Source organism: Schistocerca nitens, chromosome 5, assembly GCF_023898315.1.
Source record: "Schistocerca nitens isolate TAMUIC-IGC-003100 chromosome 5, iqSchNite1.1, whole genome shotgun sequence".
Taxonomy (NCBI): domain Eukaryota; kingdom Metazoa; phylum Arthropoda; class Insecta; order Orthoptera; family Acrididae; genus Schistocerca; species Schistocerca nitens.
The window spans coordinates 177,010,572-177,154,750 of NC_064618.1; the positions used below are offsets into that span (position 1 = coordinate 177,010,572).

The 144,179-nt window shown below is 40.9% G+C and overlaps 1 protein-coding gene across 1 annotated transcript; it reads right to left on the bottom strand.

Annotated features, from left to right (window-relative positions):
- Positions 1-20,957: 20,957 nt before the first annotated feature.
- Positions 20,958-93,497, bottom strand: LOC126260328 (uncharacterized). Its single transcript, XM_049957653.1, has 3 exons — positions 92,988-93,497; positions 48,821-49,292; positions 20,958-21,652 (listed from the first exon to the last, which is right to left on the bottom strand). Exons 1-3 carry the CDS (start codon positions 93,495-93,497, stop codon positions 20,958-20,960), a joined length of 1,677 nt encoding a protein of 558 aa, XP_049813610.1.
- Positions 93,498-144,179: the final 50,682 nt, after the last annotated feature.

The window sequence follows — 144,179 nt, forward strand, 5'->3', positions numbered from 1 at the left end:
CGGGGAGCAAGCGCCTGTGAGGTAGACTGCCGCGCGACACGCGCCAGGCGGCCAGCGGTCCGCGAGCATTGTTTGCAGGCTGCGGAGTCGCGATCCTCCGCGAGGCTGCAGCCGCCTCTGCCGCCCCCGCCGCCCTCGGGTCGGCACTGACTAACCGCGCCTCCCAGCCCCCGGCGGCCCGCTCCCTCTTGAAATATTCACCTAAGTCAAACATGTTCCGAGCCCACTCTCCGGTAACAAAGACCCCCAAAACTCGAGTGCGAATTTAATATTAATGTCCCCCGACGTGGATGAAACTGGCTGCCGTTCTGCCATCGCGCAAAGAGTTGACTGATATTCCTGCAGACCTTTCCAAAAACATTTCCTGTAACTTTTGCAAAATGTAGGAAGTCCCGCCTTCACCATGACAGAGCACTTGAAATTGCACACCTAACCTTTTATTCTGTTGCTATTGAACTGTACATCTTCTGATCGTTCCAATATTCCTTCATTCAGTGGCATCTTATTAACATTAAGTTCATGTTTACTTATCTCTGTTCCGACAGTTTCGCTCAGCACAGATCTGTGACCATATACAAATGCATGTGAAACCAAGCATTATTACAACTGACTTATATCCTATTTGGTTTTGCTTATCTTTTCATTTCTACACAGCTTTTGTGCACAGCATCTTCCATAATTAGTTTCCCTCACTTTAGTCCTTGTCGATCCCTATAATTTTCCCCTCTATCACTCTGTCCAAAGTAAAGTTAACTTTTTTTTTTTTTTTTACGCTTTAGCAGACGCCTCACAAACGTATAGTTCCTTCGTGTGTTTCCCATAGCTATCATTCATCACGTACTCTTCCTCATTTGGATTTTTATTCATCCATATATTGCTGAATCTTGTCCTATAACACCACAGTTCATAGATTCCCCGGATTTTGCTTATCATCGTTTCAGCTCCATACATTGCTGTGCTAGAATTGGACACTTTCGAAAGCTACTTCTTTATGTACAATATTTTATACTAGTAGAGCTTCTTAGCTGTTTTTGTTTAAGATAGCTCTCCTAACCTCTGCTAACATGTTACTGATTTGTTCCTTGCATCCGTCATTCTATGTAGTTTCATTTAGGGGGATCCCTGCACTTGTATCATCTTATGAAGTTACCAAAGTTGTTATTCTCCCTGTACTACACATTTATTATCTTCGCCTTCGCTTTATCTATCATTAAACCCCATTCTGCGTGAAGTACGGTGTCCATTCCTTTCAACAACTTATTACAAATATTTTAACTGTACTACAACAAGTGGTTTGCAGGCAAGTACCAACTCAAAGACTGAGAGACTCTGAAACTGTTAAAGCAGCGTACCCAATGTATACTCAGTGTTCAAATCACAAGTCTGGCAGAAGAATGTGACAACCCTGAGAGCATATTTTCATGTATTACATTTTTCATGTTTGTTTAAATCGATCTACAAAAAATGGTTCAAATGTTTCTGAGCACTATGGGACTCAACTGCTGAGGTCATTAGTCCCCTAGAACTTAGAACTAGTTAAACCTAACTAACCTAAGGACATCACACACATCCATGCCCGAGGCAGGATTCGAACCTGCGACCGTAGCGGTCTCGCGGTTCCAGACTGCAGCGCCAGAACCGCGCGGCCACTTCGGCCGGCAATCGATCTACAAAAACATATATACAGTAAGTCAAAGCCCAATATAAAACTGTGTGTTCCTTTTAGTTGTAAATGGGAAAGTACTTGGCATCATCATCTGGTGCATTCGAAAACACTACTGACTTCGTGAACAGTCAAATCATTAGTAAACAGAGGGTTAGTACTGTCTTCACCACCTATTAAAATTTTCTCGAATGCAGTCGAAATTAAAGGTTACCACTACATCGGTAAATCTCTTCAGACGAATCCTTGGACAGATTCATCCAGTGGATCAAGACTGATTTTCTACGCAGTCCTCCTCCAACAGGAACTTTTGCTAATGGCATTTCAGTGTTGGTTTTTTTTCTGTCAACTTATTAAACCACGTTCTGCCCTGAGACTTTCCATGCCATTCCCTTATGCATGTCAAAGCGAGCCAGTGCTCTGTCTATTATCTGTCCCACCACCATACCATATGCCACGAAACTCTGGTACTGTCGAATTGTGGAATGTGTATTTCGCTATGATTACCTGACGTTGTCACACAGACAGAGGAAGTAAAACGTCATGTACCGATGGTAATTCATCACTACTTTTTATCAGTGCCTAACACCAGTTATTAATACGCTACCCTGGTGCGCCAGTTCCAGTGAGTAAAGCTCCTATATTTCAATACACAGGGTGGTTCAATGTTTCACGTATATAGATGTCTCGCAGGGGGCAACTAAAAATTACTGAAACAAGTTGTGTATGTATGTAATTACTGCGATCTGGCTAAATAAAACTTCTCTAAGAAGAAGATAATGTCTGATTTTTAGGTTTTGTTCCCTCTTTCTGGAAATTTGCGAAAAATTATGTATCCAAACCAGCGTTTGTCATGTACCTTGTTATCGTAAATTTTCATATTAAAGTGTAACAACAGTGTGTCACTGTTAGTTTTGTGTATATAGAGTGAATATAATCCACAGAAAAATCTGGGAAGCAAGATTTCATGTAACTTACATCCTGTTCTATCTACAACAATTGGTGATATTGAAACAGCTGTCATTCAAATAATACGCTCTTCATGAATCTACAAAAACAATTGTGGTCGTCAAGTGTGTAATTGATATTTATTAAAGTAAAGCAAGAGTTAATATATTGGTTGCCAAAGAACTGTAATCTTGATTGACATTGAATGACGAAGAATCCTCCTCTGCCAGTAGTGCAAAAAACTCAGTCATATTTCTTACTGTGTTATATCACAATTAATTATTTATATTCGATTTGGGATAATATGAACCCTTATATTTCTATGATGTGCGATAAATGAAGTCAGAAATTCACATTCATTGTGAGGCTAATAGAGAAGAATTCATGTACACAGTTGTGAACTAGGTGCTAACTACTGGACTCATTTTCATATGTAACGGTCTATGGCTCAGAAAAAGGTAGAGACATTTAGATGATTAATCATATTCTCATTTATTATTTACACTTAACAGCCTTTCTCCTGATTACATAAACACAAATTAGTGGTTCAACACAAACAGTGAATGTAATATACTCAGAACATTTTGTCTAATCGGTTTTAGACTTTCATACATAGACTGTTTACCAGAATATAGGAAACCACCATTACGTATACAATCGTTAGTACTCTGTCAAGTTCGATTTCCTTCTAGTATATATTATTTGGTGGTATTACCGATCCGTATATTTCTAAAACAAGCGAACACCTCACTTTCATACATCGACTGTTTACCAGAATATAGGAAACCACCATTACGTATACAAACGTTAGTACTCCGTCAAGTTCGATTTTTTCTAGTATATATTATTTGGGGGTATTACCGATCCGTACATTTCTAAAACAAGCGAACACCTGTCTTACTTATTAAGATCATTTAGAATGACCAACAGTTCATAGTTCAACGTTTGATAAATAATACTGGTCATCTACCTTGCAGAATTTAAGTTGGTGTTTCAATACTCTGGAATGTTCCTTTTACGTTTCAGAACGACAATACATGATGCTTACATTGTGTAATAATTTTATACAGTCACAAATTCTTAGAACTTCTTTTGTCGGCAATGATATGTGACATTATTTCATGGCAAGAACTATGCATTTAGTATGTGCTAGTCCTTTTCCTACTGATGATGCCTAGTTTGTGAAAAATCTATGAAATGCATAATAACTTTCTGTTCAGTTCACTACACTTAAACATATAACATAAGAAGACTGATAGGTTTGAGGGTAAGGAGACAATACTGAAACAAGGCAATAAATAATTTCGTTCTTGTGGTCACACCCATACCTATTTTCGTGCTATTTTCTGCAGGCTTCCAAAGTTTTCTGGTAAAATAGCACTGTCCCTGGACTACAACAGTGAAAGCTCTGCATTATACACTTCTACAGCAATGGCAACTTCTTGTGTTGACTCACAAGCTTCCCTGACTATAAATTTGTTTGTGTATACGAGTAACTAAAAGGAAGTCATGTTTGATGAAATGGATATTTAATTCACGAACCAAACCTTTATTTTTCTGTTATCAAAAGAAACACCCATGAAGTTGTATTGTCCAGGGGTAAGAAATTATAGGAGTTCCCTGTTCCTCTCTTTATATTATGTTATTTCATATAACTGGTCTGTAGTATGTACACAGTATTTACCAATATCTGTTTTACTGTTTCCATTTCTTATTGATTAAGACTGAACCCCTTAAAATCCAATAAAACATGACGCATTACCTTTAATCCTATGAAATCTTCTTCATCTGCTTGGACACAGATTTGCGTCCTTCAACCCGAAGCTCTTATGTAATGTTTCGCTATTGGCAGGAAGTGCTGAACTCAGATCTTACCCAAAACGATAGATGGGCTTACTGAGTCAGTTAAATTCACGTTAAAACATTCCAGACTTTACCTTCGCATGTCATCAACACACTACATGGGAGGAATCCAGTTTGCACATAATAATCTCTTCATATAAAATGTATTGCATGTGGCTACAGTTTTATTTTTGATCAAACAACAATAAATTATTTCTCATAAAAGATATCTAGTTACATGCAAGATACCTAGTTACATGCAAAAGTGATTGTGAATAATAAGAGTAAATTAGCTTAGATCTATCCATATTGTGTGACTGAAACGTTTGTTCTCTTCACTTCGTAGATAAATACAAAAAAAGGTAGCCAGGCATATTTAAGGTAAAAGGTACATCCCATATAAACGGTATCCGTTCTAAACACGATATGAGTAGACATTGTGGTATTATGCACTTGTATGTATGTATTTTGTTCACTAAATGACGAAGGTCTGGTACTGAACTTGTTAGTTAACAAATTTATTCAGCTCTGGGAAAATTTCGTAGAAAAACAGTTTCTACAAGTTTTCACAGGTTCTCTAATCTGCTGGCGTTAAAGAACGAGACTGAAACAATTTCTTGTGTTTAGCAAACGACGCTTCAATTCGGTTAATACTAATGGATGTTATAAGTTCCTCATGACAGTGCCTGTTTCCTGGATAGAAAAATTTTCAATAAACAGTGCCCTTTTTTGTAACATAATGAGTTGCATCTTTGTTTTCCCCCTCAAAGATTTATCTCAGTCTCTACGATTATTCACTCATGCAAAGGTAGTATTGTTGCTGAGTGTACTATTGCGTCAAAAATACACCAGGGCGAAAAGAAACAGGCAATCGAGAAGCTAGGTAACTTTTTTTAATTGAGTAAGGAAGCCATATAATTTTTGGTAAACGTAAACATCTGAGAACTGACGCAACTCAGTACTTCAGACATGTAGAACACTCCAATTAATGACCGTTGAACGCAGAGCACCGAAGTGAAAGTAATGCAGTGTGTTGAGATATGTCTGGGATACCAAAATGATTGTTTTTCAACGGAACCATTTAAAAATATTTCATGTTTCTAAACATATTCCATAAAATATCACTAGAAGAACAACCTCACACGTAAGTTATTTGCTCTTTGCATCGATAGCAGAACTTGGGAGAGAATCATTAAATTTAGACAGATATTCTCCTGGAGCGCTTAACACGAAAGTTCCAGAAGTCAGATCCTCATATCTGCCCTTAAAGAATTAGATATCATTTGTAGATGACAGGATCTTGATGTCAGCTGACAATAAACACAGAAATTTCATACTCACAAACCTAGTTAGATGAGTTCAAATCCTTCTACATTTATTTTTTTATGTATTTGTTAAGCGGACAAGATTAGGGCCTCATGGTTCTCTCTTGTATGTATTGAGATAACCTTAGAGGGTTACTACTTTCACAGTTGTTCAGGTATACACAGTTCTAATAAAAGTAATGTATATAATATTATAAAAATGATAGCTTCGATTATACAGTTTTGTATGATTTAAATGGGTAAGAACAGAAAGAGTTTCACTCTGGGAAGTTGTGGGTCAAACAAAGGACCTAGGAACCATATTTATTAGAGTAGTTAAGTCTTGTAGCTATGTAGGAGAAGCACCAGAGCTCTAGGCGCTAATAGGAAATACTGAACCACAAATAACAATATGTACTGATAGCTGGCTAAATCTGGAGATAAATTCAGGCGACATCACTACCAAAGACCTTACAGTGTTGAGAAAGGAAAGATTAAATACAATTGGTGGTGTTGTGTTTGGTGCTGTTAGAAGTAATATATCTTGAATTGGACCTGAAGCTGATAGTTACTGTGAATTAGTATAAGGAGAGGTTATATTTGACAAACAGAATAAATTAATATTTGGTTCCTTTTACCGACCTCCTGATAATACAGTTGCTGAACCATTCAATGAAGACTTTAATCTCATTTCAATAAAATACCCCACTCATTCAATTATACATGGTGGTGACTTCAATATACCCTCGATACATTGGTGAAAATACATGTTTAAACGCAGTTATAAGCATAACATGTCATTCGAAGCCGTACTGTGTGTTTTCTCGTAAAATTACTTGGTACAATTATTTCAGTAGCCCACTAGAAGTGTAAATGACTCTGTAAACATACTCAACCTTACAGCAGCAAATACTCCCGAGCAAATATGGAGCATTATTACTGGTACAGGGGTTAGTGACAACAAAGGACGTTTTAGCACGAATGACTACCATAACAAGTATCTCACCGAAAATAAAAGAAAAATACATCTGTTTACAAAAGGAAATAAAAATTCACTAGACGCCTTCTGCAGAGACAATCTCCCTTTCTTTCGTAGTAAATATGTAAGCAAATAGCAAATATGCCTTGGGTGCAAAGTAACACTACTGGTAGCAACGGAGAGATTTACACCAAATGTACTGATAAGAGACGGAAATGACACCCCATGGTACTCAAAACAGGAAAGAAAACTGTAGCTCAAGGAAAGAAATTAGCATGCCAAACACAAAATGTCCCCAAGATAAGCGAGGTTTCTCAGAAACACGAAATTTAGATCTCATGATAGTGTCAGATTCTTTTAATACTTTCTACAACGAAACTCTGTCTCGAAATCTAGCAGAAAATTCAAAAAGTATCTGATTGTATGTGAACATACATCAGCTGCAAGACACAATCAATACCTTCACATCGCGACAGCGGTGGTAATGCTACCGATGAAAGTGCCACTATAGCGGACTTACTACATTGCGTTTTCCGAAATACCTTACCGAAGAAGACGAAGTAAATATTCTACATTTCGAATCATGAACTGCTGCCAACACAACATGAGTAAATTATAAATAGAAATCCTCAGGGTAGCAAAGCTGCTTAAATCATTTAAGGGAAGTCCTCAAACCCGGATTGTATACCAAATAGATTCCTCTCAGAGTTCTTGATACGATAGCTCCATAGTTAACAACAATGTACCTGAGGACTATATAGTAGCATAGGTCACACCAATAATGAAGAAGGGAAATAGAAGTATCAGCTGAACTGCAGACCCCTATAGCTCATGTCAACTGACTGTAGGATTCTGGAACGTACACTATGATCAAAAGTTATGAATTACCTCGAGAAAAACGATTTGTTGACACAGTAAGAAAATACCGTCCTTGTGAACAAATCTAGCTCTTTATTCTCGTGACGTAATGGGTGCAGTCTACAGGACAAGACTTCTGGTCAGGTGACTACAGGGTAATCAACACTAAGTCAAATAGGGGTAATGCAGGAGTAGGTTTAATAATGAATAGGAAAATAGAAATGCGGGTAAGCTACTACAAACAGCATAGTGAACGCATTATTGTGGCCAAGATAGATACGAAGCCCACACCTACTACAGTAGTAAAAGTTTATATGCCAACTAGCTCTGCAGATGACGAAGAAATTGAAGAAATGTATGATGAAATAAAAGAAATTATTCAGATAGTGAAGGGAGACGAAAATTTAATAGTCATGGGTGACTGGAACTCGAGTGTAGGCAAAGGGAGAGAAGGAAACGTAGTAGGTGAATATGGATTGGGGCTAAGAAATGAAAGAGGAAGCCGCCTGGTAGAATTTTGCACAGAGCACAACTTAATCATAGCTAACACTTGGTTCAAGAATCATAAAAGAAGGGTGCATACATGGAAGAACCCAGGAGATACTAAAAGGTATCAGATAGATTATATAATGGTAAGACAGAGATTTAGGGACCAGGTTTTAAATTGTAAGACATTTCCAGGGGCAGATGTGGACTCTGACCACAATCTATTGCATATGACCTGTAGATTAAAACTGAAGAAACTGCAAAAAGGTGGGAATTTAAGGAGATTGGACCTTGATAAACTGAAAGAACCAGAGGTTGTACAGAGTTTCAGGGAGAGCTTAAGGGAACAATTGACAGGAATGGGGGAAAGAAATACAGTAGAAGAGGAATGGGTAGCTTTGAGGGATGAAGTAGTGAAGGCAGCAGAGGATCAAACAGGTAAGAAGACGAGGGCTAGTAGAAATCCTTGGGTAACAGAAGAAATATTGAATTTAATTGATGAAAGGAGAAAATATGAAAATGCAGTAAATGAAGCAGGCAAAAAGGAATACAAACGTCTCAAAAATGAGATCGACAGGAAGTGCAAAATGGCTAAGCAGGGATGGCTAGAGGACAAATGTAAGGATATAGAGGCTTATCTCACTAGGGGTAAGATAGATACTGCCTAAAGGAAAATTAAAGAGACCTTTGGAGATAAGATAACCACTTGTATGAACATCAAGAGCTCAGATGGAAACCCAGTTCTAAGCAAAGAAGGGAAAGCAGAAATGTGGAAGGAGTACACAAAGGATCTATACAAGGGCGATGTACTTGAGGACAATATTATGGAAATGGAAGAGGATGTAGACGAAGATGAAATGGGAGATTCGATACTGCATGAAGAGTTTGACAAAGCACTGAAAGACCTGAGTCGAAACAAGGCCCCCGGAGTAGACAACATTCCATTGGAACTACTGACGGCCTTGGGAGAGCCAGTCCTGAGAAAACTCTACCATCTGGTGAGCAAGATGTATGAAACAGGTGAAATACCCTCAGACTTCAAGAAGATATATAATAATTCCAATCACAAAGAAAACAGGTGTTGACAGATGTGAAAATTACCGGACAATCAGTTTAATAAGCCACAGCTGCAAAATACTAACACGAATTCTTTACAGACGAATGGAAAAACTAGTAGAAGCCGGTCTCGGGGAAGATCAGTTTGGATTCCGTAGAAATACTGGAACACGTGAGGCAATACTGACCTTACGACTTACCTTAGAAGAAAGATTAAGGAAAGGCAAACCTACGTTTCTAGCATTTGTAGACTTAGAGAAAGCTTTTGACAATGTTGACTGGAATACTCTCTTTCAAATTTTAAAGGTGGCAGGGGTAAAATACAGGGAGCGAAAGGCTATTTACAATTTGTACAGAAACCAGATGGCAGTTATAAGAGTCGAGGGACATGAAAGGGAAGCAGCGGTTGTGAAGGGAGTAAGACAGGGTTGTAGCCTCTCCCCGATGTTATTCAATCTTTAAATTGAGCAAGCAGTAAAGGAAACAAATGAAAAATTCGGAGTAGGTATTAAAATCCATGGAGAAGAAATAAAAACTTTGAGGTTCGCCGACGCCATTGTAATTCTGTCAGAGACAGCAAAGGGCTTCGAAGAGCAGTTGAACGGAATGGATGGTGTCTTGAAGGGAGGATATAAGATGAACATCAACAAAAGCAAAACGAGGATAATGGAATGTAGTCGAATTAAGTCGGGTGATGTTGAGGGTATTAGATTAGGAAATGAGACACTTAAAGTAGTGAAGGAGTTTTGCTATTTGGGGAGCAAAATAAACGATGAAGGTCGAAGTAGAGAGGATATAAAATGTAGACTGGCAATGGCAAGGAAAGCGTTTCTGAAGAAGAGAAATTTGTTAACATCGAGTATAGATTTAAGTGTCAGGAAGTCATTTCTGAAAGTATTTGTATGGAGTGTAGCCATGTATGGAAGTGAAACATGGATGGTAAATAGTTTGGAAAAGAAGACAATAAAAGCTTTCGAAATGTGGTGCTACAGAAGAATGCTGAAGATTAGATGGGTAGATCACATAACTAATGAGGAGGTACTGAATAGGATTGGGGAGAAGAGGAGTTTGTGGCACAACTTGACCAGAAGAAGGGATCGGTTGGTAGGACATGATCTGAGGCATCAAGGGATCACTAATTTAGTATTGGAGGGCATCGTGGAGGGTAAAAATCGTAGGGGGAGACCAAGAGGTGGATACACTAAGCAGATTCAGAAGGATGAAGGTTGCAGTAGGTACTGGGAGATGAAGAAGCTTGCACAGGATAGAGTAGCATGGAGAGCTGCATCAAACCAGTCTCAGGACTTACGACCACAACAACAACTACAGGAGGGTCTCAAGTCGATTCCATATTTTAGGTTTCCAAAAGACTTTCGATACCGTTCCTCACAGGTGGTTTCTAGTCAGGTTATGTGCCTCTGGAATATCTTCTCATTGATGCGACTGCATTCATGATATCTTCTCAGAAAGATCATAATTCATAGTAATTAACGAAAAGTTGTCGAATAAAAGAGAAGTAATCTGTGGTGTTCCCCAGGGAAGTGCTATAGGCCACCTGCTGTTTCTAATATATATAAACGATGAGACAACTTGCACCCATCGTAGATTACTTACAGACGATGCTGTCATTTATCGTCTAGTAATGTCAGCAGAAGATGAAAATTAAGTACAAAGTGATTTAGACGAAACAGGTGTATGATGCAAAAAATTAAGAATAAGAAGTATGGGATCAACTAGACGAGTGCTAAAAGGAATAAGTACAATTTCTGCTACACGATAACTGAAATAAATCTAAATTCTCCCAATTACAGTAAATACCTAGGAATTACAATTTCGAAAAACATTGCTTCAAAGGATCACATAGACAATGTTGCACAGAATGCAAGTCATATGCGTTGTGCTGACAGAACACTTTGAAGACGCATCAGGTCTACTGATGACACTGCCTCCAATGCGCTTGCTGTGCGGTGTTGGATCCTTATCAGTTAGGATTGTTGGAGGACTTCGTAAAAGGCTCAAAGAAGGGTGACTCGTTTCGCACTGTCGAGAAATAGCGGAGAGAGTTTGACGGATATGGCAAGCGAATTGGGGCAGTCATAAATAAAAGGCAGTTTTCGTTGCGGACAGATCTGCTCAGAAAATTTCAATCTCTAACACTCACCTGCGAAGGGATAAATGATAATTATAATAAAATAAGTGAAATCAAAGCTGGCATGGAAAAATTTAAGTATTTGTTTTTCCGTGTGCTGTTGGATAGTCAAATGGTAGAGAATAGGATGCATCTGTTTCGATGAAACCTCTACAAGTCATTTAAGTAACTGCAGAATAGTTATGCAGATGTGGTAAGATTTAGAGCTGTTCATAGATACAGCAAAGACGCTACATTTCAATTAAGAACCTGTGACAGGTATTTCATATGTGAAGAGAGATATTCATATACCAGTGACTAGAGACTAATGATGACAACTGTATGTGAGGGAATCACATTACATAAAGAGGACTGGCCTGATCAAGTAACGCCTCGTGATGACTGGGTGTTGTGTGATGTCCTTAGGTTAGTTAGGTTTAAGTAGTTCTGAGTGCTAGGGGACTGATGACCATAGATGTTAAGTCCCATAGTGCTCAGAGCCATTTGAGCCATTTTTTGATCAAGTAACGCTGTGGGAAACACGTCTTACGGAAAAATTAATGGTGGCTAGTTCCAGACATATGCAGGTTTGGGAGTTGATACAGTGCTGAACTAAATTAGAGAAATAATGACACGGCAGGGTTAAAGACTAGATTTGTGTTTGGCTTATTTACGTGAAAATATGTTTGTAGATAGAGATTCTCTGCACAGTGTGACAGTCTGCCCTTGCTTACGTATCTCATCCAAGATCACATAGGAGTGATTTACTTTGATTTTTGGCAGGGTAATTGGATTGAAGATAGTTCTGGCATGTTGTGACATTTGGCTATTATTAGCTTATAGTGTGATCTCTTATCAGTTTTAATTTTTTAAGAATGTAACTCGATAACATCAACAAAAGGGGGGGGGGGGGGCATTGCGTCACGAAGAATTCACTGGTCACCTTCCCGAGCAATATCGGGACCACAAGTGATTTAGTAGGGTTCGAACTGTAGAAGTGTTAGATACATACAGCAATTTCCGCTTCTTATGGCCAACAGGTAAGGAAAGAACAGTGTCCGTAAACCTTCTCCACGTATATAGCTTTGACTATGGCGACAAAACACGTTGGGGCTCCCACGCACATCTTGCTTTAGCTTCTCCTGCGAAGGGTCCGTTCTGCTCCCGCTGCGAATGCGAAACGCTCGCCAAACAATATTAAGCTACATGAAAGCTACCATTTTTGGACGAAATGAAAGAGTAATTTCGCTGTCTACCGAAGGAGGAGCGGTGCGCCAAAATTGCTGCGACTTCAAAGGCCTTTGCGCCAATTACAATTATTACGGTCCGTGGGTAAAATTGCCCGAGGAGATGCGCGGCGCAACCGTGAAATAACCGGAGTTAAAATATTAAAAACAAGCTGCTCGTGCCAGGTCATGGCTAGCTTGGCGGAAATGGGAGTGCTGGGACAGAAATTCGTTGAGGAGACATTCCAGAAAGCCTATCTCCATAGTTTCCTGTGAGTGCGTTAAGAGAACGTCCTATTCTTTTTTGAAGGTAGAATGTCACTAGGTGCAGATCTTACTACTTTTCCCGACTAGTGGAGGATCTTTTCTTGAATCTGCTATACTTACGCGATCATTTGCTTTCATCCACGATTTTAAAACTGCACTAATAATTGTACTAGCTATTTTCTGGCTTCGAACATCTTCAGGTAATCAGTAGGTCCCACGATCTGCGCATGACTATGAGTAAATCTTATACATAAGATTTAATCACAGTCACGCATTTTTACAATTGACAGGCTGATGAAGAATGATTGTAACACATGATATATGGATACACAATACACTGCAATATGTTGTTTACACGATGTCAAGAAGGCCAGAGACAATCAGGAAAGCTATAAACAAAACACCTACTGTGTTGTCAATAAAATTATGAAGCATTATAACAATGTAAAACTCTGAGTTGATAGTTCGTCAATATTTCTTAAATTAATGTCTCTGCATGACTACCCCGTTGGGCTCTCACACAAAACTACTCATCTTAAAATTTAGTTTCAGGTATGTGCGGGGTTTTGTCTTTTATTTTAGTTTCTGACCTTCCTTTGTTTTTGGTGGTGCTTAAAGACCATAGAATAAATTCGTACACTACTCTAGTCCAAAACGGCAATAATTCTCTTACCATACTCGCACATTTATTATTATTTCTGTACCTCAATTTTAGTTTTCACACATGTAACTGTAAAACTAAATTTTCCGATACTGAAAGTAGAAGGTAGGTCACACTTGAGAAGCCGTGGAAAAAACGTTTCATTTTTATTAAATATCGTTAGACCATTGAAAAGGCCTTTGAAATCTTTAGTTAAAGTGTGACGTCCCTTTAGCCCTAGCAATATTAATACATTTTCGATAACGAGCACTACTAAAGGAGCGGAGGGGAGTACTTTGTACTCAGCACCAAAATGAAAAAAAAACATTAATTGCTGTTAAGTTTTACCAAAATATTCTTTTTTTAAATTTATACTGGTGCATAAGTATCGTCCTGAACCTGAAAATATCTTTTAGCACAGTTTTAGCAGTACAAACGCTAATTCCGAAATGTATAAACAGAGATGAAGAGTACTTCGAGAGTGCTAAAGAAAACATTTAAAAATTACAAATTTCGTTAAATCTCACTGAGTTTTATTCACAAAAAACTTTTTAAACATGTATAGATGTGTAACAAGGGCCCTGAAATTGAAAATATTAGTTTGCTGTTTGTTGTAAAAAGTAGGCTTAAGCTTTTTGAATTACATTTTACCGACAAATTCAAAACAGTTACAGATACTTGTATAAGAATTATTTACTTTAATTGCTTTCAGTTTAATTTTAATCCGTTTTAATAACATTAAATTCAATTTTAAATTGATGAAGGATTAAAATAACAAAATTTTCTTTAATTTTAAAATATAAAGTAAATGACTAGGCTACAGTATTTTAAAAATGTGGGAGTACATCATCCTATACCTTCTAGAATTGCAAGGATTAATCTGAAACTCAAAATTACTCAATTACCCATAAACACAATTGCAGTGTTGTGCTTCCTCTCTTTGCCAGACTGTCCAAATATAGTTTTTACAGCTATGAAACTTCCCAGTGTTTTTCTAATACACATAGCAAAATATGTAATGATTGCCTGTATAGAATTAGAAAGTTAAGACTGTATTTTCGCTTTTAACTAAATGACTTTAAAAGGAAGTATGCTGTCAGTACCAAGATCTACTTGCGAATAAACTAGGAAAATACATGTGGTTCAAGAACTTACCATGTGGTATTTTATTATTTACATATGATTAGCTAGTAATAGGCAGTTCATAAGATGAAATGTAAAAGACATTATGACTCACAATATACTATGAAAATATGAATTGGAAGAAAATGGTGTAGCAACTATTTGTATTCGATCCATGCTAATTCGCCATACTTTTTACCTAGAAATATATGTATGCAGTCACATACAACTCTTTTTACGTTGTTATCCAATATTGTTACTCATAATCTTTTCCTTTATATGAACATAAGATTTTTGAACCAATACTGATACTTAAGCTGATGACTTCTTAAGATCACATTGAAAATTTTAGTCTTCTAGCAACTACAGACAGGCTTTCACTCTCTGAATCCTTAGCCCAGAAGTAATTTTTACATTGGTACTATGACTGTAATAACAGGTTTGTGGTATGCAAACGGAGAAAGTGAGTATGGAATATACACCCCATCACCCAAAACGAATTTGTTGCTACTAAAACGAACTTCATATAATATGCATGCTTTACAGAAAATAGCTATGGCTGTTTAAAACATGAGCACAGAGTAAATATAAATGTCCCATTCATGATGGACACGAACTATTTTGCAACATGCAGTGAACAATAATCATGCTTATATTCTATTTAAAACCAGAATAGCTTTCAGTTTGTAGTAGCAGTCAGTTAGTTAGCTCTTCAACACTACAAACAGAAAAGAGGCCAAAACAGTATGTTTTCACGTTGGTATATAACCTTAACCTCAGAATGTTAGTTCTGTCTCTTTTTCTTATTAAGTCCACCATCTCACATGTGCTACAAAATGAAGACCTTCACTGCTTCATTTTAAAGGAACAGATCTCTCAAATAACAATACTGTAACTTAAAAAGTAGAGAGAGAGACAAAATGTCATGAACGTAAGTTTTAAATAACCTCTTGTACCACATAAGACCACTCTTACACCTTGATATTCAGATATGTATGTGATAATCAAGAATTATTTAAGAAAGGATAGATGTATGATACGAATTAAATCGTCTATGAAGGACTTATATGAAATATTTCATTTTGCGATTATTATTTTCCATATTATCTCACCATTTACTGAGGGCTGTAATAACGCCAGCTATGAATATATCTGAAATAAATCTATGTTGCAAAAAATCAGTCTACACTCAAATGATAATGTGTGATTCCTCATTGGCATTGAGTATGTATTTAATATGAGAACGTAATGAGTCTTGTGTCTTTCTTGTTTCTCTACCAAAGATTTCCCTCGCTTTGAAAAAGTTAATAATACTCAACTAATTTACGTTTCTCACTGAAGAATTTTGGAAGTATTTTGAGTTTTTCTTTATATATTATGTCAAAGACATTAAAAATCGCGAACTTATTTAATAATTGAAATAGCACTTTCAAGGATTTTATTTTTTTCAATGCAGCAGTACACTTCTAATTATCTGCTTTTCTATAACAAATTGGAGTAGTGTTTATTTTGCAGTTACTACAAGTAGAGACATTTTAAGATAATATTTTAGCGTAAGATTTTCTGAAAAGAGAAGCGTGATCTAACAGCTGTGACATACATAAAACATCGAATGAACGCAAGCAATGCAATGGAATCAGACCCCCTGCTGAGCTCAGAGGCGGTTATTGATACATTACCTTAATAATGAAGATTGAAGATCAATTAAGAATCGGTACATAGTACAAGTGCTACTCTAGTGAAGATTATGGTCAAAGAGATCGTCAAGAGCCAATGCATTGAAGCGTAATTTAATTCCAACTATTACTGAATAATTATGCTACTTTGTATTTTATTGTGCTTATAGTTACTTAAAATATACTGACTTCTTTCTACACTTAGAGCATGCTTCTCCTGGAATACATGGGAAATTGTTCCTGCTGCAAGGAGAATAATTTAAAATGCATATAGAGAAACTTGGTTGCCAAAATATTTGAAGATTGTACTGCAAAACTAGGATGAAAACTCACAAGTAGGTCTATCAAACGTTAACAGTGGTGGAAACTTCATTAAAATGAGAGATCATGTGGGGGTAGGTAAGTAAACACGAAACATTCACTGGATCTCCAATAACAACACCCGTAACTTGTTGGTTACACAAAAAAGCTAGGAAGGTATCGAGCATCATTTGGAGAACTGGCTATGGAGCCAAATTACTGTATAAGTTTCCAATCCATACAGTCACCAACAACTATCATGAAATTCATTGACTCCATTCTAGGTAAACAGCTTTAACTGACACTGAGATTCTCATTAAGAATTCTGATGTCACATTGCATGCACTGTAGTAGCATGGGGCTGTAAAAGGTTTGAAGCCTAGTGAACAAGAGAGCAGACTGTTGATTTTAGACCATATTGGAAAATTTTGATGGAGAGTTTATGTGAACAAAAAGTTTTGCATGTGTTATGTTGTAGAAGAAACGGTGGTCGGCTGGTACATTTCATCTGCAGCATTAGTGTCTACACAGGCGCTCTTTGACACCGTTTTAAGAACAGTAGTTCATTTCGATACATGTAATTTGTTTACTAATTCACTCTGGAAAAGTGTATAGGATAACCTTAAAGTAAATGCACGGGAACACGAAGACTACAGCCCTTTATGTACAGATTTGTGCTTACAGTCAGTTATCGATGACGTTCTTAAAGGACATTCACCTTTTTAAGGAAAATATATGTTTATTAACGGAATAATGCAAAGTGATGTCCCAAGCTGCTTCACTCGAATCGTTATATTTCTTGTATTGTTAAGGAAACACGTGTCTGTTAATAGAAGTGGTGAGGCTTATAAATAAATATGTGTATGTTTTATGCACTCTTGAACATATTACTTTGCTGACTGTTTTTCTTCCATGTACTATCACCATGCATCCCTCTTGCATTGCACGACCTAACTTACATCATCCTTTTGCTGATATCACAGAAATGAATGGAATTTACTGAGAATTTTATCTTCAGTAGCGGCAGTTTGGAATGCCATACAACAATTTTAATGTCAGATTAATGGCAGTTGGCACTACTGAATACATTACACTTAAGAGACATTTCAAATACAGTGGATGGTAAAATATACCTCAAGTGTTTTATCGCTAAAACAATTTACATTATATTCGTAAAATCTGTAGAAATCCTGTAAGCTGAAATATGTACCTCATGTAGCACTTTATTACATGATTGTGTACAGTGAACATGTCCTTGCTAACAATATAGCGGATTTATATTGGATAGTTCACTCAAATTATTTATATCCTGGGCCGTTCTTGTCAAAGTAGACAGTTAAGAAAGGAAATCTTCTGTTATACGAATCATACTTTTTATTGTAAAACTGTAAAATCGTAACATCTCCAGGGTCCCTGTAAGGACGTTCCATATGTGAATACAACAAAGGGCACCACTACCACAGAAATAGCGTTGCTCTGTTACTTGTTAACTATTCAGCTGGAAGAAACTAACGATTAAATACAGGTGTTCAGGAAATGGAAGCGTTCTTAGTAACTAGAACATTCATCTATGGTATTGGCGAAATTATTGTTCTTGCATTAATATTTAGATACAGTGAAGATATGTGATCGAATCTAAGGCAATGTGTACTTTACTTTAGTTTGTAATATATATTTCTTTGAATTTGCCTTAACTTGGAGCTATCAAAGGTAACACATCTCATGAGTTCCTATAGTTTCATCAGTCTTCGCGTAGATGCATAATCAACATCTATAACAGTACACATCGTCATATTAGTACCTCTCACAAAAGGATGTAATGTATTAAGTCCCTGCCAGGTCAGATGTTTCCGTTTGCATATATACCATTTAGTAACAGAACCGAGAATCTACAGGTTAATAACTGTATTGGTCCATACCTGGTATGTAAATGTATTAAAGGGATAGAATCACAGTATATGTAGGAGATGGAAGCATGTAGGGCGATAAGTCACTGTTCTCTCAATGAATTTTCAACTTCCTTCTTTACTTATTAAATATGTTTTTTCTCTGTGTGCCAACTAAAGAGGAAACAATGTATCACACAATCATAAGCTTCCTTTGAAGAATGGCGATGGAAATATATTGGTATAAATGGATCATGTGGGACGGAAACGAGGCCAGATAGAAGGAATGTCATTCACCTGTAAACTAAATGATCAGAGATTAAACGACGTACACTCGTATCATTCATGCTTGTACTCGAATAACTAATGTAAGCGAACCATTCAATTCAGTGAATGGCTATTTGTGAATGGAAATGCCAGGGTGGTGCAAGAAAATGTGCATAACCTTTACGTAATTTTTGTATGGTATTATAAATAATTTTAGTCATGGTTGGAGAGAAAGCAGACTAGTGTGCGAATAACAGTAACAAAAGCATCAAATATATTACATTTTGAGGCCTTTCATAAATGCTTCTCTCTCTATTCATCAGCCGCTATTGGTTCCTCAAAACTTACATAGCAGTTAAGCTGAAATATAAGTATAGGTAACTGTTGAGTCATAAAGAGTTTGAACACATTTATTAAAAACAATCTTAGAACTACAGTGCTACAAGAACTATCTCTGAAGTATCAATGACTGGAAACTGGTTTTTGCCCTATTACACTATATCAACATCTAGAAGCAGATTGCAGGAGCACTTGACCCTCGTTGTACTCGAAGATGACCGACAGTTTAGCTTTAAGATTGACTTCCTCATTACTGGAACATTCTAGTTGGTGCAGTAGGCCAACGTTTTCATCTACATGTGAAGATCCTAGAAATAAATAGAACAGACGTGAATGCATCTGTGTCAGAATTGAGATTAGCCTTTGGGCAGAAAGAGAACGTATTTAGATATTTTTCCTGTTGACAATATTTAAACAAGTTGAAACACAATGGTGGTTGATTTATATTAGTGATGAGATACATGTAAGATTCTGTGATGGGGGATAACAGCTAGGTAATGCAAGGAACACAATTCGATGTAGTCTGTTAACAGATATTCCATTAAAACTACTAACTTGTCACTAATTCACCGACAGTTCATTTGAAGAAAACGAGATACTTGCCTATATTCGTTTCTCTGTGAATGACGCTTTTTAAAGTAGGGTCTGCATTCGCAAGTATAATATAATTATGGGTGCTCAAGAACTTGTGAGATTTTATTCTTGCACCTAAAACTAGATGCAATACATTTGCATTAGAAACACCAGCGCTCTTACTAACATTCTTTTGAAAATAGCATTCGTTCTTACCTTAAATGGCAATTTGTACTACGCCTAGTCGTAATGAAATGTTCATAGTTCACATGAAAGATATACTGTTTGACTAGTTCCAAGAAAGACAATTTTGTATATTGATGAAAAAGTCTGACAGCTGTACATAATATAGGATTAGTAGAGCCTGTATATAGCCAAATTCAGAATACAATATAAGCCTCCGGAGATTAAATCTTCCATCTCAGGAATTCCGCATTCACATACAGAACCCATTATTGTGCAGTAGCAACAGTTACATCAAACTGTCATTGTCCATGAATATACAACTCGCACTGCCTCTGTTTGTCAAGATGGACCACGAATGAGTTTCTACAAATTGTAGCGTTTAGTTCCTATGTAAAACACAACATCAGTACTTCGCAAGTCACTGCATTTCTCTGCGCGAAGTGTTCTCAGTACAGTTATATTGCCCTCCTTCTCTTTCCAGAAGACACCTTCAGGTAACTTTGTCCGTAAACATACGATTTCCATAGTTGGATCTTAAGGCATTTTCGAAAGAAGCAAACTGGTGAAAAGATAATAGTTTTCCATTGCGTTTAAACTGTCCAAATATCTCATGTCTGAGGGAAATATATTTTTTTCTACGTTTCAAATGCACGGCTTCTGAATGTCAACGTAACACGCCCATAATGTCCCAAACGGCAGGTGAGGAATGTTGCAGTCCACTACTGCGTTCTTTGCCTGGGTTCTTTTAACTACGCGGAGAGTCGCCATAAAAGAGTCGTTCTCTAACTGGCCAAAATCTATTCTCAGCCTGATACAGTAGCATAACCGTGTAATCAGCAGCAGCTTAAACAAGCGTCTACTGTGACATATCCTGTCCATCTCTTCGAAGCTGATGCTACTTTATCTGTTTAAATACGTTATCGATACGTATTTACGACTCGCGTCACGTTTTTATTGATATAGGACAGACAGTAACGGTAGAAGTGTGACATGTTTGAGGTTGTCTGCTTTATATGGATACAAAAACGATCACATGGAACAACAAACGTGGCGGCTGTTATGTAAACAAACGACCGACGTAGAGGTCACGTTATTTTTCTTTTATTCAAAGTTTGCGGTGGGAAATAGGTCAGCCATGTGCCGCGTTAACACATTCCTGAAGTGTAGCTGGAAACATTGGGACAGTGGGAGGGGCAGAATACCTGCTCTGGCTACATTCGTCTGTCGCTGGGGGCAACATGCGGCAGCGCCTCAGACGTGGCATCGGTAAACAAGTGCCCGAGTGGCGCGCGCACCGGCGGAGCACATGGCGGCCACGTGGTTACCTTGCCGGGGGCGGACGCGGCGGCGGCGGCGGCTGCGGCGGCGGCAGCAGCGGCGGCGGCGGCGGCTCCTCCGGCGGCTGCAGCAGACGGGCTGTTGGAGGCGGCGGTGGCGGCCGTGGCGGCAGCCACCGTGCCCGCTAGGGGCGGCGGCGGCGCGAAGCTAGGCACCGAGAACGGCACGAACAACATGGGCGTCGGCGTCGCGGTGGCCACAATGTCCTCCGGGGCGGCAGCCGGGATGGCGGGAGCGGCGGGGGCGGCGGGGGCCGCGGCCTGCGGGTCGTGGGCCCGGCAGCGGGCGCACGTGGGCACCGGCTGCGGCTGTCCGGCCGCTGCTGCTGTGGCTACTGTGGTCGCGACGGCGGCAGCTGCGGGGGCGGCGGCTGCTGCTGCTGCTGCTGCTGCGGGGGCGGCGGCGGCGGCGGAGGCGGCCCGCAGATGGTAGAAAGGCTGCGAGGGCGCGGGATAGGGCGCGGCGCGCGCCAGCCTGCAGTCGCAGCGGCGCGGCCTCCACACCGCAGCCGCGCACGGGTACACGTATCCCAGCAGCACAGGGCTCTTGGTGCTGCCACTACAGCTGCCTAGCGCAGCCGCATCACCGCAACGCGCGCACGACCACGTGGTGCCGGTCCCGGCGACGACCGCACCGCGAGCACAGTCCGTCGCTCCGCCGTCAGCCGGCTACGTACGTGAGCGTGCGCGTGCCTGCCCGAACGTCCTACTGCGAGAGCACCGGGCTCCGCGACTGCTACTGCTGCTGCTGCTGCTGCCGCTACTACTGGCGGTTGCGGCGCCGCTGCTCGCCTCGCGCTGCCGTGCCCGTGGAGCGCCGACCGTGTCACACCTCACGACGCCAGCGCAATCAATGAAAATATATACGCTACAGTACAAGTAGGGGGCGCCGCGGCGGCAGCCGGCGGCTAGGCGGCGGCGCAGGGGCAGAGCGCCGCGCAGACGGGCCCGTGGTGGGGGCGCGCCGCCGGGTGGGGGCGGCGGGGGCGGCGGCAGCGGCGGAGGCGGAGGGGCGCGCCGCGCCGTGACGCGCCAGTCGCCGCGCCGAGCGCCGGCGGGCGCCACACAACGTGGCCAGCTACTCCCCCGCTAAGCGTTGGTCGCCACTTGCCACGTCAAATATGCCGTGCTTTTCTCTTAATTATGAAATTATTTTCACCTTCGAATAGGTCTGCCAACTCTCCCCAACATCCACATCAGGTTGCAGATTGGAAGTTACGTGTACTACCAAATTGTGGTAGTATATTTTAGGAGTAAAAAAACAACAAAACTACTATTGACATAGTAGCTCCCACTGAACGGTTTGGCCATTTGTAACATTATATCCAAAATAGCAAAGTCAGAACACGCACTCTCATTTTGGCACTGTAATACTTTTCATACTGTGTAGGAAGCTTGGTAGGTCGCAAGGTAATAAGTCATTAACTAAATAATTAGTACATTGATGCAAAGTGGCGCGTTTCGGCATATGCCGTCATCAGGTAAAACTGGCCATGAAGGTAAGCAAAGGACCTGATAATAAATGTTTGTTATGTTAATATCATTTAACTATCGGGTCCAGTGGTTACATTCAGTGCCAAGATCAATTACGTAATTTCGTATTCAGTTTATTTCTTATAATCTCGCTACCTTCTGAGGTTATACAGACTACGTACATGGTTTACCACGGTCGTTTCCTCCTGCCTGATTTCATATTACCGCTTTGCAGTACTTTCATATGTCTATTGTAACTCTGTTTACGTACTTAGAATATGTAGGGGAATGTTGACTCAGTTGTAACACTTCAGAGAATTTAATTATTTTACCCCAAACAACAAGTTACGAAATTACTTATTCAGCGTTATCTTCAAATGCAGAATGTTGTTCTTGGCATCTGATTTAAAGACAGGAAATTCCGAGAAAAGTAAACACTTCACTTAATTTGCTAGCCGGCCGCTGTGGCCCAGCGGTTCTAGGCACTTCAGTCCGGAATCGCGCTGCTGCTGTGGTCGCAGGTTCGAATCCTGCCCCAGGCATGGATGTGTGTGGTACCCTAAGGGTTAGTTAGGTTTAAGTAGTTCTAAGTCTAGGGGACAGATGACCTCCGATGTTATGTTCCATAGTGCTTAGAACCATTTGAACCATTTCTGAATTTGCTAATCATCTGCCAGTGATAACAGATAGGGATCTGATTTCCTAATTTGTAGCAGTTGGTGCATAAACTTTACCTCCCTTCTAAACTGTATCACTGACCTTAAAGAAAGGTTCCAGTCTAAGTTTAAGGAAACGTTCCATACTTTTGGTTCTTACATCGAAAACGTTCCATACTTTTGGTTCTTACATCTTGAGGTACTGCAACATAAATTTTCCCATCCTTTTCCCATTTTTGGACACGGTTAATTGAATTCACAATTTGCATCTCATGCAGCGGATCATTTCTTCCGTTCGATATTTATCATACAATTCGCGATATCTATGCTCTGTTTTACGTTTCCATTCGACAGATGGAGTTTCTTCTCTACTGTTAGTTTCGTTTTTTGAGAGGACTAACGTGCAGCTCCAGTGCGCCTTAGCTAAGAGTTGTTTACATCTTTTAACATTTGCCCGCATCTCGTGGTCGTGCGGTAGCGTTCTCGCTTCCCACGCCCGGGTTTCCGGGTTCGATTCCCGGTGGGGTCAGGGATTTTCTCTGCCTCGTGATGGCTGGGTGTTGTGTGATGTCCTTAGGTTAGTTAGGTTTAAGTAGTTCTAAGTTCTAGGGGACTGATGACCATAGCTGTTAAGTCCCATAGTGCTCAAAGCCATTTTTTTTTTCAACATTTACCGCGGATTCCGTGACATTTTTTCTTGGAGACCTTCTGACAATTTTTTGCCTGCTATGGCTTCTTCTGCATTGAAAATGAGGGACAATACTCTTCCTCCTGGAATGTCAAACACAAGTTTCCTTACGTCTGACGAAGATCGTATGTTGAAGTATAACACTATGCTTCGTTTTCAACATCCTTGGAATACACTTTAATGTGGTCAAAAGCTATTGTATCCCAGTTTGCATTTTTCTTTTCTATTTTCTGCATGTCCCGTAGTTATTGGCTGAGTTATATTTTTATGCATGAACATTCTAGTAATCCATGACCACATTTCGATATGCTGTTTGAGCTAAATGTAATTCATGTGCGCTCCATTTTCAGTAACACCTTTATTTTCTCCTACTCTAACAAAAATAATCACTTAATTACTATCTAAGGATAAATGTCACATTATAAAATTAAACATATCATTTATTAACATTATGTTGCACTGTTGTTGTTGTTATTTTGGTCTTCAGTCCACAGACTAGTTTGCTGCAGCTCTCCGGCTACTCTATCCTGTGCAAACTTCTTTATCTCCGAGTAACTACTGCAACCTAAATCCTTCTGAATCTGTTTAGTGTATTCATGCCTTGGTCCCCCTCTACGATTTCTACGCTCCGCACCTCCATCCAGTACTAAACTGATGACCTCTTCATGCATCAGAACGTGTCCTCCTAACCGATCCCTCGTGCTACTCAAGTGCCAAGAACTGCGCTTCTCCCCAGTTCTGTTCAGTACCTCCTTATTAATTACGCGATCTACCCATAAAATTTTCAGCGTTCTTCTGTAGTACCACATTTCGAAAGCTTCTATTCTCTTCAACTATTTATCGTCCATGTTCCATACATGACTACACTCCATACAAATACTTTCAGAAAAGACTTCCTGACACTTAAATCTATACACGATGTTAACAAATTTCTCTTCTTCAGAAATGCTTTCCTTGCCATTACGACTCTACATTTTATATCCTCTGTACTTCGACCATCATCAGTTATTTTGTCCCCAAGTAGCCAAACTCAACTACTGCTTTAAGTTTTCCATTTCCTAATGTAATTCCCTCAGCATCACCTGATTTAATTCGACTACATTCCATTACCCTCGTTTTTCTTTTGTTAATGTTCATCTTATAACCTTCTTTCAGAACACTGTCCATTTCATTCAACTGCTCTTCCAGGTCCTTTGCTGTCTCTGACAGAATTACACTGTCGTCGGCAAACGTCAGAGTTTTTATTTCTTCTCCATGCGTTTTAATTCCTACGCCCATTTTTTTTCATTATTTTACTGCTTGCTGAATATACAGATGGAATGACATCAGAGATCGGCTCCAACCCTGTCTCTCTTCCCAACCACTGCTTCCCTTTCATGCCCCTCGACTCTTATAACTGTCATGTGGTTTCTGTACAAATTGTAAGTAGCCTTTCGCTCCCTGCATTTTACTCCTACCACCTTCAGATTTGGAAAGACGGTATTCCAGTCAACATTTTCAAAAGCTTTCTCTAAGCCTACAATTGCTAGAAACGTATATTTCCCAGCCAATAATGCTAAAATGCACTAAAAATGCTAAAAAGGTTTTCGAAGCTCACTATACCAGCAAGTTTCTGAAATTGTACCACTACAATATCGGAAGCTTCTTGCTGTGCATTATAAGGCAACGTTGCTCTTTCTCTTTATCAGTGTCCCTAACATAAATCACAACATATACAGATACATGAGTGTCAGGAAACTAAGGTTATTTCATTTTCATTCATATAAATAAATCAAAATGTTGCTACAAGCATTGTAAAAGTAATTCTCTTCACCAGGTACCCCAAAAGTTAGGTGAAAACTTCAATTAAATGGGAGGATATACGGAAATCTCAGGTAACACGCTATAGTTTCAGATGCTGATGCAACATTAATTCAGCTAGCAGTTGCTCTCAAATCTTTACGGTACTCAGTTATCTTATAATGGAAATTATTCAATGGAACTTTGGATAAGCGTTTAGTTGGGCAGAATAGGCATTCGATATATGCAGCAGGGTTTCTGCTGCTCTTTGTGTCCTACTTGAATTTTTTCTCATTGAGGCATCAGTCTCCTGACTGGTTTGATGCTGCCGCCTCAGTTCCTCTCCTGTACCAATCTCTACATCTCAGAGTAGCACTTGCTATCTACATACTCCATTATCTTCTGGATGTATTCCAGTCGCTGTCTTCCCCTACAGCTCCCCTTAGTACCGTGGAAGTTATTCCGCGATATCTTATAAGACATCCTATCGTCCTGTTCCTTCTCTTTATCAGTGTTTCTCACATATTCCATTCCTCACCGATTCCTTACCTTATCAGTCCACCTGATTTTCAACATTCGGCTGTAGCATCACATATCAAATGCTTCGACTCTCTTCTGGTTCGGTTTTTACCACGGTCCATGTTCCATTGCCGTACAATGCCGTGTCCCAAACATATATTTTCAGAAATTTTTTCATCAAATAACGGCCAATGTTTGATACCAGTAGATTGCTCTTGGACAGGAATGCCCTTTTTGCCATTATTAGTCTGCTTTTGGTGTCGTCCTTGCTCCGCCCGTCACTGTATTTTGCTGCGTAAGTAGCAGAATTCCATAATTTCATCTACTTGATGTTCATCAATCCTGATGTGAAGCTTCTCGCTGTTCTTTTTTCTGCTACTTCTCATTACTTTCGTCTTTCTACGACTTCATCTGAATCCATATCCTGCGCCCATTACAGTGTCCATTCCGTTCAGCAGATCATATAATTCTTCTTCACTTTCACTTAGCAATGTCATCAGCGAATCCTCTCACCTTCAATTTAATCCCATTCCTAAACATTTCTTTTATTTCCGTTATTGCTTCTTCGATGTACAGATTGAACAGTAGGGCGAAAGAGTACATCCCAGTCTTACACCCTTTTTAATCCGAACGCTTCATTCTTGGTCGTCCACTCTTATCATTTCCTCTTGGCTCTTATACATATCGTACATTACCCGCCTGTCCCTATAGCTAAACACTATTTTTCTCAGAATTTCGAACATCTGGCGCCAATTTACATTGTCGAACGCTTTTTACAGGATGACAAATCCTATGAACGCGTCTTGATTTTTCTTTCGTCTGGCATCCGTTTTCAACCGCAAGGTCAGAATTGCCTCTATTTTGCCTTTACCTTTCCTAAAGTCAAACTGATGGTCATCTAACACGTCCTCAATTTTCTTTTCGATTCTTGTTTATACGATGGTATTATTTTTGTCAGCATATTTGATGCATGAGCTGTTACGGCGATGGTGAAATAATTCTCGTACTTGTCGGCACTTGCAGTTTTCGGAACTGTGTGGATGATATTTTTCCGAAAGTCGGATGATATGTCGCCAGACACATCATGCTACACAACAGTTTGAATAGTCTTTGTATTTCAAATTGCCCCCAAGGTTTTAGAAATTCTGATGGAATGTTGTCTATCCCTTCTGCTTCATTTGATACTAAGTCCTCCAAATCTCTCTTAAATTCTGATTTTAAAACTGGATCCCCTCTCTCTTCTAAATCGACTCTTCTTTCTTCTGTCACATGAGACAAATCTTCCCCCTCTTAGAGGTCTTCATTGTACTTTTTCCACTTATCCGCGCTCTCCTCTGCTTTTAGCAGTCGAATTCCCATTACGCTCTTAATGTTGCTACTCTGGCTATTAACTTCATCAAACGTTATTTTGACTTTCCTGTATGCTGAATCTGTCCTTCCGACAGTAACTTCTTTTTTGATTTATTCAAATTTTTCATGTAGCCATTTCTTCTTATCTTGTCTGCGCTTCCCGTTTATTTTATTCCTGAATTTCCCTAAGCATTTTTGTACCTCCTTCTTTCATCCATCAGCTGAAGTATTTCTTCTGTTACAGATGGTTTCTTTGCAGTTGCCTTCTTTGTGCCTAAGTTTTTCTTCCCAACTTCAGTGACTGTCCTCTGTAGAGATATCTATTCCTCTGCAACGGTACTGCATAATGAGTTATTCCTCATTGATGTATCTACAGCCTTAAATGACTTCAAGTGTGACTCGTCATTCGTCATTACTTCCGTTTCCCACTTCTTTGCTTATTGAATCTTCCTGACTAATCTATTACACTTCAGCCTACGCTTCATCATTACTGAATTGTGATCAGTGTCTACATCTGCTCCTGGGTACGCCTTATAATCCAGTGTATGAATTCGAAATCTCTGTGTGACCATGGTGTAATCTAACTGAAATCTTACTGTATCACCCGACCTTTTCCGAGTATGCTTCCTCCTCTTGTGATTCTTGAACAAAATATTCGCTTTTACTAGTTCAAATTTATTGCAGAACTCAATTAGCCTTTCTCCTCCCTCATTTCTTATCCCAAATCCATATTCCCCTAGAAACTTTTCTTCTACTCCTTCCCGTAAAACTTCATTCCAGTCCCTCGTGGCTATTAGATTCATCACCATTTACGTATTGTATTACCCTTTTAGTGTCCTCATATACATTCTCTATCTCTTCATCTTCAGCTTGCGACGTCGGCATGTACGGTACACCTGAACTATCGTTGTCGTTGTTGGTTTGCTGTCGATTCTGATAAGAACTACCCTGTCACTGAACTATTCACAGCAACACACTCTTCGCCCTGTCTTTCTATTCATAAAGAATCCTATTCCCCTTATACCGTTTTCTGATGGTGTTGATATTACAATATACTCAGCTGACCAGAAATCGTCGTCTTTTTTCCATTTCACTTCACTGACCCTTACCATACCTAGTTGAGCCTTTGCATTTCCATTTTCAGATTTTCTATCGTCTCTACCATATTCAAGCTTTTGACATTTCATGTCCCGCCTCTTAGAACGTTATCCTTTCGTTTATTATTCAATCTTCTTCTCATCGCCACCTCCCCCTTGACAATCCCCTCCCGGAGATTTTGCCAATGGAGAGATCATCATGACACTTTCTCAATTACGGGCCACATGTCCTGTGGATACACGCTACGCGTCTTAGTACCGTGATTTCCTTTGCCTTCTTTATCCTCATGCCGTCGATTATTGCTGATTCTTCCGCCTTCACCGCTAGTTTCCCATCCCAAGGACATGAAAGTGCTCTGAACGTTCATGCGCTCCTCATCACGCTTTTGGCAAGGCCAATCGCAGAATGAGGGTGACTTCTTATATCGGAAGTCTTCGGCTGCCAATGCTGATTGCAAAACAAAATTCAAGCGGTGGCGGGCTTCGAACCCAGGCCCGATGGCGTTTTGATCAAAGACGCTCCCACTAGACATACGTTGTCGGATTTACAGGACGTGAGTGCTAATGAGAAGTTGTTGATATACAGTGGTGACAAGAATCACGCCAAACGGTTTCCCTATGGTACACCTGCGAGAAGTCGTCCTCATGCTCTCATTCTCACAGAAAATACGAGACACCTTAGCTTTCCGAACTTTGTCTCTCCGACGAAAAATATACTTTTCCGCATTTATTTCTATTAATAAACCGTTCATGCAGGATTGCTATAAACTCGAACTGTATGATGACGATCAGGCTTACTTAAAAATAGATTAATTAGATGCTCTTCTGGAGCTCCTCTATCACGATGCAACCCATCACCGTTCTAAACGAGAAGATTCAATAATCATCTATGACTGAGTCCCTTACGTTAAGAACATTTTCACGCTAAACGTTTCAGCATGTCGTACTCCCTGTTATAATCTTTGCGACATGTTACGTTTTGTCGTTATTATACGCTATACCCACTTCCTCGGTTTCTCATTGTGAACACTCATCAGTATCTCGCACCTGTCATTACATATGAAACGTACAACCACAGCTGCAACGAGAGATATAGCTTTTTAGTTGTACTCTTCCAGAAAATAAAACCATTCTCAAACACGCTTTCTATAGGCAGTGTTCCACATCTCTTAAATGAAAAGAAAAAGACTTCTTAAAACATGTATATGAAAAGGTTTTTTATTATTTTCTATCAGTTTTGATCTTAAGTGGACATACGTTTGGCATACAGTTCCACTAACATGGAAAGAAGGGAGTAGTCTTTGTGAGAGCACAGTATCATGCATATAGTTTCTGCAATATCGGTCAGTTAGTTGACTTTAGCAATTTACAACTCAATACCGTAGAATTATGTCTGGAAAAACGACGGGAAAAATGTACCCGTTAAGGGGAATTAGAAAGGATTTTTTTAACGTTTCGAATTTTTTTCTTATAATAAAATTTGCAATTTCCTGAATAAAATGATATATATATCACTTAAAAACTCACATGGGAAGTATTTTATTTTATGTTTTTAAATATAATTTACAGTGGTTCATAATGTTAAAATTTTTACGTGCATTACTTGAAGATCTAATAAAATTGGTAATTTTTTATATAGAAGGCTGTACTATAAAGGTTAAATTGCGTGTTTGTGTTGGTAGCACTGTCAAAAACAGTATCGTACCGTTTCATATTATAAACACACGTTGTATGCCGAAGTGATGACGTTTTTTCCAAGAAAAGTGACGAATAGATTGGTAAATCTCTCAAAAAGTAAAGTAAGACGCCAAAACGAAGTGTTTTTTAAGAAATGTAGGTTTCATGGTAATAGATTTTCGAATAAAGGGAAACACTGTGTTCTGTATGTGGCGTGTGAAGTTACAGACAACGAAATACAGGCAAACTCGTCAGTAGCTAGAGAAACACCCATTAGTGCTTCGAGGATTAAAACAAAACATTGTAATTCACAGTTTTCTGAATACGAAAGTGATGTAAATGGTAGGTTACATTATATTCTGATAGATTTACAAATCCTAACAAGGGTGTTAGCTGAACGCGTATGTTGTAAAATATATTAAGGCGCAGTTAGTTTTCGTGAAGACAATGAGGTATCAAATGGATTATCCAGGAAAATTATTCATTAATTGTGCCAGTTGTAAATATATTCATTTATTTTGGGATTCTGTTGAGTGTAAAGATAATTATTTTGAAGTAAATGTTAGTTGTTTTAATGGATTGAGAGCTATTGGCAAAGGACACACTGCAGCAGAAATGATCTGTGCCGTGATGAATATGCGACATGCACCTTGTAAAATCGACGAGTAAACAGGATTTATTGGAGCTGCTGTGGAATCTGTTGCATGTGATTCAACGAAGGGTGCTGCAAACGAAGCTGTTGAAATAAATGATGGTATGACTCACATACCAGTAGCTTTTAATCGCACTTGGCAGAAGCACAGCTACAATTCTAAGAATTCTGTTGTTACAGTGATCAGTGTGGATACTGGAAAGGAAATAGATTTCCAGATTTTAACCAAACATTGTTATAAGTGTAAATCAGGGAATGTAGACGGGCATATCTGTGACAGAAATTATGAAGGAACAAGTGATGGAATGGAGGCCTCTGCAGGTATTGAAATTTTTAGTCGATCTGTAAACGAAAGGGGAGTGTATTACATCAAGTTCTCAAACTCAAAAGTATGTAACAGTGTAGTAGCCGCTAAGCCTTATGGCGAGAAGATTATCACAAAACTGGATTGTGTTCGTCATGTCCAGAGGAGGATGGGCACCAGGTGAAGAAAGTTGAAACAAAATTTGAGTGAGAAGAAACTTTCTGATGGTACAACCATAAGAGGCACGCTGACAGACAAAATGATTGATGAACCACAGCAGTATTATGGGATGGCCATTAGAAATAATAATGAGGATTTGTTGGAAATGAAGCAGGTAGTATGGGCTATCTTCTTCCACAGACTAACGATGAAAAACCAGTACACCACCTTTGCCCTCCTGGACCTGATTCATGGTGCAATTACTGGAATGCCCAGTACTCAGACAATTCATGCAGCCATAAACATTCCATTCCAGCAGTAGTCATTGATAAAACCTATGTACAGAGACCTGGCAGATCCTGAGTTACTGAAGAAGTCTCTGCATGGTCAGACTCAAAATCCCATATCCCAGTGAGTCGTTCAGTAATCTTATATGGATTTGCTTACCAGCAAATGTTTTTGTTGGAATGAGGACATTAAATTGTGTGGGGGGGGGGTCACTGATGCTGTTATTGTTTTTAATGACGACAACATTGGTAGGGTGAAAGTGCTACAGCATATGGGAATTAAGCCTGGAGCAAACTGCATCGGAGAACTTGAACTGCTGGACCGGATTCGCATTGATATAGCAGAGTATGCAGCACTGTTGGCCACTAATGAGACCAGAAAGAAGAAAAAACTAGGAAAAGATGAAGAGGATGATATACAGTATGGTGCAGAGGGCTTCTGGTTGACTAAAAATATAAAATTTGTCATATATTAAGTGAGTTACAATCATTTGAAACTTCAGAGGCCGTTCCTGAAAATTTAATTTTTCTGTTGAATGTTTCCCTAAATCTCAGAAACCACGTCGAGTAGAGTATTCTACTTTTCAGGGAGTAATGACATACATATCCTGAGTCTAGTGAACTACGATTATTATCCGAAATTAGGTTATATTTTTGTTTATTTGGGTAGTACTGTCGTTTTACGTTGATGACGCATGCTTTGTTTATTTGTTGTTATATCTTTGCAATTTTCAAGCTGCTAGGTTAGTTTCGTTATCGCTACCGTGCTGTTAATCGTGACTGCTCCGCTGTCTATTTGCACCAAAGAAGAGCAATGTTCAGTGATTCGTATTTTGTGGCCGGAAGGCGTATCAGGGGCCGAAATTCATCGAAGACACTCGGTACAGTACGGGAACAGTGTTTTGTCACAACGGAGTGTCTACGAATGGATTGAAAAACTTGTAAATGGTAGCACAAGTGAGATACGCACGATGAAGGAGTCGGACGATCGTTTACCATCACAAATGAAGAAACCATTGAGCGTTCACCTGAAATGATTCTCTTAGACAGACGATTAACTATTGACAAAGTGGCACATCGTCTGCAAATTAGTCACGGTTCTGTCCACGAAATCATCCACAACAGACTTGGGTCTGATAAAAGTTGTGCAAGACGGTCCCAAAACAACTCACACAGTTACAGAAAAAAACGCGCTTAAACATCTGCAAAAACATTTGGATCGCTGTGGTAGCGAAGGGACAGCTGCTTAGACAGTGTCATTACTGGTGACGAAACATGGATCCAACATTATGAGCCGGAGAGTAAACGGCTGAGTATAGAATAGAAACATTCAAATTCGCCGTGCAAGAAAAAGTTCAAGACACAACCGTCCGCAGAAAAACTGATGCTTACGGTTTTCTGGGACGCACAAGGTCCACTACTGGAACATTGTGGGGAAAGGGGCACAACAATAAACAGTGTACGTTACAGTGAGATACTTACTGCCAGGCTAAGTTCCGCAATTCGAAGCAAACGCCGAGGATTGCTGTCAAAAGGCGTTGTGTTGTTCCACGACAATGCACGTCCGCATATTGCCGCCCATACTGCTGAAACGCTACAGAAACTCAAATTTGAAGAACTGGATCATCCTCCATATCGTTCCGATCTTGACCTTTCTGTCTATCACTTGTTTGGTCCACTCAAACAAGGATTAAAGGGCCGTCGACTTGCCTCGGACGAAACAGTGAAAGAAGCGGTGCATTCCTCGCTCACATCTCAACCGACAACATTCTTTTATGAGGGCATCAGGAAGCTTGTACAACGATGGACCAATTGCGTTGAAACGCAAGGAGACTATGCCGGAAAAGGATGTTCTTTTATGTTTCCTATTTGATTACGATAAAATTTTATAACTACTTTGCGGATAATAATTGACTTATCCTCGAAATAGAAGAACATAATGTTATGTTATTTAGGATAACGTAAAAAAAGGGACACAAAATTTTAACCGTGTAATTTAAAAATTGTATTTCCGAAAGCAGTGACTGAAATGCAATTATTGTGGTTCGACAGACTCAGAACATACAGTTTAATGTCCTGTAAATGTTTCATGTCAATGGCTACAGTGGTTCCTGAAATACAGGGAAGCCAAGTCTTTAAATTTAACATTGTTGGGATAGGGTGTTTCAACTCCCCTTCATATCGTAAATCATAAACACGTTCTGCATAGTTAAACAGAGTTCAAACCTGCTTCCGAGTACTGGTTACAGGCTTCAGTCTGGTGAACCACATGACGCCAGTTTACGCGCTAGAACTGCCAGTGGGGCTCTACTAGACACTTTCCAGGTGCAACTAACTAAGGTTTATGGCTGTACAAGGCCCGTCCTACTCATGGTCTACCGTATGTTTGCCTCCGTTCATACCGACATCCTTCCTAATTCAGTTCACAGTATTTTGTACCTGTTAGCTTTGAATTGCTAACATTCAAACGCAATTTGTATCCTGCACGCCGGCCGGTGTGGCCGAGCAGTTTTAGGCGCTTAAGTCTGAAACCGCGCGACCACTACGGACGCAGGTTGGAATCCTGCCTCGGGCATAGATGTGTGTGATGTCCTTAGGTTGGTTACGTTTAAGTAGTTTTAAGTTCTTGGGGAATGGTGACCTCAGACGTTAAGTCCCATAATGCTCAGAGCCATTTGAACCACTTATGCTGAACAAAACTCAACAACACTTTTCGAGAGACAATGCTCTCAGGTTGTAAAATTTAGCTCATGAGGTTAAAACGTAAAAAAACTGCGGCGTTCACAAAATAAATAGAATAAAAACACAGAGGACTGTGTGTCTTCTTCTTACATAAAAGTCAACTTTATGAATCATAGTCCCGTCTCATAAGGCACACTTCACCAGGTTGCGTCCTGTGGGAAACTGCTGTGGGCTCCCGGAGAGTAAGGTTTACGCTTATGCAGTGGCGCCGAAGTTGTTATGAAGTGACACATCCACTGTGTTCCAACGTGATTGTAGCTGTTACCTCAACCGTAATGCTATACGTATTGGTCGCCCATATTTTCCTCATTTACGAACTTCACCGTTGTCAGTTTATAGTTACTTCGTGAAAGAGACACTGACAATTTTTGATTATGTATCTGCCTTAAAATAATTCAAAAGTCGCGTTAAGATAACTTATTTCGTTGTCATTACTTTGCGCATTCAAAATACGAGGGTAATCAGAAAAGTAAGATATTCTATTTTTTTATAAGTACATAATCCCGTTTATTTCTACAATTTTTCGACATAATCTCCATTTCTGTCGATGCATTTTTATAGACACTGTGCCAGTTTTTGTATGCCCATGTCATACCAGCTCGCCGCCATGCTGCGAAGAAGGATGCCGCCACTGGCGTGATTGTTGCTTGGTCTCAGGTGTAAAGTGGTATGCCCAGGTTTCGTCACCCGTGACGATTGAGTCCAGAAAGTTTTCATGTTCGGCTGCAAGGTGGTGAAGAAATGAGCGGGAAGCATCAACGCGTTGGCGCATGTGGTCCTCAATAAGAATGCGTGGCACACACCTTCCGGTAGTTCAATGTTTCCGTTGAAATTCTGTGAGCGGTGCTTCGGGAAACCTCAGGAACCAACGTGCAGAGATCATCGAGGGTGATCCGCCGATCTTCACGCATGCTTTGCTCAGCCTTCAACACTGTCTCCCCAGAAACTGACGGTCTGCCGCTCCTTTCTTCGTCGTGAATTTCGGTTCGACCAGCTGCAAACTCTCTACACCACCTACGAACATTTTTGACATCGATGCACGACTCACCACACACGCCCTTCAATTGGCGATCGATTTCAATTGGCGCAGTGCCCTTTGCGTTCAAAAATCGAATAACTGCGTGCACTTGGCGGTAACATCCAACGGGAGATTCATTCTCAACGGCTTCCAAGCCAAGACTGAGCGTCTCGGTATGGCGTGCGCATGTTTACACACAGCGCGTGAAGCACTCTTCATAACTGTGAATAACTGCCACACAAAAAGACTTCAGTACTCATAAAACATAGGAAATCCTACTTGTGGGATTACCGTCATATTAGCATCATTCTTTTCAGGAGTGGCGATCTTAAATTCTTACAGAAATTAGAATTTTCTTCTTTTCTTTTCAACTGCGAGTTTTCTTAATCGTCTTCAGTTCTTTTAAGGGGGGCTACCTTTGCAGTACTCATGATTTGCAACAGCTCTTCTGTGATAATTACGCTGTCTGAATACATCATTATGTTCCCTGTATCTGACCGAAAATGTCCTTCCTGTCTGCCCAATCTACTTTCATCGCAGGATGCGTACTGAATTTTATAAATTCCCTGTCTTTCGAACTTACTCATCTTTTTACCAACGTCATGTTTCAAGTTATATCTTACTACATTGTTTGTCTGGAACGTTATTATAACACCATGCGGTTCAAAAATGTTCGTGAGTTTTACGAAGCTGTTCCATAATTTGGCACAGGGACCGTTTCTATTTTTTAATCGCTGGGTTTATTCTTCTTTTATCATTACCTTCAAGCTGCAGTTTATTAACAATATCCGCATCGTAACCTTTATTAACACTATCGTCTTAATGGTCGTTAGTTCCGTCTCTCTTTCCTTACTGTTCACAGGCACGCTGACTGTTACCTCCACTAGTCTATGGAGCGCAGCTTCATTATAGGCACGTAGATGTCATGAATCATTAGGAATCATAGCATCTGTAAACAGAAACGTCTCCATATTTTCCCAATTTTTAACTCAATTTGTCTATGGACCTCGTCTAACTGAATTTAAGGCGAGAACACCACTGGTAGATTATTTGCAAAACTGCAGTACTGTCCTCTATCATATCAAGAAAACACTATTTCAATATCAAACAGAGTCAGTTCCAATAGTTAACTTCCTTTGCGAACCATGCCACCATCGGGTATAAGTCTGCCTAATTGGTCTGGCAACCGTTTCCTTTTACGTAACTGCAATTTATTACTAACACAACCTTGGTTCGCTTCTAGTTTGTCCAGATACTGCTTCCCTTCAATAGAAATCTTTTGAAACAGCCTGATACCTTGCCATTACGCACGATCATGTACAAATAAGTACCCTTTCACATTATCGGTATATTGCTAAGTTAGAAGTAGCCAATAGTGTGACAGCTTGTTACCCACAATTTAATGTTGATCTGACAATTTTCGAAATGCTTCCCCTCAATTAACGACTTTTCATTTGAAATTCTGAAGATTATGAATAACTATAGTATGACATACCTCTTTGCATGTTATCGATGTCTTGAGTTTGTCATTAACGGATACCTACTGTAGTTGAATGAGCAATTACCTTTCAAGCAATTTATGCCATCCAGACGGAATGGATTCAGTTTGAAAACATTTATGCTCAGCCAACCGCAGAACTGCTTACATATTTCATTTGGTGCTCTTTCGGGTTAGTTAACAAAATTTTCACAACAGTAATAGGAAAGATTGCAATGTTAGTGCAACAACCAGGACAATACTTTGGAATGACGACTTTCGCTTCTTGTGAACAAATGCTCTTAAAGCCCTTACAAATATTTGTTTGACTTTACTACAGCAGAACTACCGAACGTTCTGCCTGTGGGAACAGTACGTTATTCGAGAAACGCAGGAGAAATTACAACAAGAAGAAGCTATGTTGCTGACAGCTGGTACTTTGGTTTCCATCAAGCCACAAAACAAAAGACAAGCGTGGATTTTGTGCATGTCTGAGTTACGAAATTCGGACTAAAAGCTGTTCGGTGGGCCTTCGTCATACTTCTAGTGCACAACAGTTCAGGCGCTTCTAGTCTCTTCTTGGGATTTCTGACAGTTCAAATCACTTCCGTACATTCCCATACACCAAAGACTTCTTTCTCAATTCTGTTATAACAATATATATATAACCTCCAGGTTGCCGAGTAGTGCTAAAGTCACGACACAAACGTTTTTGTGCTTTGACCTTAGCACCATATGCAACCTGAAGGTGTTCTACTAGCAAAGCCGGTCGTAAGACGCGCTTTTCATTAACCGTAAACATTACTGTCAGCTGTGGTTCCAAATCTAATCAAGGATGTATTCCTGTCACCAAAAAGTACTAATAATCTTATGCACATTGCCCCAAAGAGACACAGTAAGAGAAAAAAAGACGCACCACGAAGGAGATATTCGAATTGGACGGAAATCGGTAGTGACATATAAATGTACACAAAAAAAATTTCTTACAATAATCAAGAGAAAGAGCTGCACAAATTGAGAAAGTAAATAACACGTTGGTCCACGTCACGTCCTTATGCAAGCTTCGGCTTGGCATTGCTCGAATTGTTAGATATCCTCCTGAGAAATAACGTTCCAGATTCTGTCCAGTTGGCGCGTTATATCGCCAAAATTCCGAGATAGTGGGAGGGCCCTGCCCATAATGCTCCAAACGATCTTAATTGCGGAGAGATCCAGCGACCAGGCTAGCTATAGTAGAGTTTGGCAAGCATAAAGACAGTCCACATATAGTAGGGTTTGGCAAGCATGAAGACAGTCTAGATATAGTAGAGTTTGGCAAGCATAAAAACAGTCTAGATATAGTGAAGTTTGGCAAGCATAAAGACAGTCTAGATATAGTAGAGTTTGGCAAGCATAAAGACAGTCTAGATATAGTAGAGTTTGGCAAGCATAAAGACAGTCTAGATATAATAGAGTTTAGCAAGCATAAAGACAGTCTAGATATAGTAGAGTTTGGCAAGCATAAAGACAGTGTAGATATAGTGGAGTTTGGCAAGCACAAAGACAGTCTAGATATAGTGGAGTTTGGCAAGCATAAAGACAGTCTAGATATAGTAGAGTTTGGCAAGCTTAAAGATAGTCTAGATATAGTGGAGTTTGGGAAGCATAAAGACAGTCTACATATAGTAGAGTTTGGCAAGCATAAAGACAGTCTAGATATAATCGAGTTTAGCAAACATAAAGACAGTCTAGATATAGTAGAGTTTGGCAAGCATAAAGACAGTCTAGATATAGTAGAGTTTGGCAAGCATAAAGACAGTCCAGATATAGTGGAGTTTGGTAAGCATAAAGACAGTCTAGATATAGTAGAGTTTGGCAAGCATAAAGACAGTCTAGATATAGTAGAGTTTGGCAAGCATAAAGACAGTGTAGATATAGTGGAGTTTGGCAAGCACAAAGACAGTCTAGATATAGTGGAGTTTGGCAAGCATAAAGACAGTCTAGATATAGTAGAGTTTGGCAAGCATAAAGACATTCTATATATAGTGGAGTTTGGCAAGCATAAAGACAGTCTAGATATAGTAGAGTTTGGCAAGCATAAAGACAGTCTAGATATAGTAGAGTTTGGCAAGCATAAAGACAGTCTAGATATAGTAGAGTTTGGCAAGCATAAAGACAATCAGGAGAAACACTCGCCTTGTCCCAGCGGGCATTATCTTGCTGAAATGTAGTCCCATGGTGGCTTGCCATGAAGGGTAACATAACGGAGCGTAGAAAATCGTCGACTTACCACTATGTCGGAAGGGTGTCGGGGATTAAAACCAAAGATGTCTTGCCATGAAAAGAAGTGACACCCCACTACTTCTGGTAATCGGGCCGTAAGGCGGGCGACAGTCAGGTTGGTATCTCAACGATGTACGGATTGGTTCCAGACACATTATCGGCCAGAATCCCTCTGACTGGAGTAGAGTTGTCTTCAGTGATGAGTGACACTTCGAAATGAGCCCCGATGACCAGAGAAGATTGACAGAATATTCCTCTTATTTGAAGTTTCCAGCATTCATTTATCACAGTGTGATGCGGGTACAGAATGTTTTCATGCACAACGTTGGAAATAGTGACGTGACTAACGTTTTCCCTTCTTCTTGTACTAACTGATTAAATTTCTTCCTTAGTACGAAAAGTTCACTCGTCTAGCACAGTTCTTTGTATGTCTCGTTGTCTCCTACCATTTGAAACTCTCATATGTGCTTTTGGCTCGAAAGCGTAGGTGGAGTCGTGCAAACGTTTGAACACAGGCTAACCGCTTCTCAGCGGGATTTTAGTCACAACGCTAACGTGTTGCTACTGTATTGCCATCTGCCAACCATACATGTAGTGCACGGCCATCATTACATTCACTGAATATGTCGATTATTAATATGATGGAACTAACTCTGAAAAAAGAAAAAAAAGTTCAAATGTCTCTAACACTATGGGACTTAACATCTGAGGTCATCAGTCCCCTAGACTTAGAGCTTCTTAAACCTAACTAACTAAGACATCACACACATTCATGCCCGAAGCAGGATTCGAACCTGCGACCGTAGCAGCAGTGCGGTTCCGGACTGAAGCTCCTAGAACCGATCGGCTACAGCGGTCGGCCTGAAAAAAGAAAAAAAACACAGAAAGCAAAAGAATAACATTTATGAGACAGCAAGCTGCCCATACCAGTCAGCTCAACACTAAACTGGAGAGACTACTCAAACGTATCTGTGCACAGAAAACTGTGGCGGTGTTCGGCGGGTGCACTATATTGTCGAGGGGCATTCTCGGATGTTGCTACTGCTTGTGCTTGCGACTTCCGTTTTATTTTCACATTGATTTACACTGGTAAATCTAAGCAGGGTAATGTAATATCAGTGAACAGTAACTTCATCTCATCTGTTTAGTAGAACGACTTGACAGTATGCTTCAACTCACATTATTACAACGGCTGTGACGTATTTCGTTACGGGTTGACGGCGTGCCGTAGCCTCTCCCGTTCAGTATGGACTCACAGATTCGGAAATGCACAAAGCATAACAAAACACATTCACATAAACTAAAACCAAAAGCCTAGACCACCAGTAAAGATGTGAGTAGAGCAGAAAAGAAATTACCAAATAAAAATTTATTGAAAAATAACTTTCTTCTCTCGGAAACTGAGTACGTCACTTTCAGTGTAAACATTCGTCTTCGAACAAAGTAAAAGGAAGGTTATATGAAGGCAGCAAGATAATTTGACTCTATAGCTGTGGTATCTGTAGCTATCTGCATTCAGTTTATGAATATACCAGTTGAAAACTGATCCTGTCAGAGAACAAAAAAGGGTGAATATCACCCTCTGTAAAAGACTCTCACAGAAAACTGGGGAAGGAGCTGCCTCAGTCCTCATTCGGCCTTCCTCACAATACAATTCGGCCTGCAAACTCTTTTATCGAGGAACACTCTAAATCATTTTACCCAGTCTCTCCTTGGAGTGAAGCCTCAATACTCATCATCTCCATGTCCTTGTTAGTGTCTATATATGTTTCTCTTCTTATTGCCAGCTTTTTCTCCCATTGCCACTTTGCCTTGTCCGTGTGTCCCTCTGTAGCTCTCTTCATACCTTTTTCTCGCTCTTCCTTACTGCTCTCTCCTTCCTGCGCCTTTCACTGTCTATCTTTCCCTCTGCCATTGTCTTTGTCCCATTCTTTTTCTCTTCCATTGCCACTGCCTCTCTCTTTCTCGCTTACACTGTGCTGTCTCTCTCTTCAACTACAGTTGTCTCCTTTCCACAAACGTTATTAGAGATGGTTTGCTCTGTATTTTGACTCATAGACAGGGAAATGTTACGAAGTTGGTTAAAGGTTGCGGTAAAATGGAAAACTGTTTTACATTTCGCCAGTCAGGGGAAGGGGTCTCCACTCATCTCTTAACTGCCACTGTGTCGTCTCTCTATTGCTTCCACTGTTACTATCAACAAAAAATGGTTCAAATGGCTCTGAGCACTATGAGACTTAACATCTGAGGTCATCAGTCCCATAGAGCTTTGAACTACTGAAACCTAACTAACCTAAGGCCATCACACACATCCATGCCCGAGGCAGGATTTGAACCTGCGACCATAGCAGTCGCGCGGTTCCAGACTGAAGCGCCTAGAACCGCTCGGCCACACCGGCCGGCTACTATCAACATCCATCACTCTTTCTCTTTTGCTGCCACTCAGTTAGCATCACAGTCTGCTCTTTCTTTGGCTCCCACTGCTCCCATTGGCATTGTCTGCTCTCTCTTTCACTATCACTGTATTTCTGAGACACTCTTTCAGCACAAACAAGGCGAATATGTCCACTTGCCAAAATTTTTTTATGGATTCAGAATGACACTTGAGACAGCTTTCCAGTCAGAGGCAGTTAAAGAGCAACATATTCGACTTTTTGTTCTCCGACGGCAGCACGGTTCAGCTGGTTCCCTATTTTTCCTCCAGTTACAGCAGGACGTGCTGTTGATATAACGCAAATTTGTAGGTCAGTAAAGTTCTGATAGTTTCTTTATATGCTGGGACACATGTACATATCTTGACACATATGATGAAAAAAATAATAACGCATAGTAAAAGATTAACGCAAAACGACTTCCATCTAATGCAGGTTCATTTTACAATGTTTTGCATGAAAATGTACATCATTTTTAAGCTACCCCCGTATACCAAAAAATCACATGTTTCAATGACAAATACGGAGAATTTCGTATGACAAAATTATTTTTTGTAAGATGTCAGGTGGTATCATCGAATACTTTCCAGACAGCCTGTGTAAGATTGAAGCGCTCCTTGTACAGAAACAGCACGTCATAAAATTTTACTGATGAAAAAATGACAATTAAAGACATAGATTTGTGACTTCAGAACCCTTGCAAAGACCCCAGTACCTATGGCATTTTCTCATTAAGTAAGTTAAAACTGCATTTACGCCACAGACCGAATATTACGCATATATTTCACATGCATAAGGTCGTCAAGTATGAACCTCTTGATATCTCTAACGAATAAGTACATCGAAAAAAATATTTAAATTTTCCTAGAAGATCATGTTAATAACATAATGTAAGAAATTCGACGATTTGTCACGAATATAGATTATAGAACTTATGGTACCCACAAATCACAGTTTTTAGAGGATATCTGGATAAGAGATAAAGAGTCTCGAATACTTGAAAATGATCTAGATAAATGTCTAATGAATGTACAGTTAAATTTTGAGCCTTTTTTGTGTTAGTTGTTTAGATAATTGCATCCCACGATGTAATAACGGCGAAATACCGGTTTTGAGGTTTTCTTAACAAGTATGGTTATTTAGAGCCTTTGGATCTCGGTGAGGGATGATGATATGGAAAAGAATTTATAATTTCTTCGAGAACATCATCTTAGTATTCTATGACAAAAATTGCGAATACTTGCCATGAATAAAAATTATGAAAGTGGCCATTCCGACAATTCGTATTTTTGGTACAAAAAAAAAGTCATGGACCTTCGGTTTTTTCTCAGGAACCTGCCCATGAGTAAATGTGCTTTTATAAGAGACAAGAGACCCATCCTCGACCAAATGAATGAAAAAAAAAGGATTTTCTCACTTTGCCCTTACATAGAGGATGTGTGCAATGTTCAAATTTTGAGCATGTACTGTAGGGTAGCTAGAATATGCAGGTTCTTCAGATAGATATACTAATGGTCGCTTGGCCAAGGCTAACCAAAACACTTCTCCACTTATCACCGTGATCAATAGGTCCCGAGACATGATACCCTCAAAAATCGTATTTTCGCTCGCAGCTTTTTGGAACATCTTGGTACCGTGCACTATCGTGCATAGAACGATGAAAATCAAATATCGTGAATATTGTAGGTGTGGATTCATATGTACTCACAAATTCCCTCATTGCAAAAACATTTACTTATGGTAATAGCACGAAGTAATATCTTAGATTTGAAATCTCACTCCCAATTGCATTACAACATGCCAGAATTTCCCTATTATAAGCCAGTAATGCGTGCGATTAACAGAAAAGTAATGCGTTCTACATTATACGAGTACGTGCGAGAGTAATATATGGGGGACGTGGAACTGCAGTCGAAAAGGAAAGCCTGTGTTTTCGTAATCTCTCAGCCGCACAATGAATTTAGGATTAATGAAATGTAGATCTTCACATGATATTTCACCAACACTCATTCGAAATTTTCATCAATATGCATTCACACGGTTTTTGCTGTGGTATGAATATGTAATGCGGTAATGACACATGAATAAAACATGAGCTTTAACGAAAATATTGTTGCAAATGCTTGTGTGTGCTGACAGCCTTCCTCGCTGACTCAGTAACAACGCCTATCATACGCAAAACACCAGTAAGCTTAAGCACTGAATTGAACAAGTTACGAATAAATGTTTTGTTTCCTATTTATTACGAGTATCTCCATCTTAACTATCAGTGTGTATCAAGTCCTGTTTCTGGTGGTTTAAGGAAAAATTCAGTTATTATGTCAATTTATTAGATTTACTATATGCTGATTCCGTAACTCATTAATTATGAAAAACTTTTGCAGCGGCTGTTCAAAAAACTATGCAGCTACTACCGACTTTGTGCTTTATATTAAGCCATTCTCAAGAGTTCCGGAAACTGTTATAAATCTGATAGATATATAAACATACAAGGTACAATAGATTCTACTATGGGCAAGTATAAATATTTGAAATAAATGCCTCCCTAAAAAAACAAAAGGAAAGACACTCAGTATGTAGGCTAACACTTAAAAATACCTTTTACCTGCAGATCTAACTTCCAACCGAGCGAGGTGGTGCGATGGTTAGCACAGTGGACTCGCATTCGGGAGGACGATGGTTTAAACCCTCGTCCGGCCATCCTGATTCAGGTTTTCCGTGATTTACCTAACTCGCTTAAGGCAAATGCCAGGATGGTTCCTCCGAAAGGGCACGGCCAACTTCCTTCTCCATCCTTCTCTAATCTGATGGGACCGATGACTTCGGTGTTTGGGCCACCTTCCCCGAATACATCAACTAATTACCTTCCCGTTATTGACTTTTTTTAAAGTTACTCTGCAAATTAGCAGCTGAATCTTGATATTTGTAAACATGTTCTGTAAGCAGTCCACACCCAAAGCGGGTCCAACCTGGGCTAACGATCTCTGCTGTTTCCTGCGATTCAGATATTGCACGCTATGGGACATAACTGTACTCGAATGTCCTATCCACTTTAACTATTTTCGTCGTCGGCTGCAACCCGGTTCCGAGTATGCACAGCTTCTTCCTCCATTTGATAAGCATTTCAGTTCAACTTATGGATGTGTTTCCGGTGCCTGAACAGAACAATCCTGGCAAAACTTCTCGTTTAGCGTCTTCGTGTATGTGGCGTTCTCCTTCAAAAAGTTAATAGCTGTGGATATAGTGTTCCTCTGCAGTAAGCGGTCCACATCACAATCTTCCCATGTTTTTACATTTATGCCACTTGTCTTCATGATATGTTCGTTTTATCTGATGAGAAGGGCTCCATGAGGTTTACTGACAGAGTAGAGATCACCATAAAGGATTTGGTGGGGCAGTCTCGTATTACTCATGAGATGCACATGACCTAACCATCATAGTTGATGAGCGATGATGGTTGCCTCAGTGCTGCTTAGATGTGCTTTCTGGAGAACCGAAATGTGGGTCACATTTTTTTGGTGGAAGCGTTCAAGTTTCTTTATACCACGGCGACTGTCCCAGGTTCATAGCCATACAGGAGCATAGAAATGACAACAGCTTTGTACAACATGAGTTTGGTATACAGCATTAGGTATTTATTCATGAAGACTCTGTGTATTAACCATACTAATACTGCACAAGCAGCCCCAATTCTTTTGCAAACAGTTTGTTCGCAGGTACACTGCTTAGAAAAGATGATTCCGAGATATGAAGAGTGCTTAGTTTGCTCCACTGCTGTGTCTAGGCTAGAGATATTGAACTCAGAGTTAATCCTGGGGCAGGTTGTGCGAGTACCTTTGCTTTTCCCACATTGATGGTAAGACCAAAGCGATCACATGTAGGTGTAAATCAGTTGACTGGCAGTACTTCTTGGTGAACGTGGTCTTGCCAGATTGAAGAGACCTCCATCAAAACGAAGTTTAATTTCCAGGGCTGGTTTGTTTTCAGATAATTCGTACAGCATGACAGCCACGTACAGGCCAAAGGCGTTTTGAGCAAGCACACAGCCTTGTTTCAAACATTAAGTGACTGTAAACAAACCCGACATAGCGTTACCATGAAAACCTGCCCAGACATGCCATCATCCAAAACTTGAATCAGATCCACAAGGTTATCGGGATATCCAAATTTCTTAGCATCTTCCACATGGCAGATCTAGGCATTAAATCAAAGACTTTTTCCATGACGTAGGAAACTATAGAGGCTTCTGTTGTTCTCTGCATTTTACTGGAGTTTTCTAGAAGAATATTTCATGTCTGTTGTGCCTGTGGAGGTTCTGTAGCCGCACTGAGATTCAGGCAAAATCTTCTCTGAATTAATTTGGAGCCTATTTAATAGACCTTTTGCGAGAATTCTACATGCTGCTGACAACAGCGACATACGAGGTGCATTCAATTTCTAAGGCCTTCGATTTTTGTTCTCCGGACTGGAAAGAGATAGAAACATGCGCATTGTTTTAAAATGAGGCCGCGTTCATTGTCAATACGTCCCAGAGATCGCAGCACCGTACGGCAGATGGAATTTTACCGCCAGCGGCGAGAATGAGAACTGTTTTAAATACTTAAAATGGCGACGTTTTCCCTACTTGAACAGCGTGCAATCATTCGTTTTCTGAATTTGCGTGGTGTGAAACCAACTGAAATTCATCGACAGTTGAAGGAGACATGTGGTGATGGAGTTATGGATGTGTCGAAAGTGAGTTTGTGGGTGCGACAGTTTAATGAAGGCAGAACATCGTGTGACAACAAACCGAAACAACCTCGGGCTCGCACTAGCCTGTCTGACGACATGATCGAGAAAGTGGAGAGAATTGTTTTGGGGGATCGCCGAATAACTGTTGAACAGATCGCTTCCAGAGTTGGCTTTTCTGTGGGTTCTGTGCACACAATCCTGCATGACGACCTGAAAATGCGAAAAGTGTGATCCAGGTGGGTGCCACGAATGCTGACGGACGACCACATGACTGCCCGTGTGGCATGTTGCCAAGCAATGTTGACGCGCAACGACAGCATGAATGGGACTTTCTTTTCGTCGGTTGTGACAATGGATGAGACGTTTATGCCATTTTTCAATCCAGAAACAAAGCGCCAGTCAGCTCAATGGAAGCACACAGATTCACCGCCACCAAAAAAATTTCGGGTAACCGCCAGTGCTGAAAAAATGATGGTGTCCATGTTCTGGGACAGCGAGGGCGTAATCCTTATCCATTGCGTTCCAAAGGGCACTACGGTAACAGGTGCAGCCTATGAAAATGTTTCGAAGAACAAATTCCTTCCTGCACTGCAACAAAAACGTCCGGGAAGGGCTGCGCGTGTGCTGTTTCACCAAGACAACGCACCCGCACATCGATCTAACGTTACGCAACAGTTTCTTCGTGATAACAAATTTGAAGTGATTCCTCATGCTCCCTACTCACCTGACCTGGCTCCTAGTGACTTTTGGCTTTTTCCGACAGTGAAAGACACTCTCCATGGCCGCACATTCACCAGCCGTGCTGCTATTGCCTCAGCGATTTTCCAGTGGTCAAAACAGACTCCTAAAGAAGCCTTCGCCGCTGCCATGGAATCATGGCGTCAGCGTTGTGAAAAATGTGTACGTCTGCAGGGCGATTACGTCGAGAAGTAACGCCAGTTTCATCGATTTCGGGTGAGTAGTTAATTAGATAAAATATCGGAGCCCTTAGAACTTGAATGCATCTCGTACCATGGTGGTTCCCACATTTACAACGGTCGCCTTTCTTGAAGATAGTGCTGATATTAAGCTATTATCAAGGGTTTCCGAGAACCATTATCCAGTTTCCCAGATTAAATCAGTGTAAAAAGTCTAGTCTTCAAGGGTGTACCTCCATTTGTATCAGTTCCTGAGGAATGTTATCAACGTCAGGAGCTTTCCTTGGTCGTAACTGATTAAGATTTTTGATAAAGTGTCTGAGTGTCTCTGTATGTGGGTGGAAGTGCCATTTGAGGTTGCTGAGGTAACAGAGGGCATTGTATAAAAAGTCCTCAGCAAAACTGGAGGAACGATTTAGAAGCGCAGAGAGATGTTCCTTCCACCGCACTAAGATTTTATCATTCTCACACTAAGTGATGGAAATGTCAACAGTCTTCGGTGTTCCTGGTAAGGATCGAATTGGAACATATATCTCCTTTACACCTGCATAGGAGTTTTTCAGGTCACTGGCATCAGATAATCCTTGCAGTTCTTCCACCAGTAATTCTTGATATCCGTAATTCGTTTCTGATATTTCTTGTTAAGTTCGATGAAATGTGATTTCTTCGCACGAGAAGACGGACGTTGAAGAAAGGATGTATGGGATTCTTGTCTGGCATTGATCAGAAGCATATTTTCTTCATTATTTTCACCAAACCAGTCTTGTCATTTTTTTTCACAAATCCAATTGTTTCTTTAGCTGAATCAGTAATGATCGTGTGAAGTGTGGCCCACTTCTTATTTGTAATATTAGTGGTGACTGGATGAGTAGCCAGCTTACGTTTCTGTAATCCGTAGCAGAATTGAATTTCAAGTTAAGAAGTGTCCAATTTCCGTCTGGGCAGGTTGTGGACAGACCGTTTAGAGTGGCGACAGATTGAGATCTTCAATCGACAAAAAAGGAGCTTATGATCTGTCCAGCAGTCATCGACATTTCTCACTGTCCTGGTGACAAAGAGATCTTTATTTATCACATTCTTGGTAATGATATAGTCAAGGAAGTGCCTGTGATTCTAGAGAGGATGCATCTAAGTGGCATAGTAGCGATTAGGCCGGCGGAACTGGGTATTGGTAATAAAGATTTCATGTTCAGCACATAAAACAAGTAGCAGTGGACCATTAGCGTTGCAGTTGCGAAGTTCTTGATTCCCTGTCATATTGCTCCATAGTTGAGATGTTTGTGAACTCTGACGTTGAAATCGCCAAGTAGTAAGAGCTTGTCTGGAGGTGGTTCAAAATGGTTCAAATGGCTCTGAGCACTATGGGATTCAACATCTTAGGTCATAAGTCCCCTAGAACTTAGAACTACTTAAACCTAACTAACCTAAGGACATCACACACACCCATGCCCGAGGCAGGATTCGAACCTGCGACCGTAGCAGTCCAGCGGTTCCGGACTGCAGCACCAGAACCGCACGGCCACCGCGGCCGGCTGGAGGTGGTACTTTCTTGATGGTTGTGCTCAGCAGGTTATAGAACCGATCTTTAATGTCTCCATCAGCATCCAAAGTGGGATCATATGGAGTGATGCGGGTAATAAATTTACCTCCAGACAGCGGGATTCGGAGAGACATAATTCTTTCGCTGACAGGAGTTGGAGGTAGCTGATAATCATTCACAAGATGTTCAGCACATGGGCCTTCTCCACTCAGGGTGGGCAGTAGTGATCCTAAAGTGCCTACAAAAACATAGATGGAGGAACGAATTCCCGAGAAATCAAGGGGCCTCAGAAAGACGACGATCACACATCTGCTGCCAACGTACAGGTCCGAACCAGGACCTAGGATGTAGGGCTGTCGTTTGTACACCGTGCTTACAGCTGCAGTGCAAACAGTTCTGCGTGCTTGGTCCCTCAGTGTTATAAGCCCACCGACAGGATGTTTAAAATTCTGCAAAAGTTAAACTGGGATGAGTTAAACAGTCATTTTAAAGATAGCTAGAGCATAATAACGGCTCTACAGTAGCGTATTAGTTAAGATGATAAATGCCTGTTCGCAAATAATTGGTTACGACGTAAATAGTGCAAATGAAATTAAGTGAAACCAAGGTATCGGAAAATTATGAAAGCCACATTCATAGAGATACCGCAAAAATAGCCAAGAAGACTTTGGCGGCACGGGCAGGAGACAGATAACAACTGGAAACAATCAAGACCCACCTGATAATCATAACAATCGAAAGAGATTGTTGAACTGAATAAAACAAACTTACGATCAAAGATGCTTTGGTTTCCCCGTATTCTGAATACATATTTATTTTTTACGATCTTTTGAAGTCACTATAGCCTCTCCGTATCTGATTCTGACAAAATTACAGAGTCGTCCGTTATCCTTGACTCGAAAATGTGATTAGTTTTCGAAATTTCTCCCTTGCCTCCCTTACTGTTTACTTAATGAGCACAAGCTTGTCTAATTTTATTCTTAGTTACCGCCTCCCTTCAATGTACACCTTCTTTTGGGACTGCAATTTGGTTTTTATCTACAAGTTGTATATAATCTTACGCTCCATGCATGTTTTGTATCTGGAACAGATGGATTGCTTAATTCTAAAACATCCTTCTTTATTCGTGGTTATTCACGTAACTCTTAACGTGTTCAGTTGGTACATTAAATTCCTATAATTAGCTCCTTTCTTCTAAAGTTTTACTGTGGTCGCATGATTCTCTTTGTTGATTCCCATCACTTGCTTTCTATTGGAGGCTTGTTTACAAAAACAATCTTTCCCATTATGAGGAATTATGTGATTTTATGAAATTCGGGACTCAGTAAGGCGTATCAAATAGAGAGACATCGTTATTAGAGCTGAACGTGTCAGGAAAACGTCTAGAAAAGTATGATCCCACCGTTACTGATTAACAAAAGAAACAGATAACTTACGGCGATATTTACGTGCAAGGTGTCTCAAAGGACTTGAAACCCGATTTACGAAAGTACAGTATTATGCTTGGACCACCTCTCTTCGTCGTACTGATAGCATGCCGAAATTAGGAGAAAACGATTTACAGAGGACCGTCAGGTAAGAGCCTGTTTCCTCGTTTCAATGAAGCGAAACTAACCAAGGTGATGATATTTCTCAAATTGGATATGATAGGGAAAGTTTAGGATATAGTGCGCTATTGTTCCATACAGTACAGTGCATTTCACAGCACCTCCAATATCAGTGTATGAGGAGGCATGGTGGCTGATTGAGCCACATTCTTCCTAAAAGGCCAATGAGTCATAAGCACGTATAATGGTGAGTGCTTGTACCATAAGTATTCGTGTACAAAGGTGATTTTCTCACTCTAGTGGATCAGTATACCTATGACTGTATTTTGTAATAACATCACAATGCAACACTCCGTAAAAGGCGGGAGGTCGAGCACGATAATAAACTTTTCCAGCTTATACACCAGTCTTATTTACTATTTTTCTTGTTCTGGGAGAAGGCGAATCTACTTTACGTGACTAAAGAAAGTCAGCAGGAACGTGGTTTCATGGTTTATGTCCTAATGTTAATCTAGTACATTGGACTGAATGTGTCAGAACGCAGGTAGAGTCTGAGCAAGAAAGCGTTTGATGGTCATCATATAGGACAGTCTTCGTTCTTAAGAGAAAAAATCAAACAATGCGTCGTTTTCGTTTTCCATGCAACATGGAAACGGTGCGTTCCTCTGTAAATCGTAATCCACTTAGTCACTGTGAATCCTCTATAGGAGTAATAGGAATTGTGTGACGGATGAAATAAGTTTTTTTTTATTTTTTTATTTTTTTTTAGCTAAGTCAGAGCCACAGCATTTGTATTCGTGGCTGTGGCGATATTCTATGATCCATTAAACCTCTCTTTTATTTTTTTTAGAAAAGCGTTAAGAAATACCAGTGAAGAGAGCCTTTCGGAAAGTGTGGCAGCTGAATGTCAGCTTAAGCAAACTTAATGTGCGTCACTACGAGAAAAGACATGACTTGCTGAAATTCATTGATCGCATAATCGATGATCTGTTGCCGGAATCAGCCAAAATCGTCAAATATCTAAGGAAGTCTATCACCAGCACACCGTAAAACAAATAAATGTGGATTGTATGAGTTACACAGCTATCCTCTAGCATAATCGCGTGGTAATTGACAAACGAAATAAGTCTTTCACTAAATCCATATTTTGTTTTGGCGTTTTCTTGTCCTACCAGGAAATAAAATTCACCAACGAAATCAGACGTTTACAAAATTCAGTTTTCGTTTTCAGCCTTTTTTATTCAGACGAAAACTGTTATCTAGGGGTACGAGTCTTTGAGCAGGAATGAAAGCGCCATCGGACTAGTTTGAATCATCCTCCTCTAACATTACCTTTCTTTTATAGAGATAACATTTACCATGCATGCTGTCGATTCTTGCATAGGTTAAAAATTGTCTCAGCTCTTGCACTATAAGATTTCGTATGATTTTTTATACGATGTATTACACTGAAGACTAAAATGTACAAAAAAGAAAGTAATGTGTTACAATCGATATGTACTAACAGTGAAAACTACTCTTCTTTTAAGAACAATTGAAATTACAAAATTTCTGGCATACTTAAAATTCGTATTATTGATTGCGCAATCAAACGCTAATTATTAAATTTAATTGTGGACTTATTTATAAATTAATGATATCATTTGGTAAAGAGTCTTTTCTTTCCGAGAAAGTTTGTAAGCTCTTATGTTTTGTGAACTCTTTGCCTCTTTGCAATTGAGAGTACTGCAGAATGTATGGGTGTAACAGCTGAATTAACAATTGTAAAGTCGGTGTGATTTATAAGAATAAAATAAATAATAAGATATTCGTAGCAACAAGCAACCCTTAAACAGCTATTTTATCATAAAGAAGCTACAAAATCGAAATTTCAGCTGTAAGAATGTACCCCTAGACAATACTTTGAGCCGTCGGCAACAACAACGAGATAGTGAAGGTAAGTAAAAAGTTCTTCTTTTGTAATCTTACTCCTCTGGAAACTTTCAAAAGTTGTGCAAAGAATGAGAACTTTAATGGTGCTGTATGGGAGGGTAAGATTACAAGTCGGGGCTCGCCCGGGATTTGTTCATTGTTCAAAAATGGTTCAAATGGCTCTGAGCGCTATGGGACTTAACATCTGAGGTCATCAGTCCCCTGTAACTCAGAACTACTCAAACCTAAATAACCTAAAGACATCACACACATCCATGCCCGAGGCAGGATTCGAACCTGCTACCGTAGCGGTCGGGCGGTTCCAGACTGAAGCGCCTGGAACCGCTCGGCCACACCGGCCGACTGTTCATTGTTAACGAAGTTTTGTCTTTTGAAGAAGAAGAAGGAACAGTAATTTATGTCAATTACATTTATAAAAGTTCAGTCACCCTGCGAAAGAAGAGCAGAGAGTTGCTCAACAAAATGATATAAACAGTGAAGAGAATTTGATACGATATCAACAATGATGGACAAGATGAATTGAAAGAGGACTTGACAACTACGACGAAGGATATCAGACTCTACCAGGCACTTAAATGTGATTTGCAGAATATCCATGTAGATGTAGATGTTGGAAAGATAAGTACAAACCATCTGTGAAATTAATCATCCTTAGTGAACTCGTGTGATTGCCAGCAAAATGAATAGTGATGTAGTTGTGAAAGCTGTAGGACCCAACCTAGATACGTTTGAACCAATTGAAAGTGTAGAAAGCTAAGAAACAGTGAAAACCGACATACATAGTGGACTATAGCAAAATTGAGAGCAGCTATTGATCAGTTAGTAGAAACAAAAACAGATGATAATAGCAAAATTAGTGCAGTTAATGATCAATACACAGAAATAAAAACTGACAACAATGGCAAATTTAGTGCAGTCGATGATCCGTTAATGGAAATACGATCTGAACAGACCGATAAAATGGACAGGGTACAATACCAAATAGACCAACTAAGTAATCAGGTTTCCGAGCTAAGAAGTGGGTTGTCAGATGGATTAAAAAGTGTGAATGAAAAATTGAATACATCATAAAATAAATTTATTGTTTTGGAAATTGAGTTAGTTGCACAATCTTCGCAAAAGGAGAAGAATGTTAATGACATCATAGTTCAATAGAAGGTCATAGAGGGAAAATTGAACAGAACTTAAGCAGTTTAGATAAAAAAATAGCAAATGCTGAAAACAGTATGATAAATAATGTGAATGTTCTAGACCAAAAATTTTTAGTTGTTCAGGAAAAATTCATTGACAACAATCTGTATTCAAACAATGGTATTGCATGGTCCAACATTCGAATTAAAAGTTTTCTATCAGAAAATTTACATCCAGTGGATTTTCTATATCACTGTAGAGTAAGTTTTGTGTCAACCATGAGCTAAGACCAAAACATCAGATTTATTAAAACATGCCTTGAAGTCAAAGCTCTGTCGTGGGTAAATCTAAATTTAAGTCACTGGGAGATATCAAAGTCTCTAAAAGAGTTTTTTTAATTAAATTTAGGTCAGAAGCTGAACAAGGGATAATTGAAAGTGAATTTCTGAACCGTCTGAACTATAGGAAAAGGGATGGTACACTGAAAGAATTTTGTAAGAATCAGCTAAAGAAACTAGCACACCCTCACAGGCCATTTGACAAAAGGACATTAATTGGTGGATTCAGAAGGAGATTACCAGAAAGGTCGCATTGGGATTTAGTACACGGACCTGACGACTGTCTAGACCAATGTTTACCATGTGTAGACAGGCTGTATAGGGCAGTAGAAAGAAACATGTACTATAAGCGAAACGTAGTGTGAGGAGGGCTATGCGGAAGGCGTTCTATGAATTCTAAGGTAAAGTTCTATGTACTGACTTGGCAGAAAATCCTAAGAAATTTTGGTCTTATGTCAAAGCGGTAGGTGGATCAAATCAAAATGTCCAGACATTCTGCGACCAAAATGGTACTGAAACAGAGAATGACAGACTAAAGGCCGAAATACTAAATGTCTTTTTCCAAAGCTTTTTCACAGACGAAGACTGCACTCTAGTTCCGTCTCTAGATTGTCGCACAGATGACAAAATGGTAGATATCGAAATAGATGACAGACGGATAGAAAAACAATTAAAATCGCTCAAAAGAGGAAAGGCCGCTGGACCTGATGGGATACCAGTTCGATTTTACACAGAGTAGGCGAAGGAACTTGCCCCCCTTCTTGTAGCGGTGTACCGTAGGTCTCTAGATGAGCGTAGCGTTCCAAAGGATTGGAAAAGGGCACAGGTCATCCCCGTTTTCAAGAAGGGACGTGGAACAGATGTGCAGAACTATAGACCTATATCTCTAACATCGATCAGTTGTAGAATTGTGGAACACGTATTATGTTCGAGTATAATGACTTTTCTGGAGACTAGAAATCTACTCTGTAGGAATGAGCGTGGGTTTCGAAAAAGACGATCGTGTTGAACCCAGCTCACGTAATCCGTCCACGAGACTCAGAGGCCCATAGACACGGGTTCCCAGGTAGATGCCGTGTATATTGGATTCCGCAAGGCGTTCGATACACTTCCCCGCAGCCGTTTAATGAAGAATGTAAGAGAATATGGACTATCAGACCAATTGTGTGATTGTATTGAAGGATTCTTAGATGACAGAACACAACATTTCATTCTCAATGGAGAGAAGTCTTCCGAAGTAAGAGTGATTTCAGGTGTGCCGCAGGGGAGTGTCGTAGGACCGTTGCTATTCACTATATACATAATTGATCTTGTGGATAACATTGGAAGTTGACTGAGGCTTTTTGTGGATGATGCTGTAGTATATCGAGAGGTTGTAACAATAGAAAATTGTATTGAAATGCAGGAGGATCTGCAACGAATTGACACATAGTGCAGGGAATGACAATTGAATCTCAATGTAGAGAAGTGTAATGTGCTGCTAATATATAGAAAGAAAGATCCTTTATCATTTAGCTACAATATAGCAGGTCAGAAACTGGATTCATTCGAAGAATCCTAAGGCAATGCAATCCGAAAACAAAGGAAGTAGGTTACAGTACACTTGTTCGCCCAATGCTTGAATATTGCTCACCAGTGTGGGATCCGTACCAGATACGATTGATAGAAGAGATAGAGAAGATGCAACGGAGAGTAGCGCGCTTCGTTACAGGATTATTTAGTAATCGCGAAAGCGTTACGGGTAGGATAGATAACCTGCAGTGGAAGACTCTGCAGGAGAGAGGCTCAATAGCTCGGTACGGGCTTCAGTTGAAGTTTCGAGAACATACCTTCACCGAGGAGTTAAGCAGTATATTGCTCCCTCCTACGTATATCTCGCGAAGAGACCATGAGGATAAAATCAGAGAGATTAGAGCCCACGCAGAGGCGTACCGACAATCTTTCTTTCCACGAACAATACGAGACTGGAATACAAGCGATAACCGATATACTCAAGGTACCCTCCTCCACAAATAGTCACGTGGATTGCGGAGTATGGATGTAGATGTATATAATAACAGAAATGATAGAGATCACAGTGGTAACAACTACAGAATCAGAGATGGTGGTAACTTCAATCAGGGTCAAAATTGTAATAGAGACAGAAATTTTTAACATCAGCAGAACAGGAATAATGGGGATAGCCATGGGCAATGTAATAGAAGAAACAATCAAAGAGGCACCTATTCGGGAAACTGTGGCCCATCTCAATGAAGGTCCACAGTTTCAAGCGAGGAGATATAACAACTGTAGGACCCCCAATTTACGGTTACAATCAGACAATAGTAACAGTATTAATAATGTTGCACAGATATCTGAAGTTGAACGGAAGGAACATCATCAGATTTCTCATTTACGTTTTGATCGAAAGTTTTGGAATACTGTGTTTAATTATACACACATCAAAAAAAGATTTACATTCCGAGAGTTCCCGAAGAAGCCGGCCTCTGTAGCCGAGCGGTTCTAGGCGCTTCAGTCTGAAGCCGCGCGACCGCTACGGTCGAAGGTTCGAATCCTGCCGGGCACTGATGTGTTAGTTAGGTTAGTTATGTTTAAGTAGTTCTAAGCTGTAGGAGACTGAAGACTACAGATGTTAAGTCCCACAGTGCTCAGAGCCATTTGAATAATTTTTTGAAGTTCCGGAACCTGTATAGAAAAATGGAATAGAGATCAACATAAACATCATTTCCACCCTTTCTACTGATCGTGAAAACCACACATACAGCGAGACCGTCAGGTGGTAGACCAGATTGCTGTACACACTGGTACCTCTAATACCCATTACCACGACCTGTTGCACTGATGCATGCCTGTAATCGTTGTGGCTTACTATCCACAAGTTCATCATGGCACTGTTGGTACAGATTGTCTCACACCTCAACGGCGATTCGACGTAGATCGCTCAGAGTGATTGGTGGGTCACGTCGTTCTTAAACAGCCATTTCAATCTGTACTAGGCATGTTCGATAGCATTCATGTCTAGATAAAATTCTGGCCACTCTAATCGGGCGATAACGTTATCCTGAAGATGTGCACGATGGGGGAGCGAATTGTCGTCAATGAAGACGAATGCCTCGATAATATGCTGCCGATATGGCTGCACTATCGGTCGAAGGATGGCATTCACGTATGGTAGAGCCGTTATGGCGCCTTCCATGACCTCCAGCGGCATACGTCAGCCCCACATAATGCCACTCCAAAACAGCAGGGAACATACACCTTGCTGCACTCGCTGGACAGTGTGTCTAAACCGTACAGCCTGACCGGGTTGCCTCCAAACACGTCTCCGACGATTGTCTGGTTAAAGGCAAATGCGACACTGATCGATGAAGAGGACGTGATGCCAATCCTGAGCGTCCATTTGGAATGCTGTTGTGCCCATCTGTACCGCGCTGCATGGTGTCGTCGTTGCAAAGATGGACCTAGTTATGGGCACCGGGATTTAAGTCGCGCATCATGCAGCTTATTGCACCCAGTTTGAGTCGTAACACAACGTCCTGTGGCTGCATGAACAGCATTATTCAACATGGTGTCGTTGCTGTCAGGGTTCCTTCGAGCCATAATCCGTAGGTAGCGGTCATCCATTGCAGTAGTAGCCCTGGGGCGGTCTGAGCGAGGCAAGACATCGAAAGTTCCTGTCTCTCTGTGTCTCATCCATGTCCAAACAACATTGCTTTGGTTCACTCCGAGATGCCTGGACACTTCTCTTGTTGAGAGCCCTTCCTGGCACAAAGGAACAATGCGGACGTGATCTAACCGCGGTATTGACCTCTAGGCATTGTTGAACTACAGACAACTCGAGCCGTGTACCTCCTTCCTGGTGGAATGACTGGAACTGATTTGCTGTCGGACCCCTCCATCTAAGAGGTGCTGCTCATGCATGGTTGTTTACATTATGTTTTGGGCAGGTTTAGTGGCATCTCTGAACAGTCAAAGGGACTGTGTCTGTGATACGATATACACAGTTAACGTCTATCTTCAGGGGTTCTGGGACCCCAGGGTGAAGAAAACCTTTCTTGATGTGTGTAATAATGTAGCTACTAAGCACAAACCAGAATGTGAGAGTAATGAGAATTTTGATGTAGTATGTAATAAAGAAGCTTATCTTGGTCAGAAAACAGTGTTATTGATGTATACGAAACAGGTAATCACTGTATTGGATCTGAATTAGGTGGTATTTTTGATATAGATGTGAATGACAAGTGTGAAATGACTGAGGTCGGTAAGTCTTAGACTGGTTTTCAGTTCTTAAAAGTTCTATAAGCCTACAAACGTGCCAACTTTGCATGTTACTGCATGACGATGAAGATCTTCGTGTCGTCTTAAGTGATGAATTGACACTTCGCCTAAGTGGAGTTGGGGAAACGTATAGAATGTGCGACCTGGGAGGGTAAGATTACAGGCCCCAGGTTCGAAACCAGTTCCAGTATTGGCGGCCGAAGACTTCCGGCATAAGAAGTCAGCCTCATTCTGCCAATGGCCTTATCAACAGAGTGCGAAGGAGCGCATGGAGGTTAAGGACGATGTCTTGTCCTTCGGGTGGGACCCTGCACCAAATGGCGGAAAAATCAGCCATGACCAACCGCATAGGGATGCAGAAGGCAATGGAAACCACTGTAATAAAAACACATAATTTGTATCCACAGGATATGTGGCCTATAATTCAAAATGTGTCATGATGCTCTCTCAATTGGCAAAGGATTCCGGAATATTTCCAGAATGAGATTTTGACTCTGCAGCGGAGTGTGCGCTGATATGAAACTTCCTGGCAGATTAAAACTGTGTGCCCGACCGAGACTCGAACTCGGGACCTTTGCCTTTCGCGGGCAAGTGCTCTACCAACTGAGATACCGAAGCACGACTCACGCCCGGTACCCACAGCTTTACTTCTGCCAGTATCTCGTCTCCTACCTTCCAAACTTTACAGAAGTTCTCCTGCGAAACTTGCAGTTTAGGAGACGAGATACTGCCAGAAGTAAAGCTGTGGGTACCGGGCGTGAGTCGTGCTTCGGTATCTCAGTTGGTAGAGCACTTGCCCGCGAAAGGCAAAGGTCCCGGGTTCGAGTCTCGGTCGGGCACACAGTTTTAATCTGCCAGGAAGTTTGATTCCGGAATAGTTCCTCATTTGCATGTCCGGGAGGGAATCGTCAAATGGGAGGTTACCATGAGAAAAGGTTTGAATAATAAACGAAATGATAATGTTCTACAAGTCGGGGAGTGGAATGTCAGAAGCTTGAACATGGTAGGGAAGCTAGACAATCTGAAAAGGGAAATAAAATCTAGATGTACTAGAGGTCATTGAAGTGAAATGGAAAAATGAAAAGTATTTCTGGTCAACAGCATAAGAAAATGGTAGAACGGGAGTAGGATCCATAATGAACAGAAAGGCAAGGCAGAGAGAGTGTCACAGTGAAAAGTTCAGTGATACTGCTGTTCGTAGCGTTCTCGCTTCCCACGCTCGGGTTCCCGGGTTCGATTCCCGGCGGGGTCAGGGATTTTCTCTGCCTCGTGATGGCTGGGTGTTGTGTGCTGTCCTTAGGTTAGTTAGGTTTAAGTAGTTCTAAGTTCTAGGGGACTTATGACCACAGCAGTTGAGTCCCATAGTGCTCAGAGCCATTTTGATACTGCTGTTCTTATCAGAATCGACAGCAAACCAACACTGAGAATGATAGTTCAGGTATACATGCCGACATCGCAAGCTGAAGATGAAGATTTAGACAAACTGCATGAGGATTTTCAAAGGGTAATACACTACGTAAAGAGAGATGAATATCTGAAGTCATGGGGGACAGAAATGCAGTTATAGGGAAAGGAGTAGAAGAAAGGGTTACAGGAAAATATGGGATGGGACAAGGAATAAGAGAAGAAGAAAAGTAATGATTAATTGAGCTCTATAATAAATTTCAGATAGTACTGGCGAATACCCTGTTCAAAAATCACAAGAGGGGGAGGTGTACTTGGAAAAGGCCGGATGATACAGGAAGATATCGGTTAGCTTACATAATGGTGCGACACAGTTTTCGAAACCAGATACTGGATTGTAAGGAATACACAGAGTAGATATAGACTCAGATCACTATGAAGTAGTGGTGAAGAGTAGGCTAAAGTTTAAGAGATTACTCAGGAAGAATCAGTATGGAAATAAGTGGGATACGGAAGTACGAAGGAATTATAAGATAGGCTTTAAGTTCGCTGAGGCTATAGATACAGCAATAAGGAACATTTAGCTCAGTAGGCAGTAAAGTATTACAGGAATGGAAATCTGTAAAGGGGACAGTCACAGAAGTTGGAAAGAAAAACATAGGCACAATGAAGGTAACTGCGAAAAAACCTTACCTAACAGAAATAATACTTTCATATCTGCATATTATTTTAAAGTATAATCACTCTATTGCTTCAACCCTTATTTTATTATAACATGTAATAGATGTGAGACTAACACACCCTTTTTCTGTTCCTGTCAGTCGTTTCATACAGTAGCTCTGAATCCCAGTCTAAATTGTCTTTTGTTTATAATTTTTCCACCGTTTACAATATAATTATTGGACTTAACGTTTTTAACGTAGCACTTGATAACATAAATGACTACAAAGCTTATTGCATCTAAAGTTTACAGATACCATTTGAGGTATTTACCCTGATACATTATTTCACCTACTTAACCAAAGATCTCAGCAGTGCTTTAAGACCTAATCTGAAAGGGATTAGATTGTCTTGCTATAAGTTCTTTGTACTTTTTTTGCCGTATGTTATTTGCACCTACTAGTTTTAGACACCAACTTTGTTTACCAGTTGTGACAGTTTATATATGATGTATTCTCATAGAGAAAGAAGCCATGCTATTTACTCTATTTTAGTTGTTTAATTTTCCCATTTATGCCCAGTTTTCATTCAAAGACCTCCATGGAGCTATATTTGACATAGTGTGTTTTTGTTATGTACTTGACAGTTCCACAGGTTATGCCTAATTCGTAACATAACAGACTGTGTAGGTGAAAGACCCCCTCGATATGCTAAAGTAAAAATACATTTTTAATCAAAGAAACAGCGAGAATGGCAGAAGCAAAGACCAACCGTAAGCGTCAGCAAAGACATTAATTATGAATGTGGGGTAAGGCGCTGACAAATGAACAAAATAAATTATTCACTTTACTTTCTACATGATTTTGTTTCTCTCTCTCATATGTAGAAGGATGGGTAAGATGTATTGCTCGAAGTGTGACGTGGTAGGAGTGTTTTGTGTTAATTGTCATTCTGAACACGACAAGACTTAACATCAGTGTTAAGTATTTTTATTGAAGTGTAGACAAGCTGGGAGGATTTCCTTCATCTTGAGAGGTAGTGGTGTCCTTGCAGTCGGCTGCCTGCATCTACAATTGAAATGTAGGGGAGGAATTCCGTGGTCCTATTTCGTAAGATTAACAGAAATGTAAGAGCTTTCAGAAGACGACAAATATACTTAAAATATATATAGTGATGGACACAAAGACAAATAAAACAAGAAGCGATAAAAAGTAAAGTGAATGAAGAATAGCACAATTTCGTACACGCAGGACATTTACTAATAGTGCAATTGTACTATGCCTCAGTTTTCTCTATTTTAATTACATATATTATTTTTATTATTATTACTATTATACAAGACACGTGCTTATTAATACACATAAATCCATCTGTAGGTGTAGAATTACACCTCTAAAACGGGTTCTGTAAATAAAGGAACAGTAACTGACAACAATAAACTTGATTCAGTTGATTTAAATAAGTCACGGTAAAGCTTAACTTAAAGTGTTCAAATTTAAACTTCCTTTCACCGAAATCTGCGTTAGAGGTTAAAATATATATCTTTTCGTAAAAGCTTTTCATGTTATTTCCAATCCGCATTTTACGCCATCCTTATCTATGGACACGAAAACAACGTCAAAACCAAACTGCACCAATGTCCGATGATGCGTCGTACTGCACGCAAAACTCTGAGAAGTAGGAGTACCAGAGAGAGACAAATAATAAACTGCCACATGGTCTTGACTAATTCAGCATGAATAAATCTGGTGAACGATTGGCTAAACCAACATCAAAAGCTATAAACACGTAGATATGGGTTAGTACTACGCCAGTACTGACAGCGAGTAGAAAGTCACTGGTTCCAAGCGAATAAAATATGAAAAATTGCCACCACAATTGAATTTATTAACGGGAATTAAAGGTTGTCACTTAAGTGATCAAATAAGATAAAACGTCGTGGGGGCCAAACGAAAAGATAATTCCGTAAGTTCTCTCAAAGAAGCGTCACAATTAAATAATAAGTGACAAATATTTGGTGAAAGGTACGTAGGCCGAGAAGGGAAAATGACATTGACGTGACTTTATCGATCACTGAAAGAAGAAATATTGTTACCAGAAGGGCTCTGAACTCCGCTTTTCGCTGTTAATTGCTCCTGAAATTAAGATAGTGCTGTCCCGTAGTGACAGAAATCACAAAAAATAAAAAAGATGAGGAGGAAGGATGAAAGATAAGATTTGCAGTCCGTCCTTTTCGAAATATCTATCAAGGAAATTGGCGCAAAATGTCTTAGGGACACCAAGAATAGTAATGTCAAGACGAGAACCGCAGTCTTCCCGAATACGAAACCTGTGTTTTTCCACTAAGCCATCAGTCACGTTTAAAGACAGACTAAAGAGAAAAGGGTAGATGAATAACAAAAGAAAAGAAATGTTAAGTACGTGGCAAACATAAAACATCTCGGATTCCAACTGTCTCTGCTTGCTGTACGGCTCTATATTAGTGTATTCTATTGACGCGTGCTGTAATAAAGAGATTTTGTTTGTAGCCGAACTGGAGGAACGCTCAATGCTAACGATTATAGCGCAGTAACTTACAGCCGGCGGAGCAATGCCGAGTTTTACGGGTAAGCGGGCTCCAGACTCCAGGGAAATGAACTTCGTTCATAAGCTTTAGTGAGCTGCGTTGGGGGATTCTCCAAACGTCCCCCGGTTTACCTGCCGCGTCGCCGTAACTGAGCGACGGATAATATCGGCTCTGAAACTTTGCCTGAATAATAAAGCCTTGTAGTTCTTTCAAACAGGCAATCTACTCAACTGCAGTGGATCTGGTACGGCTTCAGCGTGCAACGAAGAACATCGAATACGTGGTTGAGAAAGAAAAGGAGGAGAGACTTTTCTTTACGTAATACATACAAAAATGACGACGTCGTTGGTTCCTCTCTGTGGATGAATAAGGCACAGTTTTGGAAAATTATATATTACATACGCGTACAATAAGATTATTAAGATACTTCAATACATTAGAAAAAGGTCTATTGAACATTTCCCTTCCAAAATGAATTAATTGTAACATTTTGAGAGTCACAATACATTTCCTTTAAGTTATCAGTCTCTAAGGTGTTTGATGCTATTCTCCATTTTCGCCAGTTTCTTTTCATGCATGATACACCGAACGTTCTTTGTAATTTTCTTTACAGCCATTCCCATCCATTATAATTTATCTCTTCTAACAGTGCTTCCAGTTTCTAGGCGATTGTTCCTTCTTGTTGTTGAAGATGTCCTCTGCCCTTTTCCTGCATTGGCAAGGAAATTCCAGAGATTACTTACCTATCCATTAATTTAGTCTGTAAGTGAAAAATAGAAGTAGAGGTGCTCAAAAACTTTTATACGTGCGTAGCCGCAGAAAAAAAAGGACTTGTCTAAGAAAAAGAGAGTGGATTTTCCGACAGACAACAGATCGAATATACCCCCGCATTCGCATGAGTGAAAGTCTGTATTTTTATCACATACCGACTATTGAACGGATTTATAGGGTTGTTCATCGTTATATTCAAATGAGCTGTATGTAACAATACGATGTTCTTTTATTATGAGACACTGGTGTACGAACTATATTCAAACAATTTTGCACATTTTTAAAAAAGCGTAGTCACAGATAACACAAAACTGAAATTTGTGGTGAAAAACATGTGATACACGGAACAAACTGCACAACTTGCAACTTGATTGTAACACAGAAAATGGAACACTCATTTTGATGTAAGAAAAAAAATTTTAACGATCTGCGTTAACGTAAATTTCTAATGTGTCAAGTTTTGTTCTCTCTATCCGGATGTTCATGCTTGCACGTTTCTCTTACAGACAATGCTATGCACTGTGTAATTGATTTAGTAATGCATAATACAGTCTCAGCAATTCTTCCCCAAAGCATAGTCAGTGTTTGGTCACAGAGAGGCTCTCTTTGAGGATAAAGCTAACTTCTGCTGCGCCAGTCCATTCATGAAATAGTCTGCCCTGCAGCCCCTGTGTGTGGTCATCCGACTTAGTTGCGAGAATCGCTTCATATTCTCCACTATATTTCATCTGGAACCGTGATGTTAACCGAGACTGTTATCATCTCTATTATCGACGAATATTCTTAGCTTTTTTCAGCTGAATTCAGTGGAAATTTTCTGTCCATCCATTGACATTGACGCTTGCGTACTTTCTAGTCAGAAGGACTACATAGTGTGCCAATTACAGCATTGAGTTCTCCACAATTCAAGGAAATATCACAAGTCGGAGCTAACTCACAAACCTAGTTGACTTCTTTAATCTATTGTAATATATGAAGTATGTAACATGTAATTAATGAGATATGGAGACACGATCTCAAGGAAACACTTACGTTCGAAGTTATAATATGTTTGTAACGGAAGAAATGGAAGTGGCGGAGTGGTACCTCACTTATCATCAGTTGGAAGTCACGGAACCGAAACGCAGGCACCCTAGGTTCTTGTTGTTAAAGGTTATATCTAATCGCACTGTATTAGCAAAGGGTCTCTTATCATTTGTGCTATCCGTGAGGTTACCAAAGGTGAAGGGAGGGGGAAATGGCGAAAACAGACTGCCAGCATCAATTCGCACTCACGTCCACCACCACCACCATCGAAGCATTCACTATGCCATATGTACCACAACTAAATATGAATATTTTGTTCTGTGAGGTAGCTGGAATGATACACTGAACCAACTGACTAAGTCAAAATATAACATCCGAAGCCTGATCACGACGTTAGGAAGAATCCGAAATAGCTTTGCCATTACATATGCGGGTTTGCAAAATGCTATGTTTAGGATCTCTTTTCAGTTTTTTTCACTGTTGCTCACAGGCTTTTGGAACAACAAAACAGTGCTAATGCTAACTTCCTATTGGGGAAAGTGTGAGATCTAGTTCGATGTTCTTTATGTGGCAACATCAGGTATGTTTAGTTTGAACAGAACGCGAACGCTATTTCTAGTGAAAAATTATTCTGTAATGATCGATAACAAACACATTTAATACCACGAGGAAACAATGATGAGTTATTTCCTGCAAGAGTCCATTCACGGATAATCGTTTCTGTCAATGGACCAGTTGAATTTCATGAATCGACCATTAGATGTATATCCGAAATTTCGTCATTAAATGCGTATTATTCCAGTATAGAGCGGCTTAGTGGATTAGAATACGGTCACACAAGCTAGTTAAGAAAATAAAAAGGATTATTGAGTAGAAATTAATTTTAATATGTATGAAGCATGTTGATTATGAGCTTAAAAACAATTAAATTAGATCAATACTGAAGTTCAGTACAATTCTGAACTGACATTATTCTGAAATTAAGCTACATTTAGGCTACTTTATAGAAGAACCGAGATTGAGTACGATTGTGGACAAACTATCAGGCAGTTCAAACTGTTTCCAATAACACAGGGATACAGCCTACCTGCAATTAAAACAAACGTATCTTTTAGTATTCTTCCTAACACCAAGGTAGTTTTCATATACCCACTTCCTACATGTACTGCACAGAATCACGTCTTTCTCTGATCGATTCTGACATGGTTCACAAAACAAATCATTGGTGTTGGTACTTCTCACTTGTTTCATTTGAATCACTTTAGGCAGCTTTCTCTTTAGGCTAATAGGAAGTTTAGCGCTACATTCTTATTGATTCCGGTATAGAAATTGATCAGTATTAAAGATTTTAACTTTCTCTTTGTCTGAACCACAAAAGAGCCATGGATGTGGCCTTGGGTCGTTTCAGTGAGCTCTTTGTGCCTCTTCACAAAATTGTGGTACCACTTCCTTCTCTGCAGTATTTTGCTCCTTATGGCAACTTTTAACGGTATCATCCGTAAGGCCTTAGGCGTGATGCCAAACATGCACTCTTGTAGTTGCATCATATGTTGACATATCTATTTCAGAAGAAAAGTCACCGAAGCTTGTATTACTTTATTATCCTCGACAGAAAAACCAATTTTTTCCATCCAGATAATGTTTGCGAGTTTCTCAGGGAACGAAACATTGGTTTAAATCAAGATCACCATTTCTACAGCATCATGTGCTCGCTGCATTTTCTGTTTCTTCAATTTTCTATATTTAACACCCTTTTGAAATTTTTAAACTGCAAGAGAATAATTTAAATAAATAACGGTAAACACATGTTACTTATAAAACTTCATGGCATGTTTCCACTCCAGTATATTTAAACAGTGTGTGTCATAGTAATATTGTAGTACTATATATGATCAACTACTGTTTTAACTCAGCTTGGTAGAATATTTTAACATGCTAGAATAGCATACCATTGTGAATATTTAATTGGAGCTACTGTTCACAACATGCAATATTTCTACTTTAAATTATATTATTATGTACTAATAAGAGGAACACCAATGGCATCTTGCATTTATTTACTGCCTGTAAAAGAAATAACTTTCTTACAGATGATATCCTTAAGCTAGCAGTTGTTCAATGGTGGCAACACTATACCATTTGCTATGCACCCCATTATATAGGAATGAGCAGCAAAAAATACAAATCGAAATATATCGATGAAAAGTAAATAGGAATGACTCAACAAGGGTATATGCCACGAACCAACTGGAGTATTCTATTTTATCACCATACACAATCCAATATCAACCCAACCTACATCAGCTAACATAATTTTATTCGTGCATTTAAGTAAGGTTTTCCCTGTAAGCTTCAAAATTCAGATTAACTCGTTAAGTCGGTTCAGCACAGCTAGATGGCAGCAACTATCGACCAAAAGACTCATGAACTGGATAAATTTTTACAATACTTCTGACTGAAATGGAAAATACAAACCACTCTTTAACGGAATATTGCTTCCTCTTTTAGAACTTTTTTCCCATAAAGTAACACAATTCAAACAGATGTCTAGAAGTAAAGCATGGATTACCTAAAACAAAAGGCATCATGTAGGACAAAAAGGAAATTGTAGCTACTGTCTAGGAACTTCTCTGATGTTAGTTTTGCAATGCATTGCAACGAATATTGCAAAATATTGAAGCAAGCAATTCAGAGATCTAAGAAGCTTTATTATAAGAAAAAGATAATTACACCAGGCAACAAAATAAAATTATATGGGATGAGGTGAAGACAGAGATAGGTGAGACCAAATAGGAAGAGGAACACATAGCTCTAAAAAAATGAGATACTGGTAACGAGCGCATGTTGTGTTGCAAACTTCTTAAATAACTACTTTGTTTCTGTTACTGAGAGTTTTGGTTATCATGTTCAGTAAATAATGTAATGCAATATCTGAGATCATGTCTGCAAATAACTTCAGTAAAATGGAAATGACAATCGCTTCTCCCAAAGAAGTAGCATCCATAACAAAATCCTTAAAATCAAAGTATTCTAGTGATTAAGATAATATATCAACAAAGTTAATCAAAGAGTGAGTACATGAGCTGAGTTCTATCTTAATTTTTGTATAATCAATGTCTAATCAATGGAACATTTCCAGACTGGCTAAAATAAGCTGAAGTTAAGTCTCTTTGCAAGGAGAAGAATGAACAGAAACCGTGGAACTATCGATCAATGGCACTTTTGCCTGTTATATAAAAAAAAAAAAAACGTTTTGGAAAGGTTGTGGTCAAGCGTCTTCTTAAACATCTGACTGGAAATAATACATTATCCAAGTCACAGTTTAGCTTCCTTAAGGGTTCCGACATAGAGAAATCCACTTATACATACAGTGAGACTGTACTTCGTTCATTAGATAACAAACTAGAGTATGCTGGCAGGTGCTGTGACCTGTGAAAAGCCTTTGAATGTGTGAATCACAACACTCTCTTAATTAAATTAAAATTTTATCGTTCACTGTCAGTGCTGCAAAATAGTTCGAGTTTTACCCAAGTAACAGGAAACAAAGGTGTTGCAGTGTTCATCCGGTTGGGAATTAATTACATGTGATGTTCATAAAGGTTCCAGTTTGGGTCCTCTGCTTTCATCTTGTGTACATTAATGACCACTCGTCCGTCACACTGCCAGACACTAAATTGTTCTTTTTTTTTTCAAGTGGTAGAAACATTGCAATAAGTAGAAAGTCAACTAAAGATTTACATATAGCTGCTAATCAAATTTTCTCTGATATTCACAAATGGTTCAAAGCTAATTCACTGTTGCTGAACAATACCCGCTATATGCAGTTCGGAACTTGTAAGACATTTCCTACCAGCATGTTTATAACGTATGAAGACATGCAGACAGAACAGGTCGATGGTGTTACATTTCTGGGGTTACTCGTTTGGGAAGAGCGTACCACATAATTATTGAAGCACCTACGCAAGTCTTTGTATGCAATGCGAATGATGTCAGATATAGGAAATATAAATATAAAAAGAACTTGCATACTTTGCATATTTTCTTTCTTTCTTTTATACCATATGGAATCATATTTCGAGGTAACTTGTCAAACCGAGCTAGCATTTTTAGAGTGAAAGTGCGTGTAATACGACTCATTTGTGGTGTAGATTCAAGAACATTACGTAGAAACCTGTTCAAGCAAATGGATATTCCAGTCAGTTCTCCTTAGTATATTTATTCCTTAATGAAATTTGTAGCCAATAACAGACTCTGTTCCCAACCAACAGCTCAATACATGATATCAATAATAGTAATAATAACAATTTATATGAAGACCTAATATCACTCACCTTGGTCAAAAAAGCGTTCCAGTATTCAGGAACTCGCATTTTCAGTAAATTTGCCATAAATCATTAAGAACTTGATTTCGGAGTTTGAAAGTCTTTTTGGTAGGCAAACTCTTACTTTTCTGTATATGAATATCTTAACAGGAACTGACAGATAAACTTAACCAAAAGTGTCCACTACATTTCAGTTCTGCCACCACTTTGTCATAACAGTTGTGTACGATATATTTATGAAAAGTGCATAACCATGTTTCACTCTAACATTATATTAATTCTATAAATTTTAGCAGGTCCGGTGTACTGTAGTTTATTAATATATTTTGACAATCACCTCATAAATGGTCAGGGAAGTGAGTATTATATTGAAAAGTTATATACAATCTGTCATGTTCGGCATTCACGAGAATCATCCCATTTTCGAGTCTATGGAATGAAAACTTAATTTAGGCTAATCTAATGTAATTCATCAGGTACTATTTGAGATTGCTCGTCGAATGTCCAGTATTTATATCTACGCTCTTTCCTTTCATCATTGGCTCCAGGCGTTGCGACTGAGACCCGTTCCTGCTAGCAGTATCTGTCTGTGACCTGGCGTTCAATTTTCGGTCTCCTGGTGTTCCACGTCTTCTCTCTGCCACACGCTCTCGCTAGGAACGTTCTTAAGTGTTCTATCTTTAGTTCTGTGCCCCAGAACGAGCATTGGTGTTCCATCTCCGGTCCCATGTAGTCGTCTGCGGGCTATGGTTCGCTCTCCAGTTTGGTTCTAGGCGTTCCCTTTACGGTCCGCTACCACTAGAAGCGCCATGCGACCGACGTTCCATCTTCGCTTCTGTGAGCCTTGTTCTCTATCTGGTGTCCGTTTTCCATGGGCACAGCCTCAGTTCTTCATTTTGTTGAGTTCTGCCGCCACCTTCGTTGGGTTTTCAGCAACTTCAGTGCAGGATTCCAGGCTCTACTGAGTTGGTAAACAATGCCACGAGCCGTGACACTGGGTATGATTCTGCTCTGTAGTTGATGAGAACTCAATGAAGTGAAAAGCATAACTCCATGAAAGGAAGAACGGAGGCTGTGGGCACGGAAAACGAACCCCAGATAGTGCCCTATGCTTGCTACCCGAAGATGGAAACTCGGAGGACGCTTCTAGTGGGAGCGGACCCCAAAGGAACATCTAGAAACGCACTGGACCGACCACAGAAAGCCAGTGCGGTGATGTTGTCATTGCCGTTGCCTGAATAACGGCCCTTTCCTAGGACCGGTCAATGTAGGAGTTTGTGCATATAACTGCAGATCCTTCTGTTCCTCTGAGATTGGTGTTGATGGTACCTAACTTGAAGAATTATCCTGGCGTCAACTGAAACAGAGAAGAACATATTTGCTAACAAACTTGCAGTGAATTGATCTCTTCTTCTCTTCTATCCAGTCGTCTGCGACACTGAGTATGTGCCACCAATCATAAGGGGCAAAGACATGGTGTGAATTGATAACGCTCTTGGGGATGAGACCGTAGAGGGTTTCTTGGGAGCCACCGGAGTCGAATTGTTTGTAAGGCTGGGAAGGCTTATGAAATTCAGGATGGGTTGGGGAGGAGGTTATTATTTAGGTGCAGATAGGTACCTTTCCCAATTGACTCATCGTTTTGAGCATCGTCTGCACGCTACGCTCCTCTGGGAGTAGCAAGCAAACGTCTTCTGCCATCGCAACCTCTTCCTGTGGGGCAATCACGGTAGGCATCTCTTCGTCTTCTTCTTCTTGCGTGTGCTGCTAGTCGACTTCCCTTCCGGAAGGATGAGCAGGGGTTTATAATTCCATGGTCACCACATCGGCCCTCCCCCATATCTGTAGGGGCGGGGAGGGGGGGGGGGTTGGTGCCTTTCACCCCATCGTGTAGGGAATGGCTGGGACTGCCATTTCCTTCTTAGCAAACCTCAGGTCTTCCCGCAACTGCTGCAGCTGGTGGCGGACAGCGAGGAACTCCTCCTTCATATAGGCTCTCTTTCCCGTCATTGCGGCTTTGAGGGCAGCCATGGCGTCATCTGTGGCGGTACGTGGCGTGTCACATACACCGTTTTCGTGGAGGTGTGACCAGATTTCCCATCTTGAATAGGGGACCGTGCTGTCGCCGTGTCGTGTTCAACCGTCTCTTAATGTGTGACGGTCTTATTCTGCATCTTCCTGTCCTTTATGTAGCTGCAGCTACGAGAGTCTGCAGCGTGAGCGCCGCCGCAGTTCACGCATGTGGCAGCAACGCTTCTCGATTTGTCACAGTCGCACGTATCATGCATTTCAAACAAGCAACTGTGCCTCTGCAGGGCTTGGCTACACATCGCATATTGTGGCACTTGTAGCACTGCTGTGCTATCTTCTTCGTCTTCGTGTTGCCACGGAGGTCGTTCGTGACACCCTTCATCTGGGTCTCGACCACGGCACCTATCTTGACTTCCTTTTCACGTCCAACCATGTTCGGATTTGTTACGAGAGCGAGAGGGTCGACGGCAGCAACAAAGCCACCCGCAGCTAGTCGAGCAGCAGAATGCATGCAGTTGAGGACGGGAACGAGTACGTGGGTCCGAGGCCGAAACACCAGTGCTTGGCCTGGTGCATCAGACCGAAGAGGTAATGCCTAACAAAGTCTCTAGCAGGAACGGATCGTAGAGAGAAAACGTGGAACCGCACGGGACAGAAAGCGCTCTAGGCCGAATAAGTATCCGCTAAGGACGCTCCCTGAGGTTGAAGATAGAAGGGGAAGAGCGCAGGTATAAATACTGTACCTCTTACACTGGACAAGCAGTCTGAAGTAGCACCTGATGAAGATAGCGAGTCAAGTTCTCGAAGTATCATATAAGAACGACGCTGATTTGTGGCAGAATTCAACTCAAGATGCAAACAAATCGTGGAAATATCCGAAGAGCCGGCCGGGGTTTCCGAGCGGTTCTACGCGCTACAATCTGGAACCGCCCGACCGCTACGGTCGCAGGTTCGAATCCTGCCTCGGGCATGGTTGTGTGTGATGTCATTAGGTTAATTAGGTTTAAATAGTTCTAAGTTCTAGGGGACTGATGACCTCAGAAGTTAAGTCCCATAGTGATCAGAGCCATTTGAACCATTTGAAATATCTGAAAAATTACTTTCTTTGTCATTGACCGATCAAACCGATCAATCTAAAATCCACCCTGTGGAGGCAGGTGTGTAAGATTGAAGCTCTCTTACTACGCTAACTCGGACGAAGTTTTGGTGAGGCACCATGCATGTATAGTGAACCGAATGTGTTTTCATATTAACGTGATGATTTTAGTTCAAGTACTTCGTAGAATATGATGCACAAAGTGGCAACTCTGTGATCTTAGTGGCGTTATGTGAGATGGAAGTACTGTACGAAATTTTCAATCACGTGTTCTGGGAGACATGTCTTTAAATGTGTATTTCTGGACTGACTTCATTTTTTTCCTGTTAGGAAAAAGGCATTACCGTTCTGTTCTCTCGTCATTTCCTTTAAGGTTATTTTCAGAAAGCTTTCGAACGACATTTTTCACTGCTAATATTTTATCTTCCTGACAACACCCGTCGTAGAAGCCTTCTTAAGTTATACAAGAAGGACATTTATTTATTAATGACTGGTGTTGGACATTCATTGTCAAATCAGCCTGGGGGTCAAAATACAGGAGATGTAACAGCATATAGCAATAAGGTTTAAAAAACTGTATTACAACAGAATCTTATGCTCGGTAACACTAATACTGTTAAACGAGGCATGAAATCAATTAGTGAGATAGTAGATAACGTTGTCCAAACATACCCTCACCGTTGTCACGGCGAAACCTGCTTGTAAGAGGTTCCTACGACGTCCGTGTGACCTTAGAAGTTCAAGGATAGGAAAATTGTATTGTAATACAAACAAGGTTTAAAAATTCTTACATGAAACAAAATCTTGACAAGTTACTTGTGGAATATGTGAATAAACATACAAAACACTAACTGGAATATACAAGCAACGCGTGCAATGACAGCACACACGTCACATTTTAGAAACACGACGAGTGCGTATGGTAATATTTCTGCTCAGATAAACAAGACTTTGGCAAAGGACTTAATGACCACAGTAGAGCAATTAGTCACCTGTTCTACCTACAGGTATGTAAACCTGTCTTAAAAATTCTTACCACAGGTGAAATCAGCTAATTCAGTTCGAGACTACAAACCAAGATGCATGGAACAAAACCTTCCCCTGCGAGCCTTTCCAAAGCATGACAGTGTATCACCTGATCAAATCAATGTTTAGCCAATGATGGTGAGATTATATGTACTTCGTTGCTGCTTTTTGAATTAAGAGCCACCTCTTTATCAACACCTCTTCATCGATAACTCTTCAACAGCAGGAGACACAACTCTTCATCAACGCATTTCAAATCAACTCTCAGCCTTCGCAACAAATACTTCGGAGACCTGATGCTAATGTCTGTAATTTATTGGTGCAAACAACAGCGGAGAGTGCATGTAGTCAACAAATGTAACTATTGACTCAACTTTTAGAAAGTCAGTCTGCGACAATATAAATATATTTCCGAAACACCGAACCCACTTATTTGAGGAAACAACAGAACTAAGCGAATTTCAAATTTCCGAGACTAAATTGCTCGCCGGAACGCATACTAATGCACACTGGCCTCCTCTTCATGGGCGTGATTTAGTAATCTTTTCAGTGCAGAGACTAAATAAAGAGGCTGCCTTTACCTGAAGGACGTAATTCACAGCAGTCCGTAGCAACAAACGAACTGCTAGGTACGTAAACGCCCTTGACATCATTGTACTATATCCAGAAGTTTATTGTCCTACTTCTAACAACACTTTCAAATCCAATCCACCTCACATTTATCTCACATTGCAGTGTGGCAGGTGATCTCGGTAGAATACCCCTTCCACACCAGTCAGTTGTACAAAAGGAACAGGTCGACTAGGCAATCGCTGTCTGTCGCTCCAGGAAAACTGCCTGCAGGTCTCGCCTCAACTGTAAACAGCGCTGCAGACTAGAGGAGGCAGGGTTCAAATCCACATGAACACCCAGTTCATCCTATTGAGACCAAAATAAACTTAGTTGAGTACAGAAACCAAGTTGAGATGTTGAGTCCCGCAAGGTGTGCGATATTTATGACCTATCATCATAGTTGCTCATTTACACAGAAACACAAGCAAATGTACACACACACACACACACACACACACACACACACACACACACACACACACATACATAGATCTATACATACCCCACATAATGCATATGCACACACACACACACACACACACACGCACACACGCACACACAAATACATACAATAATACAGGATGCGGCAGCGTTCATAGCGTAATTTGACTTGCGTAGTGCAATGACGTACAGCAGGAAGGCGCGCCAGCTCGTTCCGCATTCGTGTACTAAAGAGCTGCCATTTGAAGTGTGACAATGGAGCAGTGGAGTGCACAGCATCGTGCCTTTGCTGTTGAAAGTTATTTCAAGAATAACGACTCTTTTATTGCTACCCAGCGTCTATTTCGGCCACTTTTCGACTTGGGACTTCATGGAAAAGTTCCAGATGGACGGACCATTCTGTGGTGGGTACCCGCATTTTGAACAACAGGTTCTGTTTGTAATGGTAAACCGGGAAGAAGTGAAAGAATTGTGCTGACACCAGAAACCGTGGAAAATGTTCGTGCTGCACTACTGCTTACTCCAAACAGATCTGCTCGTCGTCTTACGCAAATTGTGCATATATACGATCGCTCATTCTGGAGGATATTGCACGAAGATCTTCATTTTCACCCATATAAGCTGCAGATTGTTAAGAAGATTAGGCCTCTCGATTGGGTTTCACGCGAAACATGCTGCTTAACCATGCGTGATCTCATTCGCCTAAATCCACAAATGTTGCACACCATCCTGATGTCAGATGAAGCTCATTTCCAGTTATGTGGTTCAGTTACCGCATGAACTGCACATCGTTCTCGTGCCACAGTGTGGTGTGGATTTGTTTCCTTTGGGATTATTGGCCCTTACTTCTCTGATGATGACAGCAGTGTGGCTGTAACTGTCACCAGTGAACGCTACCTAAAGATGCTGCAAGACTTCGTTTTCCCCAATTAGGTGTGGTCGGTGTGGACGTGGAACAATTATGGTTTCAACAAGACTGAGCGACCTCGCATACAGCCAGAATTTGCATGGATTTCTTGCGACATACGTTTCCCGGTAATGTAATTTCCCGTTTTGATCACATTTCCTGCCCGCCTTGCTCACCTGACCTTTTATGTGCAGCATGTGCAGACTTTTTTCTTTGGGGCTACCTGAAGCAAGAAGTGTTCCGAACACTTTGTGCCACCATTCCTGAGTTAAAGGATCGCATCAGAACTGTCGTCGGCATTGTCCCAGGGAATATGTTACGCCGAGTTATGGAAAGCTTCCAACGCCGCCTAGATGAATGTGTTGTGCAGGGGGAGCACCATTTTACGGACGTCATATTCAAAAAGTAATCTGCGCAATGGACAATGACTTACACATTAGTAAATGCCATACCTTGTACTAGTAATTGACATAAGAGGTAATAAATAAATTACAGTTATTTCCTGATGGTGTGTTTTTAATATCCTACTATGAACGCTGCCGCACCCTTTATATCAATTCAAATGTGTACACACACACACACACACACACACACACAAGAACATTTACACACTTACATATATTCATTGATACTCATACAAGCGTATACATATGTAGACACGTACATACATGCCGTTCACAGACAAGCAAGCACGTTGAAACTTCCTGGCAAATTAAAACTGTGTGCCGGACCGAGACTCGAACCCAGGTTCGCAGGAGAGCTTCTGTAAAGTTTGGAAGGTAGGAGACGAGGTACTGGCAGAAGTAAAGATATGAGGACGGGCCGTGAGTCGTGCTTCGGTAGCTCAGTTGGTAGAGCACTTGCCCGCGAAAGGCATAGGTGCTGAGTTCGAGTCTCGTTCCGGCACACAGTTTTAATCTGCCAGGAAGTTTCATATCAGCGCACACTCCGCTGCAGAGTGAAAATCTCATTCAAGCAAGCACATTAATAAATATCTACGTGTACATAATATACAAATGTATTTGCACACATACATACACATTTGTGTATGCATACATATCCACACATCCATTGACATTTAGACATGCACATCTGTAGGCACAAACTAAAGCCATAGCGTTGGTAAAGAAACTGGCCAAGCACAACTAGGATTCACATTCTGAGGCTTCTCTATAAACTTAAATGCTTGCGTAAATAATTCTTGTATAGGTTCTGATTAGTATCAAAACAAGTAACATAAATGGATCTTTTGAGTACATTAACTTAAAAGCTTAACTTTTTACTCTGCTATGAGATTGTTGACCTTAAAATTTAACTTAAATTACAACTTGATACTCCTCCCCTTAATAACGAGAAGGACTGTGGCTCTTAGTGTTTGACATACAGGGTGTTTCAAAAATGACCGGTATATTTGAAACGGCAATAAAAACTAAACGAGCAGCGATAGAAATACACCGTTTGTTGCAATATGCTTGGGACAACAGTACATTTTCAGGCAGACAAACTTTCGAAATTACAGTAGTTACAATTTTCAACAACAGATGGCGCTGCGGTCTGGGACTCTATAGTACGATATTTTCCACATATCCACCATGCGTAGCAATAATATGGCGTAGTCTCTGAATGAAATTACCCGAAACCTTTGACAACGTGTCTGGCGGAATGGCTTCACATGCAGATTAGATGTACTGCTTCAGCTGTTCAATTGTTTCTGGATTCTGGCTGTACACCTGGTCTTTCAAGTGTCCCCACAGAAAGAAGTCACAGGGGTTCATGTCTGGCGAATAGGGAGGCCAATCCACGCCGCCTCCTGTATGTTCCGGATAGCCCAAAGCAATCACACGATCATCGAAATATTCATTCAGGAAATTAAAGACGTCGGCCTTGCGATGTGGCCGGGCACCATCTTGCATAAACCACGAGGTGTTCGCAGTGTCGTCTAAGGCAGTTTGTACCGCCACAAATTCACGAAGAATATCCAGATAGCGTGATGCAGTAATCGTTTCGGATCTGAAAAACGGGCCAATGATTCTTTTGGAAGAAATGGCGGCCCAGACCAGTACTTTTTGAGGATGCAGGGACGATGGGACTGCAACATGGGGCTTTTCGGTTCCCCATATGCGCCAGTTCTGTTTATTAACGAAGCCGTCCAGGTAAAAATAAGCTTCGTCAGTAAACCAAATGCTGCCCACATGCATATCGCCGTCATCAATCCTGTGCACTATATCGTTAGCGAATGTCTCTCGTGCAGCAATGGTAGCGGCGCTGAGGGGTTGCCGCGTTTGAATTTTGTATGGCTAGAGGTGTAAACTCTGGCGCATAAGACGATACGTGGACGTTGGCGTCATTTGGACCGCAGCTGCAACACGGCGAACGGAAACCCGAGGCCGCTGTTGGATCACCTGCTGCACTAGCTGCGCGTTGCCCTCTGTGGTTGCCGTACGCAGTCGCCCTACCTTTCCCGCACGTTCATCCGTCACGTTCCCAGTCCGTTGAAATTTTTCAAACAGATCCTTTATTGTATCGCTTTTCGGTCCTTTGGTTACATTAAACCTCCGATGAAAACTTCGTCTTGTTGCAACAACACTGTGTTCTAGGCGGTGGAATTCCAACACCAGAAAAATCCTCTGTTCTAAGGAATAAACCATGTTGTCTACAGCACACTTGCACGTTGTGAACGGCACACGCTTACAGCAGAAAGACGACGTACAGAATGGCGCACCCACAGACTGCGTTGTCTTCTATATCTTTCACATAACTTGCAGCGCCATCTGTTGTTGAAAATTGTAACTACTGTAATTTCGAAAGTTTGTCCGCCTGAAAATGTACTGTTGTCCCAAGCATATTGCAACCAACGGTGTATTTCTATCGATGCTCGTTTAATTTTTATTGCCGTTTCAAATATACCGGTCATTTTTGAAACACCCTGTAAATGTCAACTAGATAGTTCTCCTAGTACATAAGGAAAAGGTTCTTCACGGAGTGAGACAGAAACAGATGGAAAGCAAACAGACATAAAATCCCTTTTTAAGTGATATAATTACATATTAACAATTTTGGAGGTTTTCCTTTACTTCACTGTGAAACCTTGCTCGTTGTCCAATTTAATGATTTTACATCAACAAAAGTACCCTCCTGGTTTTGATGAGTGAGTCTGAGAGTATCAAAATACGAGTATATAATATAAAAGACCGTACTTTTTAACTTATTTGACGTAGAAGCTTAACGTTTTGACATAACCAGGAGACTGTAGACCTTAATATTTGACATAATTTTCAAATTGATGTCTCTATCCTTTATGAAGGAAAGCGAATCTTAAAAGAGGGAGAAACAGATGAACACGAAAGTCATGCTATAAGAATTCTGTGTTTACCGACTGAAATACGAAACCATAAAAATTGGTGGGAGAGAATAGAGACAGAGTGGCGGGAGGCTGGACTGGGGAAGTACGAGGGGAGACTATGGAGACGTCGGCACATTGTCACGCTGCCGCTGGCGGTGTAGCCTCATGCACCGCTGGCGTCTCGCCGCCCTCCGCCCAGGAAGCACGCAATAAGTACGCGTTCGCCAGCCTCAGCCGGCGTGTCCCTCCTTGAGCAGCGCCAGCAATCAGGGTAACGCAGTTAGACCCCCGCGCGCGCGCGTCGAGTGCACCTCCTCCCGGCTCGGCGTTTCCGCGCAGCATCCGCCTCTATTTCGAGTGGCAGCCAACCCCAGCTCCAATTTGTAGTAACGCAATTAGATTTCCAGTTTGGATCCAGGTCAAGTAAGTTGTGTGTTGTGAACCTGTTATTCTGCACCCCAGACGCTCCCTATTCGACATTCTGGAATGAAGGCGGTAGCAGGTTCGTTGGAGACGTCACTTAATTTGTGAAGGTGAAGCATTGTGTTTCTCTCCATCTCTATGGACCTTGTCGATGACGATATCTTACATTCTCATCTTTATTACCTCTTTTTAATGCAAAAGGTATTTTTCTTACAATCACACAGACCCGAGTGTGCTGCCGTAAAACGCAACGGTAGGATCATACCAAACCTAAGAATTCCACTAACTACTAGACTCTAAAACGTACTACATGCATACTAAACGAATCAATCATGAGATAATCTCGTAAGAAACGTTAATTAGTCACTGCCACGTTGATTTATTTCCAAATACGGATTCTTCTGGTGACATTCTTCAGATTCTATGTGAACAATGTGGAAAGACAGCGGAACTGGATTAAAATGCAGTTCAGTAGTTATAATACGAGTTAAGTAAGTAACAAGTGTAGCGAAATGAAGCCATTCATTAAGTGCGAAGGTTGTATACAACTTCAAATCAAATGGTTCAAATGGCTCTGAGCACTATGCGACCTTAACATCTGCGATCATCAGTCCCCTAGAACTTAGAACTACTTAAACCTAATTAACCTAAGGACATCACACACATCCATGCCGGAGGCAGGATTTGAACCTGCGACAGTAGCAGTCGCGCGGTTCCAGACTGTAGCGCCTAGAACCGCTCGGCCACACCGGCCGGTGTATACTACTTCCACAGTACAAGTTTTCACTAGTTAAATCAAAAGCTGTTCAAATACGGTCGTGTTTGTGTACAAGCTATACCCGTAGTGAACAGCTGCCAACAACCACTTAATGATTGTATTCATTGCAAGAATATACATTCATTAATCCGTGTATATTGCACGATGCCACCAATTCTGAATCCGATAGGAAGCGTTCAACAAAGAAAAAACATTTATTTACGTACACAAGCATTTATACCAGTGAAATTGTCTGTCATTTGCTGTAGATCTGACGTACAAAGTCGGAACCATTAACACGTATGTAAGGAATAATGCACTATCTCTAATATTTTCCTTAATTTTTTCTTTCGTCGAGCACAAGAATCAAAATACACAAACATATACTGCTGAATCCCCCAATACTGTTATAATTGTAACTTTTGTAGTGTAATTTCTCTGTGTTTAATTTTGTAAACTGAAATTGGAATCATGTGAACTGCTATTCTTTACATTCATGTATCTGTGCCTTGTAATCCTCAACAATACAAGCGGTTCAAAAATGGTTCAAATGGCTCTGAGCACTATGGGACTCAACTTCTGAGGTCATTAGTCCCCTAGAACTTAGAACTAGTTAAACCTAACTAACCTACGGACATCACAAACATCCATGCACGAGGCAGGATTCGAACCTGCGACCGTAGCGGTCTTGCGGTTCCAGACTGCAGCGCCTTTAACCGCACGGCCACTTCGGCCGGCTATACAAGTGGTGTAATTACCGAAAAAATATATGAAAAAATGAGTCGCCAAAATTCTCTCTAACTGTATAACTGTATTTGTAACTAACTTTGACAAAGTAATTCGAAAACCAAAGCCGAAAGGTAAATAAACTGAACTGGGCGGTACAGTCAGCAGTACTGCAATGCATGACGTCACAATACGTAACAAGACACAAGCCAACAGAATGAAAACGCTGTATAAAATTACCTACCTAATTTTGAAAGAATAAATAACCGAAACGTTTCTACAAAAATGTACTAACAACTGACATACACAATCTGACTGAACAAAATTACGAACTCGGAATAAAAACACAAGAAAATGCAGCAGTATACTTTGAGAATAACTGCCTAGATATTAAATGGAATCTGAAATAAACTTAACCTGAACGGACTCTGATAATGAATTTTGAAAAGCAAAGCTATCTGTAAATAACCTTATTCTCTTGAGCGCAATGTAACTGGTCCCAAAAAAGTTTCATGGGCTACCTGTGTCAATGGAAACTTCGTGATGCTCGAAGGGGTGAACACGAAATATGCAGTGAAGCAGCAAGCAAGCTAAGTACGAGAAAAGCCTTGCACTAGTGCAATGCCAGGACGTGCAGCTGTCTAAAGAGATCATGTCTCATTTCCACAGAGTGCAATGCGGAAACGCATATAATCATAAAACAAGAAATCATTTCTTGAGGAGACAATGGTGGAATTAGAACTTGCTATAAAACTGAAAGTAACTGACCTTTATAAACTGTATTGCCAAAACTGAAACTCATTGTCTCACTAGTACACTCATCATTATAAAAAATTATATTTTATAACGAATTGTACTCTGCCAAGTATTTACTTTCTGAAAATGATAAAGAAGTGGTAAAATCTAAAATCTCTGAGTGCAAGCTATGTGAAATGAGTTTTTAACTTACTTTCGTCTGAACAATGCACCAAAAATTTCACTAAAGCTTTCCACATTCAAACACATGACAATTACGTTCAAGCAAGCAATGCAGCAACAACTTTAGCTCACACTCATCACCTGAGAAATTAATCTTTACCAACTCATAATTCACAATTCAACCATTTCTGTATATTAATCATTGTGCTCTGCTAGCTATTTACATCCGCTCAGTAGCTTAAGCAACACCCGACTCAGTCACTATCTTAGCTTAAAATGTCTACTACAACGACAATGCTACTGATAACAAAAGTCCTTGTACTCAAAACCTCTTGATGTAACATATAGAGTACTGAAAACTGCTGTTCGAAAAATTTCTATTATGTACTTATTAAATAGGACATATAGAATGGAAATATAAAGCTCAATCAATTTCATCGAATGCTACAAATAAACTAGAAACCTTACATGTTACGCCTTTCACCTCTTTTACTTAGAAACAGAATTTTACCTCCATTCTTGCTTTCGAAACTCTTCCATTCAGACACTGATACTGCACCGGATATTTTGGTCACAATAGAATACTACATTAGAGCAATCTATAAGTGCTGCAATGGTCATTGGGAAGGTGTATATTTGATAATTTCTGTTGCTGAGATTTTAACTTTGCTGCTACGGGCCTCAAGATGTATTACGTGACTCAGGAACTGGGGCTTCACCACGAGAGGTAAAAATGACTTATGCAGATCTCTGATGTCCTGTTCTCACGTAACTCGTGCAGTTTCCACAGTGGCTCCAGATGGCTCAGTTTAATGCCTTATTTGCTCCACTTAGCTCGATGGGCTTTTTAACTCGCTCTTGGGACCTCGTCTAATGCGTACTACAGGTCCAAAATTATACCTGGGACGTCCTTGTTTCTTTCTGATGTTCTGAAAAGGCTCTCCAAAATGTGAACATTGGTTCTCGACTGCCTCAGTTTAGACAAGATCCATTCTGACCTTGCTCTAAAATGCTTTCTACATCATTCCTCAACTACGTCTTTGAGGTCCTTAACCTTAAGTGAAACCTACGACTATCTTTGTAGTACGATTTCGCATCTGAGAATACCGTTGCACCACACAATAAAAATTGTGTGACATAACCTACTGGCACATACAAAATGTTATTGGCGTATTCTGATGCAAGTACCGTGATCCTGACTGAAACTTCATTCGATAATCAGGTTTCTATTCAGTTAGTCGTAGAACTAACAATCCCGCTGGTGTATAAAACTTACGGATGAAAGTAACTTACCCATGATGTGGTACTGCCAAGTAACATATCTCTATGGCATCTGGACGAACAACGAAAGAACTGCTGCTGTTTACTACTAAATGTAACGGAAAGAAATACGCTACCAGCCGAACAGAAATAGGACAATAATTACACAGATGTTACAGCTATTTATGATGATCCCCTGGACGTTACAAAATTCGGAACGTGGTTTTAAAAGCGGTGTGCGATCATGGCCGACAACAATGCATCCTCTCAACGCCGGCCATTAGGTTATCGGGTTCTTCCAGAAGTGCGTAGCATCACACAACCAGCGCGGTGAACAAATTCTGGGTGTTCATTCGTACATATGGACGTCCTGCACCAAATATACAGGGTGAGGGAGTAGCGGATCAATCGCAAAAAGGATTTAAAAAAGCAGCCCTTACTTGTCCAATCGAAGGGAAGTAAACTAGACGGGTGAGCTTTCTTCCGGACCATAACAGCTTGCGGACTAGAATAGAAATTCAGTGGAAAATTTACACGACAGTACACAGAGGGTTCGAGTCTCTGTCCGGCACACAGTCTTAATCTGACAGGTAGTTTCACACAGCGGTTTCTTGGCCAATCGCAAGAAGCTAAAAAGGCGTGATGTCGATTGCTCTAGACAACAACAGGCGAAAAAGGTATGTTTGAACAGTGCCCTATGAAAAATTTCCAAGACCATACACCACGAAAAAATTAAACTACTCCGATTGATAGTGGTACAGATGAACTCTCACATCACCTATTACGAGCTTATTAATGATGGGTAATACTGCAAAGGAAAACCGGTACTGATATGAAAAACAAAATAAAATGGACTGCTACCTGCAAATGCCTCCTTCAAGTACAAGATAGAAATTATATATATATATATATATATATATATATATATATATATATATATATATATATATATATATATATATATATATAACGGGAAACTAATCTGCGATGGTTGTTACATGAAAAGAGGTTGAAACAGGCAACAGGCAGGGGAGCTGGAGAGCTTCCGTGAAGTTTGGAAGGCAGGAGAAGAGGTACTTGCGGAAATAAAGGTGTGAGGACCGGGCGTGAGTCGTGCTTAGGTAGCTCAGATGGTAGAGCACTTTCCCTCGAACGGCATAAGTCTCGAGTTAGAGTCTCGGTCCGGCACACAGTTTTAATTTACCAGGAAGTTTCAGGCTCGATTCAGTTTAATTTTTCGTTAGGAAGCAGCGGTGTCTGAATTGGTTTGATCACAAAGTGCTTCTCCCAACGATATCTCGCTACAGCATTCGTGCTGTCGACTCCCAATCGGCGAGTCACCAATTTTGCCAGATCGTCTATATGTTGTTTCAATTAATACATTCAGCTGCACTGAAGGCGAGGTATTCCAATGGAGAGGACTATAAGAAATTACCGTCGAAAATAATTGTTGCTTTGGCGGAAATCTCACAAGTGCACCATGTATACGTCGGTTGCCGTTAAGTGTCACGTTGGAAATGACCATTGTGCAGACGGACGAAATCTCGGAATTAATAGTTGTTTTTAGTAACAAAGTCAGTCAGAGTCAGGCAAAACCGATTGTATTCAAAGCGACATTGGTCGTAGACGCTTATGCACTTACATTTTCACCAGTGTACAATAGCACATCGTTTCCTGCAAGCGTATATGAGCTCTTATGGTAACTATTGTGTCCACCACACTAGTTCTCCATGCTGAACGTTAGGGGTAAATATTTCTCCGGTCCTCCCAAATGGGTTGTCGGTGGAGCCTACATGGCTGGCTTACAGGTTTGTGATTCACCACAGTGGCCGATATTATCCGACAGCTTTTGCAAAGAAACTTGTGAAACTCCTTCCTGTGTTAGCGGCAGCAGCAAACGTTAAATGAAAATTGCTAAAATCTATAGCCGACTCTGATAGGCTGAAGCGCCTAATGGTTAAATACACAGCCAGAAAATGAGAAAAGATCACCATGAATTCTTCTACCCAAAAGATGTAAATTTTATTGACGCACTCTCGAGAACGTATACATCGAACGATCACAATCTTTATGCCAGTATCTGTATATCTAACGTCATCATCATGTCATCATTCTTGGAAATATCTCAGCCAGAAGTTCTAAACAGTGAAATAAGACTTATCCGACCAAATGACTTCCTTTCATTGCTCCATTATCGAGATTTTATTGCGTCTGCACCGCGTTTTCTGGTTGCGGTCACTTGTATCACTGATTATTGGTTTTGGAAATGCAAGTCTCCCTCCAATCCCCGCCTTATGGAGTTCCCTTCGCATTGCTTTGTTCTTGACAAGGTTCTAAAATGCGATACTCAGTTGTGCAACAGCGTCCTATTATCTTTCAACACAATACTCAGTAAGTACCATTCGTTACTATGACCCAGAGCACAGTCTGGCCCCGCGTTTTGATTTGGTGGATGAAGCTATAAACGAATGACACTTGAAACTCCAAAAACTTCGGCTATCTTGCTTACGAAAGTACCCACCATACGAGAACCAAAAGTTTGTCGCGTTCGAATGCACTGAATATCGATATAATTCACTCACAAATACACAGAACATTATTCTGATCACGACTGGCATTTGGAACGTAATGAGGACATTGTAAAGATTGTCAATCTTTTTACGTTAAAACATGCATTTCTCGCGGTACTTCAATATTTTCGACTAATCCCTCTATTCCAGTTCAGCGTTCGGGTCTCGGTATCTTTAGAACGTAGATTCCTTCGGGGAAATACTGTGTCTCTCAGGTACCGATCGCTGGTAGTTCACCCCGAACATTCATGGACTTCTTTTTTTTTACCTTGGGAAGTAGTCATTTAAGATTTATACAGCAAATTTACAAAAAAGAAGACACCTCCGTTCCTGAAGATTCGACAGTACTCAGCTAAACCTTCTTTTATACTGTATGATTGAGATTTAAATTTAATAGCCTTCACTCTCGCTTGTGTTTACTGTCCGAGAATCGCACAACATCCTACACGATAAACCAAGATTCTAAGCGTTTGTTGTACAACAATACATACTGTCCCACTTCATTCTCTTTCACGTTCAGCCGTTGTTTTACTACAATATTAGTAGCCGATGTAGTACGCTCTTGTTGGAACACCATCATTAAAATGTTAGAATATTCTTCTTAAACAGTTCATGATTTGAAAAGCGCAAGATAAAGCAGCAGTCGTCAACATCAAAAGACTGAGAGGTGCACGTGAAACCTGGTAGTCAAGGGCAGGCAGGATTCGGTTACGATTGCGAATGGGGCCGTAATCAGTTACTATTGGTTGCCTTTTACAGTTACACACAATTTATTCTAAACCATTAATTTCAGACTCACCAATAAATGAAAATACCACACGTTATTAATGAGGCAATAAACAACTGTGCAAATAATAATGTTCTCAGTGAGTTACAATTTAGCAAATCACCCTTAAACATTGATATAGCAGTTAATGTCTTAAAGGCAAGCCACTGTGATCTGGGCAGAAGACCTTACACACCAGGAATGGCAATAAATTAAGAATTGTTTAAAACTCACTGCAAATTGTAAATTACAAGTACTGAAATATTAAAGGCAAGTGGCCACCAACACAGCAGAAGGCATCAGACGCCAGGAATGGCAGTAAATAAGGTTTTAAGGCTTACTGATAAAATACCAATACCAAATAGGAATGGAAATAATATAAAAAATTTGGAAACCTGCTGTAAAACAGCAAATACGGTAGTAAAGGTTAATTAAAAAACAAGCAACTGATCACCAAACAGGTGAAATAAGATGATGGTGAACTTTGCAACATAACCCTTAACATGCACTGAACACAACAGAGCTAGATTTATTTCAGAAAGCGACCACAACTATTAACTAGACATATATAACCTTTAATGTAAGCGTTACAAGGTATTGTAGTCAATAATACAATAATAAAACACAAGGTCCAATACATAAGTTCCTTAAAGGGTACTGAGACAGACTATACCCGCAGAAGGCGTGGGCTGAAGGAGCGTTACACAGAACTACTGACCATCAGACCTCCTTTTGGAACACACATGTCTTACACGAACCAATGGGCTCTATGAATTGACCTCTGAGAAGGTCCATCAAATAGTTGCATTCACTTCACAAGATGGTAACTCAGCCTAGTGACAGTCTAACGAATGACTAATGATAATCTTGCTGAAGCTACCTGACGTCCGATAAACCAAATGCAACGATGGAACAATACGCTAAATCCGGAACTGACGGTCTGCTCTACATCCCCAGAATACTGTGCTTAGAGCGCCCGGAAAGAGGAAGGAATCACTACCACCAGAGTAGAAGTATCACCAACCGGCCCCCAGGGAAGGTAACAGGGCGTTAGTGGCCACCAGGCAAGAAAAATTACCGCTGGTTGAACTTAACAAATTGTATCAGGTTGAACGCAGTAAATAGTAACAAGAAGTCGAGGAAAGATAATCAGATACGCCTTCCCCAAGCACTCGCTGCTCTTCGTCTCGGCGACACTACGAGCAGCAACACGAACGCAACTCACTGCAGAATCGCGAGATATCACTAAGGTGGATGTTTCTCTACTTGGATTGAAATCCACTTGCCTTAAAGCTCGGTGGATCCGGTTTATGACGAAGTCGTACGCCCTCGTGACCACAGTCCTTCCATCCAGCACTCCATGCATGCCACCAGCGGTCCCGACGTGTTCAGGCACTGCGCGAACCTGGCTTCTCCTAAGTCCCCAAACGAATTCGTCACTCACATGACCCTGAAAAACAACGACGTAGCCCCAAAGATACGGAAACAGTTACTATATATCGATAGCCACTGCTGCTGCCACTAGATAACAGGTAACGCTTCCGAAACCGCATGGCGCCAGTCACACGAGAAGAGGACAAACAGCCGCAACCCTTCAACAGAGGGCGAAAACCAACGCGAGCCGCAGCACGGCTCCACACGATTGCACCCTCAAATGAAGACCTGGATATAGATTATAGCTAAAATTGAAACAAGAAAAGAAACATCATGCAGATTAGGGTGTTCGTATTGCAATGTATTATTCATTTTAGAGTTGTTCTACATAGGAATAAATGGAAATTTTAGCAGGTTAATTTCTTACTATGATTAGTGTAGGCAAATTTGACTTTTGGTTGCCAGTAAATGTGCATATGGTGGAAACAACTTTAATCCATATTCGACATCCCATATAAGAGTTAAATTAGTTTACGACGATTTCTGGCTTGTGTTAAGATTCTGAGGGCCGAAAAACCACCAAATTTTAGGACTTTTTCAGTTTTTAGTTATAGCTCGAAAACGATTCATCGTACAGATTTCCGAAACACCCCAATAAGAGAGCGTAAAATTTCGCGTGCAGTGACCTACTTAAAAGTTAAATCGTTTCAGCCGTTTAGCAACAGTCGGTCATCAAAGAAAGGCAATTTTTACCAATTTGGCGGGAAAGTGAATTATGCTTATGTTCCCGTACCTGTAGCTCAGAAGCGGCTACTCAAGATTAAAAGTGTGTTACACAAAAGTTGTAGAGTATCAGTTTCTGCGTACAAATGCTAGTAATTTTAGAAATAAACTAATTCCTTTGGGTAGTTACAAATAAAAGTGTGAAAGTACTCTTAGCGCTTGGGAAGAACCACGAATGAATACTGGATTTCTTGAGTCTTCCTAAAATTTTGTAACTTCTAACCTTTTTTTCTCAACAGAGAAGGTTCCTGATGATCTTCAATTACTCCTTCACCAATTCATTTCTACATGGATGAACGATATTGTATTGAGTAAATAAATGCTCTCTGTTGAGTTTTGTTTAAGCTGTCGACATAAGTTCAGCACTTAAAACTCAGTTTATGCAATAAAAATGAAGGAGTAGAATATACTTAGCTTTGGTCTTCATGATATCGCACACGCCTAAAATACATAGTGCCTTCGGGTTCATATTTGTAGTATTACGGAAATTTGCATAATGTTTTTTATGATGTTAGTTGCAACGCATTAAGGTAAGACCGTTAATTTCAATCATCTTAATGATTTCTTTTAGCTTCTGACTCGACATGGATTTCACACACATTACATTTTCAAGACGGGCGCTATCGTTGCACAGCATTATAGCACGCGTAGAAATTATGAAACACACGTTTGTCTCATAACACAATACGCGTCTGTCTCATAACACACCTCTACGTTCATCCGCGCCAAAAGATGTCGCACCTCTTAAAAGTCAACGTTATTTTTACGCAGGGGCTTCTTTACGCAGACCAAAGATAACTGTTGAAATATTGCTAAAATATTATACACATGTTGGAAAGACGGGTAATGCACACTATCTACAACAACCAATAAGGAAAAGTAACAATAGAAGATCCAGAACGAAGCTATGGGATTAAAAAGGGTGTAAGGCAGGGCTGCAGTCTTTCGCCCCTACTGTTCAATCTGTACATAAAAGAAACAATGATGTAAATAAAAGGGAGATTCAAGAATGGGTTATAATTCAAGGTGAAACGATCTCATTAATAAGATCTGCTGATGACACTGCTATCCTCAGTGAAAGGAAAAGAAGAATTGTAGGATCTATTGAATTGATTAAACAGTCTAATGTGTTCCGAATATGGACTGAGAGAAAATCGAAGAAAGACAAAGATAATGCGAAGTAGCAGAAATAAGGACAGCGAGAAACTTAACATCAGAACGGGGGTTCGTTAAGTTAAGGAATCTTGTGGCTTAGGCAGAAAAATAACCTATGACGTCTGGAGCAAAGAGGACATTAAAAGCGGACTAGCACTGGGAGAAAGGCATTTCTTGCAAACAGGGGTCTACTAGATTCAAGCAAAGGCCTTAATTTCCGGAAGAAATTTCAGAGAATGTGTTTGCAACTCAGCGTTGTACAATACGAAAATATGGACTATGGAAAAATCGGAGTAGAAGAGAATAGAAGAATTTGAGATGTGGTGGGACCGAAGAACATAGAAAATTAGATGGAGTGATATGGAAGGAATGGGGAAATTCTCCATAAGTTTGGTGAGGAAAAGAATATGCGGAAAACACTGACAAGAAGAAGAGGCGGTATAATATGTTCATCAGGGAATAACTTCCATGATTCCAAAGGCAGATGTAGGGGCTAAAAACTGTAGTGGAAGACAGAGCTTTGTATAAATAAAATAATTGAGGATATAGGTTGCAGTTGCTGCTCTGAGATGAAATGTTTGGCATAGGAAGTGGATTGGTGGCTGGCTGCATGAAGTCAGCCTAGGAACTAATGACTCAAAAAGGAAAATAAATACTGCACTGTAATGCCTCCTCTTCTGTGTAACAACCATAATCAGTAATACCACATACATTTTCTCGGAACACCATCCATACTGATCATTCTGGGTTGAATGAGGAATCTGTATAGAGGTTTGTAAGCTGAATCTGACACTGCATGCTGATTTTGCACTGAAACTTCAACTATATGTGTCATTATCATCTTGAATAGTGACTAGCCTTTTGCTACTAAGGCCTAATGTGTTTACATAAAGTACCAATTGCATATAAAATCAGAGCTGTATCACAGATTCGTTATTATTATTTGGCGTCTTTCGGTTCAGTTTAAAAGTCGGTTTCTGTTCATTCCCACAGCAAACCTTATCAAAACGACTACATTTATTCCAAATACTGTAGTTTTTTAAAAAATTCCAAAAATAAATAGGATGGGACCCCTGGTAAATACAATTTAGCGTCCCTGTTTTCAACAATTCAAATAACTTGATCAAAGTGGTTATTGTTGATACTCACAAAGGGAAATTGTTTATGTTGTCTCTTTGTGAATATGGCTTTTCAAGTTACAAACACTGTTTTTCAGTGTTGCAAAAATGGAGCATGACGTTACCTTCGGTATTTTTGTGAACTAAGCGGGTCTCAAAATTTCGATATCAAACGTTGCTTATGTGTTTAATACTTCAGTTTCAGCTCAAAGCAACAGCTGTAACATAGTACAAAATCCACAGTGTTTTTCTAGCATCTAAGCTTTCACTGTCATATCTGATATTGAGAGGTATATATCTACATTTTGTAGTTAAGTGCTCCATCAGATTATGTATAAAGTTACACTGAAGAGTCAAACTCACACCAGCCTAATATGGTGTAGGGCCCTCGCGAGCACGAAGAAGTGTCGCTACACGACGTGCTATGGACTCGACTAATGTCTGAAATACTGCTGTAAGGAACTGATACCATGAACCCTGCTGCGCTGTCCATAGATCCGTAAGATTACAAGGGGGGAGTGAGATCTCTTCTGCACAGCACGTTGCAAGGCATCCCAGGTATGTACAATAATATCTATGTCTGGGGAGTTTGGTGGCCAGCGGAAGTGTTTAAGCTCAGAAGAGTGTTCCTGGAGCCACTCTGTAGCAACTCTGAACGTGTGCAGTGTCGCATTTTCCTCCTGGAACTGCCCAGGTCCGTCACAATGGACCATGGATATGAATGGGTGTAGGTGATCAGACAGAATGCTTACATACGTGTCACCTGTCAGAGCCATGTCTAGACGTATCAGGGGTCTCACATTACTCCAACTGAACACTCACCACACGATTACAGAACCTTCACCAGCTTGAACAGTCCCCTGTTGACATGAGGATCCAAGGATGCATGAGGTTGTCTCCATGCCCGTACACGTTAATCCGCTAGATACAATTTGGAATGAGACTCGACCGACCAGGCAACATGTTTGTAATCATCAACGCTCCAGTATCGGCATTGACGGGCCCAGGCGAGGCTTTGTGTCGTGCAGTCATCAAGGGTACATAATTGGGCCTTCGACTCCGAAAGCCCATACTGATGATGTTTCGTTGAATGGTTCGCACGCTGACACTTGTTGATGGCACAGCAGCAGTTTGAGGAAGGGTAGCACTTCTGTCACGTTGAAGGATTCTCTTCAGTCGTCGTCGGTCCCGTTCTTGAGGTATCTTCTTCTGGCCGCAGCGATGTCAGAGATTTTGTGTTTTACTTGATTTCTAATATTCACGGCACACTCGTGAAATGGTCGTCCGGGAAAATACCCACTTCATCGCTCGTACGCCGAAGATAACTCCAAGTTCGAATTCACTTAATTCTTGATAACCAGTCATTGTAGAACCGTAACTGATTTAACACTTGTTGTCTTATATACACGTCACCGATTGCAGCAGCGTGTCCTGCCTGTTTACATACCTCTGTATTGAAAACGTATGCCTCTACTAATGTCTTTGGAGAGTAAGTGTATATTCCATAATAATGTCATTGACTTTTTCTTAAGCAAGACGTAGTCATTGTCAAAGTGAATCAAGTACAATATTACCCAAAATTAAATTGCTTTTCAATTTATTACCTTTATATACGTGGATGCTTGGAAACAGAGCTGTTAATATATTTCGCCCATGAACCTACCTTTGTTTTATCAGTCCACGAGTAAATAAAATGAACACAAGAAAAAATGTCTAAATAAATTTCATAGATAGTAGTGTTATATGAATTTATTCATCTACAGGTTATATTTGCTCAATTTTGAGTATTAAGAACAGTATATTATTTAACGATACATGGACTTAATTTGTTGCAAAATGACATCCCATTCAAGTACTGCAGTTTTGACCAAGAGTGTCTATGGTTGGAGTTGTACTCTAGCAGAACTACTGTTCAGTGGTGTTGGTACAGTACATGAATGATGTAGTAAATGTTGGGTACAAAATGTTAGGTAGTACTGATGGAATTTGTAGGAAAAGAAACATAAATGGCTGTGTAAGAAAGAAACAGCGAGCCGACGACTTCACCTTTTTTTGTATATTTGATTGCTTATTTTATACATAAATACAACCGCGTATCATTCAGTTGTATTCCACTGTGTCTTTCATATCCTTATAACTAATAAAAATTAGTTTTTCGCATAACTTTTGTACGTTTAGATAACCAAAGCAGTTTCTCTCAAGGCAAGTACAGTTTAAATGCACAAACATATATATATATATATATATATATATATATATATATATATATAAATTATTTCTTGTATCAACAGAACAATCTTTATCATAACCAAAGGCAAAATTTTCCTCTTATTATTGATAAAGGCAAGAGTTGTTTATGAATAAGAGAAATATTTTTTACATAAGTTCCATGAAGTACTGATGAGTGTTTGATATATTTTTGTTTTGCGTCTTTCTTTATTTTAAATTTTTATTGAGGGAACAGCGTTGTTTAGCACTATTTGTATTTTTTCTTTATTTTTACTACAGAGTCTTTTGTTCCACGTTACAGATAAAGAATTTTTGAATAAAATTTTAATGAAACATTAACAGTTTCAGTTTTGCTACAGTACTCATCATTTTTAAGTAACAGATAGGTGGATGAATATGTTGGACAAATAATTTCTGTACGTTACCAGGAGTTTATACACCGTCGCATGGTTTCTAGAAGGTTCATAGTTCCACTATTTAGGGTATTCTGGTAAGACATTGATCGCATGCATAAACTTTATGACGATTGTGAGGTTATGAAACACACGTAACACACATGTAATGCGGATACGACCTTGATTGACCAAAGCTAATGGAAAATCTACCGCACTTGGAATACTCGAAGGTAGCCTACAACAGTTTTACAACTCTGTTTATGCCACAAGCCCGAACTGGGCTCCAGGCCGTCTCCGCCTCGAGACAGCGCACGCAGCGAGAAGAGGACGGTTGGTCGGGCACTTGCGCGGCGAAGTGTCGCGGCATCTTGCGCGCGGGCCGGCGCCGCCCCCGGCGTCGCGATGAAATACAGCGGTGGCGGCAGCGCCGGCCAGGAAGTACGCCGCCGTTGACAGTTATTCCGGCGCGACGGGCCCATATGCGCCGCCCCCGTCTTTATGTCCGCCATAAATACGGCTCTCCCTGCACGTGTCCGTCCCCCACACCCCTCCTCGCTCTGCTCTCCCAATCTTGTTTCCCTTTTACATTCATCACGACGCCGCGGCGTCTGCTGCGCCGCCCCACGTGGACGCCGACTGCACCCGCCATCTGAACGAGAGGCAGCAGCAGCGCTGAGAGTCGCAGGTGTCGCTGCAAAGTGACTGGCGTTTCTCCGTGCTGCGTTTACTTCACTACGTGCTGTCTCCATATCGCGCACCTCCAATGTTTCTAGAATCACCGAAAGTTCTTTTTCTATGTAATCGAATAGTATGATTTTGCTGCTGAAGAAACTACTGATAAGGAACTACAATGACGTGATAAAAGTAATGGGATACCTCATAATATCAAGTCGGACTTAATTTTGCCCGGCATAGTGCATCTACTTGATATAGCATGGATTCAACAAGTTCTTGGAAGTCCCCTGCAGAAATACTGAGCCATGCCGCCTCTATAGCCGTCCAAAATTGCGAAAGTGTTACCAGTACAGAATTTTTACATGAATTAATCTTTCGATTTCGTACCGTAAATGGTAAACGAGTTTCATTTCGTGCTATCTGGAAGACCAATTCTTTGGCTCCAGTTCACCAGAAAGTTCTTCAGATCATTCGTTAACAAATGTGGCCAAGTGACTTGACGTCGTTGTCTGAGAACATGAAATCCATGAATGGATGCAAATGACCACCGAATGTAACCATCTACAGTCAATGATTGGTTCTATTGGACCAGAGGACCCTGTCGATTTTATAACACAGCCCACACCATTATGGAGCCACCACAAGTTTGAACCCTGTCTTTTTGACAACCTGGGCCCATGGCTCCGTGGGTCTACGGCACACTCGAACCCTACTATTAGCTACTATCAAATGAAAAGGGACTCATCTGACCAGGCCAGTCGTCTAGAGTTCAACCGATATTGTCACGAGCCCGAGAGAGGTGCTGCAGGCGATGTCGTACTCTTAGCAAAGGTCGTTACATCAGTCGTCTGATTCCATAGCTCATTAACACCAAATTTGGCCACATTGTCCTAACGGATACGTTCGTCGTACGTCTCACACTGAGTTCCGCGATTGTACCACACAACTTAGTTTGGCTGTTAGAACTGACAACTCTACGCAAGAACACTGCTCTTGGTTGTTAAGTGAAGGCCGTCGGCCACTGTGTTGTCCGTAGTGTGAGGTAATGCTGAAATTCGGTATTGTAGACGCACTCTTGACACTGTGGATCTCGCAATATTGAATTCCGCGACGATTTTCAAAATGGAATGTCCCATGCGTCTCGCTCCAACTACCACACTGCGCTCAAAATATGTCTGGCCATAACCACGTCGGAAACCGGTTGACATGAATCACATGAGAGAAAATGGCAGATTCTCCAGTGTACTGCCCTTCTATACCTTATGTACAACGTAGTACTACCATCTACGCATTTCATTTCTGAATTATATTACGAAGCTGTTTTACGCCCACACCTGCAAAACGTTTACCCTGAATTTATTAGACTGTACAACTATTTCAATTCGTTCTGGTTCAACAGACATAAGGAAGGAGTTACTAAAAAAATTTCAGTATCGATTTTTCACACTACCGTTTTTCGTCTGCCAAAGACTTTCTAAAAACCAAAGCAGTATCGTTGGTATTCGTAAGTCACTATCTGTTGACTAATCTTCTAACAAGCATTTTCTCTTTGTAGACCAAAATTTATTAATTAATTTATTTAAGTTATCAGATTGAATTTGATGCACGGATATAGAGAACGCCGTCGACTAATAATAGCGAAACAATCTATAGACCTTAACGTTGGTTAGTTGAAGGCGATAATATTTCTGGCGTATCAGTATCTGCACGACAAAATATATGTACGGAAATCCGTGTAGGATGGGATACTTAAAGATCAACAGCCTTTGTAAAACATAAAAACACTTCTTAAAGACATAAGATACCACCTTGTAGGACAGCCTGATATACATTACTTGAAGATCACTTAAAACTCCATGTTATCTGTTTCTTACACTTTTTCAAAGAAATGGTTACGTATTCCACGTTCTGCCACACCCACACGGGATCCTTAAAACCTCAAGTTCATTAAATGAGCATTTAGACTAAGGAATAAAGAGAGGTATTAAAAAAACCTTAACAATAAGAAAATATTTTAAAGTCGTTTTAAAAATATATGATTATCTGTAATGATTAATAACGAGTTCCTCTTACTGTTACTTCATGGAATCAAACGGTTCAAATGGCTCTAAGCACTATGGGACTTAACATCTGAGGTTATCAGTCCCGTAGACTTAGAACTATTTAAACGTAACTAAGCTAAGGACATCACACACACCCATGCCCGAGGCAGGATTGGAACCTGCGACCGTAGCAGCAGCACGGTTCCGGACTGAAGCGCCTAGAGCCGCTCGCCACAACGGCCGGCTCATGGAATCCCATCGGTAGTCCAGCAGATTCATTTTCTTGATTTCGAATAGACAATGTAGGATAATTAGTAATAAATTTTGTAACCCAGTCCTACCCAGCTAGACCATTCTCATGTCTCTGTTAAAAGCCCGTTCCTTGTGCTAGTTTGTGGGCTAATGATCTGACAATGAGATGATTCCTCGTTCGACTAAAGGATATCCTCTCCATTAACTTCAAGGAGGCTACTACCTCGTCTTCTTGTTCTGCAGTCAACACATTTTTTTAAATTTCGCGTCTGGTTCGTCATCTCTGCAGATGGACTATTCTTAGATTTACGAAAGTAACTTTCCAACTTTCACCTGGATACTTCAAACTCCTTGGAAGCTTTTCAGATTTCCATTTTAGAAGCTATAATTGCTGAAACTACCATTTCCAACTACTTAATACCCCATTCCTGCCTACCAGTTCATGCCATATGGAAACGATAGTGAAGAAAAGAAAGATGTAGCTTGAAATATAATTGCATAAAAATCTCACTGAGCAGAACGGGTCATTCTTCCATTCTGTCCCATCCTGTTACGACCCAAGGGCATATTTCAGGTCTGGTAGTACTACGGAGCGTAATAAGTGACTGACTGAACTGTATTACATAATTAACGTATAAAGAATGTCATGGACTTCAAGAGTACATGACATTTATACAAAATAACAGTTATTAACCTAATTCACGTTGAAATTCCCCAAAAGATTACCCAAAAGATATAAAAAAATCTGGAAACGTGATAGACAACCTTTTACTTACAACGCTGATTCCAAACCAAGTCAAAATAGCTTGGCGTCTCCCTTGCTATTCAGAGACATTGTTATTTGTCACTACAATCGGTTGTAGCACCCTCCAGTCGAGAATACGGCACAGTCTTGCTGTGCCTTGCTATCCTGTTCTGCCCTGAGGTCACCTGCAATCTAAAATATTTACTATAACTCTCGAAGAAAACTTTCCCCTTCAAACAAATAACCAGATTTCCTGAATTAAATTTTCTACTGCAGCTGAAGTAACAGTTTACTCACGTATCAAATAAAATGATGCAAAATATTTAACAACTTTTGATTACACAAGCAAATGAACAATGTTTTCCGAGCGGGATTAACCGTGCGGTCTAGGGCGCTGCAGTCATGGACTGTGCGGCTGGTCCCGGCGGAGGTTCGAGTCCACCCTCGGGCATGGGTGTGTGTGGTTGTCGTTACGATAATTTAGGTTAAGTAGTGTGTAAACTTAGGGACTGATGACCTTAGCACTTAAGTCCCATAAGATTTCACACACTTTTAACCATTTATTGATCAATATTTCTACTTAAAGACAATTTAACAGGGTAACTACAACAACAGCTGAAAATGAACATAAACTAGTCATTCAATTTTGTTTTCGTAATAATAAACCAAGAAAATGAAGCGATAAGGCATTCTGTCACTGAATTATCCTGGGTGGACTTGGCTTGAACGCTGTCTCACTCGGTGTACATGAATCCTACGGGATTTAAAAAAAAAGTCAAATATCGATTCTTTGGGTTTACAAATTGAATGAAAAAATATAACACACATATTCTTTGTTATCACTCTCGTCTATTGCTAGGGGTGGGGATAACAGTGCCATACTACACAGTCTGTGGCAAGACAACGAACATTCATGTCATATGCCACGAGGCCATGAGATATTTGGGGAAACTTTGCAACGTAATGTAAGACACTGTTGCCAAGTCTGGTGATGAACTGAAAACCAAAAACTCTCCAATTCTTTCCGATTAAATTTCCATAGCGGAAAAGTCATCCACTACAAAGGTTCCAACCAAACACCTATCTGTCGGCAGAGACCCTGATTACGGGGCTTGTTTAAGTAATGTACAACTCGTCTCCAATTTTTTTCACGCATGGTGCCGATGTTATTACTAAGTGTCTCAAACTGATTATGTTTTCGTCGTGACTGTACGCTTGTTGAAAATCCATTTTTGGCTCGTCAAGCATTTGTGGTCCTAGTTTTAACTTTCGTCAATGTTATCATCATATATACACAATTCGCAGTTGATTGCCACTGCAATATGAATTATCTAAAACAAACGCCAAAACTGAAGGGAAGTAATAAGTATAAGTGAAGTGTCAAAAGTACAAGTGGAATGCCAAGAGAAACTAATTCGTAGACAGGTGTAAGAAAGTTGCCAACACTATTTTTAAGTTTATTTATCGAGTGAACAATGAGGGAAAGTGAAGAGGAATGAAACTGCGAAGGGAGCACATACGACTGCTAAGGTTTATGAACGTCATATCCCTCCTGGTCAGTGAAAGTCTAGGAAGACCAATAGCAAGGAATAGAAAATTCATGCAGCGAGTTTAATGAGTTAAGATGAAGACGGTGGCGAATAATAGAAAGGAGCATATCGAGTTATTAATTACCAAAGTTGGGTACAGATTAGTGAAGGAAACGGAAATAATCTCATATTTAGGAAGCATGGTTACACCGGATGGCAGAAGAAAGGAAGACAACTGAAGTAGAGTGGGACAGGAAAGAGGTGTATGCAAGAAGACAGCTACCGTGAAAAGGGACCGGTTAGTGAAAGATTCACTAGGTCCAACAACAGATTATGTGACAGGAGAAAGGGCAGTAGAGGGAAAATGTGTAGGAATGGACGATAACTAACGTACGGTATGTAAAATTCAATATTCAGGATATTTGGTTTCCTTACTCCTTACAGATGAAACTATTTATGCAGTTTTACAAAAATGTGTAGGATAATGTAAAATTACTGAAAACACTGATCACTTAAAAGAAGGAATATCTAAACGAAAAACGAGATATTAATAGATTAGATTTTATGTAGACTTTCACGGACCATTGGTGTTAGCAGAGTCACTATCGTACAAATTGTTCTATCAGAATGGTGGCAAGACGTGAATAAATATATCAAACGAGACTACTTGTAACGTATTTTCTAGTAAGACTATTGTCTGCTAAATGTAAAGCCTCAGTGATTTCGTAATGATAATCTCTGAATCGGACCTACATTTATGCAATTCAGGTTATCCAAACCATGTAATAAAGAATCTGCTTGATAAAATAATATGAATAACGCTATTTTATTGTGAACTCTTTGCACTCAGTAACTGAGATCATTTAATTTACATTCCAGATTGAAAGTTTCAGTCCTATCCAGACTTGAGAGCATCTTCATAGCGATTTCAGAAGATTAATTACGCATATCGACCCATGCTAAGGCCATGGCGCAACAAGAATAGCGAATTGTCAGAAGAGAGCAAATTTTCCGGCTTTCGTGCAGAGACATTTCGGCTGCGATACGGATAACAGGTGCATAATAGTGAGCGACTGAAATAGCGCAGGAACTGAAAATAGACCGTAAGATGTGGACTTCAGTCTCGTTCACTACGCACGCCTTTCCTATTTTATTCTTCTTGTGAGTAAAGTATTTTCCATGTCTCTTGTCATTGCATTTGAATGCCTATATGGCTACATAAGTTTTTTCTGTTAATACCACGCAGATTAGTGAAAGCGGATGGGTGCAGGATTTTTTCTTTACTTGTGTCGTCAATTCAGCAGCTTTCCTGTAGCCAGTAGCCTGTAGCCTTCCTCACCTTGACCGATGATCTAGGCCTCTAGGGGGAGGACGTGTAACCAGCATTAATAATAGGTGTGCTGTAATTTGCCCCTTTTCTTAGTCTCTCAAGCTGTCGCACAAACTGTGAAATTTCATTTCTCACACTCCTTTAACGCCGCAAAGTAACCTCAGAGTGAACTCCGGACCCAAGATTGGCCGGTGTAGGAGCGCGCCAATGTTCGCAACCTGACTCTCCCAGTTCCCCACTGGAGACAAGGAATCTTTGGTCAGTGCTTGTCTGTTGCTAATCGTGGTTAGAGGCGCGACGTCGAGTTCCGATATCGAAAAGAGTGAGTGTTCTTTGTAGCTCCAGCTTCGTTGTTACAATGCAGGGTGTGGTATCTAACCTCTGTCCATTAGACGCGAGAATGGTTGTTGTTCACATTAGGGTAGAGATTGTCACTCTCAAGGTTACAGCTGGGCCTCCTGCACTCTTTCTCTGTTTATTTCCCCTTCGTGATATTAAGATTCTTTAAAGTGCAAACATTGTAAAATGGGTTTGATACATTGTGCTACACCACGTGCCCATGTGATGAGTGGTTGGCCTTACTTTATGATAGGTTCCAAGGCAAGAGTTCATAACCGCAGTAATCTGATCCTCTTTGTTCAGCCGAAAGTTATCATCATGGACACTGGAAACTGTTACTTTATTCCCACGCAGGAGGCCACTTTAGCGTCGGCATGTTCTCTATAGTTTGCAGTAATGACAGTTACATGCTCGTAACTTCATTCTCTCGTTAAGAAGTAACGTAACTTCTAGTCACGACTATCATATTCCTGGTTTTTCTTGCCGCCATCCATCTGTTCCCTCGTCATTGTGAAAAAGGCAGGCCACTGAACAATCTCCAGCCCTCACTCCCCCCCCCCCCTTCCCGTTATAAGATAAGATCATGTTTAACGCTCTCCGAATAAGCAAGAACAACGAGGGCCAATTTTTGTACTGGCAAAGGATTTTATTTTTCATCTTTTGTTCATAAAGACGCAATGTTAATGCTTGTTAATCTGTTTTTTCATTCACCACTAATTCACCCGCTCACATGAGAATAGTTTTGAAGTACCCTATAAAGCCATTCTGATTAGTAAGGTAATTAATTAATAAATGCATCCTGTGGGCAGACTCCGTAGGCTCGGGCGGATTTTGCGTCTTTTCATGTTATGGTTAAGTTGGTTTACGCAGATCCGTTACGGGCATTGCACTTGCGGTACGTCTAATAACCAAAACTAAAATCTTTCCCCTTATGGCAAGAGAGAGATCTCAGCTCACAAAGAGTCATGAATAAAATTTCACTTGATGTGGTGAACGTAGGGTGCCTTATTCCGAGTATGCGTTGGTAAGTGTTAGGCTTACCGAGTTGCGGACATTTTAGTAGACGCATATGGTTAAATGATGATGGCGTCCTCTTAGGTAAAACATTCAGGGCGGGGACTACTCAAGAGGACGTCGTTATCAGGAGAAAGAAAACTGGCGTTCTACGGATCGGAGCGTGGACTGTCAGATCCCTTAATCGGGCAGGTAGGTTAGAAAATTTAAAAAGGGAAATGGATAGGTTAAAGTTAGATATAGTGGGAATTAGTGAAGTTCGGTGGCAGGAGGAACAAGACTTTTGGTCAGGCGAATACAGGATTATAAATACAAAATCAAATAGGGGTAATGCAGGAGTAGGTTTAATAATGAATAAAAAAATTGGAGTGCGAGTAAGCTACTACAACCAGCATAGTGAACGCCTTATTGTGGCCAAGACAGACACGAAGCCCACGCCTACTACAGTAGTACAAGTTTATATGCCAACTAGCTCTGCAGATGACGAAGAAATTGAAGAAATGTATGAAGAAATCGAGGAAATTACTCAGATAGTGAAGGGAGACGAAAATTTAATAGTCATGGGTGACTGGAATTCGGTAGTAGGAAAAGGGAGAGAAGGAAACGTAGTAGGTGAATACGAATTGGGGCTAAGAAATAAAAGAGGAAGCCGCCTGGTAGAATTTTACACAGAGCACAACTTAATCATAGCTAACACTTGGTTCAAGAATCATACATGGAGGAAGCCTGGAGATACTGACAGGTTTCAGATAGATTATATAATGGTAAGACAGAGATTTAGGAACCAGGTTTTAAATTGTAAGACATTTCCAGGGGCAGATGTGGACTCTGAACCACAATCTATTGGTTATGATCTGTAGATTAAAACTGAAGAAACTGCAAGAAGGTGGGAATTTAAGGAGATGGGACCTGGATCAACTGAAAGAACCAGAGGTTGTACAGAGTTTCAGGGAAAGCATAAGGGAAACACTTGACAGGAATGGGGGAAAGAAATACAGTAGAAAACAATGTGTAGCTTTGGGGAATGAAGTAGTAAAGGCAGCAGAGGATCAAGTAGGTAAAAAGACGAGGGCTAGTAGAACTCTTTGGGTAACAGAAGAAATATTGAATTTAATTGATGAAAGGAGAAAATATAAAAATGCAGTAAATGAAGAAGACAAAAAGGAATACAAACGTCTCAAAAATGAGATCGACAGGAAGTGCAAAATGGCTAAGCACGGATGGCTAGAGGACAAATGTAAGGCTGTAGAGGCTTATCTCATTAGGGGTAAGATAGATACTGCCTAGAGGAAAATTAAAGAGACCTTTGGAGAAAAGAGAACCACTGGCATGTATATCAAGAGCTCAGATGGAAACCCGGTTCTAAGCAAAGAAGGGAAAGCAGAAAGGTGGAAGGAGTATATAGTGGGTCTATACAAGGGCGATGTACTGGAGGACAATATTATGGAAATGGAAGAGAATGTAGATGAAGATAAAATGGGTGATGTAATACTGCGTGAAGAGTTGGACAGAGCACTGAAAGACCTAAGTCGAAACAAGGCCCCGGGAGTAGACAACATTCCATTACAACTACTAACAGCCTTGGGAGAGCCAGTCCTGACAAAACCCTACCACCTGGTGAGCAAGATGTATGAGACAGGCGAAGTATCCTTAGACTTCAAGAAGAATATAATAATTCAAATCCCAAAGAAATCAGGTGTTGACAGATGTGAAAATTACCGAACAACCAGTTTAATGAGCCACAGCTGCAAAATACTAACGCGAATTCTTTACAGACGAATGGAAAAACTGGTAGAAGCCGACCTCGAGGAAGATCAGTTTGGATTCCGTATAAATGTTGGTACACATACATCTACATCTACATCTACATGACTACTCTGCAATTCACATTTAAGTGCTTGGCAGAGGGTTCTTCGAATCACAATGATACTATCTCTCTACCATTCCACTCCCGAAGAGCGCGCGGGAAAAACGAACACCTAAACCTTTCTGTTCGAGCTCTGATTTCTCTTATTTTGATGATCATTCCTACCTACGTAGGTTGGGCTCAACAAAATATTCTCGCATTCAGAAGAGAAAGTTGGTGACTGAAATTTCGTAAATAGATCTCGCCGCGACGAAAAGCGTGTTTGATTTAATGACTTCCATCCCAACTCGCGTATCATATCTACCACACTCTCTCCCCTACTACGTGATAATACAAAACGAGCTGTCCTTTTTTGCACCCTTTCGATGTCCTCCGTCAATCCCACCTGGTAAGGATCCCACACCGCGCAGCAATATTCTAACAGAGGACGAACGAGTGTAGTGTAAGCTGTCTCTTTAGTGGACTTGTTGCATCTTCTAAGTGTCCTGCCAATGAAACGCAACCTTTGGCTCGCCTTCCCCACAATATTATCTATGTGGTCTTTCCAACTGAAGTTGTTCGTAATTATAACACCCAGATACTTAGTTGAATTGACAGCCTTGAGAATTGTACTATTTATCGAGTAACGGAATACCAACGGATTTCTTTTGGAACTCATGTGGATCACTTCACACTTTTCGTTATTTAGCGTCAACTGCCACCTGCCACACCATACAGCAATCTTTTCTAAATCGCTTTGCAACTGATACTGGTCTTCGGATGACCTTACTAGACGGTAAATTACAGCATCATCTGCGAACAACCTAAGAGAACTGCTCAGATTGTCACCCAGGTCATTTATATAGAACAGCAGAGGTCCCAGGACGCTTCCCTGGGGGACACCTAATATCACTTCAGTTTTACTCGATGATTTGCCGTCTATTACTACGAACTGCGACCTTCCTGACAGGAAATCACGAATCCAGTCGCACAACTGAGACGATACCCCATAGGGCCGCAGCTTGATTAGAAGTCGCTTGTGAGGAACGGTGTCAAAAGCTTTCCGGAAATCTAGAAATACGGAATCAACTTGAGATACCCTGTCGATAGTGGCCATTACTTCGTGCGAATAAAGAGCTAGCTGCGTTGCACAAGAACGATGTTTTCTGAAACCATGCTGATTACGTATCAATAGATCGTTCCCTTCGAAGTGATTCATAATGTTTGAATACAGTATATTCTCCAAAACCCTACTGCAAACCGACGTCAACGATATAGGTCTGTAGTTCGATGGATTACTCCTACTACCATTCTTAAACACTGGTGCGACCTGCGCAATTTTCCAATCTGTAGGTACAGATCTATCGGTGATCGAGCGGTTGTACATGATTGCTAAGTAGGGACCTATTGTATCAGCGTAATCTGAAAGGAACCTAATCGGTATAGAATCTGGACCTGAAGACTTGCCCTTATCAAGCGATTTGAGTTGCTTCGCCACCCCTAATGTATCTACTTCTAAGAAACTCATGCTAGCAGCTGTTCGTGTTTCAAATTCTGGAATATTTGATTTGTCTTCCCTGGTGAAGGAATTTCGGAAAACTGCGTTCAATAACTTCGCTTTAGGGCATAGTCGTCGGTCGCAGTACCATCGGCACTACGCAGCGAAGGTATTGACTGCGTCTTGCCGCTTGTGTACTTTACATACGACCAGCATTTCTTCGGATTTTCTTCCAAATTTCGAGACAATGTTTCGTTGTGGAACCTATTAAAGGCATCTCGCATTGAATTACGTGCCAAATTTCGCGCGTCTGTAAATTTTAGCCCATCTTCGGGATTTCGCGTTCTTCTGAACCGCGCATGCTTTTTCCGTTGCCTCTGCAACAGCGTTCGGACCTGTTTTGTGTACCACGGGGGATCAGTTCCATCTCTTAATAATTTATGAGGTATGAATCTCTCAGTTGCTGTTGCTACTATATCTTTGAATTTCAGCCACATCTCGTCTACATTTGCATAGTCAGTTCGGAAGGAATGGAGATTGTCTCTTAGGATGGTTTCTAGTGACACTTTATCCGCTTTTTTAAATAAAATTATTTTGCGTTTGTGTCTGGAGGATTTGGAAGAAACGGTATTGAGCCTAGCTACAACGAGCTTGTGATCACTAATCCCTGTATCAGTCCTGATGCTCTCTATCAGCTCTGGATTGTTTGTGGCTAAGAGGTCAAGTGTGTTTTCGCAGCCTTTTACAATTCGCGTGGGTTCGTGGACTAACTGCTCGAAATAATTTTCGGAGAAAGCATTTAGGACCATCTCGGAGGATGTTTTCTGCCTACCACCGGTTCTGAACAAGTATTTTTGCCAACATATCGAGGGAAGGTTGAAGTCCCCACCAACTATAACTGTATGAGTGGGGTATTTATTTGTTAGGAGACTCAAATTTTCTCTGAACTGTTCAGCAACTACATCATTGGAGTCTGGGGGTCGGTAGAAGGAGCCAATTATTAACTTAGTTCGACTGTTAAGTATAACCTCCACCCATACCAATTCGCACGGAGTATTTACTTCGACTTCACTACAAGATAAACCACTACTGACAGACACAAACACTCCACCACCAATTCTGCCTAATCTATCTTTCCTGAACACCCTCCGAGTCTTCGTAGAAATTTCTGCAAAACGTGTTTCAGGCTTAGCCAGCTTTCTGTACCTGGTGGCAATACTGTCCCTACGACTTATCTTAGAAGCTAGCTTAAGGAAAGGCAAACCTACGTTTCTAGCATTTGTAGACTTAGAGAAAGCTTTTGACAATGTTGACTGGAATACTCTCTTTAAAATTCTGAAGGTGGCAGGGGTAAAATACAGGGAGCGAAAGGCTATTTACAATTTTTACAGAAACCAGATGGCAGTTATAAGAGTGGAGGGGCATAAAAGGGAAGCAGTGGTTGGGAAGGGAGTGAGACAGGGTTGTAGCCTCTCCCCGATGTTATTCAATCTGTATATTGAGCAAGCAGTGAAGGAAACAAAAGAAAAATTCGTTGTACGTAATAAAATCCATGGAGAAGAAATAAATCTTTGAGGTATGCCGATGACATTGTAATTCTGTCAGAGACAGCAGAGGACTTGGAAGAGGAGTTGGACGGAATGGATAGTGTCTTGAAAGGTGGATATAAGATGAACACCAACAAAAGCAAAACGAGGATCATGGAATGTAGTCGAATTAAGTCGGGTGATGCTGAAGGAATTAGATTAGGAAATGAGAAACTTTAAGTAGTAAAGGTGTTTTGCTATTTGGGGAACAAAATAACTGATGATGGTCGAATTAGAGAGGATGTAAAATGTAGACTGGCAATGGCAAGGAAAGCGTTTCTGAAGAAGAGGAATTTGTTAACATCGAGTATAGATTTACGTGTCAGGAAGTCGTTTGTGAATGTATTTGTATGGAGTGTAGCCATGTATGGAAGTGAATCATGGACGATAAATAGTTTGGACAAGAAGAGAATAGAAGCTTTCGAAATGTGGTGCTACAGAAGAATGCTGAAGATTAGATGGGTAGATCACATAACTAATGAGGAGGTATTGAATAGAATTGGGGAGAAGAGAAGTTTGGGGCACGACTAGAAGAAGGGATCGGTTGGTAGGACATGTTCTGAGGCATCAAGGGATCACCAACTTAGTACTGGAGGGCAGCGTGGAGGGTAAAAATCGTAGAGGGAGACCAAGACATGAATACACTAAGCAGATCAAAGGGATGTAGGTTGCAGTAGGTACTGGGAGATGAAAAAGCTTGCACAGGACAGAGTAGCACGGAGAGCTGCATCAAACCAGTCTTAGGACTGAAGACCACAACAACTACAACAACAACGAAAATACTAAAACGAAAAAGCTTTGTATATTTGGTTAGTCAGTTACAAGGTCTTTCTTCAGTTCCCATATAATTGTGAGAGAGTATGGCATCGCTTTTAACACTCTAAAGTTGAAGAACACTAGATAATACGGTTGTTGTGAGCAAGACATCTAAATTGCACACACATTCATCGAGTCGTACTGCCGGCATGTAGATCAAATGCATTGTCGAAGTAGAGAAATGTTGCGAACTATAGGACCATGCCAGCATATACGCTATTGATGGTGATCGGGAAGGAGAATCATCGAAATCGACCACAGATGACAAAATTAGGCGATCTAGGAAGAACATCTGCGAGGAAAGCGATTTTACAATGATGAGACCTCTCAAGGTCTCGCTAGACTGCTTTTCATGTGGGGACACAGTACAATAAGGCGATAGTATGCCTTCAGATACATAGATCAGTTTTAGTACTAGTCCAGGTGAAACACAATAGTAGCGTTAACAATAATTCTGGATACGCTATTTCCCTCAATAATTTTCGATAAAGAGCAGGAACGAAGATGGTGGGCACTGATTTTAAAACTCGAACACGTTGCTCTCTCGAAAGTATGAATACCACCAATTTCCACTAAGAAAGAGCTCGATTTTAGTATTTTCTTTACATTGCACATGCATCATCAACGCGGGGGCAGACGTAGTGAACGATCTCGAAGAGTACAGTCGATTCTGGAACGGGTATCTTGCCATAAAATAGTTCTGAAGTTCATAATGTTGATGGTGATAAAAACATCGTTTTTCGTTATCTTGGACACTGACATAGGAGGGACACTAATGATTTTTGGGTGGACGAAATATATTTAACTAAAAGTAGAAAGTTAGCTGAAATGTAGACTGAAATTAAGTTCTTTGCTTGTGATGGGTATGGAAAATAAAATAAATGTCACACGTACTTATCATTCACAGTTTCTTTAGCTTCCATATGATATGACTCCTTCGTCATTTTTACAGACTATTTGTTTCCTAGATTCTCAGTAGACTATACTTCCTCATGAAGATAAAATTTACACGCTACAGAAGGCAATGATATTTTGATATTTGCCTTCGGGAATTTTTTAATCGTTCTAGTATGGATAATGTGACGCCGAACTGATGTAGAAATATCTATAAAGTGAAGGGATGCTGTCATCAACAAAATGTGTTCAAAGTAATAGTCTGCATTATTTAATCCATGATGGAACTTGTCCAATTCCTTCAAACAGTTCCCATTAAATTGTTATGATGTAAACCGTAAAAAGTCAGAAATTGGTTCAACAAGCCTTCATAGGATAGTCAATGCCAGTTTCGTGCAACTATGCCCATCTTTATATGGTTATATTTCTTTTCACTGCACGGTCAACACTTTTACTAACATATGGTTTCTCCTGCATTGCTCCGGAATATATTTGTGATGCCACTTATTACGACATATAGCTGACGATAGTATAGGGCCCCGCGGGCACGCAGAAGTGCCGCAACGCAATGTGGAATGGACACGGACTAACGACTGAAGTAGTGCTGTAGTGAACTGACGCCATGAATCCTGCAGGTCTGTTCATATCCGTAAGAGTACGAGGGGATGTAGATCTCTTCTGAACAGCACGTTGCGATTCATGCCAGATATCCTCAAGTTTGGGGAGCTTGGTGGCCATAAGAGGATCCTGCAGCCACTCTGTAGCAATTCTGGACGTGTGGGGTGTCACATTCACCTGGTGGAATAGCCTCAGTCCGTCGGAATTCATAATGGACATGAATGGATGCAGGTGATACGGCAGGGTGCTTGCGCACGTGTCACATGTCCGACTCGTATCAAGACGTATCAGGGTCCCACAACACTCCAAGTGCACACAGCCCACACTATTACAGAGCCCCCACCAACTTGAACAGTCCCCTGCTGGAATGCATGGGTTCATGAGGTTGTCTGCATATCCCTACACGTCCATCCGACCGACAGAATTTGAAACAAGACTCGTCCGATGAGGGAACATGTTTCTAGACATCGACGGATCCAGAAGAGGCGTAAAGCGTTGTGTCGTGTAGACATCAAGGGTACACGAGTGGGTTTTCGACTCCGAAAGCCCGTATCGATGATGTTTCGTTGAATGGTTCGCACCCTGATACTTCCTGATGGCCCAGCATTGAAAACTGGAGGAATTTGCGGAACGGTTGTATTTCGATCACGTTGAATGTTTCTCTTCAGTTGGTGTTGGTCCCGTTCGTGCAGGATCTTATCCGGCCGCAGCGATGTTGGAGATCTGATGGCTTTTTTTTTTATCTCGGATTCCTAATGTTCATGATATTCTCATGAAATTGTCGTACGGGAAAATTCCCACTTCATCGCTACTTCGGAGATGCTGTGTCCCATCGTTCGCGCTCCGACTATAACACCCCGTTCAAACTCACTTTCATCTTGATAACCTGTCACTGTAGCAGCAGTAACCGATATATCAACTGGGTCTTTAAAAAAAAAAAAAAAAAAAAAGAAGTAATACCCTCACGCCTACACCGGCATGATGGCCAACAGAAAAGGTCCACAGCTATCTCTGCATAAGGGTTGGTTTTCACTAAAGTGAGGTCTCACAGAATGTGGGTACTGCGATGTTTGCGGACGTCTGGTTAAGGTTAACCAGTAATGCACGCTCATCTGGAGATTCGATTGGGTCGAAAGTTGAACGAAGGATAGCGGTTTGAATGGCAGGAGGAAAGACGTGCCAAGGCAAGAACCAGGGGAGAAAAATATCTGCGATAGTTGGGTCGGGTTGTCAGAGCAGTAGCGGTTTTCTTGCTGCCTACGACTGGTCATGGAAGGGTAGGCCTTGTTAGTAGTGGGTACCGTGCAGGCCGATACCTTTGCCGTTGTGCGATGATGTTACTTGGCGGCTGCTGTAGGTGCGGGCGTTGGCTTCACGGTCAGCGTCAGCATACCTGCAGCTGCTAGGTTCATCCTCATTTTGTGTTCGATATTTCGTATAGCGGATTCACAGTGTAGGGTAGCGTTGGTGGTTTATTTGTGCGTTACTTTGCGAGCTAGTCGGTTTCCCTGCTGTAGATTGTTGGTCGGCTTTAATACCAGCTAGCATATCCAGTGAACGTTGCTGAGATTCAGGGGCTTTCCGATGTTGTCGCTTGTGGGTACATGTTAGCTTGCCATAGGTGGTTATGCCCTAGCTAGTAGAATCTTCGGCCACATATGCTTCCACCCATGGTTGTGATCATTAGGGCCCGGATTTTAATTACCTAAAAACTGTTAAATATGCAAGCATTTATGATACAAAACTTCATAAATATGACCTTAAAAACTAAAATATGACTTCATAGAAGTTTATTTAAAGCATTCTTGTATGTTTATTTAATTTTTTATTCACCATAAAGTAAAACAAAATTTGCTTCTCAAAATGTTGTAAGTATAGTTCTTTCTTTCTATAGGGTTTGTGGCTAATTTGCACCTATTTTTTGAATGTCTGAATGTTTTATATTCTAAACACAAAGTACAGTGAAAAGATCATCTATCGATACAGTAAAACAATGTTTTTATTTCTACATAGTATTTAAAGCGTTTTACATTATTTAATACCATATCTCAATCTTCAGTATCTGCAAAGATTCACTGGACCACAAGGTGCATTTTCAGGCTTTCCATTGTCAAAGATCAACGGTTGTCGCTGAGGATAGTTTTGCACCTGGAAAAACTCCTCTCCACTTCACAAGACGTCACTGGAGTGTATTTGAAGGCAGCCAGGTCACTGGAGTTTAGCTTTGTTTCAGTATCTTAAAATGTTGCGGCATTCCCTGAAAGAATGTCACTAATTTTGCTCAGTGTAGATTATCCAGAATTCCGTTGGACAACACTTTGCAATTTGGTTTTCACTTTGTCAGCCACATGACCACGATCTCGACCCAACCCACTCTGCACATGTTGCGCAATACTCAGGGCCTCACATAGCTGAGTGCCAACAGCTTCCTGTTGTTTCATGGCTTTTGATATCACTGAAAAATTGGCGTTGATGTATGCCAAGTTTCGAGACAATGTAAAAACGTCTTTCACAATTTTGATAGCACTTGATTGATCGCTTTCAAGTTCACAAACGATTGTCTTTATTTGGGTGTAGTTGGTGCAGTAATACTCAGCAGCATTAAGCCAAGAACCCCATCGTGTAAGAACTGGTTTAGGTAGGAGGGGCGTTGAAGGTGGTTGTTGGTTGGTTGTTAGGAGAAGGAGACCAGACAGCGTGGTCATCGGTCTCATCGGATTAGGGAAGGATGGGGAAGGAAGTCGGCCGTGCCCTTTCAGAGGAACCATCCCGCTATTGGCCTCGAGTGATTTAGGGAAATCACGGAAAATCTAAATCAGGATGGCCGGACGCGGGATTGAACCGTCGTCCTCCCGAATGCGAGTCCAGTGTCTAACCACTGCGCCACCTCGCTCGGTGAAGGTGGTTGTTCCTTGAATTTCTGCACCCCTAGCGGAGCCTTCATATAGATTTTCTTGCCACAGGAAATTAATTTTTCCACGTCAGGATAATTTGATTGCACCTATTCGGCAACTCTGTGCAACCCATGTGCAATGGAAGTGGCGTACACCATACTGGGGTAGAGAATCTCAAGCCCTTTGGCTGCTTTAGGCATATATGAAGCACCATCTGTTACAAGCAGCTAAACGTTGTCTCTTTTCACACCATCGGGCAACAGTAGCTTCAGAGAGTTGTCAAACAAAATAGCAATCGCCGAATTGTTAACTCTATCGAGAGCTTCAAACGTTAGTAGGAACATATCTCCAGGGCCAACAACTTTTAGAACACCAACAACAACATTTGCAATATATCGCCCACTAATATGCATAGTTTCATCTGTCGACAGTCAGATCTTTTGCTCAGCAATAGTAACTCGTATTTTGTTGAGCACTTCATTGTAGCATACGGATAAATAGTTTTTTCTCAGTGTAGATTCATTTCGAAGTGGATGTGTTGTGAACTTCTCCAAGAACCGTCTGAAGCGTGGATTCTTCAGCTTTTGCAATGGGATATTGCAGGACACCATCATCTCACACAAATCACCTGACTGTTCAAATAACAGCGTTTGCCTGCTGTTATTTTCAGCACTTCGTTTAACACAGCTGCTGTGTTTAACATTATTACAGTGTTGCTGCATATTAAATCGCTTTTCTGTACTAACTTTAACCTCACACTGTTTACAAAATAATATTTTCAAATCAGTACTAAAGAACTTCCCTCCAAATTCTCGAACACATCCTCGCAACTTCACGCTGTCAGAGCACTTTGCTTTAGGCATGTTGAACAAGGCGAAGTCTTTATTCGAACTGGTTAATGGGAACACCTATGCTACTGCGATGATTATTACGGCAGAAGCCGCCTTTGTTGGCTCTGAGAGCGTATTGTCGACTCTGCGCAACAATGTTTTATGTTCTCGAAACGACAGTTGGGGTACACCGATTTTCTGCTACAGTCTTGAGAAATAAAGCTGTGTTCTGATTTATCTTTTTATCTTTCATAATAGCAAGTTAAATATTGTCTCATTTTCTTATTCGTGTGTCCCGTAAGATACGAGAAAAACGGTACATGCATTTTTGGCAAAAGTTGAGGGAAATATGCCCTGTTATATTAAAACTTAGCCGAAATATGATCTATTACTAAAATTTGTTGAAATATGACTTTATACACATAATCAAAATAAATTTTTCGACACTAAAATGCCTAGATTTGTGTATAAATTGTTCTAAACTTCACCCTATAGTTAAGAAAAAATATGACTTGTCATTAAAGTGAGGGCTTGTGATCATAGTTACCCAGAGTATGGATGAAAGGACTGTTCGAGTGTCTCGAGTTCCTGCATAGTCACGTGGCGCGTTTTCTAAGTACTTCCTTGAGGGTTTCAAGGCGGTATTCATTGTGAAGATCCACAATGCATGTTTAGCGTGTGTAACGTCCCTTAGCAAAAGACATATTTTGTAGTAAAGAGAAAATACTGTGCATCGTATTCTGTTATTGTATGGAATTATGTATTTTTTTTATTATTATTTATTTTAGATAATATCTGTGTCGGCGAGTACTGAAACCGCACAGACGATAAATATCAGCTAAGATAAGAAAATACGACGAGTATAAATAATACAGAACGAACATTAATTTCTCTGTCTTCTTCTTGGAGTTGTACGAGTAAGATAGCCTGTGAAGCTGCAGTAAATGCTAACGTAGTATTCTTTTGTCATGGTGAACTGATGTACGCCATTACGTACTCATTGTAAAAGGTGTGTATTAGTTAACATATTTGAATGTTTTGAATAGAGTTATTTAATGAAACCTTGCATTATTATTTGTAGTAGCTTGCTTGGAAATATTATCCCATCCTTTTGAGACATTTTCAGTTATTTAAATATTATCCGTGGCGCAGAGCTGCGCTACGAACGAACGAGCCGCTGCCGCGGCGCATTCAAACTGCATTAAAAGAAATCGATCATACCGCAAAGAAGCGGGAAGGTAATAGTGAAATAAAATCATCTCTTTCAGCTTCCGGACTTGCAGAGCAGAGCAGCAGATTTTATGATGTGTTTTGCAGGTTGACGCGGGCTGCTGATAATCTATTGCTAACTGTACAAAAGAGATAATTTACCTACGTAACATAATAGGAATTTTGCTGTGCTTAGTTCTTGTCTGGCAAACTTTATAGTAAAAACGTATTTTTCTCCGACAATAGTCTCATGTTCTTGTGCTAGCCGTTGTAATTATTGGTTTTTTTACTCTTAACAAAAATCCACTGCAAAATTTTGATGTGAACAATCTTTGCGAACTGTAACGTCAGTATTTCATAACAAAGTAATTTTTCATTTTTAATAACGATAAAGTAGGGAAGATATGTTGACTTTTATAGTGAATTACAGTAACGGAAAATGTTCCTTTAATAGAAAGCCAGATACAGAACAATAAGAACCCAATATATTCTGTTTTGTTAAAAAATTAATGATTATAAAGAAATTCAAGGCACAGCATTACTAAAAGGTATTTCGCGGCTCTTTTCGTATATGCGTTATTACGCGAGCAATAATAAAATAAAATAATAGAGAAAAGAGTTTTTACGAGTAGCGAAACGTGGAGCGTTGCTAATGATACGTAGTACTTTGTTCTGTGTGATCTGCAAGCGGCGCAGGCGTATATGATCTGCATATCCCCAGACAGGATCTGCGCACGTCATCAAAGGTCTAATCAGTATCGTATACATGGACCTCGACACCCTCCTATTCAGTTTACTTTCCCTGTTGGGCATTGCGTAGAGTTGTCTAAGCCTCGTATTGAGTGTGGTCCCCAGAAGTAAGTTTCCGTTCCAGACAGGTATGGAGATATCTGTGTCTCGGAAAGGCACTGGGTGTGCACGTTGTGTTACGTAACGACTGCGCCAGACACTTGTCTTATATAGGCGTTGCCGACCGCAGCGCCGTATTCTGCCTGTTTACATACCTCTGTGTTTCAATACGCATGCCTGTACCAGTTTCTTTGAAGCTTCAGTGTGTTATATTGTTTATTACTCGCACATGAAGACACAGAATGTGGATGTGGTACGCCATCATGTATGTGCTCCTGTTATTGATATTTTATTCCATACTTCGCGATATAAACTTTTGTGATAATTCTCGAAACAGCTAACGTTGTAAGCCGGTCGGTGTGGCCGAGCGGTCCTAGGAGCTTCAGTCAGGAACCGCGATTCTGCTACGGTCGTAGGTTCGAGCCTGCCTCAGGCATGGATGTGTGTGATGTCCTTAGGTGAGTTAGGTTTAAGTAGTTCTATGTTCTAGGGGACTGATGATCTCAGATGCTAATTCCCATGGAGCTCAGAGCCATTTCTACCATTTTTTAAGGTTGTAAACTAGTAATTTTCGTAATCATTCTGAGTCACTGGAGAAGCAGGTGACATGTTCTTGATGATAAACACCATGTAATAAAAACTATTGTGGCAATGTGAAGATGAACTTAATTGTTCCGAAATCAATGATGACTGTAAAAGAAAGTTTTGGATGGCTGCGGTCTCCGTGAGCAATGCTTGAACCGATACTCTCTTCTACTTTTTCTGCATTACGTGGAATATTTGCCTAATTGCTCAAAAGCGATAGAGAACTTCACAGCAAACTTGGCTGCATTCGATTTACGCTTTATTTCGATACATCTATGAGATAATTAAATTAATTTGCGCAGCGTCCTTCATTCTTTTTACAGATTGTTATTTCCAAATCATTTCTGGATTATTAATTTACATTCGTAGTTTCCTACCTTAATTTCCACTAAAGTGATAATTTTCACATCCGAAACCCTCGGGGGGATGTCATGGTGACTTGGATGTTAGAATCAGTATAAATTATGTGGCTCCCGTACACATTAATTTATGAGGTTTACGTTTTTATGTTGGTATTGCCGACTCGATAACAGGAATGTATTGGTGTCTTCCCCGCGCCTCTTTGCCGTTGGACCAGACGCTACCGGCGTCGTGGCATCGCCGACATCAAGAGCGAGCTTTGGTGGGAGGGGAGGGTAGTGGTGTGGCTTGTGCCACGGCGGCGGTCTGGCCTAATTGATCGTTAATTTATATAACAAGGACGGCGGCCGGGCTGCGGCCTGTTGCCGCCGCGAATAATGGATGCGACGCGCCGAGCGCCAATAATGCAGCGCGAGTAGGGTCAAGCGCCGAAACTGTGCGCGTATCAAACATTCAGCGCCGACATGTGATCCGGCGAAACGCCGCTTTGTTTGCCGTAGCCACGGGCTTTTGTGATTCTGATGTCGGCTGCGGCCGCTTCGCAACGTACCCGCAAAGCACTGCCTGTTAACGGACCAATTCGCGCTCGTGACGCGAGACGAGCCGTGTGCACTCCGCAATTCTTTGTACTTTCCTGCTTATAATGTTGCGAAGTTCTCGTTCTTGGGATTACCTCCAATGACATTGCAAATAATATTTTCCTTTCCGCACGCATTAGTACTTCCTTCACCAGGCACGGCCGGCCGTTGTGGCCGAGCGGTTCTAGGCGCTACAGTCTGGAACCGACGACCGCTACGGTCGCAGGTTCGAATCCTGTGTCGGGCATGGATGTGTGTGATATCCTTAGGTTAGTTAGGTTTAAGTAGTTCTAAGTTCTAGGGGACTGAAGACCTCAGAAGTTAAGTCCCATAGTGCTCAGAGCCATTCGAACCATTTGAACACCATACACTTATTTCGTGCCCATGTAAGCGTTTTTTAACAATGACGGATATAGCTGAATTCGTGATAGTTCCTTTACAAATTGAGTAGTCAGAAGTTATGCAGTAGTGATATGGGATTTCGACGTGATTATGGCCGCACGACGGGAATTAAGTCTCTGAACGCTGAATGGTAGTTCGAACTAGGCGCATGGGACATTCAATTTCGGAAATATTTTGAGATCCATGGCGTCAATAGTACCGAGAATACCAACCATCAAGCTATTATGGAGCCACCACCAGATGCATTTTACCTCTTTGACACTTGGGTCCATGGTTCAGTGGGGTCTGCGGCACACTTGAACCCTACCACCAGCTCTTACCAACTGAAATCGGAACTCATCTGATCATCCCACAATTTTCCTGTCGTCTAGAGTGGAGCCAATAAGCTCACGAGCCCAGGGAAGGCAGTTCAGGCGATGTCGTACCTGTAGCAAAGGCACTCGCTTTAGTCGTGTGTTGCCACACCCCATAATCGCCAAATTTCACCGAATGTCTTATCGAATACGCTAGTCTTACGTCCCATAATGATTTCTAAGCTTTTTCACGCAGTGTTTCTTGTCTGTTAACACAGACAACTTTACGAAAACGTCGCTGCTCTGGACCACTGTGTTCTACAAAGTGAGAGGAAATGCCTGAAATTTGGTATTCTTGCCACACTTTTAGGCTTTCAAGCTCGGAATATTGAATTACCTAACGATTTCCGAAATGGAATGTGCAATGACTCTCTGCAACTACCATGCCGCATTCAAAACATGTTAACTTCCGTCGTGTTGTCATAATCACGTCAGAAATCTTTTGAGATGAATCACACGAGAGCAAGTGACTGATCCGTCAATGCTGTGCCCTTTTATACTCTCTGTGCGCTACACTACCGTCATTTGTATATGTGCATGTCGCTATCCCATGACCTTGGTCACCCAGTGTAATTCCATATCTGTTAATACGTGTATCCAACTGTGAGACCAGACGGTCAGTGGCTTCTGGACTTACCTACGGAGCCATGATTATACACAGGCGTGCACCTCTTCATCCGAAGTAAATAGATTCCACGAATAACTTCTTTCAACGTTCCATAACCATGGAAATCACTTGGAGAAGGATCTGAGCTGCATGGAGAATCTGTGTAGGCTTCCCATCGAAACTTCTGCAGCGCGGGCACGCCCACGTTTTGTCAGGGTTGTTTCGACTACTCTGCTGAAGTTTTCCTGTGTATCTTTTACAAGTCCTTCATACAAACCGGTTCTTTCCATATGCTAGATTAATAGTTCTAGATCCCTGAAGAATGAGATTCGTGGCCGTCCATTTGTTTCGGACAAAGAGGCGCATGGTTTGGAAGAATCATCGTTCCGCAGGCAACGGAAACAATTTTCCATTTAGGCTTTGACCTTCTTGTTACAGAGTGAGTTATATGTATTAATAGATTTGGCAATTACGTCTGTTACAATGAAGAGTTTACTTGTTGTTTTTCTGCCTGTATCTTTCGTTTTTCACTACCCCTTACACTTCGGCAAATCTTTATAGCAAGTAGGGTGACTTCACCAAATTCCGTACATTATGGCTAATTTTTTTTCTTTGGGACCAGTAGCATGATGTATGTCAGGTAATGACCAAATTATTAGAAATTAGCTACTTAATTAATATTTTTTCACGACTGACTGTTTCGGCATTTAAAGTGGGTCTAGAATGATGTGACGACCATATTACGTGGTTAGTGAACTGTTTTGTAACTATCTCTGTTTTGATAAAATGGTAAATGACGTAAATATATTCAAAATAATACGTTAATTTTGATTTGACACTACTTTGACAGTTCTATCACTATGACTTTATATGTTTGCAAAGATCATAAACATAAGATTGTCTTTTTCAACATATAACACCGTAATATGGGAGCTGTTAAACTACTGTCAAACCGTAATTAACGCATTATTTCCAAAATATTTCGGTGTGCCAGGTATGAGAAGTTAACCTTATGTGCATGTCAATTTTACGAAACAGACCGCAACAAGTGATAGAACTATACAAACCTTTTCTTCGTGAATACGTGCCTGGACCTAATGGCGGGTTAGAAGAATCCATGGTCATATTGATCGACAGTAGCAGCGAACGTAGCTTCTAATGTTTGTTCCGCCGGAAGGGTGGCTCTTATTTTTTATTTATGCCTTAACTTTGTTTTCTTGTTGTTTAGTACTTTCTTTTCCCTTACCCTTAGACGATCACCATTGTGAGAATAAATACCATCTGTTTAACCTGCCTTCCTCGTCCACACTCACAAAGAAAAAGAAAAAAGAAGTCGGAGGGCTGGTTCAGGAACAGGAACGGGGAGGCATCGTGGCCAGGACTTGGGCTTCGAACCTGCCCACCCGGCCTCCATCGACCAGAAGCTCACATCTCTACTCCCTAAAAACGCATAGCATCCAAGCTGGAGTTGTGCGAATATAGATGAAAAAGAAGTCATATCTGAATATCAGCAAGGCGCGACGTCAAATGCGCGTCTCCACATGCTACAAAGACCCGCTTAGCTTTGGTGTCGCAACTTGCCGGTGCCTTGGAAGTGAAGCAGAAAAGGGTAGCCGGCAAGACTGTGAAGATGGGAACTGTCATTCGTCACAGTGGAAACATTGCTGGTATAACACAGAAGGGTCAAAGCAAACATGACTGTGTCATTTTAGTAGCCGACATAGGTCGGGACTCTCTTCCAGCATCCGCCCTAACTGCAAAAGAACAAAAAGTCGTATGGAATGGATTAGTGGCACTACACAGCAAGTACAGTCACGCAATTAACATCAAGTACGACGATCGCCAATTATTCGAAACGTAAAGTTGTCACTGACGTGCAACCGGGTGACACATCGCTCATGGAGGGCAGCCCAAAAACAGCATTTACACTCCAGCAATTAGGAACAAATATTCTATTTCAATTCTTGAATCTTTGAATCGAGACATAATTGTCATTACTGTGCTGTATTTAACAGATCGTTATTGCATTATTACTCTACTACACAATAATCAGTAACTTAAATCAAATTTTGGACGCGTACTATTAAAAAGGGGGCTTCCAAGTTAACGACTTTCTCAAAGAGAAACTATTGCCAACTAACACATATATCCATTTTCGATAAAGTTATAATTTTTAAGACATTAAAGAAACTCAGTTCATTTGCAAATATCACGTGTTCCATGGTAGAAGACCTTCCGTTTCAGGGTACAATTCGGCTTAATCGTCCACACGTTATTTAACTAGCTTCACAAACATAGAGAATTTTACTTAACATAATACTCTTTGCTCTACTATACACTACAAATATTTAGATCCTGTAATACGTACGAACGCTGCTCAAAGCACAACCTCATGTCCCACAAGAAAAAAAAAAGTTAAAAAAGGTCAGGAACTGTTTGTTGCGGTGTCTATTGCGCGTCTCTTCATGTGATCCGAAATCGTTAGTTAGATTGAAACACCAATCAAAAGTCAACATGTGATCGTAGGGACACTATACTCCACGGCCAACACTCTTTCCTACTGTCGTACTGCATGTCTCTTTTTTGGGGGGGGAGGGGGTGGAGGGACACATCAGTCTTCTGACTGGTTGGATGCGGCCCACCACGAATTCCTCTCCTGTGTCAACATCTGTATCTCAAAGCAGCACGTGCAAACTTCCAATCTACGTCCTCAATTACTGCTAGATGTATGCAATTCTCTGTCATCTACAATTTTCACCCTATACAGCCTCTTCTAGTAGCATGTATATATTCACTGATGTCTTAACAAATGTCCAACCATTTTGTCCCTTTTCCTCGTCGATGTTTTCCACAAATTCCATTCCTTTCCGATTCTTCGTAGAATCTCCTAATTCCTCACCTTATCAGTCCACTTAACTTTCAGCATTCGTCTTTAGCAAAACATTTCAAAGGATTCGATTCTCGTCTGTTCCGGTTTTCAAACAGTCAATGTTTCACCACCATACAATGCTGTGCTCCAGACGTATAGCTATTTCTTCCTTAAATTAAGAGCTCTGTTTCATACTAGTAGACTTCTCTTGACCAGGAATGAACTTTTTGCCAGTGCTGGTCTGCTTTCGATAGCCTCCTTGTTCCGCTGGTCTACTCCGTGAAGATCAATGCTGATGCTAGGTTTCTCGCTGTTCTCATTTCTGCTGCTTGTCATTACTTACGTCTTTTTTAGATTTACTCTCAGTACATGTCCTGCACGCATTAGACTGTTAATTCCATTCAGCGGATCATGTAATTCTACCTCACTTTCACTCAGGATAGCAATGCCTTCAGCGAATCGTATCACTGATATCCTTTCACTTTTAATTTTAATTTCACTCCAGAATCTTTCTTTTATTTCCACCATTGCGTCTCCAGTCACAGATTGAAATGTAGGGGTGAAATACTACATATTTTTCTTACAAACTTTTTAATCCAAGCACTTCGTTCTACATCGTCCACTGTTATTCTTCCCTCTTGCCTCTTGTACATATTGTATGTTGCCCATCTCTCCCTATAGGTTACCCATGTAATTCTCAGAATTTCGAACATCTTGCACAGTTTACACTGCCGAACGCTTTTTCCATGTCGACAAATCCTATGAACTTGTCTTGATTCTTTCTTTAGTCCTGTTCCCATTGTCAACCGCAACATCAGAATTGTGTCTCTGGTGCCTTGACTTTCCTAAAACCAAACTGATCGTCATCTAGCACATCCTCAGTTTATATTTCCATTCTTTTAAAAATTATTCTTGTCAGCAACCTGGATGCACGAGCTGTGAAGCTGATTGTGCGATAATTCTTGCACTTGTCAGATCTAGAAGTCTTCGGAATTATGTCAATGAGATTTTTCCCAAAATCACATGATGTATCGCGAGACTTATATATTATACACACCAAAGTGCATAGATGTTTTGTTGTCACTTCCCCAAATGGTTTCAGAAGTTCTGATGGAATGTTGTCTATCCCTTCTACTTATTTGATCTTAAATCCTACAAAGCTCTCTTAAATTCTGATTCTAATACTGGAACATTTTTCTCTTCTAAATTGACTATTGTTTCTTCTGCTATCACATCAGAGTAATCTCCCCTCTCATAGAGACCTTCAATGTACTCTTTCCATCTATCTGCTCTCTCCTCTGCATTTAGCAGTGGAATTCCGGTCGTACTCTTAATGTTACCACCATTGCTTTTAATTTCACCGAAGGTTGTGTTGACTTTCATATACGCTGAGTCAGCATTTCCGAAGCCGGCGGCGGTGGCCGAGCGGTTCTAGGCGCTTCAGTCCGGCACCGCGCGACTGCTACGGACGCAGGTTCGAATCCTGCCTCGGGCATGGATGTGTGTGATGTCCTTAGGTTGGTCAGGTTTAAGTAGTTCTAAGTTCTAGGGAACTGATGACCTCAGCTGTTAACACTCATAGTGCTCGGAGCCATTTGAACCATTTGAAGCACTTCCGATAATCATTTCTTTTTCTATTTCTTCACATTTTTCATGCAACCAATTCGTCTTAGCTTCCCTACACTACTTATTTCTTTCATTCCTCAGGGGCTTTCTGTATTCCTCAATTTGCAGGAATAATTTCATACTTCCGTCTCTCATCGATCTACTGACTATATCTTCTGTTACCCATGATTTCTTTGCACTTACCTCCTTTGTACCTATGTTTTTCTTTCCTGATTCTGCGATTGCCTTTTTTAAGATTTCCATTCCTGTAGTGCCTCCTGAGTTATTCCTTATTGCTGTATATTTAGCCTTAGAGAACCAAGCGATCTCATCATTCCTTAGTAGTTCCGTGTCACACACATTTGCATGTTGCTTCTTCCTGGCTAATCTGTCAAACTTCAGCATTCTCTTCATCACGAATCTCTGTCTGACCGTGATGTAATCGGACTGAAATCTTTCCGTAACACTCGGCATTTTCCAAGTATACCTACTCCTCAATGAGGCTTCCACTCTGCAGCGGAGTGTGCTCTTATATGAAACTTCCTGGCAGAATTAAAACTGTGTCCCGAATTCGAGTCTCGGTCCGGCACACAGTTTTAATCTGCCACGGAGTTTCATACCTACTCCTCATGTGATTATTGAACAGAGTATTCGCTGTTATTAGCTGAATTTTATTGGAGAATTCAATTAGCCTTTCTCCTCTCTCATTCCTTGTCACAAGCCCATATTCTCCTGTAACCTTCTCTTCTACTCCTTCACCTACTACTGAATTCCAGTCGTCAATGACTATTAGATTTTCATGTTACCTTACATACTGTATTACCCTTTCAATATCCTCATATATTTTCTCTATCTCTTCATCTTCAGCTTGCGATGTCGGTATGTACATCTGAACAATCGTTGTCGGTGCTGCTTTCCTGTCAGTTCTCATAAGAACAAACCTATCACTGAACTGTTCACGGTTACACAATCTTTGCTGTATCTTCCTAGTCATAACGAATCCTACTCCTATTATATCATTTACTGCTGCTGACATATTACCCCATAGTCATTCGACCTGAAATTCTTGTCACCTTTCCGTTTGACTACTCTTCTGACATACTCCCCTCCGCACACTATTCTTGCTGCTACTTTTTTGCCCATAATCAAATTTAGTCTACAGATTCCTAGCTGTTATAAAAAATTTAGGCCATAGGTTCCTGGCTGTTGTACGGAATACAAAGCGCGACCATTTTCATTCTATTCGGTCCCATTCGTTCTGACGGCCATTGTGGCCGAGCGGTTCTAGGTGCTACAGTCTGGAACCGCGCGATCGCTACGGTCACATGTTCGAATCCTGCCTCGGTCATGGATGTGTGTGTCGTCCTTAGGTTAGTTAGGTTTAAATAGTTTTAAGTTTTAGGGGACTGATGACCTCAGCAGTTAAGTCCCATAGTGCTCAGAGGCATTTTGAACCGTTCGTTCTTCATTAAGCTGTTTTTTTTACATAATGTAAGTACAATAATGTTTTGTTTTTCTTATTTTTGATGTTAGTGAGTAGAATAATAACCACTCAGAAATACATTTATTGGGTGGAGCTTGATAACACTTGAAGATATTGCTAGACTCTGTAACAGTTACGAGGAGTCACAATGAAACAAAAGGTCGAAATAAATTAACTCGAAATTTTACGGAAAATATAGCACATGCTCATCACTCTTATGAAACTGGAGTTGAGGGTCGTGATTGACAGAACGAAGGTGAAACAAGGGCCAAAAGTTTTTACGTTGAGAGTGATAAAGTTGTAAGATGTTTCAAATAAAGTTTATTTAAATATTCAAAAATTAGGAAAAATACAGTAAAACTTTTATGTGGTCCAAGAGGAAGGGAAGAATGGTAAAAGTAGAAGACTTATGGGCAAAGGATAGGACGAGAAAGACATTTTTGAGAGCGGCCACGAGGTCTTGCAAATCTCTTATTTATTCTAATTTTGATGACCCTTCCATTTGATGATAGCGTAACGCAGCACGAAAGAAGGACGGTGGAAAAACTAGGTGCCATGAGCTATATAAACCTCTTTTTGTTTATTGTTTACACTATAAATCATTTAATACAATTGTGTACCCGAACATGTGGTTAAAATGTATCATTTAATCTAAAATAAGACCAGTAATCGAAGCCAAGCATTGTGTTGTACTTTGTGCAGCGCGTGAAACTCTTGTTACAGATACTGACGTGACCGGTGGAGGGTTAATAAATTCTTTTTTCGTTTTACACACTTACACTTTTTGCTAAATGTTACACAACAAGCAAAAATTTAGTAAAAGAAAACTCAGTCACAGTCGAAGTTTGAATTTCTAATGGCGCAGTTCGAAAGCCAGACAATATCACAACACAACGAGAGGTTTCAGTTAACACATATTCTAAAGAAAAAACATATCAATAATCAACACATAAACTGAGAGCTGGAAGTCCAGCAAATCAAAAAATGAGCAACCACAAGAAAGAGACCTAGGTTAATCGGAAAATAAACATTTAAACTCTTTAGGTAAAATACGGGTGACTCATGTTCGTTTCATAAATGAACGTATAAGTGAAATTAACACAACAACTTCATCCAAAAGCCTTGAATCAAAATAACAAGCAGTGAAATTAATCCGGAATACAAAATTAAATGGCACAAAGGCAACATAAATATCGATATAATAAAACAACCAGGTTCAAAACCGCTACACAAGAAATACTGTAGTAGGAGCACGAAGAAACATTACGCAACGTGTTAGCCACCGATAAGTTATAAAATCAAGTTAACTCAATCCTAAGACGCATGACGTAGATGATCACCGTGGACGCCTCAAAATGTTGGCACACTCTACATACTATTGAGCTCACCGAGCAGGTTGAACGGGAGTCAATAACTATGATTCAGTGATTCTCTTTTGCCTATGTATAGTGTAGGCATGAATAACAAATCAAGACATACAGCCGTTACCCACCAAATTCCAGCGACGTGTCTCTCGGGCATGTAGGTTGATAAAGCCACCCACTGGTTCGAGATAATATTCATTTCCAGAAGCAGCTCAGAGCGTTCACGACCCACATGACTCCCAGCAGCTGCTCTTGGTCGAAATACTCCAGATATTGGTAATAAACGACTGAGAACGAGTTGAAGCGGACAGCCGTTAAGGCAGCATCCCAGAGTGTGCGAGTGGCTACTGGTGAGACCTGAAGCAAATTATTGCCTAGTTACAGGCAAAGAGATTATAGAACACTTGGGATTACATGTAAAAACACCACACGGGTCAAAAGTTGTGCTCCAAACGTATCTTATTAGTAATATATTCATCAAAATAGCTGTTACTCACGGCTGCTCTCGCATATCACTAAGTTAGTTTTGTTATGAAGGTAAATCAGTATGCAAGTCACCGTACGCGCGATGTCATCAGCGCCCTCACGTGACCGTCTGTTTGGGTAAGTATAGCTCGTGATGGGTTCTCCGCTCTTCCACTTAACAAGCTGTCTCACCAACGCACGATGCGTCGACATTTGCAGCGTCGCTGCTGTGCGCTTCGTACATAGGCACATGGCAGGAGGGCGTAGCTGTGGAGTATGCTATTCAAGTAGCATGAAAGTATGGGTTAAGCACATTGAAGACTGTATAATAATTGAGTTCTCCACTTGTATCGTATCGCGTATCACATGTCAGCCAATCAAAGCATTTTTCAAAAATATGATATTTAAAAGTCAAAGAGTAATGCGTTTCTCAGTGAGTAAATATTTTTTTCTATAATTTGTGTAATATTCTTCAAATCAATAAGTATCTTGTACTACATGATTTATAAGCTGGCCTGTACTTTTTCTCAGTGTTTAAGCTATTTCCTTACCAAATTTCATCAAACTTGGTTCAGCGGGTCAATAATAATAAATTTCAACATCATGTATGATGCAGCAGTTTTTTACGTGTCTCAGTTTTTAAATCGTCACCGGTTTGCACAAGAGAAATTAATACAAGAAACCAGAAAAAAGAACCTGGCTCACTTTCATAGTGAAAAACCAAAAAGCGATACAGAATCAGTTGTTAAAATCACTAACAACAACAGACATTTGTCACAAAAAACAGTAAAAATTTTGTAGGTTTCTTCATCATGTATATATAGTGAGTGCTTATTAACACAGACAGTCCATTACTCAGCACTCACAAGCTACCTTTCTGGAAGTTATTTACAGTTGGTCACACTTAATACACGTTCACGTGTAACACGGAGCATTGCCTCAAACAGAAGGTCACAAGGATGCCACAATAAAGTGTAAAACCACTCAAGCTGTGCTACTTACGATCTGACGAAGTCGTTACCTCGCCTCCAGTGCAAGGCTGTGCATTCGAACGGGAAACACAGCAGCCGCTGCACTAAGTTGTTGAACACATGGCAGCTCTGCTCATGTTGACGGTCGTGACGTCAGGTACCTGCCCGCACGTCAGCTCCTGGAGGCGTTTGGGATTGGCTCCACCTAGTTCTTTTTCTGTCTCACTTGACGACTTTAGCAGAATTGTCCATCAACCCCCAAGACCAGCCCAAGCCGTCAGCCTTAGCCGCTGCGGCAACTTTCCGTGGCCCATCTGCCTGTTGATTGCCGTACCACTGCTCATGCTTCCAGGAGATGTTGCTTTTTACACTTTGTTAGTCCAACAGTCTGTCTCGCCACTGGTGACGCCTTATCCCAGCTCGGCCGACCGCAGTGGCGCTGGTGTCTGTCATATGTCCGCAGCAGTCGCTCTCTCGTGGCGCCAGTCCACACACACCAATATTCATGGTCTCTGGCCCCCGGGGGGAAATAGCTGTTCCGCTCGACATAGCATACGCTTAAAGCCCGTTCCATCTTCACTGAAACCATCTGTTCATCGCTATTGTTTATTATTTACTATTTCTTTAACTAACCTGCCTTCCCTGATTCCGTTTACATTTTGTTTCCGTTTTATACGTTTTATACGTTTTTCTTTTATGCAGTACTTATTAAGATTTCCTCGTACAATATTCCAAGCTTTAACTTTCCTTACAGTTTCAGCAGATTGTGTCCTTCATGTGTTCTTCTTAGTCAGTGTCCAAGACATATGACAAGAGGGGTTGCCATAATTCATAAAATTTTAGCTTCTTTATCATTCCTTGTCCTGTCATGCAGTGTTCTGTGTCTTATATCACATTTAAATTGAAACTCTTTTAACCCACTGGCGCCGCAGTTTTCGTACTCATAGCTAATAACAAACATAGCATTAAAAATGTGACACCTCTTCTGATGATTATTCATTTAGTACTATTTTGGAGCGTACACAAAATTTCCCTTTGAAGACAAATACTTTAGTTTATTTAAACGAAATTTTAGATTAAGTTTCTTACATATTTGATTTAGACGATGCTTTCTAAACTGGTGGTTATTTTCTTCCTTTCAAATAACAATGTACTCATCAGAAGAGAGCAGAATATTTAACCCTAGCCGTAACAATACATGCGCACCAATACCCAGCGCGTTGTGTATGGCGGAGAGGAGAACGTCGAAAAAAAGAAAAAAGAAAGAAACAAAACGTAAGAGCAAAAATTAGACATATTGATGTGTATGTAGGGTCCAAAACCTGAAAACATCTTTCAGAACACTCTTAACAATGTCAGAGCACCATCAGTGACGTGTAATATTAACGGTGTTACTTTATGCCCACCGTAAAGAAAACGATTAATAAATACAAATTTCGTTTCATTTTTGTTTATTTTTTACTCACAACATACTTTTTAAATAGATGTTGATGTGCAAATGAGGTCCTCGATATCCAAATATTGAAAATGACTGGTACTGTGGAAGCGACATCTACTCTTAAGGCTTAAATTTATGGGTTAAATTTAATATATTTACGGATTCTTGTAGAACAATTCGCTTTATATATATATATATATATATATATATATATATATATATATATATATATATATATATATACTCCTGGAAATGGAAAAAAGAACACATTGACACCGGCGTGTCAGACCCACCATACTGGCTCCGGACACTGCGAGAGGGCTGTACAAGCAATGATCACACGCACGGCACACGGACACACCAGGAACCGCGGTGTTGGCCGTCGAATGGCGCTAGCTGCGCAGCATTTGTGCACCGCCGCCGTCAGTGTCAGCCAGTTTGCCGTGGCATACGGAGCTCCATTGCAGTCTTTAACACTGGTAGCATGCCGCGACAGCGTGGACGTGAACCGTATGTGCAGTTGACGGACTTTGAGCGGGGGCGTATAGTGGGCATGCGGGAGGCCGGGTGGACGTACCGCCGAATTGCTCAACACGTGGGGCGTGAGGTCTCCACAGTACATCGATGTTGTCGCCAGTGGTCGGCGGAAGGTGCACGTGCCCGTCGACCTGGGACCGGACCGCAGCGACGCACGGATGCACGCCAAGACCGTAGGATCCTACGCAGTGCCGTAGGGGACCGCACCGCCACTTCCCAGCAAATTAGGGACACTGTTGCTCCTGGGGTATCGGCGAGGACCATTCGCAACCGTCTCCATGAAGCTGGGCTACGGTCCCGCACACCGTTAGGCCGTCTTCCGCTCACGCCCCAACATCGTGCAGCCCGCCTCCAGTGGTGTCGCGACAGGCGTGAATGGAGGGACGAATGGAGACGTGTCGTCTTCAGCGATGAGAGTCGCTTGTCTTGGTGCCAATGATGGTCGTATGCGTGTTTGCCGCCGTGCAGGTGAGCGCCACAATCAGGACTGCATACGACCGAGGCACACAGGGCCAACACCCGGCATCATGGTGTGGGGAGCGATCTCCTACACTGGCCGTACACCACTGGTGATCGTCGAGGGGACACTGAATAGTGCCCGGTACATCCAAACCGTCATCGAACCCATCGTTCTACCATTCCTAGACGGGCGAGGGAACTTGCTGTTCCAACAGGAAAATGCACGTCCGCATGTATCCCGTGCCACCCAACGTGCTCTAGAAGGTGTAAGTCAACTACCCTGGCCAGCAAGATCTCCGGATCTGTCCCCCATTGAGCATGTTTGGGACTGGATGAAGCGTCGTCTCACTCGGTCTGCACGTCCAGCACGAACGCTGGTCCAACTGAGGCGCCAGGTGGAAATGGCATGGCAAGCCGTTCCACAGGACTACATCCAGCATCTCTACGATCGTCTCCATGGGAGAATAGCAGCCTGCATTGCTGCGAAAGGTGGTTATACACTGTACTAGTGCCGACATTGTTCATGCTCTGTTGCCTGTGTCTATGTGCCTGTGGTTCTGTCAGTGTGATCATGTGATGTATCTGACCCCAGGAATGTGTCAATAAAGTTTCCCCTTCCTGGGACAATGAATTCATGGTGTTCTTATTTCAATTTCCAGGAGTTTATATATATATATATATATATATATATATATATATATATATATATATATATATATATATATATCCCTAAAATCCTTAGACCTAGGTTGTCATCAGCTGAACCCAGTATAGTTTTCACTTGTGCTGGAGAGCGGAAGACACATTTCATTCTAGTTGAATAGCCTGCCGATATTAAAGGACACGCAACCAACGTAGAGTAGAAAAACCATCCTAGTGAGTTCTCTTTTCTCACTCTGTTGCTGCATTTCCTCTTTAACCAGGTATAAAATCTACGGATAGATACGCCGGATCTCTTACTTAGTTCTGTCTAAATTCATTTTGCTTTCAGTAAATCATATGCCTTTTCAAACCCTTTTGCACCAATAGATAATTTTTGTCGTATTTTCCACACAAATATCTTTCCCTTTATCAGAGCTAAGTAGTTATGAATATAAAATTTATTCGAAAACGTTCCTGAGAAGGTTGTGCTGTTTGATAATTGCTAAGGAACGTCTAAGGAAGAACTGCCAGTTGCTAGGGAACACATAAAAAATGAGAGTAAAAGGAAATGAGAGGACAGGACATGTTAGCTGCACAAAAGGCTGTGCACGAACGCTTTGTATGTATTCATGCAGTACGGCGTTTGACGAAGATTGTAGTGGAACCGATTAGTGCCTCATTCCGTGTTGTACGACAAAATGTCAACAACGCATCATTTCAGTACTTACGATCGTGGACGATCTGTTGGACGTCTCGAGGCCCGCCAAAGAGTAATTGTTGATGCCCAAACAATGTTTGTGTTTAGGTACATCATCTCATTTAAAACGGCCGCTGAATACTATTTGAAAGCATGCCGATAGTCGTAAACGGACCATAAAATCGCAAGAGGATCGATACGTTGCCCTAGTGGTGGAAAGGAACGTACATTTCACTTCTAGACATACCGTTGCAGATCTTGCAGCTGCTACCAGTATACGTGTGTCTGCCAGAACAATTGTGCGCCGACTAAATCACGCTGATTTCTATGTTTATAAACCTACGCATTCCACTTCAACGATGCCATGTTCGGTGGGATCAGCGACAGTGGTCCACAGTGATGTTCTCTAATCCCGCTTCACTGCAGCAAGTGAATGTGGCCAACCGTTCGTATGGAAAGAATGGGGTGCGCACATGTTACACACTACGATCTTTATGAACATCTTATGAATGGCCTAGGCGTTATGGTTTGGGCAGGCATTATGGTCAAACAGCGCTGCCTATCTTTGCAAGAGGTACCGTTACAGCATAGAGGTATTACAGGAAGATTATTCCGGATCATGTGTGTCTGTGCGGTATGTCACGACTTTCAGCTTATGAACGACAATACCCGCCGACACAGGACCGCTGAAGTGTCGGACACAATGGAAAGTGAAGATACTGAAAGTATGGAATGACTTGATTTCTTCCAACCTACATTCTACAGAGAATATCTGGGATGCCTTTGGCAGATGTCTTTCTCAGCGAACACCCCCTCGCCGAACCGTGGAAAACTGAAAACGCCTTGAGAAAGGAGGGGGACAATATCTCTAAACGACTCCCCAACACTTCAGTAGCCAGCACGAATAACTGATGCAAAACGTGCTTCGGTTCCCGAGGAATACATATTCCTTACTGTGAGTCCGAAATCGACCATACTGTTGAGAGTCTAACGGGTGTCAAAATGAACAATATTTATGTCTGTTGTCCAGCTTTTCCGGTATAGTGAAATCAGTATCATTTTTCAGTGTGAATATACCACTTCTATTAGCTATGAAGACTTTACGTCCTCCATAATTACCTATGGTTATTCCCGTCCGACACTGTTTCTTTGTAATTACGAAGCAGTGTATTTCGCCGGATTCTTCATATTTGCTGATTCTCATCAAATTAGTCTTCTCATTCTCATTCATGTCCCTTTTCCCACGTCTTCGGCTTCACTACCACAAACTGAAGTTCTTCCTCAGATTCTCACAGCCCTATACCAACACAAAAGCAAACGGTTGTTGTTGGCAGAGGGGAGATGTTCGCCGTGATGGTGGCGTGTTCGGAGTGCATAAATCATGGCAGCGAGTATCGACTGTCTCCTCTACCTGTTGCTCTCCTCGTAGCTTACATGTCCTGCCAGAGTGACGTTTCAAAATGATGAACTCCTAATGCACCTCATTCAAGCCGAAATGTCAAAATCTTTCCCTTTTGCCACTTACATACATGACTGACGCACAAATACTACAGTAGCATACACAGGGGTTGTCATTCTTTTCTAAATTATCTGAAAAGTCATACCGTGGACCCTGCTTACAGGGTGCTGTATGTTCTAACACACGCTTAAATTGAATCATTTTTTACTTTTCATTAGACAGCTGCCACTCTATTTGATCCTTCCGTAGAACACCGTTTAGATCGAACAAATGAGAATTAAAGATTACAAGACCCCCTTCTCTATCTTTAAAAGTTATTTAACTATCAACATAATCAGGCATTTCACATTCACTGTTGAGTTATGGGCGTCCTCAGTTCTGTTCCAAGCGACGAGGTCTCTAGCTGTCGACATAAACGTTGTAGTTGTATATATTCTGATTCCAATTACAAACCTTACAGTGAGTCATCACTGTCGTTATTTCTTATCTCTTCGAATCGAGCAAAGAACGTGGTCGACTGGCTACCTTTTTCCCCAATCTCCATTTCATTTTAGGAAGTACTTCTACGACTCTAGTCTGATCCCCCACCGAACCGTTCGTTTCCGTCTCTCCTTGCGATTGCAATCAATCATAAGCCCTCTTTTTCTTGCTGTCCAACTCTCAATTCTTAAATGGATCTCTCAAGAAAGGTCCGCGTCTCTTCGCTATAAACCAAAATTGGTAGCACGTACTCGTTGTAGAATCTCTTTCCGAACAGTTTGACTGTTTAGTTTCAACAACTTTCCGTGTACTATCAACGAGGTCACAATAATTTCGAAACTTTTCCTTTATTTCCCTGATCACCCAGACATTCTCTACGACTGCCCTAAATACAAAAACTTAAGACCTGGTTGTATAACTTTACTGTTAACGTGTATCGTTTTCTTTTTGACGCGTTGCAACAAATTAATTTTAAGGGTTACTTTCAAACTCGTTCAACTGTGATCTCAACTTTGTTGGTGAAGTTTATCTGCGCTAAATAAGCTACATGATTCCTCTCGTCGTCTAGAGATGCCGGCACGGTGGCTCAGAGTGTTCGATTAGAGAGCTGGCTGGTGTCTCTAATATATATGTAGACAAGGGATCAACAACGCACGTCAACGGATGTCATGTGACGGCCACTACGACAAAATACAACGAAAAATATCGAACAAAATGCAAGAAGAAGTGGGTAGCGTATCAAATTAGTAATCAAAACGTTTGCCGTCCCGGGTTCGAAACCCGCAGTTGCATACACCTATGTATACCACTGTGGATAAATAATCAACATTGGCGGCCGATGTCTTCCGGTATGCGATACATTAAATGTATTCGCAATTACGAATAAGGACTACCATCAGGTATAGAATGGAATGATGACAATGAAAATTTGTTCCGGACTGGGACACAAAACGGGATGTACCGTTTTATGCGAGCGGTCGCCTTAAAATTTGGCTATCCGTCCATGACTCGCTGCCCGACCGTAACTACCATACGTCGTCAACCAAGCGTCTACGACCAGTATCGGCAGAGAAATATGATACTGCAGTATCATGCGTACATGTCCTAAGGAACTTTGCGTCCAAATCAGAATCACACAGACTGCGCAATATCGTATTTCTCTGCCGATACCTGGCAAGCGACTTTCAGGTACAATGTCTGACTTACACAGGAATATACATAATGGATTGTCGAGTACAGGTTGTAGACGCATGGATAGCGACAAAGGGGTCTGGCCAAAAGACGTGCACAGATAGCCAAAATACTCGTTTAAGGCGACAGCTCGTGGTGAGCGGGAAATCCACGTTCTAGTACCGGCCCGGTACAAATTTTCATTGTCCTTATTCCAATCTACAACTGTTGGTTGTCCTTATTCGCAACTGCGAATACATTTCATGCATTTCATAATGGCTGCAGTCACCGCATGTCCAAAGGAACTTTGCGTCGTAATGAGAATAACATAGTAATTGCAATATCGTATGCAGCAAGTCACCCTCATTCTTCCAACGGCCTTGTCAAACAGGGCTGAGGAGCGGACCCTTTCAGACACTCTCTTGTATTTGGACTGGGAAACTGACACTAAGGGCTGAAATATCAGCAATGATCAACGGCATGAGGATGCAGAAGGCAATAGAAACAACTGAATTAAAGACACATAACATGAGTCCACAGGCCGGCCGAAGTGGCCGTGCGGTTAAAGGCGCTGCAGTCTGGAACCGCAAGACTGCTACGAGCGCAGGTTCGAATCCTGCCTCGGGCATGGATGTTTGTGATGTCCTTAGGTTAGTTAGGTTTAACTAGTTCTAAGTTCTAGGGGACTAATGACCTCAGCAGTTTAGTCCCATAGTGCTCAGAGCCATTTGAACCATTTGAACCATGAGTCCGCAGGACATGTGGCCTGTATTTGAAAAAAGTGTCATGATGATCTCCTCGATGGCAAAAGATTCTGGAATTGTCTCCCATTAAGATCTCAAGGAAGGGGCTGCCGAGTGGGAGGTGGCCGTGAGAAAAACATTAAATAACCAACGGAAGAATAACGTTCTACGAGTCGGGACGTGGAATATCAGAAGCTTTAATGTCGTAGGGAAGCTAGAAAATCTGAAAAGAGGAATGCAAACTTCATGAAGCTGACAGGAAGCGATAGGCAGTTAATAAAATTTTTTCTAGAGGTGTTTTGCTTCTGTGGCCTACCACTTCACCACTCTGAGGTCCTCTATTGCTGCGATACTTCAACACTGTAAGGGAATAAATCATGGGCAGTGAGAAAACCGTAAAAGAACGGAACTGAAGTGTTTGAGAAGTGGCGATAGATATGGATGTTTAAAAGTAGATGGGCCGACAGAGATAGAGATTTAGAGGGTCTTCGCGGAAACGGCGAGTAAAAGAAATATCTGAGAAACATTGACAATAAGAACGTACAGGATGATAGGACGTGTATGAAAAAATTAGCTAATTATTTCCACGGTACTTGTGGCAACTGTTGACGGTAAAAACGGTATGTGAAATCCGCTCTAGGATATGCTTCTATGCTATACGCGTTGCCTTCTGCAAGGGAACCATTACGTTAGATTCAGCCACTCATTTCATAACTACAGAAAGTGGAATAAAATACAACTTATGATCGTTTATGAACCTTGGAAATAATTCCCGTGGTGATAACTGTAAAAATCAAAGATTTCGTACCTACACAGAATACCGTTATCTATTAGAACAGAGCATTCGTAAAGTCCACTTTATAATCGTTTATATGCAAAATTATTTAGCACAAAACCAAAATCAAATTTATTTGACGTCAGCATCATCGTTCGCAAAGAAGGAGCATTTTTTTACGTTTGAAATATGACTCTGTACTTTCTACATATAGTAAAACGTTTGAACAAGAGCACAGTGAAGCAGATATTCATACGTTTTGTTGAGAGAGACAGGAGAGAGAGAGAGAGAGAGAGAGAGAGAGAGAGAGAGAGAGAGTGAGTGACGGAGGGAGGGGGGGAGCATAGAGTGAGAGGGCGACAGGGAGAGAGAGAGAGAGAGAGTGAATTCGAATACCACTAGTGTTCACGGATGTCTTAATCACCGTAATCACAACTGGGTTTCGTCACATACTTGAGCAAATTATTCGGAGATGATCATCAAGTAAAGTTGATTTTCGTTGAAATCTGACAAACGCGCCAAGTCACAATGTAGTCCGCAAAACATTGCCTCGAATGTAGTCTGCACAAAAAGGCCTCAGTGCAACGAAAGCGATACGCTTGGAATCCACAGTTTAAGCCAAAAGAATGCAGTGACCTCATCCAAGGTTATGTCAATAAGCATTTCTGAACGGCAGATCTGCATCTTCCATCAGAAATCTAGGATCACAGTTTATGTCACCAAACAACCTCTGGAACCAAAATCACATGATGTGCGGCCATGTTTTCTCGAACCGAAATTATTGGAGCGAGCTGCTGATTGGCTCCTTCCTTCGAAAGCCTATGAGATCCGCGAAACGTTTTCGGCCCAGCTACGCAGATATACAGGCGGAGTATAAAAATGTAGGATCACCAAAAACGCATGACCATGTCTCATAAGTTGCAGGAAACCCGTTGGCAATTGAAACAGTTTGCACTCCTCTCAAAATGGATAAATACAGGTCCTGTATGGTTTTCAGTTAACGATCATATCGTTCACAAACGCATCGCTCCAAAGTAGACAAAAAAGTCTTAACATTATTCATCTGGTGACTGTTGTGGCTAGGGGCGATGCGACAATTCATCCTCGTGCTCACTAAATCAGTCCTGGATAATGCAAGCTAACAGAAGTCCTGTCGTCTTGGAGCACAGAACCAGCATTTGGGAACAAACATTGTAATGGACTCAAAGCTACGCAGAGCACCTTTCGTACAAATATTGACACTTGGAACGTACTGAGGGCACATTGCACAGGTGCTGCTCGTGGTCAAACATAACAGTGCAATCTGGAGGCTTGGATAGCATCTGCACTTATGTTCAAACACGCATTTCTCGTGGCGTTTCCATATTTTCTTCCATCTCCCATTAATGTGCACACAACTAGGCAGTGCCGCATGTCATAACTATTATACACCACCGTGAAAAACTTAAGGACGAAAATAAAATTCACATGACGTGTCACTTCCAAGCAACATAGCTTGACTAACCTTGTACCATACTTAGAAACAACAGCTGTAAATAGCAAAGAATGGAACTGAAAGAAATACACAGTACTACGTACAGATACTTCCTTTGTTACTCAAAGACAATAATTTCACTGAATTAATCGAGAGTGATAAGGGACGTGGTTCTTTACGGGATGTGTGATAGACACAGACGTACTGCAAGAGCTGCAACGTGCTCCCAAGCTGGTCACAAGACTGCTAATGAGTTTACGCGGCAGCCTTCATCCACTATCTCTGATGATACCTGCTTGATGCCCATTGGTGCATATGTACGAGCTGTAATGCGTCTCCCTTATACATCCCAATCGCGTCCGATGCGATTTGATTCTGGGGAACAGGCAGCCAGTTCATTCGTGGAATATTCTACCTTTCCAAAAAGATCACACTCCTGCTCAGTTCGGCGTGGACGCGCATTGTCTTCAATAGTTCGTAGTTCGAGCCGAATGCATCCCTAAAAAAGCCGGCCGTGGTGGCCGAGCGGTTCTAGGCGCTACAGTTTAGAACCGTGAGACCGCTACGGTTGCAAGTTCGAACCCTGCCTCGGGCATGGATGTGTGTCATGTCTTTAGATTAGTTAGGTTTAAGTAGATCTAAGTTCTAGGGAACTGATGAGCTCAGAAGTTAAGTCCCATAGTGCTGAGAGCCATTTGAACCATTTTTGAACCATCCCTAAAAAAATTCCCATGGGAAAAGAGTATAGTGTCACAGTAATACTGACTGCGTAGTATACCGCGTGCTGATTTAGATTTCAGTACACTCATGCAACATTACGCTCCACACACCTGGACCACCACACGATCGTGTTCGACAAACTACCTGGGTGCGTCACGTACCCTCATATGACGATAGTTGAGAACGTGTACCAGCGTACTGCATCGTGGAAGATTGTCGAACACGATACAATGCACGCAGGAACGTTGTCGAAGACGATTGTTTTGGTGGGGTTGGTTGTGTGGCTTGGAGAGGCGTACTAACTTCCTAATTTTGAGACACTGTGCACTCACCGTTCAACGTTACTGTGTCATAGCACTCCTTCCCCACATGCATTTTATGACAGTTGCATTCTGTCCTCATATCAATTATATGGATGGCAATGCGGCTCTGCATCGAACTCGACAGCTGAAGGAGCTCTTGGAACGAGAGAAAATTCGGCGAATAGATTGGACCGCCCGTTCTTCCATTAAAAGCCATTGGGCATTTGTGAGATACATTGAGGATACTTATTGTAGCACGTCAATGTGTTCCATAGTATATCAAGCAGTTGTCAACCGCACTGGAACAGGGATGGAACACCCTATCACAATTGTTGACAACACGTATACTACCTAGTGGACCATCATAAGCCGCGGAGACCTCAGTGTAATTTTGGTCTTCTGTTCGCGATTTTCACGTTTCTTTCAGTTAGCTTCTGTTCGGTATATGGTCCAAGTTGCGTCGAGCTACATTATTACACAGTAACACATAATTGGAAAGTTACTTTTGTCCAAAGGTTTTGCACACCAGTGTCTTTTTAGAAGGAAACAGAAGACTGACGCTCGGCGCTTGTGCACTTTTGGAAGTCCTCGGCTTGGATAGCCAACGCCTTTCACTGTGCTCCTTATCTTATTTCTGTACACTATGTACGTTTGTTCATCCTTTTAATAAACGCCGTTTGCAGGAGGCAGGAGCATAGTGGCGTAAATAGTAAACAAAATGTTTCTTGCATCGCAGAGCGTATAATTTGCCTGCATTACGTATGGCCTGCAACTCAATAGGCATGGGAAGGGGAGGCTGGCAAATAGGTGACAGTGTAGTCGGTGATGGTGGGATCATTCATAGAAAAATTCCTGTAGGTGGTGTTAGAGCTGCACCTTTTTTTAGACTGAAGTCAGCTGATAGGTATACCTGCTCAAAGAAAGTCATTCTACTAAGGAATCAACTTCAGAGGAGGTCAGGTATCCTTGTAGAGAAGGAATTAGCATATTTCATCAAAATATAAGAGGTATTAGCGATAAAGTTAGTGGACTGTTTATATATGTTAACTCTGACATTATTGGTATATCGGAGCACCACTTAAATATTTTGACAATTCAGAGGCTTCCTTTACCAGGATATAGATTAGCTGCCTGTTCTTCAATGAGTTCCTTGCGGCGTGGGGGAATGGCCATGTACATAAAAAAACAGTATTCCTTTTGAGTTCAAAGACGGCACTGCACTGAACAGATATCTGAATGTTGTACAGGGGCAGCAGAATGTAGTGAAACTAAACTTCTAATTCTTGTTTTTTGTAGGTCCCCTAACTTTGACTTCACTAGCATTTCTACTCAAGACAGAGACTCTGCTTGGTTCACTTTATAGGAAGTACCAGATCTTAATTATATATGTTGACTTCAATGTCAGTTTTGTATATTACTGTGCAAGGAAAAGGATGTTGGTAGATCTGCTAAACTCATGTAATCTAGTGCAGGCTGTGTTTTTCTCAGCTAGGGTGCAGGGAAATAGTAGCGCAGCCATAGACAATATTTTTGTTCATTCTTTACCACTTGATGGGCATTCTGTCAGTAAAAGGGTAAATGACCTTTCAGATCATGATGCCCAAATTTTAACGCTACAAGGCCTTTCTACTCAAAAAAATGCCACGTATAATTACAAACTATGTAGGAAAGCTAATCCAATGGTAGCGGAGAGTTTTTTAACCTAGTTAAGGAACAAGAGCGGCAGGATGTTTATGCTGCCGATAACGTAGATGACAAATATAATGCTTTCCTTAGCACATGTCTCATGATATTTGAGAGTTCCTTTCCGTTAGAGCGTTTTACATGGTGTACTGGCAGTAAAAGGCAGCCTGAGTGGCTGACTATTGGGATAAGGATATCATGAAGAACAAAGCGGGAATTAAACGAAAATGTTTGTAGTCATAATCAAGCTACAGTAGCCTATTACAAACAGTATTGCAAGTTGCTTAAAAATGTTATTAGGAAGGCAAAGATTGTATGGTACGCCAATAGAATAGCTAATTCACAGGAAAAAAAATAAAACCATATCGTCAGTTGTGAAATAAGTGTCTGGTCAGCAGCACAAGGTCGACGATATGATATAAAGGCATTTCGTAGTAAAACTATTTCCTTTATTAGTCAGTCAGATATATTTACAGTACTTAACAATCATTTTCTAAGCATTGCTGGCGAGTTAAACAGGGAATCATATAACTCTCTTCGAAAATGCATTTCCGCGACTGATGTCTCAAGTACTCCTCTGTGATAACGACAAGGGCGAGATGGGGTCACTAATAAAATCTCAGAAGACTAAAGACTCTCATGGATATGATGGTGTGGCGGGTAGAATATTAAAGTACTGTGCTGCACATGTTAGCCCTGTATTTAGCGATATTCGAAATTTTTCCTTTAAGAACGGTCAGTTTCCTGAACGATTGAAGTACTCAGTAGTACAGCCGTTTTATAAAAAGGGATGAAAGGTATAATGTAAACAATGTTAACTTATTTCTATGCCATCAATATTTACTAAAGTTATTGAAAATGGTGTTTATGTAAGGAAAATTGATCATTTTATATCACGCGGTATGCTATGAAATATACAGTTCGGTTTTAGAAATCGTTTAACAACTGAAAATGCTATATTCTCTTTTCTCTGTGACGTACTGAGAGGATTAAACCAAAGGTTTCGAGCGCTAGGCAAATTTTTTGATTTAACTATGACGTTTGTGTTGATCACAAAAAAATTGCTCCAGAAGTTGAACCATTGTGGAATACGGAGAGTAACTCACAAGTGGTTCACCTGTTGCTTTAATAACTGACAGCAAAAGCTCATTATGCACAGTGTTAAGGATGGCTGTGATGTGGGGTCTGAGTGGGGTATGGCCAAATAAGTGGTGTCTCAGAGATTAATCCTGGGGCCTTTCCTGTTCCTTATTTATATAAATGATATGCCCTCTAGTATTAAGAATAATTCTAAAATATTTCTCTTTGCTGATGACACTGGCTTGGTAATAAAGGATGTTGTGTACAAAAAAAAAAAAAATGGCTCTGAGCACTATGGGACTCAACTTCTGAGGTCATTAGTCCCCTAGAACTTAGAACTAGTTAAACCTAACTAACCTAAGGACATCACACACATCCATGCCCGAGGCAGGATTCGAACCTGCGACCGTAGCGGTCTCGCGGTTCCAGACTGCAGCGCCAGAACCGCGCGGCCACTTGGGCCGGCGATGTTGTGTACAACATTGGCTCTGTTTCAGATAGTGCAGTTCATGACATAAGTTCATGGATTGTTGAAAATAAACTAACGCTTACAGTAAGACTCAGTTTTTCATTATCTAACACACAATTCAACAAAATTCGTTTCACAGAATGGGCGTAATTTTAGTGAAACTGAACCGTTCAAATTTCTAGGTGCCCATATAGATTGTAAACTGTCATAGAAAGTGCACGTTCAGGGTCTTGTTCAGAAACTTCATGCTGCCGTTTTTCCACCTCGAACGGTATCTGATGTAAGTGATCGCTCGACACGGAAATTGGTCTATTTTGCTGATTTTCATTCTCTTATGTCGTATGATTATATATTTTGGGGTAACTCTTCCCATTCTAAAATGATATTTTTGGCTCAGAAACGGGCAGTTCGGGCAATAAGTGGCGTAAGTGCGCGAACTTCTTGTCGACCCCTGTTCACTGGTCTGGGTATTTTGACATTGGCCTCTCAATATATATATTCTTTACTGCCGTTTCTTGTCAACAATATCATGTTATTCCCAAGAATTAGCAGCTGTCACTAAATTAATACTCAGCAGAAATCCAGTCTGCATTTGTATCGTACTTCCTTATCCCTGGTACAGAAAGTTGTGAAGTATACTGCTGCAGCCATTTACAATAAGCTACCACAAGACTACAAAAATCTTAGCAGCACATCACGCGTTTTCAAACCGAAGCTGAAGAGATTCCTCATGGGTGACTCCTTCTATTCTGTTGAGGAATTCTTTGTAAAATTATGCTGATTCTTATCGTATTGTTGATTGCATTAATTATACTTAAGGCTTGACTTTTTTTGGAATCATAAACATTTTATTTTATGTGTTATTACCTTTATGTTATTTGATGTACTGAAACGTTCCATGACCTTGGAGATTTGCTCCTCAGTTTGGTCCTATAGAGCTAGACGTGTGAATAAAACAAATATCTAAAATGCTGAGTCTTTCCCAGGCGATGTCTGACGCATTAAAGGGTCTCTCATAGCGGCACCAGGTTTATAAACGCAATAACGCGACGCAGCAGAAGAGGCAGAGGTTGCTCAATATCACACGACCTTAGGCCAGCTGGCTACGAGGAAGCATATTATATCGTTACGGCAAGTAGCAGCAGCGACAGCAGTGGAGTACCCAACTGAATCCTAAGCCGGCCTTAGGAGACTTAGGAATATATCTGGTAAGGAGCATGGAAAGAAACAGTGACCTCGTGACACGCGAACGAGAGCACCCACATACACACGCACTAGCACACCTACCCACCCACCAACACACACACACACACACACACACACACACACACACACGCACACACACAAAGACACACACACCAAGAAAGAGGGGGGGAGAGAGAGAGAGAGAGAGAGAGAGAGAGAGACATGTACAAGGTGGTGGTTAATATTCCAATCTATTTAAACAGATGCCTGCAATATGTACCTGTATGTACATGAACTCTCTGTTGTCTAATGAATATTTTTCGTCCATGTTTATAGTGGCCTTAGCAATTTCACTACGATCCAGATTCTGCCTGTAAATTTATTTATTTAATTACATGGCCTTATGGTGGCGTAAAATATATCGAGAGTGGCTGAATTCAATTCTGTAGCAACAAAGTAGCACAAAAAGTGATCCAAGGCACAAAAATACGACTTCATTCACAACTGCTAAATAATAGGCCTCTCGGGATTCCACAGAACACTGGTGTGGGCGTTTAGTCAGCGCTGCTCTGTGTATATACGAGGGTTGGAACTTTAATAGTGGCAATATTTATTTATAGCTTGTACAAAGTAGATACGTGTTTCAAAGTCTTACTTACCTTCAGAGTAATCACCTGCATTGTGTATAACCCGTTGCCAGCGATGTGGAAGTCGTAGGATAAACTTAATGGTGTTAGTTGTGTTGACAGTTCGAGTGGCTCGGTCTATTGCCCGACGAATTTGTAGCAGTGTTGAAGTGAGTGTCGTGAATTGTTTCCATCAGTTTAGAAATCGAGTTCAACTCAAGAGGGCTTAAGTCAGGGGAGTGCGACAATGAGGCCATTAGAAGCGGAGCAAAAGCTCTAATTAGGGAAAGATTGGGAAGGAAATCGGCCGTGCCCTTTCGGAAGAACCATCCCGGAATTTTCCTGAAACGATATAGGGAAATCACGGAAACCCTAAGTCAGGATGGCCGGAGACGGGTTTTGAACCGTCGTCCTCCTGAATGCGAGTCCGACGTGCAAACCACTGCGCCACCCCGGTCGGTAGGGGAGTACAGTAGGTGGTATAGCACTTAGCAGCCCCATCAGTCAAGCAAATTAGTAACAGCTTACACTGTACGTGCTTGAGCACTGTCCTGCAAAATGATGGTCAGGTCCTGCAGTAAGTGTCATTTCTTCTGTCTCTATGCTGTTCATTTTTGGAGCACAATCTACTATTTGGGTTAAGGGAATGGGGATACTATTGTTGATAAATCTGATGTGTTCCTCTTACGTTGTGTTTTGCTATGTAGTAGACAACGACGAAATCATTGTACCCACTCCACGTATATCGCTCTGTTAATAAACTAGTACTGTGCTTAGTCAAGGCGTACCACAAAATGTGAATGTGAAACACCTGTTACATCTGAAGAGTTGTACAACAGGAACCTTTACAACAACAAATCATTCATTAAAATTAAGAGCTAATACGCGCTCTAGCGGATAAAATAATGCTCACAGGAAATGATGACATTAGAGAAAAGTATATGTTTCTCTGTCCCGTGCTACCTCCGAGAATTTTTTTCAATTTATTGGCTTTCGGAACGTTGCCAGACAGCCACGTATATAGTGGAACGACAATTATGATGATACGAACGTAAGGACACCACCCAGATCCTGAAGGAGAAAATTTCCGACCCAGCCGGAAATCGAACCCACACCACTTCGGTTAGCAATTCGCCACCTAGCAGACTTTATTGCTTTAAATAATCGTCATCCAGTATTGAATTCCCTTTCAACTACCGGATGTGAAACTGAGATTTTCTTTCTGACCTTATTTCTGCCTGTGCACTGAAAAAAGTTTCATATGCATGAACGAAAAAGTCCAAAGGTATTGAGTTACGTATGCTTTGATAGCTGTGTCCTATAGCAAGAAAGTGCAGGAGAGCCTTCCAGTCTAGAGTCAAGAGGGAAGAATTATTATTCTTAACAACCTGTAGCCTTTGGGTGTTGGTGGATGTGGCTGTAGCAAATTATCAAAAAAACACCGACTAACATTGCTCCCTAGCGGACCACTCACCTACCGATTTTCGTTCTTGCAGCAAGTGTTTCATCGTCTAGTAAGTAACTAATTTACAAAAGGGTCTGTAGCGAAGCTACAGACAATGAAAGTCCCAGTAATATGAAGAAAAATATATTCAAAACTGGACACACAGACAAGAGATAGCCCAGTTACGACTTCCCATAAATCATCATTCACTGAATGTAGCCGCTAGGTGAGCAGTATACTTGCTGCAGGATAAGTTGAAATAACACAACTTCACACAGCTGTAGTGGGAACTTCTGCCACCGAATTCATCAGGATGACGAAATGTAGCGCGAAGAGGTAGAAGGCACCGTATTAAGACTCGTCTGAGTTTTCCACATAATTTATTGTTTCCAACTACAGTGCCGTCATACACCTCGGTCTGTGTCACAGGGCCCTGCAGAGCTGAGGAAGTACCCCAGATGCTCGCACAATGCAATGCTGTGTGGAGCCAGCCTTGGCCATCCGCAGAGTTACGATGGCATCAGGGTGCGCTGTTCCCATCCTCACTGCTCAGCACCACTCCAAGGAGTTGCCGAGCGGCCCGCTGACAACTGCAAAATGGTTAGCGCCATGCTCCCTCGCCAGCGTGGCTTAACACGCAGTGATAAAAAGCGCCCACGATCCAGAATCCGAATCTGCGGCCCTCGCCTTTGGGTGGCTCCAGCGTGTGTTGCAAGTCAGGACGACTGTCCACAGTAGCGATCCGTGGAATGGCCCGCCACTGGCTGTCTAAGGACCCCGTGTCGGCCTCAGAGGTTCGAACCAGCGACCTGCCATGAACCGAAATGCTGGTTCCCCACCTGCTGATGTGTGTAGCTGGTGGTGTGACACGCCCCGCCGTCCAGGAGAGCTGCCACACTTGACTCAATCTCGTTAGAAACTCCAGCTATTTATATATGGCTGTGCGCCTCTGTTCCAGTCGTAGTGGTAGTAGAGTTGCCACAATTGTAATTGCGATGTGCCCATTAACTCTAAATATAACGAGTGGTTTGCGTAAGAATAGTCACTAAAAATGGTAACAGCTGTACACTGAACCTGGCGACGTTGACACCTCTAGAAACTGCAGTGGAATGGGCTGGACAGTTGTCCCCAGGTTATCTAAAGTCTCGGTCGATGAACTGCGTTGCGCCCCCTACGACACACAAAAAGGTCCTTGTAGCCTTCATAACAAGGATGAGAGGTGGAACCGTCCGTGTTGTCGTGGCCAGATGGAGTGGTCGATTTTCGCCCCTCAATTTGGATGACCTGAACTGGCACTAATTCTCAGAACGAGGGAGACATGCGAGTACCTTCGCCAGCGTGTGCGTTCAACGACTTTTCGAAATAACGGCCAGAAAACCAATCTAGATTTGTCTTTCTTGGGAGTTTCCAATGTTAAGAAAATTGAAAATGTTAAATTGG

Bases quoted from the DNA above. Each gene is read 5' to 3' on its own strand.
- LOC126260328 (XM_049957653.1), bottom strand. From the start codon at position 93,497: ATGGAGACAGCACGTAGTGAAGTAAACGCAGCACGGAGAAACGCCAGT. The intron at 49,293-92,987 runs GTAGGCTACCTT...TAACTTTTGCAG, and splicing joins AACAGAGTTGTAAAACTGTT to AATTTTAAACATCCTGTCGG. The intron at 21,653-48,820 runs GTGCGGTTCTGG...CGGCTGCGCTAG, and splicing joins TCCAGCCGGCCGCGGTGGCC to GCAGCTGTAGTGGCAGCACC.